The 144179-nt window shown below is 43.9% G+C and overlaps 2 protein-coding genes across 4 annotated transcripts; one reads left to right on the top strand and one right to left on the bottom strand.

Annotated features, from left to right (window-relative positions):
* Window positions 1-19141: 19141 nt before the first annotated feature.
* GLRX (glutaredoxin) lies at window positions 19142-23098 on the top strand. The gene is made up of 3 exons (XM_088444630.1): window positions 19142-19446; window positions 21490-21610; window positions 22640-23098. The coding sequence occupies exons 1-2, from the start codon at window positions 19240-19242 to the stop codon at window positions 21601-21603; spliced, it is 321 nt and encodes a 106-aa protein (XP_088300756.1). The 5' UTR covers window positions 19142-19239; the 3' UTR covers window positions 21604-21610; window positions 22640-23098.
* Window positions 23099-34056: 10958 nt separating this feature from the next.
* RHOBTB3 (Rho related BTB domain containing 3) lies at window positions 34057-116433 on the bottom strand. 3 transcript variants are annotated; one of them, XM_088444632.1, is made up of 12 exons: window positions 116186-116433; window positions 114291-114486; window positions 106030-106087; window positions 94763-94917; window positions 80924-81032; window positions 71917-72264; window positions 69047-69156; window positions 52257-52374; window positions 48049-48222; window positions 42904-43070; window positions 40699-40795; window positions 34057-35231 (listed from the first exon to the last, which is right to left on the bottom strand). In XM_088444632.1, coding segments are annotated over exons 1-12 (1650 nt in total). In that variant the 5' UTR covers window positions 116188-116433; the 3' UTR covers window positions 34057-35115. The 3 variants fall into 3 exon arrangements, with proteins under 3 accessions (XP_088300758.1, XP_088300757.1, XP_088300759.1); XM_088444631.1 differs by having other exon boundaries at window positions 106030-106222; XM_088444633.1 differs by lacking the exons at window positions 34057-35231; window positions 40699-40795; window positions 42904-43070 and adding an exon at window positions 47006-47106 and having other exon boundaries at window positions 106030-106222.
* Between the last annotated feature and the right edge of the window lie 27746 nt (window positions 116434-144179).

Genomic DNA, 144179 nt, shown 5'->3' on the forward strand with positions numbered 1-144179 from the left:
AAATTTACCCCATTGTGTTAAGGTTAGGTATCCTCACGCGACTTATTGCAACTACCGAACTATTGAGTGATTTGTTAGCTTTCCATTACCCTGTGAATAATGGATGTTATGAATGCTGTTTATGGAATGCACTTGATTTCTGCTTTATCAAGTCTTTTATGTTATTGACAAAATTATAGTCTTAAGTCTATTACGGCCAGAGTGTGTATTGCTGTACGACCATACAGTCATGTGACTAGCATTCTGAGTGTACAGTATCAAAGTTATTTGCTTCAAAGTGTACAGTAGCAAGAGTATTTTTTAAAGTATTTTTGCAGATTGCACTAATGATATTGCGTAGTATATTCAGCATAATGCTCAATAGTGTTACCTATGGCAACGGTCAAGATCTAGAGCATTACAGTACTGCGGTAATCATGGCCTTTACTGGTTATTATAATTGGAAGATTGTTTATGCTACATCTCTGCTACATCTGTTGACTCCTGAATAGTTTACAGTGATGAAGTATTGCCTCCAATAAATCTAAACATCACTTTATTTCCCTGGTGTCCACCTGGTAATTGGGATTTGGGGGATTTCTGTTCCTCTGCTGTGCCATGATAACAAGTCGAAGAAACGCCCTTCTGAGACCAGGTACGATCCACATTACATAAGTATTTTCTTGTGCAGGCAAGCAAAGAGTAATTCCTTTTATGGGGCACTCTTATGAAAAATACATATGAAATGGTGATAATTATCAAAACTTAGGAGCTCATTCAGACCCGCTCGTTGCAGATGATGTTCACTAATGTGCGCATGCGTGTAGTTCGCAGTGCGCATGCACAGAATAGTATAAGTGGAATGAGTGACAGGAGAAGCCGTTTGTGGGTGGTAACAGGGGCAGGCCAGTAGTAACGGGGGAGTGGAGTTGCGGACGCAGGCGTGCCAGAGTGCTTTCATGCCGTTTCTGGGGCGTGCATAATTAACAGGCATCGTCATAGTACACATCACCTGGCTGATTTTTACACTGAAGTGCTTGCGGTAGGGTACAATCAACCGCAAGTGCTGCCGTCAGATTCGATGTAACCCGATGTACCGATGGTTGTATATTCTTCCTGGAGATGACGTACGCAAGTGGGCGGCTAAAGACAAGTTGGTGGGCGTCTATAAATACAAAGTGCCAGTGAAGTGCGAGCAACTGCCTTGACGACATTTAGCTGAATTTCCATACGCTGGGAGCGAGCGGCCGCATCTTGCGAGCGGGTCAGAATGAGCTCCTTAGCATTTAATATTATATACCCTATTAAAATATAATTGTTACACAAAAAATAAATAAAATATGGTAAATACCATGTAAAAGTAGGTGAAAGTATATTTAGGTAGTCCTTATATTCCCTATAAGAAGGATTACCTCCGGTCACAGGTGGATGGCAGCATTTTCTATTATATATATGATGTCAGCCAAACATAATGTCATTATAACAGTTCATAGATTACAGGCTACTAATGTTGCCATTATAGTATCTGTATATGACACCATATACTGTATAGAGAGTTGCATATACTCCAAGATTATAGCAGAAACAGGGAAAATCCAATTCTACCCTTTTATCATTATAGGGTCCCATAAGCCAAATCGCTATAAAGAAATTGAGTTACAGATACTATATATGTTATCATTCGCAAAATTCCAAAATAGTACCCTCTATAAATCATATTGCTCAGCAAGTCAGTTACACACATACAGCAGTGCTCAGCCTTTGCTCTTTTCTGTGTATACCTCCTCCCTGGGTGAACTTAAAAGTCTCTTCAGCCTCCATTATCACTTTTATGCTGACTCCAGGGGCAGATTGGCCATAGGACTCACCGGAAAGATTCCCAGTAGGCCAACGTACTTGTGGTACTTGTACTTGTTGTTGACATGTTGCCCCACCACCAATTTCTGCATCATGGGCAGCCAGCAATGCAGTGAGTTAGGACTCAGGAGGGAATTGTAGTCACTTGTGGCTGCCAAAACTGCTGTGGTTAGGTGTGTGTGTTGGGGGGCATTGGCAGTTTTGCGACCAGGGTAGGACTGGCCCACAGGAGTACAGGGGAATCCCCGGTGGGCCCCACTGCCTGAGGGCCAAACCCTCCTCTAGGGATTAGATTTCAGACAGTGCACTTGAATTACACATTATACATATCTCACATTATACTGCACAGGACTATAGTGTATTATCTACAATGCATTGCTGTTATTAATCTGGTACATTATCATGCATGCACTAGCAGTATATACTATATATACATATTTTAAAGGGACCCAGACCATGCACGCTCTAATGGTTAGCCAAGCCTCTCTGAAGGCTAGCCACACCCCCTAAGTATGGGCCACTATCACTGCAATCCCCCAGTCGGCCCTTCATGCCGCAGTCCGACACTGCTTGCGGCTGCAAATTGCTACACCGCTGGACCAACAGGGAGGTTAGTTGCCGGATCATAGTCTGAGCCGCAGGGCTCCAGACGATAGCCTATAGTGGCCATGCAGACTATAGCTGCAGACCACAGCACAGTCCCTAGCTCTTCCCTACAGGCCCATCACCCTTTCTACAAGTCCCTTACATCCCTCTGGGAGATCTTCCCCCACTGTTGGGTTCTGACCTGGCTCCGTCCCACTTCAACTAAGATCAGGGCCAGACTAACAATGGGGCGGATGGAGCTGCAGCTCCAAGCCTCCCATTGAAAATAGGCCCACAGGATACACTGACTGCAGTGCAGACAGAAAAAAAAAACAAACATTTTTTTCCTGTCACCATCCAACAGCCCACCTCCATCACCTTCCAGTCGAAGCTTAACTCACACCTCTTGGCCCCCTCCTCTCCTCTGGTGGACCGGCCGCCCGAAGCCCCACCCACCTCGGACCCACCAAGGCTCCACCCCTGAGTCATACAAAGGTCCGACCCCACCCAGAGTCCAGCTCTAAAGCTGTGTCCACTAGTCTCCACAGGTCCAAGGATGTTGGGACCCAGTGGGATTGTTGTGGTGAATGAATAGGAATATTGTGGGCACTAAGTGGGATGTGTGTGCCACATAACTGCTCAGACCTCAGTTGCATAGACAGCATGTGTGTATTCCAATGAGCACACAATTCTGTGAATTAGCAGCTCCACCATTTTGTGAGTGACAGCAATCTCACTCTGTGAGAGTGCTGAATCTGCAGTTAACCACATGGTATCATGGCATATCATATCTGTATTATGCAAGGAACACGTCCATTAAGGCGTCATCCATAATGATCGTAATTTCATTGCTTTCTTAAGTTTGAGTGGCAGAAATTCAATAGGCTTTGTGAAATTTCAGATCATGTCTAAGAAGCCTTAATGGGACATGTGAAACTGTAAGGTTTTTGTCTATGGAATTTCATTGCTTTTTAAAAATGTATTAACTATCAGGGTTTGGAGGAACAAACCAGATCACCTGCAGGGGAGAATGGCAAATAAATGGTATATTAGCACAGGTGGAGGAAGGCCAGCATGCAGGAGGTGTTTTGGGGGTGCACAGAGAGAGACGGCTGCGGGGGTGGGCTGCAGGAGTGCGGAGCAGTGGGGCAGTGCACAGGGGCATCAGCGGGCGAGAGAGGGTCTCACTGGCACTGAGCATGCATCTGAGAAAATAAAATTAATAAGACACAGATGCATGGATGTATCAGTGAGATCCATCTATGCATCTATGTTAAAAATTGAATACGTGTAAAATAAAAAAGGTTATTGCCTCCCCTCCCCCACCCAAAGCACAACCAGCCCCGGGCTTTTCACTGCCAGTCCTGGTAGTGAAAATACAGGGGACAAAAGACATAGGGATCCCAGCACAACCAGCACTGGGCTTAGTCAAGCCAGTCCTGGTTTTGGAGATACAGGGGACAAAAAGCATAAGGGTCCCCTGTATTTTCCATAACCAGCACCAAGCTCTTTCTAGCCAGGGGAGCCCTTCCACTGAGTCCCCCGGCTAAAGCATTAACCCTGACTGCTAGTCAGCCCAGGCTGGGGATCCCTATAGAGCAGAGGATTCCCCAAAACAGGGGTCCCCCTCTTCAGGGTACCCCAGGCCTGGGCTGATAGCCCAGAGCTATCCCTGGCACCCCTGGGTGGGTGCCAGGTTGATTATGCAAAGTGGCCCCTCCCCCTAAAGCACAACCAGCCCAGGGCACTTCACTGCCGAGCCTGGTTGTGAAAATACAAGGGACAAAAAACACAGAGGTCCCCTATATTAAACACAACCAGCACTGGGCTAATCAGAACCAGTCCTTGTTGCCAAATAGGGGGGGACAAATGACATTAGGGTCCTCCGTATTCAGCGCAACCGGGACTGGGCTCTGAGCTGGTCCTGGTTCTGGAAATACAGGGGAAAAAATGCGTATTGTCCAAAACCAGCACTGGACTTTTTCTAGCAGGTGGCTAATGCCACAGCCAGGGGAGCCCTTTCACTGGGTCCCCCAGCTGAAGCATCAATCCTGACCACTAGTCAGCCCAGGTCGGGGATCCCTGGGGAGCTCCCCAATAAAGGGCGGTGGGTGCTGGGTTGATTATATAATGTGGTGCATTTGAAAATTGTCTTTTGCGGGTAAACTATAGGTCCCAGCAAGCCTTCCCCGTATGCTGGCACTTGGAGAACCAGCAAGTGGGGCATTAAGGGCCCACTGGTACCTGTAGTACACCTGTAAAAGAAATATTAAAATAAACAGACTACACCATTTTTGTTAAATTATTTATTTGGCTGCACCTTCACCTGGGTGAGGCGGCCTTTAAGCTCTTTGTTGTGGCTGCCGCCACTCCAGGACTTTGTCATTTTCGCATGGTGGGCGCCAACCTGCCAGGGCTTCAGCGTCTTTGCCTGGGGAGCATCGGTCTTTAAGCTCTTTTTCGTGGCCAACGCCACCCCAGGACTTCATCGTTATCATCCGGCGGCTCCAACCCGCCAGGGCTTCGGCATCTTTGCCTGGGGAGTGGGGGCTTTTAAGCTCTCTTTCGTTGTCGCCGCCACCCCAGGACTTCGTTGTTTTCGCCTGGCGGGCACCAAACTGCTAGGGCTTCGGTGTCTTTACCTGGGGAGCGGTGGCCTTTAAGCTCTTTTCATGGCTGCCGCCACCCCATGACTTTGTTGTTTTCGTCTGGTGGGCTCAACCCGCCTGGGCTTCGTTGTCATCACCTGGCATGCACCAAGCGCCAGGGCTTTGACTTCTTTACCTGGCGGGTGCCAACCTCCCAGGACTTTGGCGTCTTCACCTGGTGGGCGCCAACCCGCTAGGGCTTCGGCATCTTCACCTAGGGGGTGGCAGCTAATTATCTCTTTTGCGTGGCTGCCAACTCCCTCGGGCTTCTGTGTCCTTTTCACCTAGTGGGTGGCAGCCTGTGCAGCTCTTTTACATGTCCGCTGCCCACTAGGACTTCCGGTGTCTTCACCTAGTGGGTGGCAGCATGTCAGTGCTTTTGCATGGCCACCGCCCACTAGGACTTCTGGCGTCTTCATCTAGTGGGTAGCAGCCTGTGGCAGCTCTTTTGCATGGCCACCGCCCACTAGGATTTCCGGCATCTTCTGTTTTTGGTAGCTCTTCACTGCCATCGGACTGCCATGCCGCCTCCTCGCGCTGGCTTATATAAGGCACCATTTTTAAAATGGGCACCGCTGCCGAACTCTGCAGAATGGCTGGCAAGGACTGGATCCTTTTGGATTCAGACCGGACGCCAACCCCTGCACTGCTTTCTGGTCCCGCCCGCACCACCGTCGCACCACCACCGCCACTGTTGCCAGCACCGCCTCTGCCCGTACCACTGCTGCTGATGCCCACACCGCTTCCAGTCCTCACCTGGCTAATTGCCGCACCATCACTGGCTCTACGGTGCCGCTAACGCCCGCTACAATTGCCGGGTTCAGCCTCCCCTAATGCCCGCACTGGCCAGCCATCTTGGTGCACCCAAGTGAAGCCACAGTGAGTACACCTGTTGAAGGCACCAACTGAGGCTGTGGAACAAGTTGAAGCTTCCTATCTCTGTAATGGAGCATTTTTGAGGTAATAGTTTAAAAACTGTAACTTTCTAATTTACCTAAACCCCAAAAGCACCTACCCTGGATCAATAACTATCTAACAAAACAAACCCAAGTCTAAATTTGCCCCCTACCCTGACTTATGCCTTCCCAAAAATTCCCAATAAAGAACAGCAGAAAAGTGATCCTGAGTGTCAGAAAAAACTGACAGTTGGAACTTTAGATTACTCCCAAATCCTTAATTATTTTTTTTGCCCTGAAATTTGGCACACAGCACCTAGCAACAGTTCTACCTGCCTATGTCAAATCTCAGCTCGGTACCTCCAATAGCTTTTGAGGTGTAGCCCTTTAAACACCATGGCCCCCTACCCCCTCCGGAGAATTTGTTTTTCTTTTCAATTAAGCCTAAATATAAAGGTGCCCTTAAAAATATTTATATTAATATAATATATATATAGATATATATATATATAATTATATATATATACATACACAAAATTGGTAGGCTGGCACTCCTGTGCAAGGTATGGTGCTATGGCATCTGGTGCCTAATTAGCTCTGCCTGTGAAAGGAGAGGAACATGTAGCAGTCGGATGGGTGGCACCCTGGATGGCTAATATAAACCCTGAGGGTGCGAGCAGAAATGCAGGAGACGGCGGCTACTGCGCCTATATGGAGCAACAATTAAATTGCTCTGTCGGACGCCCTAAAAAAAATAGCCACCTTTTAAACAATTGAATTGCCCCCACTGAGCAAGAAATTGCTCAGTGTGTACAGGTTATTGGATCTGCATCAATTATCATATATTGTGTACCCAGCATAAGAAGTCATTTTATTAATGTATCCATTTACTGCAGTGGCTAAGGTTGTGAGATGTACACATATAGAAATATGCCATTCATTTTGGATTTGTTTCTTAGCACTCAAGGAAAGGCAGCCAATACAGTTTACATCCTTTCACAAGGTTGAAGGTAGGCCCAGCTATACCCTCCATGGAACTAAACACACCCTCAAACTAATGTAAACCACACTGGTCATTACCCTACATTATCAGTCTGCAGCACTTGTCACACCCAGGCCCGCCAAGAGCAGCGGCAGGGCCCGGGCAACAGGGGGCATGGCCTAATCGCGGGAGGCATGGCCACGCCCCCTTCCTGGAAAAAAAAAAGTTTTGCAGCGCCGAGGGGAGGGGGGGGGGTGCTCTGAGCCCCCTCAACCCTGCTCAAAGCCAGGAAGGGGCACGATCAGTGTCCCACCACACCCTCCTTATGACGCCACTGGTTGATATCAATGCTGGAACTGGGGCTGGTTGCCTGGTGCTGCAAATCTACCCATCTTATTGTGTCTGGGCAATGAGGTATGGAGAGTGTGGGCAGCTGGGGGCATAGAGCGGGAACTGCATGGGCCATATGGGCTAGGGGTAGTATCTGTCCTGTGCCTGGTCGGTCCATGGTAGCTGTCTGCAACGTTGGAGAAGAGAACCAAAGGAGGAGAACAATGCTGCAAAAGGTGAGTAATTAAGGACTAATTAGGCTAAATTGAATCTTCGAATTGCTTAATTAGTTATTAGGGGGGAGAGGGTACAGTGGTCCAGAAGCAAGTCCCAACAATTTTTTCTTAAAATAAGGCGTTAAGAAAAAATTAGACGTGCTCTGGAGATGCTAACAAAAAAATTAAAAAACCTGCACCCAATTGACTACCAAAAATCTCGTAACTGCGGGAAACACTCTGCAAGTGCGAGATTCTTGGTAAGTTCACACCTACTTCAATGTGCTACATAGTGAAAGCTTGGCTTGGCTTACACAGAAAGTCAGACAGAATTGTGTTTGAGCAGTATTGAAAATAAATATGTTATAAAGCCATGTGCCTCCGTGTCATGCTGGTCATGTGTGCAGGGATCTGGCAGTACTTTCTGGCCTACATATTTGTTTAGTTGTCCTTTTATCACATGTTTGAAGCAGAATCTTCTACATTGCTACATTTTGCTGTAATCATTGCTGGGCTTATGTTTGTGAAGTAGCTTTTTAGGAGAGTAACCCTGGGATTCTTTATGGAGTGAAATCAGTGGCCTCATGAGGGGGGGTGCAGGCTGCACATGGGTGTCACCTTCGGAGGGGGTGACACCAAAATGCTGGCTCCTCTGCAGTCACATTCTCCTGCAGCACCCGGCTCCTGTCCTAGAAGAGGAGCCCACAGTGCATACTGCCCAGTCTTCAGGGGGCAGCCCAGCATCTCCATTGATGCTGGGCTGCCCTCGGAGTTATGTTATTGGAACCGCCTGCGAGGCCACGCCCTCTTTATTTAGGTCACACTCCCTTTTTGGCCAGGCATGCCTCCGGCGCGCGGGGGATATCCAGAGTGCGTACCAGTTGTCACCAGACCCGGTGACGCCTCTGGGTGAAATCCACTTCTATGTTTGTGATTTCAGCGTGGCTGCATCCGCAGCGAACACCACCTTATGCATGTGAATATATTCTCTGTACAGCACTGTGTAATATGAATGGAGCCTTTTTTTGTGTGTTAGGTCTGCCTACTGTGATATGCTCACCCTTTTGTTCCTGTAACTCCACATATTATTGCATGTTGCTTTAGCCTTGACTCTGATCATATGCTAATTCCGCCTACTTTTGTGTTAGCCCCATCCATTATTTTTTGGTCCCACCCACATTAGGTACTTATAAAAATATTTCTTGATCTCCCCTGCTCCCTTCTCTTCCAGGTATCCAGTTGCCGGTCTGTCATGTGTGAAGGAAGTTCCCTGAGCAGCAGCTGAGAAGGAAAGGGTGGGACAGATCTTTGATCCAGAAAGGGTGGGACAGATCTTTGATCCGGAAAGGGTGGGACAGATCTTTGCAGAAGGTCCCGGGGGGAGGGGCCAGTCAAGGTGAATTAGAGCCCCCGGTTAACTAGTATACACTTGCTGCCGGAATTTCTCCTCCCCACTGATGGCGGGAGCAGGCAGGATCATTAGGGTTTGCCGGCACTGGGACCTAGGAAGTTAAATAGTGGGTAATCCAGCTCTGTAGATATGTACATGAGCAGGGTAGTATCTGCCCCTGGCTGCGGATAGCTGCCCCCCCCCCTCAAGAGGCACCCCTGACGAGTGCCATCCTGGCCAATGGGTAGATATGCCCCTGACATCCTGACCAAGTTGGCTTTGTCCCATCCAGATAGGCGCTTGATAACACCAGGCCACAATGTGCGCGCACATTGCACTATGCACCACGATACGCTATGGAGACGCAAATGCACATCTCCGATCGCAGGGGTCAGTCTTGCGCCAAGCATGGTGCGATTCGCTGCGCTACAGGCAAGGATGTAGCTGGGCAAATCTGTACATTCCTTGGCTTTTAACAACATATAGGCCCAGCTCTGCCCGATAGGTCCCCATGGTTGTGCTCACGCTTTCTCTCTGGGACAGGGTTAACTCCTCCCATCATCTCTCTGAACACCCCTCTTCTATTACTCCTCTGTGGAATAATTCGCTGTTCCCTGCAGGCCAACTCTAAAACAGCTTCCAGGTGGGCCGAACTCCGTCCGGTCAGCGCTACACTTCACTCGAGTATAAGCCGAGGGGGTACTTTCCCAGCACAAAAAATGTGCTGAAAAACTCGGCTTATACTCGAGTATATACGGTAGACAAAACTAGCAATTATAGTCAGACAAGCAAGGTCAATTCAGTTAAGTCACAGGTTCTCAAACTCGGTCCTCAGAACCCCAAACAGTGCATGTTTTCCAGGTCTCCTCTCAGAAACAGAAGTGAAATAATTCGCTCCACCTGTGGATCTTTAAAAATGTGTCAGTGAGTAATGAATACACTTGGGCACCTGCTAGGTGATCTGGAAAACATGAACTGTGTGGGGTCCTGAGGACCGAGTTTGAGAACCACTGCAGTAAGTCAATGCACCACACAATTGTCACCAAAGGCAAAGTCGGCTAGAGGCAGAAGTGAAAGGCATTGCAGCAGTAGTTGGAACTTGAAAAGAAAATAAGTTACAGCAATGAATCACAGAGCAGCAACACAACCAGGTCAGGATTCAGAACCAACAATAACCACCTTAGTGATTCCAGGCCTGGACTTATATAGGTGCCGAGTGCAACACAGGTGATAAAGATCAGACATTTGGATGCAAAAAAGACCCACAAAATAAATGCATTACAATCAGCTTTTGCAGGATGTTTGTCTGATAAAAGGGACACTGCAACTGTTTGTATTTTAGTTTAGATTGTTTCTGAGAACCATGTTGATTCCTAACTGGGGATCTAGTTTTTGTGATCTTAGGTCATCTCTTACGCACTGTCCTATATCAGGGTTCCATTTACCGAAGCAGCAGCAGATATATAGTAATTCCCAGTTATTGGCCATGGTGATATCCTGCTGCCTCTTGTAAGCATGAAGTTCACCTATGAAGAACTATGACCTATCTAATGCCCCTTTTACACTAAATTGCCGGGTCTGACCCGGTATTTGGGACAAGGTTCCAAACTGGGTCACACCCGGGATATACACCCTTCAGACTGCGGTATCGACCCGGGTTATTCCCAGGTCGGCGCCGTTCACACTGCACACAGGTGCAGTGGAACTGGTCTGCCGGTGCTTGGAGATTACATCATCTCCAACCGCCGGAAAATCCGGAACTCTGCATGCTGTATAAGGGACCCAGGTTCCCGTGTTAAACCCTACAAGTTACCCGGGTCGTATTGCCTGGTCACTCGACCTGGGAATCCAACCCTAGCCCCTTGTACTCCAAGCAGCAACCCGGGTTAACCCAGCAATAACCCATGTATTAGCTGCGGTGGGAAAAGGTTATTAGATGAGAGTTCTGTTTAGCATAGATGTGAAGGCTAAGGAATGCCATTAGAATTTAGAGATATTTAACATTGTTGCTAGGGCCAAAATCCTTAATTCCATCATTAATTCTGTGGATTTATTTTCTTTTTCTATATGGTGTATTGCTTACATGCATACGCTATAGCTCAATAGAATCCTCTTTTCCAAAGGTCTTTAAAATACCGCGTGCTCGTTTTTTTCTGTTTCTTTTTTCTGGTATAAGCATATTTAACAAACATATTTGATTTACAAACTAAACACAATTTATTTATTTATTGCTTTGCTGTTCATTCCCAGCAATTAAGATTTCAAATCTAGATAATATGTTTGTACAGTGATCAGCATAAGAAAATATTATGTCTTTGCTATATGATATAATAAGTACTCCTTTTATGGATAATTTTGGTATGTTACTAATACCCCTTTCAGACATCTCGAGAATCCCGGGAATTTGGCCTGCCTCGGCCAAATTCCCGGGTACCCGAGTCTGTCTGAAAGGTGCCTACCCGGGAACATGTTCCCGGGTAGCCGCTCCTGCAATCGACCAGGGTTTTTCCCGGGACTTAAGTCCCGAAAAATTACCCTGCTTCTGTCTGAATGGTGCTACCCAGGAATTTACTACTCCCGGGCAGCACCAAGCAGCTTTTACACTGACAGCACAGCATGGTGCGATTCGCTGCGCTACAGGCAAGGATGTAGCTGGGCAAATCTGTACATTCCTTGGCTTTTAACAACATATAGGCCCAGCTCTGCCCGATAGGTCCCCATGGTTGTGCTCACGCTTTCTCTCTGGGACAGGGTTAACTCCTCCCATCATCTCTCTGAACACCCCTCTTCTATTACTCCTCTATGGAATCATTCGCTGTTCCCTGCAGGCCAACTCTAAAACAGCTTCCAGGTGGGCCGAACTCCGTCCGGTCAGCGCTACACTTCACTCGAGAATAAGCCGAGGGGGTACTTTTCCAGCACAAAAAATGTGCTGAAAAACTCGGCTTATACTCGAGTATATACGGTAGACAAAACTAGCAATTATAGTCAGACAAGCAAGGTCAATTCAGTTAAGTCACAGGTTCTCAAACTCGGTCCTCAGAACCCCAAACAGTGCATGTTTTCCAGGTCTCCTCTCAGAAACAGAAGTGAAATAATTCGCTCCACCTGTGGATCTTTTAAAATGTGTCAGTGAGTAATGAATACACTTGGGCACCTGCTAGGTGATCTGGAAAACATGAACTGTGTGGGGTCCTGAGGACCGAGTTTGAGAACCACTGCAGTAAGTCAATGCACCACACAATTGTCACCAAAGGCAAAGTCGGCTAGAGGCAGAAGTGAAAGGCATTGCAGCAGTAGTTGGAACTTGAAAAGAAAATAAGTTACAGCAATGAATCACAGAGCAGCAACACAACCAGGTCAGGATTCAGAACCAACAATAACCACCTTAGTGATTCCAGGCCTGGACTTATATAGGTGCCGAGTGCAACACAGGTGATAAAGATCAGACATTTGGATGCATAAAAGACCCACAAAATAAATGCATTACAATCAGCTTTTGCAGGATGTTTGTCTGATAAAAGGGACACTGCAACTGTTTGTATTTTAGTTTAGATTGTTTCTGAGAACCATGTTGATTCCTAACTGGGGATCTAGTTTTTGTGATCTTAGGTCATCTCTTACGCACTGTCCTATATCAGGGTTCCATTTACCGAAGCAGCAGCAGATATATAGTAATTCCCAGTTATTGGCCATGGTGATATCCTGCTGCCTCTTGTAAGCATGAAGTTCACCTATGAAGAACTATGACCTATCTAATAACCCTTTTACACTAAATTGCCGGGTCTGACCCGGTATTTGGGACAAGGTTCCAAACTGGGTCAGACCCGGGATATACCCCCTTCAGACTGCGGTACCGACCCGGGTTATTCCCAGGTCGGCGCCGTTCACACTGCACACAGGTGCAGTGGAACTGGTCTGCCGGTGCTTGGAGATTACATCATCTCCAACCGCCGGAAAATCCGGAACTCTGCATGCTGTATAAGGGACCCGGGTTCCCGTGTTAAACCCTACAAGCTACCCGGGTCGTATTGCCTGGTCACTCGACCTGGGAATCCAACCCTAGCCCCTTGTACTCCAAGCAGCAACCCGGGTTAACCCAGCAATAACCCATGTATTAGCTGCGGTGGGAAAAGGTTATTAGATGAGAGTTCTGTTTAGCATAGATGTGAAGGCTAAGGAATGCCATTAGAATTTAGAGATATTTAACATTGTTGCTATGGCCAAAATCCTTAATTCCATCATTAATTCTGTGGATTTATTTTCTTTTACTATATGGTGTATTGCTTTCATGCATACACTATGGCTCAATAGAATCCTCTTTTCCAGAGGTCTTTAAAATACCGCGTGCTCGTTTTTTTCTGTTTCTTTTTTCTGGTATAAACATATTTAACAAACATATTTGATTTACAAACTAAACACAATTTATTTATTGTTTGCTTTGCTGTTCATTCCCAGCAATTAAGATTTCTAATCTAGATAATATGTTTGTACAGTGATCAGCATAAGAAAATATTATGTCTTTGCTATATGATATAATAAGTACTCCTTTTATGGGTAATTTTGGTATGTTACTAAGAGAAATTCCTAAAATATAACATAAGATTGAGGGGCTACACACAAGAAGAGAAAATTATGGGGAAGAGAGAAACTGCATAAAACAAATGCCCTATTAGCTGATAAAATAGGGATAGCACTACAGGATGCCAGGAGGGAATTGTGGGTGGGCAGAGTTGGACTGGCGCAAGGTGTACTGGGGAAATCCCTGGTGGGCCCCACTGCCTGAGAGCCCACCTCAAATCAAACATTGTAACTGTATTAGATGGTCAGTTACCTGGTGGAGTAGTACCACTGATCATGGGTGCTTGGTTCCTTTCTATAGGAATTACACCAAGATTTGCCTATTGGTTGGACAAGTGTCTGTGGTGGCTGGCCACACCCCTTAAGCATGGACCACTATCACTTCATTCCCCTGATGGTCCCTTCATGCCCCATCTGACACTGGGTGGCTACAAGGTACCCGGACCCATATGGTACCCTGGCAGTACAGGGAGCTGTAACAACTCATCCAGAATAGCTTGTTCATCCACCATTCAATCTTTCATGCATCAGCAGGTAGCATCTACAGAAGGCCTGGTATTCACAATGCCCTCTAGTGCTCAGGCCTGGCAGGCTTTTACTAGCCTAGTACCCTAGTACTAGGGCCTGGCAGGATCTGTGCATTGAAAACTATGCAATACAACATGAACACTGAGGTGTGTGCAAACGACAGCTGACAGCCACATGAAATGAGCACAATTACGTATTTTCATTACATACACATAAAGATGAACTGTGCAAATATCAGCTGAAGCCCATATAGATAGCCCTAAAGGAAATGTACCATTCATTGTTGGTTTACTGTCTATCATTAGGCATGTGCCCTGCAAGTTTACTTTTCTAAAAAGAGCCTTTTTCTATATTTTGGGTAATTTAAAACCAACAGTAAGTCATCTTTAAATTATCACAAAGTTCGAAACAGAGATAATTAAGTCTTTTATTCTCTTTAGCCTTTTTTTATTTGCTTCTTCTTCAGGTTTGTCTTTTGAATGATTTGTTATCACTAATTTTCTCACTTGCAACATCTTCAGCGTAGCCACTAGTTTATTGCTTGTATCAGAAAGCAGCTAATATAGCAGTTTATTCTGTTGAGACAGGGGTGAAAGCAGTGCTCCGACAAACCCATCAGATCTAATTTATAACGTGCAAAATGACTGAGGCACAGCACACAATCCTCCTTGAAAATGCCGCACACCTCATTGGCTTTACACCCAGCTATCTGCCAAGTTCATATGTTTACACAACAGCTATTGGCATTTATGGAGAAACAGATTATTCTGCCTGAATATCTATGGGGAAAGCTGTGCCTTCAAAGAGTGGAATGTAGTTATGTACATGCAATAGCGTCACAAGGGGGTTGGGGGCCGCACCCGGATGTCACTCCCCGAGGGTTGAGACCAAAGTGACGACTCCTCAGTGACAGGAGCCGGGTGGTGCACTGTAACATTACGTGCAGCACTCGGCTCCTGACACAGTGAAGGAGCCGGCGCTGCACACAAACTGGTCTCTGGGAGCAATCCGCAATTCTGGGATCCACGGAATGACTAAAGCGGGGGTCCGGGCCGCGAGGCCACATCCCTTCTTTGCAGATCCGCGTGTACTACTACACTCCGGGTGTCACCATGGGGAGGGACGCCACTGTGTACATGGCCATTTGCAGTGTATATCAAGTGCTCCTCACAAAAAAGGACCAGTGAGAAAGGGCCCCCCTTTCACCCGCTGCTCTGCTTAGTAGAGCAAGCAGTAATTACATGCCGCACGCATGCGCACGGTGTCTATTCACAGAGAGAGGAACTGGGGGTATGCCTAGTAGCCTCCAGAGTACTGGCATGTCCCCTGCATGATAAAAATGGGGGATGTGGCCGCGGGTATAGCATTTTCAGCGATGTCACACTCCCTTGCTGCTAATCCACTCCTCCTCATTTCACGCAAAGGTCTTGGTCGGGACCTGACAGAGGTTGGGCGGTATGGTATATTGTTATCTGTGAAAATCTACGTGTCTATGCAAAAAAAGGTCATATAATCCTGTCTGTGCAAATGATTGGTTAATGTAAATTACTATGGGATCTGTGCATTGAAAACTATGCAATACAGCATGAACACTGAGGTGTGTGCAAACGGCAATTGGTTGTGCAAATGGCATTTCGGATGTGCACTGTAATTTGTGCAAAAAAAATACATTTACAAATGACCCTAGCCTGATTTAAGGACAATGCATGGCCTGCCACCGGAAGTGATGTCAGTATCAACTGGTAGTGACGTCAGTAGAGCCGGAAGTGGCGTCAGGGCAATCACTTCCGGTTTTTAATACAAGAAGTGATTGCCACTGACGGCACTTCCGGTTCTGCTGGCGTAACTTCAGGTCCCGCTCATGTCACTTCAGGTTCCGATCATGTCACTTCCAGTTGCCGCTGATGTCACTTCTGGTGGCAGGCCATGCAGTTTTTCACTAATTGCTCCATGAGCACTAGTATAAGAGGAGGGTAAGTGCACTAGGGGGAGGTTTAACTGATTCCTGTTTGGTGTGGACTGTGTCCTGGATGTAGGCCAGCCTTTGGCCGAAACGTTAACTGGACTGTGATGTAACACTTATGTGAGTTATAAATTCTGTTTGGAAAAAGACCCTTACTCTTACTTACCTGTGGATTGTAATGAGGGTCCTATGGTTTTTTCAAAAATTCAGAGGGAATCTGATCTGATATGTGTGTGCCAAACAAAATAAAGTGAGTGAACAGTGAATATATCAGAGAAGAAACTCTTCTAAGTCGAAGCTCTCCCCGTTTTCCAGGTGGCATCTCTTGATCAAAATCATATGGCTCACATAGGTAGTAAGTCTGAAACATTAGAGACAACAAGCTCTTCTAAGTGCAAAATGAGAGAGAGACTTATAAAAGTGATCCAAATATTGTTTAAAAATGCACATGTTCCCTCTGTTTTGGCAAAAAGATCTCTTTTGGGGGGATGTAGAGGGGATTGTGCCAGTGTTCTCCCTAGCCTCGGCCACTAAAATGTATGGTTTCAGCTCTGGTAATGGGTGGAATTAACATATCAGTGTATTTTTGGGTTTAGATGAGAACCTGAGATGACCCAAAGGAATCCAATGCAGGCATGGGGAATGCATATAAACTCTACACAGATAGGTCCCTATTTGGAAATTAACCCATGACCCCAGTGCTGTAAGTCAGCAATAATAACTGTTGTGTCAGTACATATTACAAAACAGTTTAATTTTATTAATGCTCCAGTTGAAATGAAGACCTAATTTTCCCACTACATACAAAAATACATAATGTGACCAATTTAGTCAAAAGCAAATTAATATAATATGTTTTTGGACTTTGGCCAGGTTTTCAATTTTTGTCCACCTGCTTATGATGTGCTGCACCCCTCCCTCTTCTCTCCATTGTCCTAGTCTCCACCTGTTGTCAACATAACCATTACTCTTTAATGCCAATTGGCATGCCTAACAAAATGAAATGGATAAGATGAGAGAACAATGAGTGACAATGAGTAATTCTGCATAATTAGGCTTCTCCAGTAGTCTATTAACCTTTAGCAATCTCTATACTAGGGGGAAATACTTTAGGATGGAAAAATATGCATTTCTTCAGAAATTCCCCGCAGATTGTGTCATTTGCTAGTGCACAATTCAAAACACTAAAGTTTCACACAGATATTTTTGAAAAATTACTATTAGTATTACTATCACATACCACTATTATACTGCAATACTGTAATATAAAAATGTGTCTGAAATCAGACAATATTCTAGCAGTGTAGTAGGCTTCTGAAGTAGAGGTAACCCTAGTCTGTGCAGCTTTTGTGTAACAACACATTCAAGCATCAGTGCTGTAGCAGGGTGCCTCTGTGCCCTGGACTAGCACCCTCATGAACACAGCGCACCTGATGTTATGATGTCACACAGCAAGCGCCAGGGTAGCATTGGGAGCAGGAAGATGGCTGCTGGTCTTGCCCTACGGATGCACCCTCAGCTTTCCATGCAGATGGGTGCTTCCGAGTTAGAAAAGAGTGCCTCTCCAGGGCACTGTCAAAGTAGCACCGTGCCAATCCCTCAGACTTCAACCCTGGCAGCTGTACCAGCCGCACACCCCTCCCACGGTCCTGTAAAATGGCTGGTCATGCTAGCATACCTCCCAACATGACCCATTCCAGGAGGGACAAAATGGTCTGTCCCTGGGGCTTCCCTCTTAATATATGATTGCTGTCAACTGTGTTGAAACACCTTTCTTATCAATTATCTAGTTCAACACAGGTGACGAATCATAAATTAAGAGGGAAGCCCAGGAAGAGTATTTTGGGATCTATTCATAGAGCAGAGTAAAGCCCTGTTTTTCAGTAAATAGGGCTTTTTCTGATTGCTGTTATTTACAGAGTTGGTAACCGTGGAGATGTTCAGTACTTCTCCAGCAGTACCCCCACTCCGTGGCTGAATGGCATCACCATACTATAGTATGGTGAGTGCGATTCATTAAAGGACTGAAAGCTAAGCTTTCCGCTTCTCCTGTGTGTTCAGATTTGCAACCTCAGAATGGCGTAGTCCATACTTGCCTACTTTGGAAAAGTATTTCAGGGAGATTGTTAAAACAGCACCTATGAGCGCGGCGGTAAAGTGGACTTGTACTGCTACAGCTGAGAGGCGTGTCATAAAATAGACTTACAGCTTCAAAATGGGGGTAATGTGCAATCAGGGAGACTGGCAGACTTTTCAGGGAGAAAGGGAGATTGCTACTATTTCAGGGAGCTGCCCATCCACTTAAAGACATGAAACGACTGCACGATTAGGACATTGTAATCGTGCAGTCGTTTGTCAGTCTGTGATGTGCCTACACTGAATGAGCAGTCATTCAGTGTAGGCACATCAATCATATGCTGAACCTGATATTATCGTCAGGTTGTCCAGCATGTTTGCCGATGATAGATGTCTAAACTACCAGTGGGAGCGCGCATCGCTGGACATTTTAGAAGTTTTTCTTAACTATTTGCAAACGATTTATGAATGATTACTATATCGTTCAGTCATATTATTCATCTAGTGGATGGGCACCTTAAGCTGGCAGGGAAGTTGAATACTTCCTTGCTCTCTCTGCCCAGCACCTGGCGCTGGCTCCACCCCCTGTAGCTCAGCGTACTTTGCAGCAGGTCTGACGCAATCTACTGCACTAAGAAGCCGGCACATGCACAGTGAGAAGCAATCGGGCTACCCAATATATCTGTCTTCTCACTGCTACCAGGGATCGCGGAGGGGCCAATTACCGGAGAAAGACGCCGAACAGGTAAGTGTACATTAACGGCTACAAAACATCACTATACATCACATCGATGTGATGCAAAATGTAGGGATATTTTTCAGTAGCCAGTTTATGTTCTACATGAATAGACCCCTTTGTCCCTCCTGGAATGGGTCATGTTGGAGGTATGTGCTAGTATTTGTAGTATCACAACAGCTAGAGAGCCCCAGAATGCCTAGCATTAAATACTGCATGCAGAGTCTCAGCTGTATTACATTTTTAGAGCAACATGTGAACTGTAACCAGTAGTAAAACAGGCTTTGCCTGGACCTGGAAGGGACAGTGTTAAGCTGAAAGGCTATCACATCCGCCCTCGGCCCTCGCCCCTCCTCCGGTACTCTCAGTTGCACAACTCAGGTCTTCCCCTCATATATAAGTCGTGTCTCCTCTACTAGTACTTTCCTGGTCATCAGAAATTGAACAAAGGACAGATCGCTCTGTTAGCAGCAATGGCTGAGAAGTTTGTGCAGGATAAGCTGGCTGCTTCCAAAGTCACCGTGTTTGAGAAGAGCTCCTGCCCGTACTGTGCCCGGGCAAAACAGATTCTGCAGAAATACAGGATAAAGGAGGGACACCTGGAAATCATTAATATCGCCACCCTGAATATAATGGATAACGTTCAGGATTACTTCTTCCAGATCACTGGGGAGCGGACGGTGAGTTACAATAACTGTTATCAGTCAGTGCTATATAATGCAGCTGCTCCTTGCTTAGTTATTACTGTAACTGAGGCTGACTCATCATCACTATATAACTCTGCAGCATGGGACCTTCTATACGTTATCTGCTAACATCCATCCCAGCAATAAGAGAATGCTGTGCAGGGGATGATTGAGTAAGAAGACTGCGTGTGTCTGTATGTGGTTCAAACTTAAAGCAATTGCTATACAAGCTCCACACTTCATTTCCTGTAAGCAAATAATACAGTAAGCAAATGTAAGATCCTCTTGTCACCCATCTTCAAATCATGCCAAGCGCCCTGCTAGAGATATTTTTTATTAAAGATATATTCCTATATTAATGTGACAAAAGTGCAATGTATGGGTACCCTGACTACTGGCGCTGGCATTTCATCTACTTTTTCTTTGCGAGTAGTTGCCCATTTGGGTAAAGAGGCAAAACACTGACACTATAGGCCCGCGCATGCCTCGTGCCATGTATCATTATGTATTTATTAAGTTTCTTATATAGCGCAGCAAATTCCGTCGTGCTTTACAATTTGAATTAACATTATACTAGGTTGTAAAAGACATACAGACATACATACGGGTAAGAGGGCTTTATCATTATGCTTAATCTGCCACTTTATACCAATTCCTTTGTGACAAAAGTACTGATCCTAAACACCTAGTACATTATAAGTAAATTTGTATGTGGCTATGATTCCGCAAGGTTCAGGAAAATGTACTCCCAGTATTTTTGGGAACTGGACTTTCTAGTAGTCCTTACATGGCAACCAGATTTCATCTTTGGGCCATTTCTATTAATCTATAAGTGTCAGTACAAATGATGTGAAACCTGTCTGCCTTCTTTTAACTCTTCCGAACAGGCCATTTTTATTACCTGATATAATAAAGGATGGTGACTACTTTATATACTTCAATACCTTATATGGGGCCCCATTGACAAACAAAGGGAAATACCAGCTGGAATTTTTATTTAGTATCACTGTGATACAAACGAAAATTCCACTGGTATTTAGTAATACTTACCCCTCCGGCGAGGTCCAGCGAAATCCTCATCCTCTGCTGGGCTGCTGGCAGCCGAACGCTGCCAACGACGGGGCTCCAGGGTCATGCGCATGCGCGACAGTCCGTCTGCGCATGTGCATGACAGGGAGACCCGGCAGTACCTGGAAGGCTTCGTTGAAGCCGCAAAGGCACCGCCGTGTCCCCATTGCCGGCAATGGGGCCCGCATCGCTCTCGTCATCTTTTAGATGGCGAGAGCGATGCTGTACAAACAGCGGTAATCTTAGATTACCGCTGTTTACTAAATAGCGCAAGAAGGTATAACCCCTTTAGCGAGCGCTAAAGGGGTTTTATTTTGTTTGTAAATGGGGCCCATAGTCACTATGGGGCAGATTCAATTAGCTGTAGGGTTTTCCCGGCGGCTAATTGGCACACCGCACCAATTCAATTACCAGGGATTCCCGCGTTGGAGTCCCCATGACCCCGCGCGCTAGTCCCCGCAGTCTGACTTTAACTCGCAGCTCATGGAGGTGTGAGATAAAATACACGCTAAAACAACCAAATCGGCCTCGCGCACGGGGCAAAAGCATTGATTCCACAGTTTACACGGAAGCAATGTGTTTACGCGTATGAGTCCCGATTTTACGGCGCAGGAAAAAGGCTTTTTAATTGAATAGCTTTTCCCCGTGCCGTGGGGATTTTGGATGGCAATTAGTCGTGAGGAGAACCCCATGGCTCATTGAAACTGCCCCTATGTGTTACCAGGCAGTGATTTGTCTATATTTTATTCACATTCTTGCTTCTCTTGGGCACTGGATATAAATTTATCCGGAGGCAGCTTTGAGTATATCCATAACAATATAAGTAAATAACTGATGGAAAGGAGCAAAAACAAGTTACAATATGGCCTATACTATATAATTAATGTAAAGTTATGTGCTGGCAAGAACCCTGTGATGCTACGGACAAATAAATAAACTAATATAAAAACGTTACTGTTTAATATTCAGGTACCTCGGATATTTATTGGAGAGAAATGTATTGGTGGCTGTTCTGACCTGGTTCCCCTGGATGACAGTGGAGAGCTGGAAAAGATGCTGGTCAAAATTGGAGCTTTGGAGTAGCAAACTGGTAATTCTGACTACCGTAATCTACTCTGTCACTAGCAATGTTTTATAGCTATTAATAAATGACATTCCTGTAATAACTAAATAAATGACTGTTTAAATGCATCTATTAGATTTTAATTAAGGTTTCTCAATTCCATCAGTTCATCCAATGCATATACAGTTCTGCTAAAAACAAGATACAATTTTTGAGCATTAATACTGACAAGCAAAATAAATTGTGCATTACTCATTTAGGGGTCTTTTCAACAAAAGTGGGGATGTTGTCCAGAATATTATCGGGTAACATCGTCACTATTTTTTATGAATATTTAAAGATGCTTTCAGCATTATTTTATGCAGGGACAGCGGTTTGCTGTAACACGCTATCCCTGCAATTTTACAGAAGGCAAATGTTAAATATAAAAGCACATAAATATACAGGCGAATATAAAGCCTGTATTCACATGTCAATCACTTTCGGCAGGTTTAACAGGCTCTAATTGGTCTTAAGTGACGACGGTCACTGGGAAGCAAGGACAGAGACTGGGCGGTGTTACAGGATACTGCAGGGACTTATGGGAACATTTCCCTCTGTCCCTGCAGTTTTCGGACAATTTAATGTAATTTCTTCATATATCGCCATTCATGTCGTTATATAAAGTAAAGATTTATTGAGTGATTTAACACTTTTTTTGCTTTGCTGAATAGCAAAAAAGCATTAAAGCACTATAGAGATAAATGGCTGATCCCTACAGTGCGGTACTCTGTGAAATGGGAATTAGTGGAGAAGATAATTTCGTTACCTTCTCCATTATCCCATTGCTGAATAGGGGATTTACATAAAAAATATGAAAGATGATTTCTGCATTTTTTTTTTTTTTGCAAAACAGCCATTGCTGAATAGACCCCTTATATTTGTTTAACAAAACCCTGATATCTGTTTTTTTTTTATTTATTTTTTCTCATTCCACTTTGTGTATAACATGGAATAAATCAAAAAGAAAGAAAATGACTGATTCACAAAATGATTTTCTTTTCGGTTTCATTACAGGGTCCTATGCAATGTTCCAGAGCGGATTTCATGTTTCATCTATCAGAACTTCACCTTCCTGAATATTTATAGGAGTTTTGCACTGAAGTGTCTGATACTTTGCATGCTAATGATGATAAAACTGTCGCTATCTGTTAATTCTGTAAAGTTAAGTGTTTTTCTCCGCTGTGCAAAAGTGATAAGTTATTATAATTAAAGACTCGTGTAGCGCAAAACTCTCCTGCAGTGCTGTACACTTTAAGCCATATATAGAGATTTATATCCAAAGGACTGAGTAAAGTTAATCTGCTTGTTTACCATAAAACTATTATATAACAATTGAATACAATCAAACAAGTTAACTAGTATGTTTGATGGAAAGACCACATGATTGTTTAATGAACATAACGCATTATAAATAAACATGTATTTAACCAAAGCATAATTTACAACGTTATTAAAATAATCACTGAAATTTCATCCCAATTCTGAGCCTTATTAATATATATAATAAAGCTCCACGCAAGAACGGAGATGGGACCAAGAGAGGAAAAGTGCCAGCAGGGCAGACCCAGGGTACGACATGTCTAAAATAACTAGTACATTAATAAGGAAGAGACTGCTTCCACCAAACACAAGGCTTTTTCTAAATGCCATTTGTAATTCCATATAAAGGTGTCTAAACCTAAATTGGGTTACTTAGTTCCCTATAAAAACCTAAATGTCCTCCTACGTAGCATACAGTAAGTATACGTTTTGCTATAGACCTTCTTTTTTGTTTGTTTTATCCAGAGATCTCATATTAGTTGAGACCCAAACTGACCTAAGAACTATCTCCGACCAAACTGATTGCATCTGGAAACTTGATCTTAATTGGAATTAAAGTCTATTATATATTGATTTAACTTTTCCTAAACCGTATTCTCCGATATGAAGTAATATGATATTGGTCTGGAGATAATACGATGTTGCTGACTAATATCGAACTTCAGACCTCCACTTACCAACCAGAACAATTTATAGACTGGTTGACTAATGCAAAGTTGTTCCCTGCAACTCATTTTGCATGCTCAATAATTTGTCCAACACACATACTGTATGAGTGAATGTGCAAATTATTTACACGAGCCCCTCCTCCTATACAGTGATAGTCATAATGAATGGGAATATAGAGACTAGTGTGTGTGTGCATATGTATGTGTGTGTGTGTATATATACACACACACACACAGTCTGGTCCATAAATATTGGGACATTGACAGAATTGTCATATTTTGGCCTCTATTCACCACCACAATCGCTTTGAAATGAAACAAACAAGATGTGCTTTAACTGCAGACTTTCAGATTTAATTTGAGGGTAATTACATCCAAATCAGATGAACGGTGTAGGAATTACAACGGTTTCTATATGTGCCTCCCACTTTTTAAGGGGTCAAAAGTAATGGGACAAACTAAACAATCCTAAATCTTACTTTCACTTTTTAATACTTTGTTGCAAATCCTTTGCAGGCAATTACAGCCTGAAGTCTGGAACGCATAGACATCACCAGACGCTGGGTTTCATCCCTGGTGATGCTCTGCCAGGCCTCTACTGCAAATGTCTTCAGTTCCTGCTTGTTCTTGGGGCATTTTCCCTTCAGTTTTGTCTTCATCAAGTGAAATGCATGCTCAATCGGATTCAGGTCAGGAGATTGAGTTGGCCATTGCGTAACATTCCACTTTTTAACCTTAAAAACGCTTTGGTTGCTTTTGCAGTATGCTTCGGGTCATTGTCCATCTGCACTGTGAAGCGCCATCCAATGAGTTCTGAATCATTTGACTGAATATGAGCATATATTGCCCAAAACACTTCAGAATTCATTCTGTTGCTTTTGTCAGCAGTCACATCATCAATAAATACAAGGGAACCAGTTCCATTGGCAGCCATACATGCCCACACCATGACACTACCACCACCATGCTACACTGATGAGGTAGTATGTTTTGGATCATGAGCAGTTCCTTTCCTTCTCCATATTCTTCTCTTCCCATCACTCTGGTACAAGTTGATCTTTGTCTCATCTGTCCATAGGATGTTGTTCCAGAACTGTAATGGCTCTTTTAGATGTTGGCAAACTCTAATCTGGTCTTCCTGTTTTTGTGGCTCACCAATGGTTTACATCTTGTGGTGAACCCTCTATATTCACTCTTGTGAAGTCTTCTCTTGATTGTTGACTTTGACACATATCCACCTACCTCCTGGAGAGTGTTCTTGATTTGGCCAACTGTTGTGAAGGGGTTTTTCTTCACCAGGGAAATAATTCTTCTGTCATCCACCACAGTTGTTTTCCGTGTTCTTCCGGGTCTTTTGGTGTTGCTGAGCTCTCCGGTGCGTTCTTTTTAAGAATGTTCCAAACAGTTGATTTGGCCACGCCTAATGTTTTTGCTATCTCTCTGATGGGTTTGTTTTGATTTTTCAGCCTAATGATGGCTTGCTTCACTGATAGTGACAGCTCTTTGGATCTCATATTGAGAGTCAACAGCAACGGATTCCAAATGCAAATTTTACACCTAGAATCAACTCCAGACCTTTTACATGCTTAATTGATAATGAAATAACGAGGGAATAGCCCACACCTGTCCATGAAATAGCTTTTGAGTTGATAGTCCCATTACTTTTGGCCCCTTAAAAAGTGGGAGGCACATATAAAAACCGTTATAATTCCTACACCATTCACCTGATTTGGATGTAATTACCCTCAAATTAAATCTGAAAGTCTGCAGTTAAAACACATCTTGTTTGTTTCATTTCAAAGACATTGTGGTGGTGAATAGAGGCCAAAATATGAAAATTCTGTCAATGTCCCAATATTTATGGACCTGACTGTATGTGTATATATATATTATAGTGCATCCGGAAAGTATTCACAGCGCTTCACTTTTTCCACATTTTGTTATGTTACAGCCTTATTCCAAGATGGAATAAATAAATTTTTGTCCTCAAAATTCTACACACAATACCCCGTAATGACAACGTGTAAAAAGTTTTTTTTTTGTGATTTTTGCAAAGTAAAAAAAATCACATGTACATAAGTATTCACAGCCTTTGCCATGAAGCTCAAAATTGAGCTCAGGTGCATCCTGTTTCCACTGATCATCCTTGAGATACAGCTTAATTGGAGTCTACCTGTGGTAAATTCAGTTGTTTGGACAGGATTTTGAAAGGCATACACCTGTCTATATAAGGTCCCACAATTTACAGTGCATGTCAGAGCACAAACCAAGCATGAAGTCCAAGGAATTGTCTGTAGACCTCCGAGACAGGATTGTCTCAAGGCACAAATCTGGGGAAGGGTACAGAAAAATATCTGCTGCTTTGAAGGTCCCAATGAGCACAGTGGCCTCCATCATCCGTAAAGAAGTTCAGAACCACCAGGACTCTTCCTAGAGTTGGCTGGCCGTCTAAACTGAGCGATCGTGGGAGAAGGGCCCTAGTCAAGGAGGTGACCAAGAACCCGATGGTCACTCTGTCAGAGCTACAGCATTCCTCTGTGGAGAGAGGAGAACCTTCCAGGACGACAACCATCTCTGCAGCAATCCACCAATCAGGCCTGTATGATAGAGTGGCCAGACGGAAGCCACTCCTTAGTAAAAAGCACATGGTAGCCTGCCTGGAGTTTGCCAAAATGCACCTGAAGGACTCTCAGACCATGAGAAACAAAATTCTCTGGTCTGATGAGACAAAGATTGAACTCTCTGGTGTCAATGCCAGGCGTTATGTTAGGAGGAAACCAGGCACTGCTCATCACCAGGCCAATACATCCCTACAGTGAAGCATGGTGGTGGCAGCATCATGCGGTGGGAATGTTTTTCAGCGACAGGAACTGGGAGACTAGTCAGGATAGAGGGAAAGATGATTGCAGCAATGTACAGAGACATCCTGGATGAGAACCTCCAGAACGCTCGACCTCAGACTGGGGCGACAGTTCATCTTTCAGCCGGGCAACGACCCCTAAGCACACAGCCAAGATATCAAAGGAGTGGCTTCAGGACACATCTGTGAATGTCCTTGAGTGGCCCAACCAGAGCCCAGACTTGAATCCGATTGAACATCTCTGGAGAGATCTGAAAATGGCTGTGCATCGACGCTTCCCATCCAACCTGATGGAGCTTGAGGGGTGCTGCAAAGAGGAATGGGCGAAACTGCCCAAAGATAGGTGTGCCAAGCTTGTGGCATCATATTCAAAAAGACTTGATGCTGTATTTGCTGCCAAAGAAGCATCAACAAAGTATTGAGCAAAGGCTGTGAATACTGATGTACATGTGATTTCTTTTATTTATTTTTATTATTACATTTCCAAAATTCTGAAAAAAAACTTTTACACATTGTCATTATGGGGTATTGTGTGTAGAATTTTGAGGACAAAAATGAATTTATTCCATCTTGGAATAAGGCTGTAACATAACAAAATGTGGAAAAAGTGAAGCGCTGTGAACTTTCCGGATGCACTGTGTGTGTGTGTGTATATATGTGTGTATATATATATATATATATATATATACATATATATATATAATTTATTACACACAAGCAGAGAGACACGGAGCTTGAGAGTGTAGAAACACAAGAGGCAGAAGGCTGGAGGGGACAAGGTGCACAAATCTGGTAGAACCTCTGTGGAGAGACAAGAGGCTGGAGTGATGGGGCAGGAGGATGGAGTGACAAGGGGCAGGGGCCTGGAGAGGCTGGAGTGATGGGGCAGGGGGCTGGAGAGACATGAGTCTGGAGTGATGGGAGCAGGAGCATGAAAGACGAGAGGATGTGTTATTAGTAGAGACACTGAAGGAGTATTCAGAAACGTAGGTGAACAGGAGAGAATTGTGCATCGAATGCCAAGGGAGTGAAGAGTGTCGAAGAGAATATGGTGGTCAGCTAATGAAATCTGTATTGCAGAGGAGTTGTGGTTGTATACAGGCTACTTGTGTGGTTTCGAAGCAAAGGGAGAAAATAGAGTGGTAGTTGGAAAGAGTATTAGGGTCCATTGATGGTTTCTGGAGAATAGGAGAGGTGAGACCATGTAGTACATGTTATAGGCTGTGGACAAATTTCGGCGAGTACTGTGCGAAACTGCCCAATGTTTTATAGTAGCAGTCATTTAAAAGGCAAAGTAAACCTGGCTTTGACTGCTACATTAGGTGCTTTAAGCTTGAAATCTGCAGCCTATTATATATACACCCATGTCTGAAGATGAATGTTAATGTATAAGTGGAGAGGGACAGGTTGAAGAGGTAAGCTAGGCGCCGGCAACCATTGGAGGTAGTATATGGAGAAATTAAGATGGGCTGTAGGGGAGGAGATGAGTGTGAAGTCCTTAGCTTCAATAAAAGAGAGATCCCTACTGAGTGAAGACAATGGACCTCATTCAGAGTCTCTCGCTAGATGCGATCGCTCGCCCCCAGCGTATGCAAATTTGTCAAAGTGACGCCACGGGAAGCGATCGGTCGCCAAGGCATAAGCACGCCCACCATGTCTTAGCGAGTGGCCAGCGTACGCCCAATCGCACAGGCAGAGCCGTCCACCAGCACACGTCATCTCCGGGAAGTGTATTAAAACATTGGTACATCGAGGACAATCGGAAGCGATCGCAGCGCCTGTGGTTGCCTTACTCTACCGCAAGCACTGTGAGGACTTCAGTGTAAAAAATAGGCATGCGACGTGTACTATGACGCTGCATGTTAATTATGCATGCCTCTGAAACGGCGTTGAATCACTCGGGCACGCCTGCGTTCGCACCTCCACTCCCCCGTCATTAGTGTTCTGCCCCTGTTACCAACCACAAACGGCCTCTCCTGTCACTCATTTCACTGGGCTGTCTTTGCTGGGCGAGCGAGTTGCTTGCGATCGCACAGAGTAGTTCGCGCACGCGCAGAACGAAGCGTACGCAAACCATCGGGCCACTTGCGAGAGCACAGCGCTAGCGAGAGACTCTGAATGAGGTCCAATGTGTGGTTGCTGGAGCTGCCTCATTAAGAACTAACCAATTTCAAATATGACTGCAGTTAACATCATTCATTGCACAGACGGTGGGGGTTGTGGACTGGTCTACTGTAGTGGAGGGAAGAGGGAGGCAATAACGTGGTTGAAAAGGCAGCTGGATAAAGTAAGTAGCATTGGGTAAGCCACTCTCATATTTGTAATAGGTTTGTCCCTAACTAAGATGGTTGAGTACTAAGGCTCTGATTCAGAGCTGGATGCTCTTTGTGAGCACTCGCTCTGAATCAGGGCAGCCTGTTTTTTTTGGCCGGCCTCGAGGCCGCTCGCTAAGCTGTGGGTGACCACCCACAGCGTTAGCGGGCAGCCAGGCGATGGTCGCGACCATCGGGCTTGCGACGAGACCCTTGTGGTAGGGTCTCGTCCACCGCAAGCCCCAATGAACTTCCTGCTCTAATAGAGCAGGAAGCTCACTACTGACATCACGGGTGATGTCAGTAGGGCCACCCACAAACGGCAGGTGTTCCTTCAGGAATGCCTCCGTTTGTCCAGCCACCCCCCCTGCATGCCTACAAAACGGGGCGAGCTGTCAATCACAATAGACAGCCACCCCGTCTTGTAGTGAATCCCCCAACGAGTGAAAATTCACTCGCTACAGGGCTCGCGCACACCGCGCGTGCGCACTGCCAGGCCCTTGACCCGCTTGCGAGCGCTGTGCGCTCGCGAGTCTGAATCAGGCCCTAAGATTCTTTCTGTTTTGTATGGCAGACATTAGACATTGCTCTTCGGGCCTGATTCAGTACCAATCGCAAGTGAAACTACGTAGGCAGGAGCGATTGCCATTGCACATGCGTATAAGCCACACTGCGCGTGTGCTGGGATTGCACTGCGATTACAGACGCACAGAGGAATCCATCACAGAGTGATTGACAGGATCATTGGGTGGTGGTGATGGGGGAGTTGTCGGAAAACTGCAGGTGTGTCTGTCTGTTTGAACGCCGTTGCCTGAGTGTGCATAAATTAGTTACTGCGATTGCATACGCTGCTTGAGAGCCCACTGCTTGCGAAGAGACTTGCAGTGTCTGCGGCAGGTCAGACCTGCTGTAAATGCTGCGTGAGTGGTCGATGTGCATCATTGGTACCGATATTTATGCAGAAAAGCAACAGTGGACGGATGGGCGAAAGCAGTAATGGGCGTCTTTATACCGGCTGAACCTTGGAAAGCATTAGCATATTTTAGCAGCTGAGTTCCGTGCGAATTCACAGCCTCGATTGTGATCCGTACTGAATCAGGCCCTTTATACTGTATGGTAATCACATGGATGCTGTCTGCAGTCAGAGGTCCCCAAACTCTGTCATTACCGTTCAGATTTTAAGGATATTCATGCTTTGGCCCATATGCTTAAATCAAAATATGTGATAATTAAGTCACCTGTGTTCAAACATGGGAATCCTTTAAACCTGGACTGTAAAGGCAGAGTTTGGGAATCTCTGCTCTAAGTAATATATAGTTGTAACTAGGATGCTTTCTGTATTGTATGTTGGCCACTAAGATGCTCTTTGTATTGTATGACAGTCACTGAGATGCTCTCTTATTGACTGTAAGGGCATGACCACCACCATGGCTTGGGCAACTAAGTTTTGGCTACATCCAGGCAGAGGCAATATGAATAATTTTTTATATTTTATTGCTGGTTCAAAATTTTCACTAGTGGGAGACTAAAAGTGGATGAGCTGAAGAATGATCTATCTTGACCGTTCTTCATGCAACAGTAAGGAATGCACACACTCAACTACTCTCAATTCAGTGCTAATCCTGGAAACTCCCTGCTGCTGGATTAAGCAACAACACTCACGTAACCTATGCATATACACCACCCACTGGTGTGCTGACTCTACCTACTTGTTTGCTTCGCCTGCCAATGCAAATGCTTTGCATACTTCCTCTGTTTGCATCATCTACTGTGACACAACTAGTACAGGTATGCCCATCTTGTTGCATTGATCTAGCCCAGTGTTGGCTAACCTTGACACTCCAGCTGTTATGGAACTACATAACCCAGCATGCACTGCTACAGTTTTGCTATTAGGGCATGCTAAAACTGTGGCAGGGCATGCTGGGATATATAGTTCCACAACAGCTGGAGTGTCAAGGTTAACCAACACTGATCTAGCCTATAAAGGATGTGGCTAGTACGAACAGAGAGCTAATCGTGCCTACTCCTGTGTTGGTCCCACCTACAGGTCACTTACTGGAGTCCCACCTACAGGTGATTTTATCGGAGTCCCCGATCTACTGTAGTCCCCACCTGCAGGTGATTTACTGTAGTCCCACCGACATGAAGCCAAATTTAGATTTTCTTACCAACTTCCAATCTGTTCCTGCATCAGGGTATAACCACTATTACTAATATATTTGTCTCCATTTAATAGTCTTAAATTATTTTCATCTTTTCTTTGGTTTAGACTTGTATGTAAATCCTATGCACATTTTTTTTTTTTTGTAATTGCAAAATGCTGTGTAAAAAAATACATAAAATATTAGATTTGCAAAATATTTTTCAGCAATCTTCTAGCTGAAATACTGTAGAGTATTTATCAGCCTCTGTGCAGCATTAAAAGGACCACTAAAAATGTAAAATATAAGTCGCCTTACATAAATTAGCTACTAGTAACAGATATGTTGTCATTTTTGCCTTCATGCTACTAAACATCCTGTTTGTACTCTATTGCCTCTTTCCATTGCTTCACATATATCTACTTTAACATTCTTTATTTTAGTAACTAATTCCTGCTCCCACTACTCAATTTCTTCCATTTATATTTCACCTTTGGAGCTGCGCTCATACATTAGCAGCACTTTTACCTGTATTTTGAACATCAAACCACTTTTATCCACACTGTCTCCACATCACACAGCCTCCACATCACACAGCCGTCTCCACATCACGCAGCCGTCTCCACATCACGCAGCCGCCTCCACATCACGCAGCCGCCTCCACATCACACAGCCGCCTCCACATCACACAGCCGCCTCCACATCACACAGCCGCCTCCACATCACACAGCCGCCTCCACATCACACAGCCGCCTCCACATCACACAGCAGCCTCCATATCACACAGCAGCCTCCATATCACACAGCCTCCACTCCAGTTTTCTTCTCACTTATTACCTCATCCACAGCATGAACACCTTTACCTCAATCACCCCCCTTATTCAGTGTCCACATAATCCTCTGCTTTACCTACTTTTTCCACCCCTATCCTCCCACTCTAGTCTGCTCCACTTGCTGTTCCCCCTTTTTTCTCTCACCAGTCTCCCTTCCAACCCTCTGCTTCTCTCAACCACCCGTCCTGTCCCTCCACTCTTAACCACCTTCCTCCCTCCATGGACTTACTACCCCACCTCTAAGCCCTATTACCTACTGTCTCTGCCGGTGCCCTCTAGGGCTGCCATGAGAAATCCTGGACCCGAGTATAGAAACACCCTGGGGGTCCCTCCCTGGAGGGGGCATGGCCACAGCATGTTGGGGATGGCTGCACCTCTCTGTCGGTGGGCCTAGGATGTAAGCACCCACTAACAGGAGCATAGCATAGCATCCAGCAGCCGGGACTATAGTACTCACTATTAGGATGGTGGGGAAGTCCCATAATAGCCACATTTTTAGCTGGATGTATTTAGATGTTAAAATGTAACAGACAAAAATTATAGGGCAACTACTTTATTTTGTACATTTCTCATGCAAAGAACACATAAATAAAATCTCTCCCTCGTCCCTCATGTGCTTTGCCTCCCCTACTTATACTATAATGTACTGCTAACTCCCCAATTGGCCCCTAACACTTGGTTGCTAATGCCCTGCTGCTTGTGCTATGCAGCTATGTTTATAAACCATGTCCTGCATTGTTTTATATTACTACTGTTTTTTCTTGTGTGCTCATTTATGTACTGTGTAAGGCGCTGCAGAACCTTTGTGGTGCTACATAAATAAAGGATAATAATAATAATAATATGCTTTCTTTTCGATATAAAGGAGATAAAACCACACAATCATTCTGCAGGTCATGTTATTTTTACCTGGGGGATTTGACCGTCAAAAAGGTAAAATTTCCATTGATCTATAACTAGAAATTAAAATATATGAAATAAACAAATATGGAATAATCCGGTTCTACCTTCCATGTTTTTATTTTCTTCAAAACTATTTTAATGAACCATTCTCTGTTGGTAATTATATGGTAATTATGCCATACTTCTTGTGAGCGTTCATAATACGGTCATCTTCTATATGTAAACCGAGGGCGATTCATTAAGGATCGCTATTGCGATCACAGCTCTGTAGTCTGCTTTGAAAATATGCTAATGATTGCTATGGCAATACCATTGCACTGCCAGCATAGACACACCCACTGCCTCCCACTACCGCTATCTCACATCCGAAACACCTTGCAAACCTCCATAAACATTGGTAACATCGAGTACCATCGGCCCCTCACGCAGAATTACAGCAGCCCTGACTTTACTTAGAAATTGCTAACCTGGTTGCACGCAGTAAGTACTCATATGCATACGCAATCGCATTGGCAAATTTATGCACGCCCATGCAATGGCATTCAAATGTACAGACACGCTTACCTCTCTGACCACCCCTGTCACCACCCCAAAACGCTCACTGCCTGTCAATCACTCTGCCTGGTCTCCATGATCGCAGTGGTGCCTTCTTTCACGCGCACTACGATGCATGCGTAATAAATCAGGCCCTGAGATCATTATTATTATTACAATGTGAAAGTGAAATCTGATTGTGGCTTTCACTGCTAGTGCTGTAGTCCATTGCCAGGTGTACCAATAAGCAATAACAGGAAATGTTAGTGATTCATATAATAAGCAGAATTGCTATCTCACACATATGGTCAGTGGTCAGTGTGTAGAACACAGGAAGCACATGACAAGCATGTAATATAACTCATTTTAATATAATATATTTTCTATTTACATCTAAGAAAATTATTTATCAGGCACAAAATAAATGTTAACATTTAAGGAATTAGCTATTTTGATAGCCAATTAGACCATGTTAAATATCTAATTAGCAGTAAATCATGTCCTGTATATGACCTATTAGATGTCATCAGGGACCTTGTATGTTAATCGTGCACTAGGAGATTTAGTCGCACTCTATGGCCACCTACAGAGAAAATATACAAAGAAAACAGCAAAATAATTATTGGCATTGCACCTGTAACATTAGTGTTCATAAATCTATTTATAGAAAAGACATGTAACATGTATAAAGAGAGATTGGGAACTGAGGGGTCTATTTACTAAGCAGTGTTAGGAGACAGAGTGAAAAGTGATAAGGTGCCAGTCACTCAGCTCCTAACTGTCATCTCACAGGCTGTGTTTGAAAAATGACAGTTGGGAGCTGATTGGCTGGCACCTTATCACTTTTCACTCTGTCTCCTAACACTGCTTAGTGGTATTTTGTCTGGTTTGGTTTTAGAATTGGTCTGTTGTATAAAGGAAGTACTGTTCTTAGAGGTTATTCTATAAAAGGAGAAGAATCTGAAAATGTATTTAATACTATACAAGTATAAATTGTTACATCATATGCCATGTGCAGAAATTGACTTTACAGTTTCTTCATAAAATGAATGTGAATGTGCTCCTCCTTTCCAACCTGTGCTCTACAAAATCAGCCCCTATATTGCGCTTTGACTTGTATTTATTTAACTTTATTTGTGTGCAGATTATGTTAAATGTCAGATCAGCTCACAACAAAACTGAAAAGTTGCTCATTGCATTCTGATACATATTTGTGAAATTCCATTCCACATTGCAAGTCAGAGGATTCAATCAATAATATAATAATGTCCTGTTAGTCGTAATGTATGATATAGCAAATTCTTATACTTCCTTTATCCAGTTATATGTGCTGCTCTAAGCAATCAGTGCAAAGCATTCACATTACCTTAAGGTGCCTGATGATAATGCAATTAAAATAATGACCCCAGTGTAAGCTAGAAGTGATCAGCTACTCAGCACTCCAGCCCAGCAGCAGGATTAGCTTGTGCATCACTAGCTTCAGAATATCTTTGCTTTCAACATAAATAAACTCCACACTAGAGCATCATGTCAGCTCCCAATCATCCATACTTGGCTACTCTCCCGGATTGTCCAGCAAACTCACAAATAACTGCAAGTTCTTCTATAATTCGTGAGAGCAGGGAACACTCCCGGACTTCAGTTAATTTCCCAAGTGAAGTGGGTGGGGGCTTGATGATGGGATATGCTGGGAATCTTGTCTTTGCGGCCCTTTTCCTTCAGACATTACTCCATGAAGAGGCAAAGCGCATCACCCACTCCCTCCACTTACACCTCCCTGTGGGATCACAAGGAATAAAAAGGTCCCAAAGCAATCTTCAGAAATGGATATTACAGAATATATATATATATATATATATATATATATATAAACGCTGGGTGATGGGTCTCATAAGTCAGTCGGTGGCATGCCCTGGTCACATGACTGCACACCTGTATTTCGGGGAGTGGATGTATCTTCTATATTCCATAAGTTGATTCAAGTAAACATTTGAGGGCCACTTGTGACCCTCAATATAATCCAGTTCTTCAGCTACAATAATAAAACAATTGTAAAGAGAGAATTAAAGTATGTTTACACAGGATATTTGAAAACACTCTCTACAGCAGGCTTTCCATCTTATGGTGCATACACACGATCAGATTTTTCCTTCAGATATGAACGATAACGATTAAAAATCGTTCAGTCGTTCATATCTGAAGGAAAATCGTTCATATCTGACATGCCTGAACGATGGACGATCAACGATGCGCGTTCCCGTTTGTCAGATAACGATATCTGACATCTGATGGGTTTGCAGTCAGACTTGGACGATTCCATTCATTTTAATGCAGTCAAAAATCGTTCAATCGTTCAAATCGTTCAAAACTTTGGTAAAATCGTTCAAATCGTTCAGTCGTTCATCTGACAAATCTGACAAGTCGGACAAATCTGACCGTGTGTATGCTCCTTAACCATATATCTGGGTGTACAGTATTTTCAATCACACAGCAAAATAGATAAAACACAAACACTGACTGATGTTTAAACCATTGGAAACAATGTTGTTTTATTTTGTTCTCTTTCACTTCTATAAAGTTGATCATGAGTTACAAAACCCACATACAGTATATGAACAGGCACTACATCTTAGAGCAAGTTTAGGTTTTTTTTTGTAGAATCCCTGTATTTAAGTTCCTTAGACAACTAAAGTGTGATTTCCAAGTTACAGTGGCTATAAAATATATTCAGCCACTTTGCTGTATTACAACATAGGACCATTATGGATTTAATTGAACTTTTTTGCAACTAATCAACACATATGGCTCAATCCTATAAGGTGCAAGGGGGGCAAGTTGCAGTTGCAGTGGCGTGGAACACCTGGTAATGGCACCACAAGAGGCCAATGGCAACACTAAAGGAGTAAAGCTGGGCATCCACTATACAATTTTCTGTCAGATATCTATCCAATCTGGCTGGTTGGAATGAAAAAATAGGGTAGATGTATGATAGCTAACGTGCCGCTATACCTCTTCCTGCTTGGAGGCGCAGCAGGAAGCACTACCGATGAGATGTAAGAACATCTCATCGGCCGGAGAGGGGGAGCGTCTACCCGCTAGAGACAGCTGTGTCTCTGTCCCGGCCGGCTCCACTGAGCATGCGCGGGATCTTACAAGTATCGAGAGATGACTGTGTGCAGCCCTGGAGTTGGCAGCAGCCCCAGGAGGGACAGCGCTGTCCCTGCTGTGGGGATAGGCTAGCGCCAGGCTGTAGCTTTCGATAACGACAGCTACAGCCGGCCGAACGGTCATGCGGTATGACCGCTCGTACATGGCCCTGTCGCTCGGCGCTGCTATCTTGTAGATAGCAGCGCCGATAATGACAGGGGCGCATAGCGCCACTGTCATTTACCACACAGACCCCCGATCATACATCGGGAAGAAGCGGTATCAGCGCACATAACGTGCGCTGATACCGCTTCTAGGCTTCGTACATCTACCCCAAGGTGTCTTATTCGCACGAATAAAACAACTTGATGCAACAAAACCCCATGCTAGATTGACACTGATCAATTTAATGTGCAACATTTACACATCTGTGTGCTATGATGCAGTGACTGCAGCTTTCTTCACGCCAAGTTCTGCCACTTTGTACATGTTTAACATTAATTCCTGTGCGGTTAAAGTGGAAGCACTGCATATGTGTAGTACAGAATGAGCGGTGTTTATCTGCATCTGCGATACAAATTAAAGATAAAGTTTGCAGGCGGAAAAGTATCGCACGCGTGCCCGCGTATCCCAGTATTCACTTTGAAAGTACGTGAAAACGGGACCCGGCAAAACTTAAACAAGCGGAAAGTCCTGTCAGATTTGGGGAAATCAGCTTGACACCCCCCAAAAGATGCTCTGACATGGGGGTTAGCTGTGGTTACCCCCGATTTGGCTTGCTGAAGGTCTTTGTTGTTTTTAAATGGGCTCAATAGCTGCTAAATAGTGTTTTTGTGTAAGTGGTGCAGAATAGTATTCGGAAGGGTTATTTTTGCAGAAAATAACTTATCCCAGCAAATTTGGGGTAGTTGAAAATGGGGGCCAGCATATTTGAAAGTTGCTAAAGTTAAGTTTAAAAAATCGTGAAAAATCCACCTGCCGAAAGCCCCTGCAATGAAAAAAAACACCTGGGGCATACTTGGGGACCCCCCTAGAGTCTAGTTTGCTAGTTTTTAACTTGGTCCCCCAACATTTTTTTTCTCGCCCCCAAAATGAAAGTTATTTTTTGTTCTTAAGTGGTTTTTTTTTTTTATGCAGTTTACCTTTGGGAGACTGTCTGAAGGCTGCACGGGGGTTCCCGCAACGTTGCACCCCAAAACTCCAATTCTGCACTTTTATCCGCCTGCTATTCATAGGCGAAACTTTTCCGCTTATTACATTGCATTGACTTTCCGCCTAGGCGGAAAGTGTTTCAAATTGAATACGGCGATAATTTTCCGCCTGGCGAAATGACGTCATCGGCAAAACTTTTTCGCCGATTCCGGATTTTCACCTCATATTGAATACGGGCTATAGCTCTAATTGCTGCCAAAAGGTGGTTCTACTGATTATTAATTCTGGGGTGTGAATAACAATGCAATTACGTATTTACAGATTTTTGTTCCTAATTCTTTTTGACAAAAGGTTTAAAAAAAAAATTAAGTACATTAATCGAGTACTTTGTATTGATCAGTGGAAAAAAAAAAGAGATTAAAATAATCATGGTTCCATGTTGTAGCACAGCAAATGTGAAAAGCCCAATAGGGGGGATGAATATCTTTTATAGCCATAGCATAAAATGATCATATCTCTTGTCTCAACAGTACAGTGTGTGCGATAGAGCTATATCTTTGTAAACCATCTGTGCTGTAGCTATGTAGTTTTGTAGTAGGTACAGTGCAATGGATTCAGCGCTAAGGCCATGATTCAGAGCCGCTCGCTCCCAGCATATGCAAATCCAGCGCACGCCCAGCAAGGCAGGCGATCGCACGGCAAGGCATTACCATGCCCACTATGTCTTGACGTGCGATCTCTGTGTATGCAGACCTCCACCAGCCATTCATAAGACGCCCACTTGCGCACGTCATCTCCTGGAAGAGCATGAAAACATTAGTACATCCGAGTACCATCGGATGTGCTCGCAATGCTTGAGGAGGACTATACCTTGCCGCAATCACTGCAAGCACTTCAGTGTATAATTCAACCAGGTGACATGTACTATGACGCTGCCTTTTAATTATGCAGGCCTCTGAAACGGCGTTAATTTGCTCAGGCACGCCTGCGTTCGCACCTCCATTCCCCTGTTTCCAGTGGTCTATCCTTGTTACCACCCAGAAATGACTTGACCTGTCACTCATTCAGCTGGGCTGTCTCTGCTGGGCGAGCGATTGCTTCCCGATCGCTCTGACTAGTTTACGATGCATGCGCAATTGCATAACATCGGCCAGGAGCGAGCGGCGGCTTGCGAGAGGGTCTCAATTAGGCCATAAGCCTGAAGTGGCAGAATGTGTAAACACTGCCTAAGAACTAATAACAGTGGGCAGTAAAATGATGCGAAGACTTAGGATGATTAGTTAAAGCAGTCGTGCTCTATGGTATCAGTGAAACACTGTTATTGACCCCCAACTGTCAGTGTGTACTAGGGTATTGCTGACATGACAATCAAGGAACCCAAAAGGAGATATCCATTGGTTGCTCATCTGCATTATAGTGATGTATATTGGTTTGCCTGTTAAGCTAGTCTACATTGACAGTCCATATGTTAAACTCAATAGGAAAGCAATGGGACCTGTAGCTAACCTGGCCATACACGTGAATTGTATGTCTCAAGTTACTTAAAGCCGCGTATCCACTTATAGACATACAAACGAGAGCAAGATTACGACATTGCAATCGTGCTATCGTTTCTATGTCATTCAGTTCAGGCACATCCATCATCCTCGTACATGCTGAACCTGACGGGGTCGTCAGGTTGTAGGTATGTAGAGACAGAAAAGAAGACTCTGTGTTGGGGGCACTCAATTATTGTATCAGTAGTAAAACTAGTGATACTAAAACTTAACTTTTAATATAATTAAATATAAAATAGTAAATAATCAACAGTACATGACATACAACACAAAAGAATATATAGTGTATTTCGTCCACAATATCACTCAGATAGGTGGAACAAATTGTGCATATAGCACTGATAAATGATGTGAAAATGAGCTAAGCTGAAATAAGCTTAACTGCAGGCGAATAATAATAAGGTATTAGAAGGTCAATCGACTGAATTGTCAAAATTAAGTATGTAACTAGGAAGAGATTTCCTAATGTTACATACAGCCAAACTTTTGCTCACCTAAGTGAGCATAACAAATCACCAAACAATTGTTCACATAGACAGGCATGAGAAGAATCACTGTACCCAAGGTAATGGTGTAAATTACTACATATAATTCTGACACAGGCATCAACAGAAGTTTGTTATATATAATCTGTTGAAAAAAAGATCATGTTATTAAACAGCACCTACGTAATGTTAATAGGCGAAGTCTATGGATCATCGGAAGCATGCAAAATAAACTTTAAAACATGATACTCAAAGTACATGTCTTATAATCACTGTGTCACCTAAATTGGGAAATAAGTTGCATGCAGTAATTATAAGTTGACGTTTTATACAGAAGTATATGCACAATTTGTTCCACCTATCTGAGTGATATTGTGGACGAAATACACTATATATTCTTTTGTGTTGTATGTTGTATGTCATGTACTGTTGATTATTTACTATTTTATATTTAATTATATTAAAAGTTAAGTTTTAGTATCACTAGTTTTACTACTGATACAATAATTGAGTGCCCCCAACACAGAGTCTTCTTTTCTGTCTCTACATACCTACATACTTTGTATCCTTCTGACTCAGGGGAGCACCGCCAACTCAAAAATCCACATCTTTCTCATCATTGAATACCATTAATACTATATAAGTTGGTCGAATAGAGATATATACCACTCCATCCTACGGGTGTAGTTTGTATACACCCAGGAGGTCTATTATACTACCCTTTTTTCTGTTTTTTACCTGTGCGGGCTCCAAAAATATATTTTTTTGTTCTATGGGGGTCGTCAGGTTGACCAGCATGTACGAGCGATGATAAATACCAAAAACGACCAGCGGGCACGCGCATCGCTGGCCATTTTTGTCACTTACATGCCCGATTTGCGGGCGATTGCACGATAACTATGTCGTTATCGTGCAATCGCCTGTCAAAATCGCCTAGTGGATACCAGCCTTAACAGTCAGTCTGGATATACAGATTACAGGGCTGATACAGTATATTTAGATGATAATCACACATGCCTACAGTATGTGATCATTATCCAATTCAACTTCATGAGATCTGAATGTAATTCATTCTGCAAATTCAGGCCAAATTTGTTTGTTATAGTTTAATACAGTTTAACCGCTGCGGTTCTGTACACAGTTGCTGTCTAACAAGTACCTGCAAGGTCTTGGAAGTCTGGCTTTTGACTGAAAATCAGATAGTGAGTAGCAATAAAATGAAGCAGCCAGGTGTAAAGACTTTCAGAGTTATGAAACTGTCAGGAAGAACAGAATAATATATTATTTATATAATTCATATACAATGAGGACGCACCTTTTTTCAGAAAAACACATTTTAAAGAAGACATTTATTATAAAATGTGTATATAAAACTGACCCCCAGATAGAACATAAAACAGATCTGTACGCAATTGAGCTCCTGCCACCATTTATTGTAGGACAGAAGTGTGAAAAGGCCAGACTGGGATGAGCCACCTCCTTAGAAGAGAATCAGATCACAGGACGGAGAGAATCCTTAGCACGGGGGGCAAATAGGGAGCAGTACAAGTGCAGAAGACAATCATGCATAGGCATGATTGTATGCATAGACGGATGGGAGAACATCAGCTCTCGCTCTTTACAATACAGCAACATGTGGAAGAGCAGCCTGACAACTGTTACAGTCAGGGAACCAGTGGAAGAGGGAACTGATTTACAGCATGCTGCAAGTCCTGGCAAATGTTCTTCCCACTTATACCCAGGAAATTTCCTGCTCAGACCAGGGAATTTCTCCTGTGCAAATTCCCGGGTATTTGGTTGAGACCCCCCTTTCACACTACAGCTTCTACCCGGGAAATTCCCGGGTAGCACCACTCAGACATAAGCCGGGTTTTTCAGTTTTAATATTACCTGCCTCTCCTCTGCCCTTCCTAGCCTATCCCCTCTCCGGCTGCCGCTGATGATGTCGTCGTCATCATCATCATGCAGCAGGCAGCCGACCAATCACAATGCAACCATTTTATATATTTAATTTTTTTATTATTAAATTATTTATTTTATTACCTATCTGCCCTGGTGGTCCAGCAGGAGTGCGGGCGGCCCGCTGTGGCAGAGACCCGCCGGCTGTCTCCAGTGCCGACGGGTGTCCCCGGCGTCTGGCTGGGGTTCTCTGTGCCCGAGGACCCGGCCAAGGTCGCTGACTCGTGGACAGCGCCACAGCCACCGGTGTGGGGGGTGGAGAGTGGCAGCACTGAGCGTCCTATAGGATGCTCTGCGCTGCCCACTCAATGTAAAAGCTGCTTGGTGCAGTCCGGGAGTAAATTCCCGGGTAGCACCATTCAGATATGAGCAGGGTAATTTCACGGGACTGAACTCCTGGAAATTTCCTGGTCGATTGGAGGGTCGGCTACCCGGGAACGTGCTCCCGAGTACCTTTCAGACATACACGAGATCCCGGAAATTTGGCCCCCACGTGGTCACATCCATGTTTGTGCTGCCCATTGATGGTTCAAATCATTGATGCTTTTTTGTCTATGGTTTCCTGCAATCATTTAAATGTACCAATGCCACCATCAACGGTAAGCCATTCATTGTCCATCTGTATCCTAAGGCCCTCCCCCTGCTATTCAGAGAATATGTAGTGGCCAGTGCCTGGAGGTTTTCAGCAAATGTCTACCCAAAAAGAAGACCTATTGCTTTGCCATTTAATCCCCCTTTCCAAAACAGCAAAAAGCAGGATTACACTTTTCAGAATAAAATCTGCACCCGAAATTGATTATGCACGTGTACTGCCAGGATGTGGGCATTTTACGTGCCTTCACTCCATCTCTTGGTTCTACTAGTAATGCGGAGTGATAATTCCAGACATTAAACCCTAAAGAGGCCACATCATTTGAAAGAGGGGACTCTTCTCTATCAAATGATGGGGTCTCTGAGGTTATTGATGCCATAATAGGGGAGATCTTCCCCACTCCATGGACTTCATAATGATTTAATCAGTTTAGGGAATTATTGTCTGGAAATTGCATTTATCAGATATTAAGTGTGCACATAGTTTCAAAGAGGTTACACCTCTCTTCCAAATAAGGGTGTCCCCAAGTCTCTAGTTGCCAGAGATAGTGTGATTTAGTACCCTCAGCCCATTCCTTCGAATTTACAATATTGTGCAGTTTGGTGAATGAGAGGTGATTAGATTTCATGGGCTCATCGTGCTCCATGTAATCAAACCCACCCACTCCCAGGCTTCTAAGCAAGTCTTTCTTCTGTGAACTTTCCAAGTAATGAGGACTTCTGAAGCATACTGTATGCCATCGTCAGCCATGTAAGAGTCAAGCATTAAAGATGCTAAATCAAGCAGGACTTTAGGGAAGAAAATAGCCATTACCTTGGCCTTCTTAAGCAGACGGACCACACTTAAACTTGTTGATGACAGTTCTCTACTTGGCATGCTCTGCAGCTGAGAGATGATGTAACACTCACAAACCCGTTTCAGTCTGGACACTTGATACATCTCAGAGCAAATGAGAAGGGACATGGCTTGCAGAATGCTAGCTGGTTGAGTAAATGTGGAAAATTAGTAGTATTGTGATTTGATATGAACTATGTTCCATGACAGAAAGAGTACATAATGTAAATACATTATCAATTGATCAAACATATATTCAGAGGAACTTCAAAACCATTAACAATCCATTAAACCAGGGGTTCCCAAACTCAGTCCTCAAGGCACCCTGACAGTCCAGATTTTAAGGACATACATGCTTGTGCACAGATGGTATAATCAAACTGATAAGATACTATTGAAGTCACATGTGCCAAGCATGGATATACTTAAAACCTGGACTGTTAGGGTGCCTTGAGGACTGAGTTTGGAAACCTCTGCATTAAACTGAAAATACAAAATCGAAAGGCATCCTACAGCTTTCACTTACAGTTCACTACAATCTATATCAATAAATAGGCTTACAGTCAGGATGTCTGGTGTGTATAGAAATAAATATTTCCACCATATATCATAGCATTCATTTAGATTCCAGAAACGTCTGCATAATATCTCTTCTATAAATAACCTGCCTTTTAGGTTTAACAATCCTATACTTTAACTTAAAGGTTGTTTTCAATGATTTATTGGCAAATAACTTCTTGTAGATCTTTGTGTATAAGTGCTATGAACCTATGAAATGGTATACCTGAAATTAATATTGTTTATAGATGCCTAAATCTGCTCCATAGCTGTCATGGGGACTAAAGTAAGCTTTCACAACCATTCAGCAGTGCAGGACCCTTAATCTGAATGACAGGATTTCAGGCTCCTGGTTAAAGGAATGTTCTGTAGATTTACAAAAGGAATATAGATAGTGATGTCACCAGAAGATAAGGTGGGAGGATCATGAGTGTTGGGGGCGGTTGGCTAAGAATGGAGACAATGAAAGGGGGTGATGAATAAGAAGAGTGGAGAGTAGAGGAGGTTGAAGAGTGATGGTGGGGAAGGTCTGTTACAGTGATATATATATATATATAATATGTATTAGTCACTCGCACTCCACCATCATAAAGCAACTTGTGGGGTGCTGCCGCAATTATCCACCATAGTAAATATGGTGCCCAAGTACAAACAGTCCACAGGCACTCTCCAAAATATAGATGTCAATTTGATGTATCTATATACATTTATTTATGGAAATAGTAATCCACCCAGTGAATCTGCACTGATTTAAATCACTGACATTTCATACATTTGATCATTCATATCATTTCTCAAGTATATATGTGCCCTTGGTTGCTTAAGTAGCCATTAGCCAGACAATTATGCTGGTTGGATCCTTATGGCAGAAGAATGATGTCCAGACCGATGATAGCCTCACTTAAAGCTCATCAAAATCATTCCCATGATCACTTAGTGGTTATGCATCTCCACACACTTCATATGCTTCAAGCAAACCACTCTTTTATCAATCACTGTGTTACTGGGATATCCTCATTGTTAGTCCAGTCACTATAATGCCTCTAAGACAGTCTAAGCAAGCTGCTGTTGTGCTTGCTGTTCCAGCAATGTAAATAGTAATGGCTCACTTAACATCCACCAGACACATAAATAATACTTATGCCGTCATCTGTCGAACTCGGTCCCATCCTGGACCATTCAAGACCCACACTTGTTCTTAATCAATCAAAAGATCCATTGAGGTTAATGAGGTTAATGTGGGGCAGCAGGTTTGTACAGAGATGGAGCAATACACAGCATGGTAATGAGATTCAGTCCAAGTTTTCCTGGGATCAGTTGTACGCCACAAGCAAGGATAATTAGCATTACCTGTTATTGATCTTTAAAGTTGTGTCAGTGCAAAATGTCAATGCTTCTGATGGTGAAAGTGTCGCCCAGACAATAGGCTGGGGGTGTGGGGTTACAATAGCAAGCCATATGGATGTGTTACCAACTTGCTTGTGAACTGTAAACTGCCATGCTGTGAAGTATATGCTGTCCGAAGCTTACCTGATGCTGTTCACCTGCCTGAGAATAAAGGAACTGGTTGAACCTTTTAATCCAGCGTGTTATCCTTTTCACAATATAATATTATATTAGTTAAAGTTCTGTCTGGCATACTCCGCCGTGAGGTGCAACCAGGACTTCTGGGTATGTCTTCTGGGATCCAATTTTACCACTTTGTGAAGTTTTTGTCCAAATCCATCCAGTGGAAGGCTTAGAACAGGCTCCCCGGGTCAATGTTATGCACAGCATATACAAGCGGGAGGGCCGACCGGGACCCCAATCCCCTAGTATGTGTTCTGGGATCCAATGTAACCATTCTGTGAAGTTTTTGTACAAATTATGTGATGTCATCCAAATCCATCCAATGGAAGGCCTAGAACAAGCTTACGCCGTGAGGTTCGACTGGGACCCCAACCACTCCATTAGGCATCCCAGACCAATTGCCATTACTCTGTGAGGTTTCAACCAAATCCATTCAGCCAAGTGTACACCAATTGGAGGTCTGATCGGGACCCTAACACCCCTGAAACCTGGCCAGGATCCAACTGGACCAGCTTGCGTTGGTTTCATCCCAATCAGTGCAGCAGTGTCCGAATGCCTAATACCGAATAACTAATTTCCCCACATCTGTTAATACAATGCCCATGAAGTTTGGAAGAGGTGGTGGCAAGAGACCTTCTAAACCTTTAGGCATTATTTATACACATGGTCAATATCCCATTGGCCATGCACTGATGCACCATAGCAGCACATGCACTTCTGTACTAACAGAGATGGGGCAGCGACTGAGCAGGTGACATCTGCCAGTGCCATGATGCATTTGTGCTTCATATTATTCACTTATTAAACAGAGCCTTGTGTAGTATTGCACTTGACAATTGATTTCATACAGTCCTGCTTCAATAAACCTGTACAGAAGAGAACTACTGAACACTGTGGAATAGGACTGAATGGACTGACTCCAGCACTGTGAGCTCACAGTCAGATATGGCTCCAGGCTTTAGGACATGAATCCTAGAGGAAGGAACTCCACACCTTTGCTAGATGATAGTGGACTAGAAAAATCAAGTTTCATTTAAATGATTCTGGTTTACATGCAGTGGAGACTCCAGAGGTGGGGCTGCAGTGCAGTCCAAAATTCAAATAGGGGAGCCACACCAACTGCCATTACAAATGCTGTCATACATCTCTGGCCAGGAATCACTGGCAGTTGGTGTGGCTCCCCCATTTGAATTTTGGACTGCACTGCAACCCCAACTCTGGAGCTGCCACTGTTAATGTTAAATGTTAAAATACATTTATTTGTGTTTTACTGCACTGTTTTCCATATTTACCTTTCCACATATGTTTTGAATATCTACTGGTGTTCGTTTGTGACTTGGAGAACATTGTGTACCATTGGGGGCTCATATAATAAGGAGAGTATACCTATGAATTGTGTTTTGGATTATATGATACAGAGCATTTGGGTGTTGCCATCATATCGATGTCCGGCAAGCCCCAGCGAAGAACCAAGAGATGAAAGATGTCCGGATCTAGGGCCCATTTGCCCGAATGAATGTCCTGGCGGTTTAGGAAGTCAGCTTCCCAATTTTGTACTCCAGGAATGTAAACCGCTGACAGGGACGAAAGATGCCTCTCCGCCCAAAGAAAGTGGCTGACTTTTCTCATAGTGGCACAACTGTGAGTACCGCCCTGATGGTTTATGTAGGCGACAAAACCTGACACAGGGCCCTGTAAACCGCGCTCCAGAATGTTGATCGGCAATTGGATCTCCCGAACCGACCACTGTCCCTGGAAAATCTGCTGACAGGACTCTGCCCCCCCCACCCCCTTGCGTCGGTGGTAAGGAGGACCCAATCCTGAACCCAAAAGGGACGACCCCTGGTCAGATGGGACTCCCGGAGCAACCACAAGAGGGAGTGACGTAAGGGAGCCACCTTACCTTGTCCCTGCTGCGGCTTGCAGCTCCCTGCTGTGTATGGAGCTGCGGCTGAGGACACTGACCCATTCGTCAGCGGTGTGGCCGCTGGGGTGGCCGCTGGGGTGATGGAACAGTAGTGCGGGCGTCGTATAGGACGCCTAGCGCTGCTTACTCTGTAAAAATAAAAAACGTAAAACAAAAATAAAATACAAGTTAAACCTATGAAGATGTTAGCACAGCTCCAAACCACCAACCTATACCCAACATAAAGCCTGTGTCCCCGATGGATGAAGAAGAAAAATAAATAAATACATATAAATAAATAATGCAAGTACAAGTAATAAGAATAGTATCCCTTTCTCCCTTTAAAAAGAAAAATACAAACCCCACACCCCTGCAGACAACCCAATATCTATACAACTGAGGCATATCCAGTGCTGCCAACATGCTGTATTGCCAACTATCTTGTTCCCCTGCTATGCAGAGCAGTAAAGGAATACACCCCCAACTACTAGCTGGACCAGGACCAGGAGAAAGATGTCCCGATCGGGAAGGAAGGGAGAGGTCTCAAATTGTGACTGTCCTGCCTAAAGAAGTCCACCTGTGAATGTGTTTTGGGGCAACTGAGCAACTATCCAGCAGCATAAGACCGGGTCACCCACTCTAAATCACAATGATGCATTTTTATGGGTTCCCCACACACTCGTGAAATTTTGTTGACTGGTTAACAGAATGTTGCCTAATCTCATAAAAAATAAACCTGCCACCACCCGCACCTCACTCCCAAATATTGTTCTCCCACCTTTGCCTTGTCTTGGGTTTACATTCTAAATTAAACTAAACAAAATACTTGTATTCCTGGGCCTATATCTTCTTTTGAGCTTGTATAAAGTACACATATGTGGTACCTCTTTCCACCGGATAACAAAACAATTAAAGCTTGGATTTAATATCTGGGGTAGTGCCAATTATGTGACATTATCTCTGCAAACACTTTGTGAAGCATTTATTTTATTCAATCCAAAAACATACATACATGGCAAGAAATGGAAGATTTGTCTATATTACCATCATACCTTCATGACAAACTGGTACAGAGACATAACATATCTTACCAGGGTAGAAGGAATCTTTGTAAATATACTCCAGAAAAGCAAGGAATGTGTCCCTGGATATGTCATACACTGGAATAAGTACACAATTTGCTTCCATGTAACTTCCGCTAAACATGGCAGCCATTACGTCACAGCGGGCCACCAGCACAGCTCTATGCGCAGGTATTTTACTATCTGCAGTCACAAAAATAAATAAATACATTCAGTCATGTTATGTAATACATATTTGATACCTAACTTTACATTTTATAGTCACATCACACATACTATACTGACGACCAGTGGTTCCCAAACGCTCTTGAATAACAGCTCCCTAAAGTATCAGTATTTTTTTCACGCCACCCTTAGGCCAAAAGTTTCTTATGAAAAATTCAGATGAAAAATAAAGTAAATTGTTTTTACCTGTCATCCTTAGGTGCAGTTATGTGGTGGTGGAAGTTATGTGGTGGTGGTGGTGGAAGTTATGTGGTGGTGGTGGAAGTTATGTGGTGGTGGACGTTATGTGGTGGTGGAGGTTATGTGGTGGTGGAGGAAGTTACGTGGTGGTGGAGGAAGTTACGTGGTGGTGGTGGAAGTTATGTGGTGGTGGTGGAAGTTATGTGGTGGTGGACAGGATTGAGCTTCTGTTTGTGATTCACATTTTATGATTGGCAGCCACTGTCACTGGTTTTGCCTATCACATTGACCATAAATAATTTGATTTGGTCCTGGACCACCAACCCTTGCAAGATGCCATGGCGCCCAGTTTGGGAATCACTGCTGTAGACTACAACGTGTTCCCTTTAACTGATGAATAAACATTCTGTGGGTTTATTTGATAAACTTTGATTATTCAACAGAAATGTCCACATTTTGGGCCTGCCTTACAAAAGCAAATATACAAGTTTTTAGAAAAAAGCGAGGAAAGATGGACTCCTTGGTTGGGGCACTCTTGTCAAATTAATAAGTCTTAAAATAGAACTTTTATTAACTCAATATTAAAATAAGTCTCTTTGACACACACATGACAAAATATCATATACTCTTAATCAGAAGGATTACTCCTGATATTTCTTTGTAATAATTGGCAGGGTACAGGGCCCAAGTATCACCACTGTATAAGAGGTAAATAATCTCTATGTGGTCCCAAAAGGAGTGAATCTTTCTTAAAAAGACGAAAATCTTGAGGGCAGTAATATATTGCCTAGTATACCAGTTTGAATGATAACACAGTGGTTACCATGGTAAAAAGCAATGAATATATATCCCACTCCTGGCTTGAATATATAGATGTTATGGCAGAGTTTCTATATCCCTGTCCTAAAGGATGTAGGTTCTAAGGGGTCTATTTACTAAGCAGTGTTAGGAGACAGAGTGAAAAGTGATGAGAAAGTGATAAGGTGCCAGCCAATCAGCTCCCAACTGTCATCTCACAGGCTGTGTTTGAAAAATGACAGTTGGGAACTGATTGGCTGGCACCTTATCACTTTCTTATCACTTTTCACTCTGTCTCCTAACACTGCTTAGTAAATAGACCCCTCAGTGTTTATTCAGTTCTCATGTGAATATCTTATGACTACATGACAATTTAATTCCAAATTGATGGTAAACAAGCTTCTCATCTGTCAGGCTGATGACTGTAATTATACCTATATGCTGGTGTAAACAACAAGAAGAAGTGTACATTATTCCTGGAGTGATTTCTACACTAAAGCAGCAATTATATAGGAGACTGAGGGCCTGATTCAGACCCGGTAGCTAAGCTGCGAATGCTCGCTAGGGGCGATTATCGCACATCTGTGCATGCGTCAAAGTACGCATGTGCGAACCAGTCACTGTGGCCGGGAATCGTACACAGACTGGACGCTACTTTGAGCGCAGTTTGTGGGTGGTGACAGGAAGGTGCTTGTGAATGGGGGAGTGGATGTGTGAACGCAGGAGTGTCTAAGCATCAAAACTGAGTTTTATGGGTGTGCATAATTAGCAATGTAGCGTCACTGAACACGTCACTTGGTTGAATTTTAGCCTGAACTGATCGCAGTGCGTGCGGTGAGGTAGGGGCTACCTGAAGTGCTGCGTGCAGCTCCGATGGGTGTCGGTTACTGATTAATCACACACTTCCTGGAGATGACGAGTGCTAAGAGAGAAAGGTAGACTTTATACTCCTGTGTACGCTCACTGCCGTCACCCTATAAGACATAGAAGGCGTCCTTAAGCCAGACAGTGCGATCGCGGGATTTGCATACCCGGCCCCTTTTGGCAGCGAGCGCAGCTTAGCGTCCGGGTCTGAATCAGGCCCTGAGACCTTATCTCATATATATGTGGGAATAGATGTCAAAATTATCTCACGCATGAATTAATTATCTCTGATTGCACATCACTATTGGGCTGATAGCCTGAGTTACACATTCGCTATTTTTCAGTAGTCTCACACATGAGAAGCTTGTTTACCATCAATTTGGAATTAAATTGTCAGGTAGTCACAAGATATTCACATGAGAACTAAAAAAATACTGAGACCGTACATCCTTTAGGACAGGGATATAGAAACCCTGCCATAACATCTATATAGCCAAGCCAGGAGTGGGATATATATTCATTGCCTTTTACCATGGTAACCACTGTGTTATAATTCGAACTAGTATACTAGACAATATATTACTGCCCTCAAGATTTTCACCTTTTTAAGAAAGATTCACTCCTTTTGGGACCACACAGAGATTATTTACCTCTTATACAGTGGTGATACTTGGGCCCTGTACCCTGCCAATTATTACTATAGAAAGGAGTATAACAGGATAATCTAATCTAATTATGTGATCAGGGTGGAGGCATGTCCTGAGGGTGGAGAGTTGTGTGTATAATTCAAGGTAAAGGTGTGTCCTGAGGGTAGAAAATAGGTAGATCATGATGAGCATAGGCGGAGGGGTGTCCTGAGGGTAGAGCAGGGGTTCCCCACCACGGTCCCCAAGGCACACTAACAGTCCAGGTTTTAAGGATAACCAGAATTGAGCACAGGTGACTTATTGGGTACCTCAGTTATTTTGATTTAACCATCTGTGCTCAACCATGGATATCACTAAAACCAGGACTGTTAGTGTGCCTTGAGGACCGAGGTTGGGAATCACTAGGGTAGAGAGTAGGTGTGTACAGGATGGAGGGTAGAGTATGTAGCCTCAGGTTAAATTCTATTTGCTTAGTCTCGGTGGTGAAAAGACATCACCATCTTTTCACAGGCTAACCTTTTGCATAGACAATGTATAAACAATGGGAATACTCCAGCCCTATTTTTAGTAATTCAGACATCGCACTGTCACTGGTTAATAGGAAATTGATAGGTCGCATTGTTAGGAGTACGGGTTCAACTCCCACTGTGTGTAGGAGATGTGCACTATAACTACATTTGCAAAACTATTGTTTTGATCTCTGAATATATGGTAAATGTTCATCTAAAGTATGTAATTACTAATCTAAAGGCTACACAGTATTACATGCCAGTACTAATCTAATGTATACAATGAATCATGTAAAGGTTACACAGTATTACATGCCAGTACTAATCTAATGTATACAATGAATCATGTAAAGGCTACACAGTATTACATGCCAGTACTAATCTAATGTATACAATGAATCATGTAAAGGCTACACAGTATTACATGCCAGTACTAATCTAATGTACACAATGAATCATGTAAAGGCTACACAGTATTACATGCCAGTACTAATCTAATGTACACAATGAATCATGTAAAGGCTACACAGTATTACATGCCAGTACTAATCTAATGTACACAATGAATCATGTAAAGGTTACACAGTATTACATGCCAGTACTAATCTAATGTACACAATGAATCATGTAAAGGTTACACAGTATTACATGCCAGTACTAATCTAATGTACACAATGAATCATGTAAAGGTTACACAGTATTACATGTCAGTACTAATCTAATGTATACAATGAATCATGTAAAGGTTACACAGTATTACATGCCAGTACTAATATAATGTATACAATGAATCATGTAAAGGTTACACAGTATTACATGCCAGTACTAATCTAATGTATACAATGAATCATGTAAAGGTTACACAGTATTACATGCCAGTACTAATCTAATGTACACAATGAATCATGTAAAGGTTACACAGTATTACATGCCAGTACTAATCTAATGTATACAATGAATCATGTAAAGGTTACACAGTATGACATCTTGGTACCTTGCACTTGGAAGATTACATCCGCCAACAATGGAGTGTTAAAAAATAACCCCAGACAGTCACATAACTGCAATGGCTTCTTAGCGTGTGAAAGAGGCACGTCTGCTGAATTCATAACCTACAGAGAAGAAAGAACTTAAATTGCACAAATTTTAAGGTAAAATTGAGTTTTATAAGCTCTACAGTCTCCATTTTTCTTATTGAGATTAGAAATGATGGTGATGTCTACGATAGAGTGCGATAACGTGCTTCAGATCCGGAGAGCAAATGGAAATACTTACAGAGTATTATGTGTAACATGTAAATAAGTCGATGTGCTATTAGTAAAGTTGGTTGCTTTAATATTAAAGGAGATGTACTGTAATATAGTTAGGGTTTAATTTAGAGTTAGATGTATTTACACCCTGAACGAAAGTATAAAAAAAAGGCACACAACAAACAGCGCCTTTGTGTGCACATTTAGCTGGATGCATCCTTACACACAGTAGCATTTGTGCGAGACACACGTCAGGTGTAAAAGTGTGTTTTCTCACATAGCATAGAAAAACCACAGACATATGCATGGCTTGGCACGGTTTATATTACATGGTATAGTCACATTACCCTATTTGTATACAGTGTAATAATGTAATGAAGTCTTATATACACAATAGAGAATCGTGTAATGACAGTGATATTGTTTAACTTGTAAGTTGCAATTTTAAAATAAAATGTATTTAACCCCTTTATCACTGAAGCTTTTCTTACCAGTGTGCGGAGCCTGTTTGGGAACTTTTTGGGCTTGTCATATTCCAATATCCATATCAGAAATTTGTTTACGGAGTAACCACCAGGCCCGGCGACAAGGGGGAACTAAGGGTACACTGTACCGGGCCCATGAGGAGCCCAAAGGACTGGATGGGCACAAAACGGGGCCACGATTCCTGGGACCCATAGCCACCGTCCAGCCCCAGCTCCACCTCCCTTGTAGCCTGGCCCGGGCAGTCCTGGGCTCTTCCAAGTGGCTCAGCTGCAGCCCAGGCCGGGTGTGACCTTTAAGTGAGGAACGCGGTTGCGTGACATTACAGGTCACGTCGCCGCACGCCACTGTGCTGGTGAGGGGACTTGGATCTAGCAACAACCTTGAGAAGTTTAGGGGATGATAGAGGAATAGGGGCTGGGGGAAGAGGAAGATAATAGGTGCTCAGGACAGAAGTGAAGGGAGCAGAGGAAGCTGACAGGGGCTGGGGGCAGAGGAAGGTGAAGGGGGCTGTCGACAGAAGGTGATAGGGGATGGAGGAAAATGAAGGGTGCTGTGGGCAGAGGAAGGTGATGGGGCTGGGGGCGGAGGAAGGTGATGGGGGCTGGAACAGAAGGTGATGGGGGCTGGGGATGGAGGAAGGTGATAGGGGGCTTCTGGGCTGAGAGGCTGAATTTGAGGAAGGTGATGAGGGGCTGAGGATGGCTGGCTGCAGACACCATCCCTCATACCCTTGACAGCACGGTCATCAAGAAGAACTTGCAAGAGAAGGCAGACAAAAACTACAGCCTGCATCGTCAGTGACAGAGAGACAAGTGAGGTAAGTCATAGTGTATTTTTACTTTATTTAAAGGCTGGCATATCTTTCAGTTAACATATCATGCTTCACATATCACACATGCAGGTGAGGGATATGCGGGACCGGGGGTGGTGGGGAGAAGGAGGAGCCCCCAGAAACATCAGTGTACCGGGCACCGAGATTTCTGTTGCCAGCCCTGGTAGCCACAAATATCAGATCTTTGTTTTTCTCCAGAAGACTTTCACTTTTCAGAAAATACAAATAGGATTGTTAGAACTCCTCTAATGGCAAAGACAAACTACTTAATATAGCCAAAAAAGTGGAATTTTACTGAGATTGCAAAATAGCGAACCAAAAATCAAAATGTGGGTATTTTGTTTTGTAAACATGACTAAGAAATACTCTGTAGTTCTTTTTTTTTGCTGGGCATACAATGCAAGATAAAATGCCTGGTAGAAAAAGGAGGGGGATTTAACCCCCTATTGTTCCTCAGCACACTGAATAGTACTTGCAACAATATATGAAGACTATATGGTCATAGAAATTCAGAGATATTAGTTGCATGCATTTGCAAATACATGGAAAGCTGCTAGGCCTCGTCACAGCTTCCCTGTCACTAGCAGTCCCTAACATTAGGAGGTTCAGTGCACCCCAAAAAACATTCAGCCCAGGACCCCCCCCAGGGCATCACACGAAAAATGGAAAAAGAGTGACAGTGCAGTGTAAAGTATAGATGTGTAAGACTAATTAATGAGTGTTGGAAAAAGGGATTAAAATATATGTGAAATATTACATGAAAAAAATACAAACATAATATGTGATGTAAAAAGTAACTATGTGTATTAAGTGGTGATGCCATCAGGGGGCCCAGCCAGACCAACCCCAGGGGCCCCACGCCCGAAAGCTCACCCCAAATGTAAAATATGCCAATTATAAGGCCTCATGATTGGCATATTTTACATTTGGGGTGAGCGTTCATGTTGGGACAACAATTATCACAGTATGATTAATATATCAAGTCATACATTCCTCAAACATATTGTATTTTTAGTATCCAGACTATATGGGCCGAACTGAACTAGAGGCGAAAGGAAACTTATGTCTTATGCTGGCCATACACTAGTACGATGCGTTTCATCATACGTTTTCCCTTAAACTCCCCAGCAGTCCGAACGGCACGTTTTGGTGCTTTTTAACACACACACGATCTGCATACGATTACGATAGATATGATGGGCTGCACATCTGATCATACGATACTTTTAAGAAGCGGCGGGAGTGCGTATCGGATCGTATCCTATCTAAAAATGCTACATGATTCGACAATTCATCGTACGATGTATCGAAATTTGGGCACATCGGTCCTAAATCGCGCTAACGTATGGCCAGCATTACCTGTTAAGTCTCTTTGTTTGACTCCATAGGGGGCACAGGGCCAACTCTGGGTATAGCTTGAAAAGGAGAGACTGGGCACCAAACTGTTAATGAAATTTACCCACAAGCCCACTCTCCTCTCCTCTATACTCCGCCCCCAGCCACTGGGACCTCAGGTTAGTTTGCAAGCCCATGGCAGGAGCGAGGCAGAGGAGAAGGAGAAGAAAGGTCGGCATACATACAGAACTATCCATACCATGGAAAGTACAGCTGGACCGGTCACCAAGGAAACACCCCCCGGCAGACAGGTGCGTCAGGGTGGTCGCCTATGGAGTCGAAGAAAGAGACTTAACAGGTACAACATACGTCTCCTTTTCTTCTTCCTCCACTAGGGGGCACGGGAACAACTCTGGAACGTCCTAAACCTGTCCCCTATGGGCGGGGACGCTCCTGTGCTGCAGTGAGTACAGACGGCGTCCGAGGACGCAAAAGTGTAAAATCTTATAAAAGTAAGAGCAGATGACCATGTGGAAGCCTTACAGAGCGGTTCTGCAGAAGCCCCACAGCGTGCTGCCCATGAAGTCTCCACTGACTGGGTGGAATGGGCCTTTACCTCAGCAGGGGCAGGTGGGTTCACCACGGAATCAAGTTTGTCAGTTGCACATTATATTACTTATTGGTATGTTGAGATAACAAACCCCCAATGTATCAATCCCAAAAACACATCAGAACTGGGGGGTGCCACCACAGACAAATAATGTATACATAGCAATAAAGAGAAAACAAAATGTCAAATGTGGTGCACAAATAAAGAATACATTATAACATAACCTTTAATATTTCCCATTTAATATTCAGAAGCATATATTAAAACCAGAAAAATAAAACAAAGATAGAAGAACATGTGGAAAAAGTTCAGAAATGTGACTAAAATATACTGCATGCTTTATACCCACTTGAATGTTTCATTAATAAAGTTTTGCTTACAAGAAAAGGGTAGTGTCCAGTGTAATTAGAACGTTGGTAATTATGTTCAAAATGGCGTCTCCTATATTATATATATTATTTCAAAATGGTTTATAACCTACCAGTGAGTATTAATATATATATATATATATATATATATATATATATATATTAGTAATTCCAAAATGGTTTATAACCTACTAGCGAGTATTAGTAAAGAACTCACTCTCATTCCAGGTAATAACTTATCATGCCCTGTACTTAGTGTGCTTATAGTTCGATATCTTAATAACTAAATCTCTTAAGCAGCTCACAATAATATTTCTGGTCTTATATTTGCACATGACATGGGAGTGATTGTAGGCGATTCTAATTTATCTCTAATATAAATCACAGTAAGCATACAATTTGTGATACACAATACTTTTCTCTGGGATCATGTATATCCCTATACCTTCTTGTATGGGGTTAGATCCGCCTATATTGATTTATTTAACTATAGCTCAGCCATGACAAATAGTCTTGTATGCTTATGGGTAGTCAGAGTATGCAAATAATTAGATTACAAACTATTTATGTGAGCAATGGTTATTGTGCTGACATATTAAAATATGATCTGCCTAGAGAGCCCCTTATAAATGGTGCTTACTCTTCCTGGCAGCTCCACACTACTGCAAGTGAGGTTGTTACTCAATCGCAACAATTAAGGCTTATCATGCCCAGTTATTCAGTGTGACTGATAATAATTCAATTGCCTAGTATACAAGTCTTGTAGACAGTTCACAAAATATTTCTGGTCTTATACTTATCACATGAAATTTTATGAATGTACTTATAGGTGTTTCTGATCGATCTCCAATACAGTCACAGTGAACAATGGCCCTCATTCAGAGCCACTCGCTAGCGGCAGTACGCTCGTTCCGAGCGATGTTCGCACATCTGCGCATGCGTACGGTTTGTAGTACGCATGCGCGAACCAGTCAGTGCGGCCAAAAATCATTTGTACGCAATATAGCGAGTGCCTGCTATTTTGAGTGACAGAATGAGGCGTATGTGGGTGGTAACAGGGGAAGGTGCTTGAAAACGGGGAGTGGAGATCCAATCGCAGGCGTGCTTAAAGGTCAAAACGGGCGTTTTATGGGTGTGCTTATTTAAAACAGCAGCGTCAATGACCACGTCACTTGTTTTTTTTTAACTCAGAACTGCTCGCAAAATAGCGGTTGAAAAAACCAACCACAAGAATAGCGAGCAGTTCATATCCTGTTTGATGTACTCGATTAATCTAATAAATAGCGGACATGACGTATGGTGCGAGCGGACAGGGGGCGTTTTTATCAAATAAACGAGCGTATGTTTTGCTCGCTCGTTCAGACTTAGAGGTGTGAACAGACTGCAATGTGCGAACGGATCATTTGCATAGCCACCCCTTGTTTTTGAACGAACGAACGCAAATAGCGAACGGCTCTGAATGAGGGCCAATGTTTGTCACTAGTATCACATATATATATACAGGTTGAGTCTCCCATTTTTTTTGGCATGACTGAGATAATGAAACCTTTGATTGTTGATGGCTCAATGTACACAAACTTTGTCTAAGGCACAAATTATTAAAAATAATGTATAAAATGACCTACAGGCTGTGTGTATAGGGTGTATATGAAACAAATGAATTTCATGTATGTACACAAACTTTGTTTGAGCCACAAAATTATTGAAAAAATTGTATAAATTTACCTGCAGGCTGTGTGTATAAGGTGTATATAACACATAAATGCATTCTGTGTGTATATTTGGGTCCCATTCCCAAGATATTTAATTATGGTATGCAAATATTCTAAAATACGGAATATTCCCTTATCCAAACTACCCCTGGTCCCAAGCATTTTGGATATGGGAGACTCAACCTGTATATATCTCCTCTTATATGGAATAATATCAACCTATAATGTTTTACTTCAGTCCAGCCATGGTACTTCATCTGTGTAAATAATACAGTACTCATGGGTAGTCAGAGTATGCAATTGATTAGGTTACACACGGTGTTGCTGTGAGCAAGGTTTATTATACGGTCACATTAACATATGATCTGCCCAGAGAGCTACTGAAAAATGGTGCTTCCTCTCCCTGGCAGCCACACACTACTGAGGCTGAAGTGATTATACGGCCACATTAATTAAAGCGCTCTCGGGACTAACTCCTTTTTATTAATATCCAGATGACATGTTAGTACTGTATATATTATTAGTTTCACTATATAGCTTTTTCAAGGCAAATCTGATTGTTTGCCAGATCTGCCTTATATACTGGACATACACTCATCTCGCCAATCATGTTCTCATTAGTTGTATCGACCAACAGCAGGGTGCCACGTATTACGTTCCTGGTACCGATCATGTGATCAGCAAGCCATTCTGGAAGCCCTATAATATTTATTCAGATCCCCCATTTGAGTTCCGAATGGATCAAACATCCTCTAGTATGGGTAGGTTTGATCAATCGATAACCTAACCAAAGAGGGTATTAACTGACATAAGTCAGTGTTTGTAAATCTTCATACTAATTAAAATCTATTTACTACACTAATATTAAGTCTGGGATTCATGTAGATTTCATCCTCCCAGCTTGGCACCTTATCAATTTGATCACGGACACTCCGGTCACGTGATTGACATATTCCTTCCTTCATGCAATTGCAATGACATCCATTTCAGGTTACACAATAGAGTGCTGAGTCATTCATTTCTCCCTTCATGTGAGCAGACCAGGTTAATCGAATACCTAGCCTAAAATTACACTGATAATATAGTGAGTGTTTCAATCATTTTTACCACATAATCGAACAAGTTAATCAAAAATTATTCTCTCCATTAATTGGATTCCAATATGCTATAAATAATCCATAATTATATCATAACAAAACAGATTCCCAAATTTCTCCTATTCTACTGTATTTCTGGCAATTGATACTTATATTGTATTCATCAAACTGTATAAAAGAGAGAACGGAACTTTATTGCTTAGAGATTAAATGTTGTGTAGTGTTTACATTTTAATTAGGGAATAATCCTTATTGTATTTAGTATATTTATTTATTTCATGAAAAATATATCTTGTGTCTAGTAATATATATACGAGACTATTTATTCATAGAACCCTCTATTGGAATTATGAATTAATCGCACTTCAGCCTGGATTACTAGCTGTTGGAATACACATAGTCCATCCTTTAATTCCATGTATTTTACATTAAATAGGAAACAAGATGTACACTAAATAAAATAAAATGCATGTGTAATGAATATTGCTGAATTTATTAATGTATAGCATATTTATCATTCCAAATATAAAATACAGATCTACTTAAATCACTAAATTTGTTTGATTGTGTGATATTTAGTCATTGTACTATTAGTAGGGTTAGCGAATACAATTATCAACTATGTAAAGTGAAATAAAAAATGTGATGTATAATCAATAATATGACCATAACAATGTGTTATGATTATTTGGGTGTACAAAAAAATGTTAGGTGACTAAAAAAAAAAAAGTGTGTGCAAGACGAATCACAAAACGTGCTCAAAAGTGTAAAGGTGTACATTATAAATTGTGAGGATATGGATATTTATTACTAATGTCCAGCTGTAGTATTTCTAAATTTACATAAATTATGAAGGGAATGAATATTCATTAATATATATCAATCTAGTCTAAGTATTAATATCCCTTAAATAGTTGTGTTTAAAAATCCATAATGGAAATATACGTTGTTGTGGTTGTTACTAAAGATAAAAGAGAACAGAAAAGAAAAAAAATACTTAAATGAATCTTTTTTGAATTTGAGGGGAGTCTATTTCAAAGATAGGACTACTTCAGAAAAGCCAGAAAAGCCATAGTTATTCAAAGGAAGTCCTCTTTAAAAAGCAGGGCTATTTCAAATAGGCTGTGTAGTTATTCTTTTCATTTAGGCATATTGGTGTCAATGTATTCATTAGAAATAGGAGTTTCGTCTCCTGTCTCAAAAGTTCACCATCAATGTCTCCCCTTCTGATATCCATGTTGACCTTTCTCATGCCAAAAACTGTCAATCCCTTAGGATTACTTTGATCATATTCTAAAAATTGCCTAGCCACTGGTGTCAGTGGTCTCATCATTCATTGATCTTTTTCGGCATTCCATATGCTCCTCCGGTTGCTCCAAAACTGTCTTTTTATGTGGCCTTTTGGGTTTTCCCAAATGTAGCTTTTCTTACATGAACATTGTAAATAACTGCTGCTGTGTCGCAGTTAATGTGTTCATTTAAATACAAAGTTTTTTTGTACCTGTCACAGTACATTTTTGTAGGTAACATAACTGAGCATGCCTTACATATTTTTAAAAATACAGGTTTTTTGATACTTCCCAGATGACTGAACTAAGTTGTCTTTCAAATTTTTGGATCTCCTCCAACTAATTGGAATCTTATCTCCCAGAATTGAGTCTGCGTCTGTACACAGTATATCTAAATGTCTGTGAAGGACACTTTGGAAGTCCCTCCATTCGTGACAGAAGGTCCCTACAAATCTTATGCCTTTCTCCTTAATTTTAATTACCAGGAGAGGGAGACATCTATGGTCAGGGAGACATCTAGGAAATTGATTTTCTCTTTACTCACTTCATGCAAGAGTCTCAATTTAGTTTGTTGGAATTTAATTTCATGAGAAATTATTCAACAATCTCTATCTCACCCTCCCAAATTATCAAGAGATCAATATATCTTAAGCATAAAATGATGTGGTTGTGTTCAATGAGGATAATGACTTCTATACCAATCTCTCTCACCACCCCAGGTACAGATTTACATAAGTGGGGGCACACGTGGTCTTCATCGCAGTACCCTGTACCTAGAGGTAGAAGCCGCCATTACAAACAAAATCATTTTTAGTGAGCACAAATCACAATAGTGTAAGTAGAAAGTTGTTGAAGTCATTATCCTGATCCATGCTTAACAAATATTTGGCATTGATCCCATGCTCTTGCTTTATGCTTGTGTAGAGACTCTCATCATCATCTTATCAACCATGTATTAATGTCAAGAATTATATCCTGGATCTTGTTCAACACATCTAGTGTGTCTCATATATGAAGGTAACCCGGATACATACTTTCTCAAATGGGAGTCCAAAAATTTGCTGGCATTCTCTGTCAAACTGCCCATTCCAGAGATGTTAGGCCTCCCTGTGGATCTTTTGGTAAAAGACACAAGGTAGGAATGTTAGGATTTTCCGTTTTTTAAAAATCTAAGTCTGTTTTGGTGAGGATACCATTATTTTTGGCTCTCTTGATGACCATGTTGTATTTCTTTCGGGCTCATAGAACTACATTACCCCCCTTATCGGAGAGGTTGATGACTACGTCATCCCATTTTTGCATCTCTTTTTAGGATTTTCTCTCATCTCTATTTACATTGTACTCACATTGTTTGATTATTTAGTTTTTTTCTAGCTGGTCCAAATCTTTACTTACTAGGACTATATAGACCTTTTGGTGGAATGTTGTGAAGTCAGGTGAGAATGTAGATATTTTTTCTTAAGAGGTATTGTTGGGTGATCTCTGTGAATTACTCCGATGATCTAACAGCTATACTCATCTTGGAGAAATTGAGAGGCACATCAACTTACTTGGGATGGGTTCCACTAGTGGCTGAGTTGATGAGCCTCTCAATTCCTTCAAGATGAGTACAGCTGTTAGATCATCGGATGTGAGATCATCAACTGTGAGTGTTGTACCTATAGGAGATACATCCATTCTGTCATTATCTAGGTCAAGTGACCTGTCTTTCTTCTTTGCACACTTTTTTAGGAGGAGTTTTCTAGCGAAGAGGTTTAAGTCTTTCTCAAATTAAAATCTGTCAAAGGACTGCGCTGGTGAAAAAGATAGTCCTTTAATGAGAACTTCAATCTGTGGAGGGGCAAGTATCTTATCAGTTAAATTAATGATTCTAAGGATATCCACCTAATTTATTTCCTGTATCTGCGGAGGTCCCTGTGTTCTTCCCTGCACTCTGGAATCTCTTTTTCCTCTTTCCACTCTAGTCCTCTTGAAACCTGTCCTAAGATCTGCTTAGTAGCTGGTCATCCTTTCTTGTGAAAATCGTACAGGACAAAAAGAGTCAGACTTACAAAACCTGGAAAAAAAACCTGGAAGGTGGACGCTGTCGAAAAGTAAGAACGTAGCCTCGAGACACAACGTCCTTGAGCCAAGCTTCTGTTATGGTCAGCATCCATACTGCCGAAAAACAAAGAAGCCGGCCTCCTATTTTGAGGTCCCCCGGGAGGAGGCCCACCCCATCATGCAGGAGGCTTGTCCGCTGGACGTCTGGCCTGCTTACCTCTGGGCTAGGAGCTTTTGGAGGTAGAACCCTCTGGCCTTACCCCACGAACTGAAGTCCTGGGTCTCGTAGTGGTAGATGGCAGAAAATCAGATTTTTAGGCTGAAAACATAGTCACGATTTTGTCCAGTTCTAGACCAAATAGGATGTCACCCGAATAAGGAAGAGTTTCCAGAGCCTTATTAGATTCTGTATCCGCTTTCCAAGTGTGCAGCCTTCTAGCCGCAACTGCAGAAGCAAAAACCTTAGGAGGTTAAAAGTCCAAAATCTATAGCTGCTTCAGATAAGAAGCCGCTTCCCTGACGTGTGCAACCATAGCCACTAAGTCACTCCTATGGGCGCCTAAGGTAAGACCGTCCTCCAAGGAGTCTGCCCAGAAGCCTACATCTTTAGCTATCCAAGCAGATCCCAGGGCTGGGCGAGCCAGGGATCCTGCATTCATATAAATGGTCTTCCAGAAATTACCCAACTTCCTATCGGTAGGATCTTTAAGAGATAATGTATTTGGTATAGGTAGGAGGGATGACCTAACAAGGCGGGTAATATGGGCATCCATAGTGAGGAGACTCCCATTTAGCCCTATCCACTGCAGGTAGCGATATGCTTGGAAACGTCTACAAGGTTGTGTCCATGCTTCCGCCAGGAGATCTTCTAGCTGTGCAGAAGATGGAAATTCCGCCACTTAATTTTTCTGTCTTTTAAAGATGCATTAGATCTAGGAGGATGTTCCTCTTCCTCCAATAACAGAATAGATTTAACTGCTCTAATAAGAGCTTCTATGTCTACAGGGTACATAGTTTCCTCTGGAAAAGAGGAAGTCTCCATGTCTGAAGCAATGGGGCGCTAGCCTCACCATCTGAGTAAGCTTCTGAATCCGAACCCCTGTCAGGTAATAGAGTGGGACTTATATGTGGACCAGGCCTATGCCTAGGAGCCCTATCCTTATCAAGCATTTGCTGAAAAGATGTGGACACCTGAGCAAACCCTTGGACAGACTGAGCAAAAGTTTACATCCAGGGAGGCTCTGCCATGGCAAGCTGTACAGGGACAGGTGGCATAGGCACTGACATCTACAAATTGTGACATTAGCTGTGTCAGACAAGACGCTCACCTGCTGCAGGGCCCCAAAACAATTGACACACAGGCCATTATGCTCTGGATCCTGAGGTGAAATGACAGTTAGACAGTGTTTACATGTGCGCATTGCTGTAGCGCCCATCTTCTTAGTAGCTTTATTTCTGGACATGTTGTAGTCGCAGAAAAAAAAAAACACACACACACCAAAAAGCTAGTGAGGTGTTAGCAAAACAAGGATCTTTAGTAGTGCAGTATATCATTAGTGCAGTATATAATATATAGAATTATATGAAAGTTAAAGGCAGCAAAACTGTCAATACAACCAAACTGTATCCAACCCTGCAAGGGATGTTCCCCCAGTGACCAGCCCCAGCAGCACAGATGTGAGGAAATACACTTACATACACCAAGCAGACCACTCGATGCAGAAAGTGGGCAAAAGCTCAACAAACCAGCCTACATTAGCAGGAAGGAGCAATAACTCTAGCGTGGCTGCTGGGAGCAGGAAATGAGAGTAGATTGAAGCCTTGTGCGTCTCTCTATCTAACGCTGAGGCAATGAGCTAAAATGGTCGCGTTCTGGAGGGGAGAGGAGAGAAGGGAGGTTGGAGCCTGGGGCTTACTGCCGCTAAGGGAGAACGCGCCTCAGGCTTGGGGGAGGGGCTAACAGGGAAGCGCCGGCTCCCCCAGCTTGCTTTAACCCCAGGGACATGTCATCGCTGCTATAAGCTGCCCCGTTACACAAAGTGTCTCTGGTGGTCTAGTGTCATAGCGCGGTCAGACCGGGTGCCTGCACTAACAGCACCACTGGAGGTCTCCAGCTCCCGCAGTCTAACTAGCTTTAATCCCCCTCAGAGTGTCGGCTGCGGTTGACAAGTCCTGTGTGCTTTGGCAGCAATGGGAGTCCCACGGACGAAGTCACTGACCCAGTCGCCAGTGCTGCGGCCACTGGCGCTGGGGCAGAAGTGAGGACATCCTATAGGACGCCTTCCACTGCCCATTCATAAATAAACTAGGTTTTAAAATAAGGATTAAATAAATAATACTCGAAAGACCACCTAAAGTAGCCCCCCTAATAACTGGTGCCCAGCTCCTGCCGGCACCAAACTCAAATCGAGGTCCCAGTGGCTGTGGGTGGGGTATAGAGGAGAGTGGGCTTGTGATTAAAAGTCTCTCCTCTCCAGGTTATACCCAGAGTTGTCCCTGTGCCCCCTAGTGGAGGAAGAAAAAAAAGAAGTTGTGGCCGGCGAAAAGCCAGAGAAACAAGAGAAAACGCATATGTGCGAATGGCGAAACTAGTGAAAAGGACTGCCTATCAGTCTGTACCCCATAAAAAGCCTAACTGACCTTGGAAATCAATATAGAAGTGTATTAATAGCCCTAATTAAATATTTTGTGTTCTTAAATTGAGTCAAAGTGCTGTTATATGCATATTTGCTTAAGTGTGGAAAAATGATCTAAAGCAATTTCTTTTGTGAAAAATAATTGCTGTAGTTAAATTGGGGGTAAAATGGGTACTAGTATATTTTGGGGTCTCTAAACTGCCTTTTAAAAATCTTTAAAAAACACACCTGCTGCAGCCTCCTGCTAAAATCACCTGTCCCATCCATACAGCACCCCAAAATACCAGACCCAGTACTTTATACCCATTTTCAAACACTTTTTACTTTTTCACCCCAAAATGACATGACTTTTTTAGGGGGAATTACGCTATTTTTCTGACTAATTAGTCATTAGGGGGAGTGTCCAAAGGGTTCCCCACATTTTTAGCCCAAAATAGGGATGTTGGGCAACTTTTCCCCTGCCTCTGGGTGGAAACACTTTTACGCCTGTCTTTGCCTATGGACTTTTCGCACATGTGAAAACGTCCTGCAATTGAATAGGGCGATATGCGGGAATGTGGTGAAAACATCGCATTGGCAAACGCTTTCTGCCGATCGCGGTTTTTCACCTCTAATTGATTTCGGCCCTTTGGGGGAGATTTATTAAATCTTGGAGAGAGATAAAGTACCAACCATTCAACTTCTGTAATTTTTCTAACACAGTTATGACAGTTAGAAGCCGATTGGTTGGTACTTTATTTCTCTATCCACTTTATATCTTTCCAAGATTTGATAAATCCTTCCTTATATATTAATATAAAATCAGAATTTTTTCATGTTAAAGGTTATAAATGAAGAGATCTGTGGCCAATTATTTATCCTAATTCTCCAATCCATAATTAGCAGAGGGCTACACGCAGATTAGTGTGCAGGACCCATTCTGCGAGTGTGCAGAATAGGTCCTGCTCAATCGCACGCAAGGGGCAGTGTGGGGGCGGCCGGCATTCCCGGAAACGGGAGTGGCCAGCCCAGAGACTGCGTGGATGTACTCAGTCTTCTGGGCTTGCAAGTCAGCCAGTCTGAGTAAGCTGAGGCTTACTCAGCTATCTGGCACCGTCCACCATCTTGACCATCGACCACCCATGGTCGTGATGGTGATCCCAGCCTGCGATCTCTGTCGCACTGCTGGGATCACAAATGCAGCAGGGGGTGTCATACACCTCCTGCTGCATTTGTCTTATTGCAAGGATCGCATTGCAAAGCTGCCTGCGTGCATACATTATATCTATAGCCTGCGTGCAGCTTTGCAATTGCGATCCTTGCTGAATCACCCCCAGAGTCTTGAGCAGTAACAAATAAATCTATCATATGGGTACATTTACCAAGCAGGGGATTTGATGGAGTTTTGAAACCCCAGCACATCGCTGGCAGATGGAATCACCAAACCACTACTATTCAGCAGCTTTGATTAAGTAATTTAACCACTTTTTTTACATGGGATTTTGACCAAACAGTCACTAAACCACCACTTCTATCTGCCCATTCAGAAGCTGAGGAATCACAATACACTGGTAATGAGGGCAAGCATTATGTATTGAATGAGGAGGCAGAGAACATTGAGAATTCTCTAATGGGGGAAATAATATTTCATTATAATGATTAATTTAATAAAAAAATAGCAATATTATTTATTAATTATATTAATTGGACAATATGAATTAATTGTGACGTTTCAAATGTTTTGTGACTGGGACAATATTTCTTATTTGATGTATTATTACTATTGTTAATAATAATTGTCTTTTTGTACTGGGAGTATTAGTAACAATGTATGTTCTGATCTCCATTGCTTGAGCCCACTTTTGGACAAGGCTCACTTATTTTATCCACCCTACATGCAGCCTTTAAAGAAGGGCCTCTCCCACTAAACCTCCTGTTAGCTGACGCCAGGTGATGCCGTGCTGTGAGCTCACAGTGCAGGGAGAAATAATCCGGTCATGCTTCTCCTATACAGCGTTACCAAGTTCTATTATTTACCTATGGGAGGGGAATGGATTCTTCTACTCACACCAGCAGCAGCAATAATAACTGCCCTGTGCCTAACCCTAACCTCCCCTGTAAGTACCTAAACCTAACCCCCCCTTCCCCGCTGCCTAAACCTAAGTCTCCTGGGGGGGTGCCTAACCCTAACCTCCCCCCGGGGGTGCCTATCCCTAACCCTCCCTTCCCCTAGCCTAACCCTAACCCTCCCAGGGGGGTGCCTAACCCCAAGTCCCCCCGGGAGCCCTAAACCTAACCCTTCCCCCCCCCCTCCGCAGCTGCCCGCACCCGGTGCCCGGCTTACCTTCGTTCGGTATGCCGGGAGTCGGTTTTCCGGCATCTGGTTAATGACAGGCGTCAAGTTTTCGACGCCTGTCATTAGTACCACGCCGGGATTACAGTGTCTGGAAGCCGGCGGTCGGTATTTAGACCGTCGGCTTCTGGACTACATCCCGGCTTCAGACCTCCTCTAATTTCTACAAGGCGATGTTGGGGGACTAACTGGACTTGCATAAATGCATACATGCATATTATAGTGCAATAGTAAATCTTGTGTATATACTACATCCAAATAACTATAACACCAATTAGGTCTTCAGTGTGTTCTCTTAAGGGCTAAAGACACAAGGGCACTTTTTTGTTCATGTATTTCAAGCCTTGATGAACTGATCCACTCTGTTGGCCTGTTACGCTATTAGCAGTATCAGTATTCCTGTAACATTAGCCTAATCGGAAACTTTCCTACAGAGATAACATGGATACCACAGATCAATACCATGAGGTATGGTTAAAATACTACATTTGTTTTCTTGTAACAGATGAGAGTTTGGGGTATATTACAGCTATGATTGATCATATGTAGCTAGCAATATAACAGTAGACAGAGTCCGATTCCTGGGTGCATATACACAAGACACCATGGTGTAGTACTCTGTTTCAAAGACTAGTCTACATCAACAAAACAGCACTGTATATGCTTTGTAGAATATGTTTTGCACCAGAATGTGGCTCACCAAGAACAGGTCTGTGACCTGCTCAGAATTGCTGATGTTCCTATAGTCCATCCCATTCTAATTGTCACTTTTGAGGGTACCAAGAAGGGAAACTCACTCTAGGGACTGGCTGGTTGACGCTACGCTCTCCTATTGCTTATCACTGAATAAGAGGTTAGCTGCAGAGAAGTATTGCTGGTTGGCAGGGGAAGGGTTAAATAAAATACACAAGATTGGGAACCGCCTGTTAAGACTACTTCCTAGATAGTAAACTCTCACAAGCTGAACCCTCGCTACCTTGCGTCTCATATCTGCCCTATGTCCGTCTACCCTGTTTATTTTTCCTATTAAGCTTTATGCCACAATTATTTAAGTTATTAATATTCTGCTTAATTCAACTTATACATATAGAATCTGTACTTGTTTTATGATGCTTGTCACTGTGCAACTCTTACTTATATCTGTAAGGCATGTCTCGATAGTATGAATAATTTATACTCCTGGATTTGTGTGCTGACTGTCTGGAGCTGCAGAATTTGTGGCACTATATAAATACACTATGATGATATGATGGTGACCTCCCAGGAATGTACAGTAGCCGGACTCTTTGTGACCCACGTACTGCAGAGCAGTGTTTTATCCTACTGGTGTTAGTGGTCACTAGTGAATTCCGGTGCATTTGTGTAACGCATACACTGAACCTACCTTTGTGCAAGGTGTTATCTGGCCTCTGTAGTTTGAAGCTTGCTCCTATATTATCTTGTCTAAATATATACGTACTGCAACATGATGTTACAGCCTTTGCACCCAATTCTGGGCGCACATATTCTAGACTTGTTTTGATAGCGCATGGTACTAGCAAAAGTAGTTTATTATAATCCCATTTTGTGCATGGTGGAAGGATGGATATGCACTACTTACTGAAGATAGTCACTGCATATAACGTGCGCTGTGCGACTGCAATTTTGTGGGTTAAATACACAGTTAATCCCTACTGAGTGAAATTCATAGATATAGTGATTATGTTTTCTGATAAAATATACATAAAAGTGCATGGTTGAAGTCTGTACACTCACTAGTCGGGAACTTGTGAATGAATGACAGTGAATACTTACTTGTCCTGGCTTCCTAAGTAAACATTGTACTATGTGAATAACACGGAGCACTTCACTCTTTTCCAGCTTCGCTTTAAGATGTTGCTCCAGCAGCTGCCACTGCGTTGCACCTAAAGCAAGATCAGAATATTATTGGGACAACTTGTCAGCTGTAAAAAATATATATTGCAGTGTCTACTGTTTAGTCCAGGGGTAGGCAAGTAGTGGCACTACAGATGCTATTTAACTATACATCCCAACATGCCCTGCCATAGTTTCAGCATGCCCTAACAGTAAACTTGTGGTAGGAATTGTTGGGATGTGTAGTTCCACAACAGCTGGAGTGCCACACTTTGTATACCCTTGATTAGACCATTGACCAATTCTCTCATTCAGGGCCATAACTAGGGTGGTGCGGCCTGTGCCATGGCACAGGGCACCGCAGGGCAGGGGCCGCTGTTTGGACCTGTCAATTTTCCTGTTTATTATCATTCTCACTTGTAGCTTCCTCTTCTTTTATCCCCAGCATCTCCTGGCCTCCCCTATCTCTTCACTGGCCCTTCCCCATGAGGCCATGGCCCTTTTTCAGGTGCACTCTCTCATGTCCCTATTTAAAAATGGGGGGGGGGGGGGGTTCCAATGCACTTTCTGGCACAGGGCACCAAAATGTCTAGTTATGGCTCTGCTCTCATTTTACTGAATAGCAATCCAGCACTGCAATGTTGGTCTGTGTGTTATTTTTATTTAAAAGCACCAAAGTTCAAAATCAGATTTTTAATGTGCCATTGTTACCCTATCTTAGGATAACACAGTGGGTTCTCAACTCCAGTCCTCAAGTGCCCCATCAGGTCATGTTAGGGTATGCGGTTGGACACCTTGTCACTAGGACTGCTGCTCTATAAGGAGACTTAGGTCCGTATTCAATTAGTAAAGTTTCTCATGCCGGACTTTGCCTACATCGCGTATTTTAGCCGCGGAAACATATCGCGTGCGTACCTGCAATTCGACCGGTTCAATTCCAAAAGACGCCAAAACGTGGTGTCAGAATCAGGGAAATCAGCCTGAACCCCCAAAAAAGATGCAGAAACATTGGGAATCAATGTAGTAGTGCCCGAATAGTCCTAAAAAAACTGGGGTACTTGAGTTCGCAGAATTGCCACTAATTAGCGTATTTGCACAAGTGGTGAAGAATGGCATAAAGCTGTATTTTTTGGAGACAATAAGTAGTCCTGGCAAATTTGGAGTACCCGAAAATGGGTGCTAGCATATTTTAATGTATCTAAAGTACAGTTTTAATAATTGCGAATTTCCACAATCAGAAAAGCACCTGCAATCCCAAAAACACTTGACCCCTTCTTAGAGCACCCCCAGAACTTTATTTTGCTAACTTGCAAACTTGTCCCCCCACTTTGCCACCCCAAATTCAAAGTACTTTTATGGGGTGTTCCTCACTTTTTTTAGGTTTTTTTTTTTTTTACACAGTTGTCCTTTGGGTGGCTGTCCCAAGGGTTCTGAGTGGTTTCCCATCTTTGCACCCCAAAATAAAAATGTTGCACTTCTTTTCTCCTGCTATTCAGAGGTGAATCTTTTTCGCCTATTACATTGCATTGACTTTCCGTGTACGCGAAAAGCGGATGGAATTGAATACGGAAATAAGTTTCTACCTGGTGAAAAGTCGCAATCGGCGATACTTTTTCGCGGATCTCGGCTTTTCACTTCTAATTGATTAAGGCCCTTAATTGTAATTCTCTTAACAAATAAGATGATTTTTATTCTTCTTGACGTACATAAATTTGCAATCCTGTGTTTATTGTAAAAAAATGATTGACATACTAGCCGTTGCCAGCGGCTTTGCCCACGATGAAATCGCTTCTGTCAAAAAAGATTTATTTGAGGTGTTCTAGTTGTATTGCTTTACATAGGGGCCCTGTCAGGTGATTGGCCCACGTGACCAGCAGCGCTGTTCAGACTGGTGGCAGCAGCACCTTCACCCACCACTCACACCAATGTCACTGTGTGCCCTGTGCACAGACTGCTATGTAGCCTATCCTATTCATGTGAACACGGGCACAAAGCACCTCTCTCCCCGGCCCTTACCAGCCGCATGCATTGTGTCTCACCTATCTCTAGCATTGATAATGTCAATACATTTATTTTTTTCTTGTTATTGCTCAGGTGTAACTTGACGGATCAATATGAAACAAGTGCAGGTTATTTCTAGGAGTTCCCACTACAACATAATGTAGTTTTCATGAAAATCTGTTCAATAGTTTTTACGCCAACTTTAGACAGACAAACAAACACAGGCAATTGCTAAGGGGGGGGGGGAGTTCAAAGGAGGGAATACACAATGACGTAATTTCCTGTGAAGCAAAATCATGGAGTCTTTGGACCCCCAACATTACTGGGCATCCAGGAGGCTGGTCCACCCCACCAGGAACTGAGAGACCCCCAAAATTCAGGGGCCTTCCAGACATTCCGGGAGAGTGGGTTATTCATGAGGTGAGTACTTACATCATAAACATATAGATAAGCCTGATGTATTTTTCATTCTGGCATAAACCCACTTATTAGATATGTAGGCACTAAATATCCACTTAATTAAAATGATACCTAAAAGGCACCTTTTGTTCCACTTCTCAGACAGCATTCAATAGAGGTATATTGGTCCCTTGGAAGATAGGTCGTCACTGTTACTGAGGGAAGGTGAAGTATTTGTTGGGTTTCCCCCCTGGACCCACTCACTACTGACTATTGTATAAAGAGAGTTCATTTGAAAATTACTTTTATTCCTTACAATACATCTCTTTGTACATGAAACAGCAATATAGAAGGCTAAATTATATGAACTATGTATGACAAACAATAGATGGCATGTTTAGATGTGGTACCTGAGTAAATGAAGTGGAGAATGTCAGATAAACATGTATGGAAGTGGGAGTCCTTAACAATGACTCTTACTGGAGAGTTCGGAGAGGTAACTGCGGGTCCTGGAAACACAGAGAAGAGGGTGTGCGCGGTCCTCCGTATACTGGAGTTATACATGTCCCTTGTAGGCATCACACCAAACAGCAGCATAAATACGGCGCTCACGCTGCACAGCACCACTCGGTGTGCGCCAGATAGCGGATTCATGTCAGCGGTACAGAAGATCACATCCACACTCTGACCGCGAACCAGCAAGTCTTGAATATCGGTAATATACCGCGAGGACTCTTCCTTCAAAACAGGCATCTTTTCTGTTAAAATATTTAATTCATCTCATAAATCATTATCTGACATGGTTATATTATAGTGTATGCTTGTATTTCTACAGAACAACATATACTGTATGTGCTGGAACAATAAGTTTTAATTACTGGTCAATACGGCAACCTCAACACATTCAAGTCTATATTTCACAGACACTGCCACTCAGGTATTGGTAAGAAATTAAAGGGAAAAGTAATTAAAGGTTTCCGACTACCAAAAATATAATCTGACCCTGCCTGAAGGGACACAAACCACTCACAATTAATAGAATGATTGTTTACAAGGCAAACAGGGCAGCACCAGGCACAAGTTGTTCAAAGTGATTCCAAATCAACAAAAAAAAAAAACATACGTACATTCAAACAGATGGACTGCCTGCACATGTGCTCTATATCACGTTATCCGATAATATATGTGTGTCCAATTTCATCCACACTTTGTGATTTACTTATGACTATCACAGACTTCATGTGCAATTGATACAGCCATGTGAATGATCATTAGTACATATACTTTTGGTTTGAACACTTAAGCTGGTGCTTCCTTTCTACAACCTAATGCTTCCTGAAACAGAAAATAAATGTATACTAATGAAAGATAGAGGGTGCTAGAGGCAATAGAATAAGTACAGCTCTATAAATAGTCACAGAACAATAAAAACATACAGTAGGAGCAATATGGGTGTGTTCTCTTTTTGTTTCTAGCTTCCATCCACATGATGCTGAACTTTCACATCAGCGTACACACGGTCAGATTTGTCAGATGAACGATTTCAATGATTTGAACGATTAAACGATTTGAACGATTTTACCAAAGTTTTGAACTATTGAACGATTTTTGACTGCATTAAAATGAATGGGATCGTCCAAGTCTGACTGCAAACCCATCAGATGTCAGATATCGTTATCTGACAAACGGGAACGCGCATCGTTGATCGTCCATCGTTCAGGCATGTCAGATATGAACGATTTTCCTTCAGATATGAACGACTGAACGATTTTTAAATCGTTATCGTTCATATCTGAAGGAAAAATCTGATCGTGTGTATGCACCATTAGTCTTTATTTTTGCATTAACTGTGCCAGAAGACATTTGGATCAATGTGAAAAAAAAAAATGGCTTAAGCACATTTACTTTCAACGTTTCACACATTCGCTCATTAGTAAACATACTGTGCTTGCTTTCTATTTGCAATTATGTAGCATTTGGGGGTGGGTACAAAGAGGGCACCAAGGAGGAATAGCCACGCTCCCCAAGATGTATGTGGGGCTCCGCTATTCACAATGGGACATGTTCCCTAAAATACCACAGTTGAAATCTGTTAGCAGGCCCTGCTTATGTGCTATATCCTTTTTATTCAAAGTAAATCTGATCTAATAGCCTGGGCCAGAGGTAGGGAACCTTTGCCTTTTAAGCTCCTGGATGGTGGCCGTGCTAGTGAGCTACAGGTTAGCTAAACAAAGCTAATCTAACAATACATGACATACATTACACAATCTTCAACTGTACTGATACTGATTTAGTAATAGTCTTCCCTGGACATATTTTCCTACTTTCAGCTATTGTCTTAGAGAAGATCCATATATAGATATTCCTAGTTATAGTTAGAAATAATGGATAATGGCGACAATTATGATGTCAACGTGGTTGAAATGTCGACATCTGGAAAATGCTGACATAAAAATGTCAACATATGGCATGTCGACATAATAAAAACGCTGCCTTTAGGGTTATGCATACCGTAAAAAAATCAAGGTTTTTCTTAGAATCCATCTGGGGAACACTGACACTGGGTTTTGAGACCAAGGAGTAGGCAATAAATCGTTAATACTAGAAGCTGAAGCTTCCCCCTCCCTCATAAGCCTTCCCTTTTCCCCTAGCTCCTCAGTTATCTTACTAACTAAACTAAAGGAAGAAAACAGGGAAGAAAAAAAAAAAAAAAACAATATAAACCAGTGAGAGAACTCAGTGTACCCTAGATGGACTCCGAAGAATTGATTTTAGCGAGTACAAGAAAAACCTCTTTCATCTTACCTGGGGAACATGGATGCCAGGACTTCCCTAAGCAAGCCTCAAGAGGGGCTGGGGGATCACGCACAGGCCTGGCACAAAACCTTACAAGCAAAGATTGCAGCCTTGGTCACTAAAGTGTGGAAACAATAAAGTTTGGTAAACGTGTGTGCCGAGGACCAGCTGGCTGCCCTGCACAGGTATTCAACCGAGGCACCCTGCCACACCGCCCAAGAAGCACTCACAGCTTCAGTCGAATGAGCTCAAACTGGATTGGGAATAGACTCGCCCACGGCTACATAAGCCTGCTTGATGGTTGAAGCAATCCAGAGAGCTATGGAATTGCTTTGATGCTGGCCAATCTCTTCTATGAGCGTAATAAAAGCAGTAAGAGACAATCCATCATACGAATAGCAGCAGTCCTATCCACATATATCCGGAGTGCTCACCAAACCACCTTAGGAATAAAGGACGGCCGAGTGCAGAGAACCACCCGGTCCACATGAAAAATCAGAAGAGGAGAACTGGCTGACAATGCTGCCAACTCACAAATCCGACCAGCTGAGGAAATGGACAAAAGAAAAGCTACTTTCCAAGTTAGCCATCGTAATTCTACAGACTCTAGTGGCTCAAAAGGAGCCCATTGGAGAGCAGTCAAAACTAGATTGAGGTTGCAAGGAGTAACAGGAAGAACATAAGGCGGCTGGACAAGCAATAACCCTTGCTGGAAAGATGCCAGGTCCCTCTGAAAGAGTACAGACAAAGTCAAAACCTGACCATGCAGAGAAGAGACACGGAAGCCCTTGGACAATCCATTCTGTAGGAAAGAAAGCATACAAGGAAAGTGGATGGATGTAATATTTCCACACCCTATGGTAAATAAGTGAAGTGGACAGCTTACGTGCTTCGAGCAGTGATCACGAAATATACTATATAGCGCGTTTTTATGCGATACAGGAAATGAGGGACTCAGTTCTTAAAAATGACCAGGTCCCATAGCACCCGGTCTCGAATCCCTCTCTTGTGTGCTCGCTGCAGAGCAGCCAATCACTGCCGGCGGTGATTGGCTGGGGAGATGCTGCCGGCAGTGATTGGCTGCTGCATCGCACACACAGCGGGCGCAGCAGCCAATCACCACAGGCGGCGCCTTGTCCATTCACTGCTGGCAGCATTCACCAATCAATGCCGGCGGCGTCTCATAATCCAATCGCCGCCGGCTGTGTGTTCCACCTGACGTCCACGCTGCTCCTCCTGGAGCACAGATGCCGGGTCATGCTTCCTCCTACCTGACTTATCCCAGGGGTAGTGGATAGATCCCCTTCTAGGACTCGGATGTTGTAGAAGGACCCTGATGTCGTGAGATGGCTGTGTAGGCCGTATCACTTTTACTGGCAGCAGGTAAATGATATTTATATTTATTATAGTACCAAAAGAAATACTTCTGTAGCACCCACTAGTGCCCTGTTTGATTATATGGGGAGACTGACTTGTGTCCTATTATAATAATAGTGGAGTAAACTATTGTACCCTTTCTGCTCTCCTGTGTAGTCTCCTCTCCCACCCCTGTATCCCCTGTTCCCCCTCTGCTCTCCCGTGCACTTTGCTCTCCCACCCGTTCCTCTTTCCCCATTTCTGTACCCCTTCTGCTCTCCAGCTCCATTGTGCCCCCTGTTCTCTTCTCCCCATATCTGTACCTCTTCTGCTCTCCTATGTACTCTCTTCTCCCACCTGTGCCCCTCTCTCCCATGTCTGTACACCTTCTGCTCTCCCGTGTACTCTGGGCCTGATTCAGAGCCGCTCGTAAGCGGCCGCTTGTTCGTTCCGAGCGATGTTTGCCCAACTGCGCATGCGTACGGATCGTAATACGCATGCGCGAACCAGTCAGTGCGGCCGAAAATCGTTTGTTCGCTAAATAGCGAATGCCTGCTATTTTGAGTGACAGGAGGAGGCGTATGTGGGTGGTAACAGGGGAAGGTGCTTGAAAACAGGGAGTGGAGATCCGAACGCAGGCGTGCTTAAAGGTCAAAACGGGCGTTTTATGGGTGTGCATAACAGCAGCGTCATTGACCACGTCACTGGGTTATTTTATAGTCAGAACTGCTCGCAAGATTGCGGTAGGAAAAACCAACCACAAGAATAGCGAGCAGTTCATACGCTGGTCGATGTATTCGATTAATCTAATAAATAGCGGACATGACGTAGGATGCGAGCGGCCAGGGGGCGTAGTTATCCAAAAAACGACCGCAAGTTTTGTTCGCTCGTTCAGACATAGAGGCGTGAACAGACCGCAAAGAGCAAACGGGTCATTTGAATAGCTACCCCTTTTTTCTGAACGAACGACCACAAATAGCGTCCGGCTCTGAATCAGGCCCTCTGTCCTCCCACCTCTGTGCCCAGTTTCCCTCTCCCCATGTCTGTCCCCCTTCTGCTCTCTTGTGTACTCTCCCACCCCTGTTCCCTTCTCCCCATGTCATTCTTAGTGCAACATATGCGCTATAGCACATTTTTATTCGCTACAGGCAGTGAGGCATAAATTGTGATAGGACCCAGACACTGTGGAGTAGGACCCAAATTTTTTTAAAGTGAGGGGTCTGTGGGACCCACTTTTTTTCGATCAGTGAGATCACTATTAGAGCATAGTATGGATGACAGCTGCGGAAAATCCCTTGGACCTCAAGTGACTGGTTTCAAGTGCCACGCTGTTAAATCCAACCAAGGAAAATTGGGATGGAAAAACTGACCCTGAGAAACTAGATCATCCCGCAGCCACTACGGCAGTTCGACCGCCAGATAGAAGGTTTAAGTACCACGCCCTCCACTGCCAGTCTGGTGATATGAGAAGAACATGAGCCTTTTCTCATTTGATCTGTCTAATCACATGCAGTGGCATGGTAAAGTGTGAGAAAAAATACCCTAAGCGTTAAGACCATTTGGCTGTCAGAGCATCCACTAGGGTTGCCTATGGATCCATGGGCCATGCCCCATACATGGAAGCTTTCTTTTTAGCCAGAATGCCATAAGATCTATGTCGGACAGACCCCATCTCTCCACAATCTGATATAACATGTCCTGGTGTAAGGACCACGCCACTGAGTGAATCCTGTGTCGACTGAGAAAATCGGATTCCCAGTTGTCCTCCCCCAGAATATAAATGGCCGATATGGGAGGTACAAACCGTTCTGACCATCTGAAGCTTCAAGCAGTCTCAGACATAGCTGGATGACTCTTGGTTCCTCCCGGTTGGCTGATGTATGCCACAGCCGTGGCATTGTCTGATTGAATCTGTGTCTGAACATGAACACGCCAAATTGCCTGTAGATTGGGTGTGTAGAGCCACCAAACCAGGGATTGCTGCACCTGTATGACAGGGAAAACAACTTCCAATCCAGACAAGGATCCAACTTTTCCCAATGCTAAAGAATATGATGCTGAAGGGACCTGAAGTGGAAGCATGAGAGAGGAACTACCTGGAATGCAGCGACCATCTTTCCAAGAAGCTGCATACAGAGCAGTATGGGCACCCAGCGAAGAAATAATAGGGAACATACGAGAGAAAGCAATGCCCTGATTTTGTCTGCTGGAAGCAAAAAACACATCGACATGAAATGTCAAAGAGAAGGCCCAGAAAAACTATTCTCTGGAACCAGATTGGACTTGGTCAGGTTGAGGATCAAACAGTAGAGTTCCAGGGTTCACATAACCTGTAAGTGAGCGCTGAGTAGATCTGAGGTTGGTACTTTGATCAACAGGTCGTCTAGGTAAAGAATGACCATAATTCCTTGATGACGTAATATAGTGACCATAGGTGCAATGATTTTGGCAAATACTCTGGGAGTGGTAGAAAGTCTGAAGGGCAAGGCCAGAAACTGAGAGTTAAGGGAATCCACTGCAAACTAAAGGAGTTTGTGGTCTAGTTCCCATTTCAGAATGTGCAGATAAGCATCTTTGATATCGAGGGACGCAAGGAATTCCCCCTACCATGGCAGCAATTACGAAGAGCAAAGACTCCAGTTTAAGCTTCCGCACTTTTAGATGCAAATTGAGCCCTTTCAAGTTTATAATGGGGTGAAAAGAACTGTCCGGCTTTTGTACAAGAAAAAGAATAGAAACCCAACCTGCAATGATGTGCAGGGACTGGAATCACAACACCCAAGGCCAGATTAGAGTGAATTTCACCCATCAGCGCCTTTCTCCTGTGCTCTTCACGAGCAAGAGGAGTTACAAAGTATTGATGGGGCAAAGGGCTCTCTAGATCCTGGATGTAATATCTGGAAAGAACCCCTCTGACCTAAAAGTCCGTGATCGGACAGAACCAAACGTCCGGAAGGAACAAAAGGTGGGCCCCCACACAGGTAGGTTCGGGACTACATGAAAAGTGTCATATGGAGGATTTGTCACCCCTGCAGTTGCCCCGACAGCAGAGCCCCATGCCATACGCCCACTGAATTGACCCGAACTGTGGGCGGAGGCTGGAACAGACTAGACAAGCGATAGAGCTGAAACCTAGGACTACTAGGGTGGAATGGAAGGATTGGGGGGAATATGGACTCATATCGCCTGTCGTCTGAGCAAATGATACCCTCAAGTTCTGGCCCAAGAATAAGGAATATCCCACAAAAGGAACTGCCTCCAAAATCTTCTTAGACTCGTTATTAGCCTGCTAAGAGCGCAACCAGAGCGTACTTCTGGCCGAGATGGATAAGGCAATATACCTGAAAGGAGAGAAATTACATCCAAGGACATATCCCAGGCCACCACCAAAAAATGGACACAGGGTAGTAGTACCTGTCAGTTATAATAAATCTTTAAGTAAGGATTCACACTTACGACCTACAGAATCCTTGAGAGCAGCAGTAGTTTTTGGAAGAACCGTGGCCTTGGCTGAACGGGCCAGCAGAGCATCCACTGCTGTAGGTACCTCCCACATTGTCATATCCTTATTAGAAAGTGGTAAGTAAACTTAAAACCTGCTGGAAGTTTAAAGCACTTATCTGGTTTAAGCCAAGCTTCACCCAAGATGTTTGCAAAATGTGTAAAAAAAAAAAAAGGAAAGGTCAAAACCTTTCTCTTTCTCTTAAATAATCCCAATGGAGCTGTCAAGGAAGAGGGCTCCTCTTCCTCAATGTTCAAGGTCTGGCGGATGGCCTGAAAAAGCTCAATGACTCCCAGGCTAAAAGGAGTATCGTCTTCCCAACTTGAATGGTCCACCCAGCAGTGATCGGATTCCTCCCCTTCCTCCACAGAGGATCCCTCGGAATCCAGTTCCCCAGGTAAAATGCATACTCTGTGGAAGCGGTTTACTATGGAAGAGTTTACAGGTACCAGTAAATATGGTTCATATGACCGCTTCCAATAAGGATCAGACCCTGAAAAATCTATCCATTAATCAAACAGCACCCATGCACCAGGACCTCCACAGTGCCAGTTCCTGCCCCATACCCAAGTTAGCTGTGGCGGCCTTTAAGCATAGGCCACAGCATCCGGGAAACAAAGCAATATGGGAGGACTTAAATAACTAGTATAAGGTACGAGAACACACATTAGGGTATTAGTTAGGCTGGTGACAATCTTCCGGTGCCCGGAGCAGGATACAGCAGAGGGAGACAGGTGCCGGATATCGATGCTGTCCTAATGCCTGCACCTCTAAGGGAATGCAGGCTCCTAACACAGGGGTAAAAAAAGGAAGGCTAGAAATAAACAAAAGCCCTATTGTATGTGTGCCTCTCCTGCAGCCAGTAAAAAAAATAACTGATGAGCTAGGGGAAGTGGGAAGGTTTATGAAGGAGGGGAGAATTTTAACTTCTAATCTTAACTATTTAGTGTCTACTCCTCTGCCTTGAAATCCAGCTGCAGTTTTCCCCAGATAAGATGAAAGAGGAATTATTGTCAACATTTTGACCATGTCAACATTTCAGTGTTGACATGACAATTATATCGATATTCTCATTTCGACATTATGAATGTGATGGTGACACTCAATCACCAGAAGATATTTCCCAAAATATAAATTTAATATAAATGTTTAATTTTTACCTAAAGACAAATTCCTCCCAAGTACTTTTGAGTGTAATAATAATACCTAGAGCAGTTTTTATGATACTTGAGATTAGAAGCTACCGAGTAGAACGATAGCCACATACTCAAAATTGGGCAATTGTCTCCATACTACCCATGTAGAAAATAATAATCCAGTTGAAAACATTTATACTAATTTACTAATTTCACTAGGTTGTGAAATAAGTCAGAGCAAAGTCCAGTTTCCCTTCTTCACTTGCTGAGTTTCATTAATCTTTGTAGAAAAACTCAGTACAGATGATACTTTTGCAAGTGTTTATAGTCCAAGTTCGATAATTAATACGTTCAGTGTCAGTCTGTAACACACTAAATTAACCAGAGAGATGAATAAATCTCTAGAGTCACAACCATCCACAGTATAATCACTGCATGGTAAAAGCAAATGTACTCTGGTGGATAGGAACCTTGAATGATAGTGTGTATATACTGTATCCTTAGAGAGGCAGAATACACAGTACAAATTAGATTTTGTTATTACATTTTAATGCTTTAGCTTGAGCTACAAAAATATCCACTGAAACCAACAAACAGAATATAAATTTCAAAATGAATATGAATTACCTGGTTGTCCTAGTTTGGGAGGTTTAACCTTAAGGACTTGATTCTTGTTCTTTTTCCTTCCACTTACAGCCGACCTCTGGTTCATTGTCTGAAGTATGAAATATTCCAACTAAAGATAAAAACATGAAATAATAATAAATAGTTTGGAGCCATGGTCCATATTGTACTTGAAACACCTGAAAAATCAACTCCATTTCTATAAACAAATCTTTATTGCAGCCTTATGAGCACAACGTTTCATACAATTGCATTCAGAGAAGATCCCATTGATACATCAGCAAATAAGTCACAGAAACATCATGCCACTGATGTTATTTAATAAGCATTTTAATCATAGATCATCTAGTGTAAAAACGTCAAACAATTGTTTTGTAATGTACAGCCACTTTCTCTTTAAATTAAACCACACAGGATAACGATAATATAAGAAACATCAGTCAAGGGGTTCACTGTACAAAAAGCCTACTTGCAAGTCCTACCACAAAAGGGGCTGCAGTCACCGATTCCCACAGAGCGTTATTCCAGTCTCTCAGCCACATTGCTCACTCTTCTAATGGTGGGGCAAGGATCAAATCACCCTGCTTTTGTCAAACCCAAAAAGTAACAAAGCCCATGGAGACTTGGGGGAGGATTTACTATCTGGTGGTGGAGACAACTACCAGATTTACTAAAGACAAAACCATTTAGTAAATTATTCCCAATGGATTACATTGGACCAAGAAAAGAGCCTCACTGTTCTTCTGGTCTTGATCTGATGTAATCCTATATAACAGATGGCCAGCAAATCAGGAAGGTCTCACATCTCTGTGGAGGCCAGTTAAATTCTTTAACACCAAACGCAGCAAATAATTTTTTGACGGACCTCCCTTTGTGCACAGGGAATTACTCAAACTCTTGCCGGCAAATATGAAGCACACAATTATCTAGGAATACAAGACCTCATTCAGAGTCGGTCGTTGCGGCCGCACGGTCGTAAGGGAAAAGGAGCCGGATATGCAAATGATGCACTCGCAAGTTGCGTCGTTAAGATCGGATCGTTAGCTGGACGACCAAGGGGAAAATGTGGCCGTAAGACAAAAAATACGCCCCCTTCTCGTACGCATTACACGTCATCTCCGGGCATATAAGGATTAATCGAGACCATCGGGAACCATCGGAACTGGTCGTAGAGCTTAAGGTTGACCATACCCTCTCTTAAGCTCTACGATCAAGTCAGTGTAAAAACCTCCCATGTCATGTGTGCTATGACACTGCTTTGTTAATTATGCACTCCCATAAAATGCCGTTTGCAAAGTCAGGCACGCCTGCATTCGGATCTCCACTCCCCCGTTCACAAGCACCTTCCCCTGTTACCACCCACAAACGCCTCATCCTGTCACTCAAACTAACGACCTGGCCAAGTTCAAGGAGAGAGATATTTCCAATCGTAACAGCTAGTTTGCGTACGCGCATTGCAAATTTTACGCATGTGCAGTTTAGCGAACATCGGTGGCGTACGACCGTGCGGCCGCAACGACCGACTCTGAATGAGGTCCACATTGTATGTGGCAGCACAGGAGTTTTTAACTCCAGTCTTCACGTAGCCCAAACGGGTCATGTTTTGTGGAGTTCTTTAATCATGCATAGGGGTGTTAATCTATTTTGCTGGGTCAGTAATTATCCCAACTGCTTCCACTGAGAAATCCTCAAAACATGACCTGTCAGGAAAACTTGATGAGTACCACCCATGTAACATTATGCTTCCCTTCACTAAAAACTAAGGCTGGGTACAAATTAGGTGATGTGTTGGGTGATATGTCATTTTGAGGAAAATTGGATGACATATCGTCCACATCGCATAGTGTGTACGCTCAATTGCGCATTCACGTGCGTCGTTCATCGCATCTTCACATCTAATGTGCTGCACGTCAAATGGGAAGATGTCATGAACGAAGTGGTCTGGTGCACGTATGTATGCTCAACCGGTAGATCACCAGATACATTGGTCCAATCTTGCCTCTGAAGACATCACCAGTGGTCTACACAATGATTGCATAGTGTGTACTCTCTAAATCGTGTGTTTTTGAATGAAGGGAAATTGGAACAACCCTTGCTCTTTTGTACATAATTTTGATGTGTACCTAGCCTAACAGACCTACGACAAACAGTTGGCAGTACAAATTTGGGCAGAATGCTCTCTCTTGGCAGCCACCAAATAGATATTGGTCCATTAGCTTTCCAGATGGTGAAGCGAGATTCATCACTCCAGAGAACGAGGTTCTACTGCTACGGAGTCCAATGGCAGCGTGCTTTACGCCACTCCCGCCGACATTAGGCTTTGTGTAAGGTAATTTGATGCTTATGTGTGGCTGCTCAGCCATGGATAACCCAATCCATGAAGCTCACAGTCTGTGCTTCCAGAGAATGTTTGGAACTCTGTAGGCTGTTGCAACCAAGGACAGATTATTTTTACGCGCTTCAGCACCTATTCTTTGAGCTTGTTTTGCCTGGAATCCTAGACTATTCCACTAAAAATCACAGCACTTACAGATGACCAAGGGAACAAGCCTGACAAATTAACTAAGTTGGAAAGGTGGCATCCTATTAAAGCTTAGTCAACATCAGGGAGGCATGTAGAGATGTTGGAGTACGTTATGTGCAGGAGCTATGAAATAAATGTGGGAGCATGAATGAGGTTTTAGTGGCATGTGGAGGAGTTTTGGAGCAAGTTTCCTGGGAGGGGGGGACTATTTCATTGTACTGTGCCCCCACAACTACAGCTGGCATCCCTGTATAATAGTGCCATGTTGAAAGTCATTGAGCTCTTTAATATGACCAATTCTACTGCTGATGTTTGACTATGGAGCTACATGGCTGCCTTGATTTTATGCACCTGTTAGCAAACGGTGTGGTTGAAAGGGCCAAGCACACTAATTGTGCTAGGCATACATTGTCAGATAGAAGGTCTGTCAGACCAATATTTTATCTGCCTGAAACTCATCAGATATGTGGCCATACACTAATATATTTCACAGTGTATGGTCCATGACATCTACTTTCTTTCCCTGGGAAGAAAACATTTTTCTGTGCCTTCCCTGTGAAGGGACAGGGGAAATGTCGGGAGATTGCATCTGACAGTATATGCGCTGCTGCAGACAGACAACCAATGATCGGATCAGTTGGACATGTTGGAAGAATTTTCATGCTTGACTGTCCGGTAATCACTGATCGGTCGCGGCCATACACTATGCAATTATCAGCCCGATCCGCTAATAATCAGCAGATTGGGCCGATATTTGCATAATGTATTACTGGCTTAAGAATAGGTTCTCACATATTTGGCAATGTACTGTAGTTTATATATAAAATATATAAAAAGCAGGGTTCTAGACTTTTGCTGTGTTATCCTGGCCTTCTCATAAATCTGTCCAGGTAGTTGCTTTACAGTATAATATCCATTTATCTAAAATTAACGTGGCCATATAATTGGTATGTAGAGAATAGTCAACTCTGTAAACAGACAGGAAAACTAGTAAGTGTCCAGGATGACATGGTGATTATACTCCCTTTTAAGGTGGTATAAATTATTTACATTGCAGATTTTTTAGTCAGCTTCTTAATGCTAATCCAAGGACAATAAAACCCCAAAGTCTGTACATTTTTTATGTCCTATGAGACAGTAAATGTTCTGTTTCACTCTGATTTTTAACTGTAGCTTTGTAGAAAGTAAGGTTTCATGGAGTATTTCTTACAACTTCCACCAATATTTAAACAAATAATCTACAGTTCTTACACAATGGGTCAATTCCTGATCTATGCAAAAAGTATATGTATTGGGTAGCAAAGATATGATGTCCATCATGCTTGTTATGACATCAATGGCCTAAGGGCCTGATTCAGACCCGCTCGCTAGCAAGCGGCCGCTCCTTGCAGATGATGTTCACTATTGTGCGCATGCGTGTAGTTCACAGTGCGCGTGCACAAACTAGTACGAGCGATCGGAATGTACTCGCTTGCCATGCAAAGACAGCCCAGTGGAATGAGTGACAGGAGAGTCCGTTTGTGGGTGGTAACATGGGCAGGCCAGTAGTAACGGGGGAGTAGAGTTGCGGACGCAGGCGTGCCAGAGTATTTCAACGCCATTTCTGGGGCGTGCATAATTAACAGGCAGCGTCATAGTACACGTCACATGGTTGAATAATACACTGAAGTAAGCGCTGCGGTCAGATCCGATGGAACCCGATGTACCGATGGTTGTATAAACTTCCTAGAGATGATGTACGCTAGTGGGCGGCTAAAGACAGGCTGGTGGGCGTCTAAGCACAAACTGATCGCTCGCTAAGCCACAGTGGGCGTGCTTATGTCTTGCCGTTTGAGTGGCTGTCTTGACATCGCTTAGCTGAATTTCCATACGCTGGGAGCGAGCGGCCGCATCTAGAGAGCGGGTCTGAATCAGGCCCTAAGTCCACAATATACATTGATGATGTTAAGCAGGTCGTTCAGTTACACTGACCCCAATAACAGCAGCATCCCTGAAGCAGCTGCTAGCAATCACAGTAAACTGACTGGTACACATTGAATATAATCCAAAGAACCATCAGGATTTCCATTCATTGTTATGTCATGGTGGTTTCTGTGTATTAAACAACCTTGATTTCTTGTATAGGGAAGACACAGCCATGTCCGTGAACATTAAACCATTATGTTTTCATTGCTTGTCAAAGTATCGTTGATTAGCAGTGGAAGAGTAACAGATTATAATGTGAACCCGCTGAAGCTACCCCACAATGTATCAAACCACATGACTTCCTTTCCTTTATCTCTGCACTTAACTTGGGGAATGTAAATCTAACTGCACATAGGCCATTCTTTTCAAAGACAGTGTGTAGACAACACTCAACACTAATGAAAATACAAGCCAACAAACATGTAGATTTTTCTTTTTTTGAGGGGGGAGGGGCATCTTTTCATAAAAGAAGTTCGACTCACTCCCCCTAAGTGTCACCAGCACTAGTGCTCATAGCTTAAGCTGGTGTCTCCAGCCCAACATGTGCTGGTAGTGGCTTTTACAAGAGGGGCCACCAAATTTGCCCCCACCTTCCTAGGCTGACCACACTATGTAGGGTGGGGGACATTTTTTTTTTTAACATTTATTTTTATATTTATTTACAACACGGTAACTGGTCATCAAGCCAGCCAGATGGATCTCTATTGTTTTACCATTTTAACTTTGAAGTTTTCAGAATATTTGAAATTTGCAGTCTATTATACCTGGTGACTAGTACCTTTAATATTGTAAAATTGGGTTAGCGACTTGCATCAACGCGTTTTGAATCTTGCATTTCTGGTAAATCTGATTTAATTCTCACCCTTTTTACATTAAGTGAATTGCAAAACAGAAATGCACTATTACGTTCTCCCCTTTGAGTTAATCACTAGGTGCTCCAGTTTACTTCCACAGGTACTGGTAGGTTATTTGGATCCTGATAACATGGAGATATGATATGATATGATATGATAGAGAGAGAGACTCTGTTCAGAACTTCTATTCATGCAGGGAGATCTGTCAATCTCGTTAACGATTCCTAGCAGATTGTGCAGTGTGTATGCTCTACTAAACGACCAGGTGATATGGTTACATTATATAGTTAACGATCTAACCACCAACCATGCAAGATCTAGCGTTTGGTCTTTTGTTAGATTGCACAGTGTGTATGCACTAGATCGTTTGTCCGGGAGTTCAAGGGAAATCACTGACGACATTGCATCGTTTGCAAGTCATCTAGTGTGTACCTAGCTTAAGAATGGCACATTGAAGCCATCAAAATGAAATGAATATCCCCCCAAATTCCCAGGAACTGATGTGATTAGGTATTCTCTGTACTTCGCTGCATAATATGATTGGAGCTGTATAAGTAATCAATAATATTTAAGTGGTGTGCATAGGGCTGCCTATGGGCATGGGACTGTAGTGGGAACGAGGCAGTAGTTTGGACACAGGGCTGTTTTATATGTGGGGTGCATGGGATTAAATATAGTGGGCATTGTGCTATTTTTGTGTGGTGTCCCAAAAGTATGCCCTCCTCATACATAAAAAGCTGGACATCACTATAATAAAGGGAAACAAAACTTTGTCCTATTCCCTATTCCGTTGGTTCCCAAACTTTTTTAACTCACGGCACCCTAGAGTATCAGCATTGTTTTCACGGCACCAATAAGTTTAAGTTTGTTATTGAGAAATTCAGAAAAAAAATGTAGTACAATAGTAAACTGAAGTAAATGGTCATCCTTATGTTCAGTTATGAGGTGGTGGACAGGTTTGTGCTTCTGTTTGTCCACATATTTACATTACATTGACCTTAAATTATTTGATTTGGTGCTAGACCACCAACCTGAGGCACCCCTGCAAGTGTCCCAAGGCACCCCAGGATGCCATGACACACAGTTTGGGAACCACTGCCCTATTCACTTTAGTTGAGAATAGTTACTTACTGACGTGTTTTTTTTGTCATGTTTATCATGCAGATTTGTTTTGCAACAATGTTCCACAATTTAATCTGGTTATTCTTTTATTGAAATCTTATGAGTTGTACTGCATGAATAGGACACGGGGTACTCCGTAAAATACAGTACACCTAATTCAATTACCACTTACAAATAAAAGCATAACACATAGAAATAGTGTAGGACTGGCTGGATAAACATAAACAACTAAAACAATTCATCTGGTTTTGGTCTTAGCATATATTAAGTGTGCCCAAAGTTATTAGAGTTTTAAAAACAGAGCACTGGGAAATAGGCTAAGAAGCAGCGCCGGATTAAGGTCCTTGGGGGCCCCTGGGCAACAAATTTGTGGGGGACCCTATCACTAAAAGTTGTATGTGCAAAATATATATTAATACACATATGTGCATATATATGTGTATGTACGTTATATATATACATACATACATACACACACACACACCCAGGGCTACCAACCTTGTGTATAATATATATATATATATATATATATATATATATAGAAAGAAGGAAAGAAGGAAGGAAAGAAGGAAAGAAGGAAAGAAGGAAAGAAGGAAAGAAAGAAAGAAAGAAAGAAAGAAAGAAAGAAAGAAAGAAAGAAAGAAAGAAAGAAAGAAAGAAAGAAAGAAAGAAAGAAAGAAAGAAAGAAAGAAAGAAAGAAAGGCTGGTTTTGGATATAAATAAATATATAATTATTTAAATAAATAAACACACACATACATACATACATACATACACACACACACACACACACACACACACACACACACAGTGCTGCTTACCTCTCCTGGTATCAGAGGCAGCAGCAGAAACCATTGCGATTCACGGATCATTGAAAAGGGGACAGGGCCAAATGCAGGGGGCGGGGCTTAATTGCGGGCCACGGAAGTCTGCTCCATCAAAAGAAAAAAAAAATGTTCATCTGGGCCCTGGATATGTGGTCAAATGCCGGGGACAGTGTGTGGGGGCCCCGTGAGAACCGCCCCTGTCGCCCTGCATATAATCCGGCCCTGCTGAGAAGTTTTCACAATCATATGCCTGTCCACCTTCTGTAATGGGTAAGTGTAGCAGCTAACTTCAGACGTCCAATGGGAGACTGAGATGATGCAAACAAGTAAGATTTTTATTCCAGGCTTGAAATGGCAGAGTCAGTGTAATGACGCCGTACATAAGGCAAACACAGTTCAGGAACAATAATACAGCTTACATGAGACAGCAGTTCAAACGAGCAGAGTATTCCCAGCACAGTCATGGTTCAGATTGTCCAGCATAGAGAGAGCTGCTGAAGGTACAACCTCTCTCTCTTACCTTTTTACTTACTAAAATTACCAAGTTTTTATACCTTAGCTCAGAGGTTCCCAAAGTCCGCCATTACAGTCCACGTTTTAGGGATATCCATGCTTGAGCACAGGTGACTTTATTAGTACCTCAATCCATTTGATTTAACCATCTGGACTCAAGCTTGGATATCCCTAAAACGTGGACTGTAATGGCAGACTTTGGGAACCTCTGCCTTAGCTGGTCTTAATTGAAACAAGGGTGTGGCTCTTCCCTGGCTACAGGGAGGTTAACCCTTTCCTCAGAATGTGAGAGAGCCACTCTGTCACAGCAGGACTCCTTTGTTATATGGGTACTAAGGGCCTGATTCATTGCCATATCGCTATTGTGATCGCAGCTACGAATACGCACGCAGACCCGCTGCAAAAATATGCTAATGAATGCTATCACAATGCCGTCACACAGCCAACATAGAGACGCCCACTACCGCCATCTCACATCCGTAATACTTTGCAGTCCTGCGTATTACATCAGCCCCTCACACACAATTACAACAGGTCTGACCTTACTCAGAATTTCTAACCTTGTCGCATGCAGCAAGTACTTAAGCTGCATATGCAGTCACAGTGACTAATTTATGCGCACTCGTGCAACGGAGTTCAAATGGGCAGACACACTTGCGTTTCTACAACCACCTCCCAGTCATCACCCCCAAATGTTGACTACCTGTCAGTCACTCTGCGATAGCTTACCGTGCTCGTAGTGCGATCGCAGTGTAGCTGTCGCAGACTGCAATGCATACGCAATACGCAACAATTATCCGACTGTGTATGCTGTTGCAGTGGCGATCCGTAATGAATCCGACCCTCAGTACGGATCACAATTGCAATCACATCTGCGTAATTGCACGCAACTCAGCTGTGAAAGTATGCTAACACCTGCCACAGCTCAGCCAGCATAAAGACGCCCACTGCTGCTTTCTCGCATCCGTCCAGCCGCGTACTTCTGCGTAAACATCAGTACCATCGAAGCACATTGGTCTGTCACGCACATTTACAGCAGGTCTGTCCTGTCGCAGGGATTGCAAGTCTCGTTGAACGTAGTGAGTACTCAAGGTGCGTATGCCATCACAGTGGCAAGTTTATGCACACCCATGAAACGGCGTTCAAAACGGACAGACACGCCAGCGTCTCGCCGACCACTCCCCCGTCACCACCCCCAAACACTAATAGGAATCCATCGCAGAGTGAGTGACAGGCTATGTGTGTGCTCACAGCGCACACGCAATGTGGTGCATGCTCAACGGCTAGCAATCACTGGGTCTGCGTAAGTAGTTGCAATTGCTAACGCTGCTGAATCAGGCCCCAAGTTCCTGTCTGAGCTGCATGTAAGGACGGATGGTGAGAACACAGTTCTTTTAAGAAATTATTTACAGATACTGAACTGCGTTACAAATGTAGATGTTCAGGAAGTAAAATGATTAAATATAGCAATATTGACATAACTATCCCAGTCCTGACTGATAGGTATGAAAAGTGCGGGGACCATGGGCGTCGGAATGGGAGGGTGGGGGCAGCAAACATTTGAAAGGTGCCGCAGATGGTCGGGGGCTGTGCTTTATAGCAATAGGCTGCATAGCTCCTGCACCGCATGGAGGAGGAGATGTAATGTGTGGTCTTTAAGTTAAAAGACTGCACACGTGTGGTGCAGGGGCCGTACAGCCTATTGCTATAAAGCACAGCCCCTGACCGTTTGTGGTCGCCTCTTCAGTCCCTGCACGCCCGGCCCCAGCAACAGGTAAGGGAAAGGGAAGCAGAGGAGGGGAAGGGGTGGTGCATGGGCATCGAAACTATTTTATGTTGCCCACCCCCCCAAACATAAAATCGTTCCAAAGCCCCTGGTGGGGATCAGCTGATCGGCCCAATGATTGTATAGGTGTGTGTGCAGGAGCCGAAAGCGTTTAGCCGAAAAAACGCTTTCAAGTGCTCCTGCAACAGTCGAGTCAGGAGGTCGTATCTTATGAGCTGCTTAAAAATCGAGATGCCCAACTTCCCGATCCCCTAAAAATAGCTCAGTGTGTCTGTGTACAGGTTGTACACTGATCACATTTATCTGATCTGCACAGTGTGTACCCTGCTTAAGGGAGAAGGTGTAAGGTGGTAGTGATTAAGTGTAATGAATGTAAATGACAGCAACCTCACACAGAGACACATGTCAGGACCGGCTGACACGTCTATACTGTCAATAACACACACACGTGGTCTCAGAATATAACACATTGCTGTCACTTACAACTCCTTGGCCTCAGCCTTTATAATGTTTTATCTAGTTGGATAAATCATAAAATGTTTATAACACTTGTGCTGTTAATCTGTATTGTGAACACTAACTAACAAGTGCTATAAAAGTTTATAATACAATGAAGGGAAGTGACTGAATTGACCTCACTTCTGCAGTTACTGTTCGATTGAGTAAATCTTTACCTGCCCACTGACCCCGATTAGTTGATTACAATCTGAAGCATTCAGCAGTGCAGTCTGCAACACTTGAGGGTGACCTAGGAGTCTAGCGTGGGCACTCTTAATAATATAATAACTATAATGACGCCTGTGACAGTAACATTAAATTCTATTTCTGAACATCCTCCTCCAAGGCTACACAAGGATAAGTGCTACCTATTGCATATTGGTCTAGCCAGATTGCAGAGGTTATTGGTGGGTTGTATGATCCAGTCACACAGGAATGTTGGCCCGGAATCAGGAGGATGTGAAAGTGACGAAAGAGAAAATATGTAAAGCTATGTGTGAACTCTTAAGATGGAATGTAATTGGGTAAGCTAGCATGTGGAGGTTATGTGGATGGTTCTGGAATTTGATAAGCTTGTCTGAGGCGGTGAGTTTTCAGGGAACGCTTGGTTTAGAGACTAGAGAAAAGTTTGATTGTGGAAGGGAGGGCATTCCAGAGTGGGCGCAGCCTGAAAAAAGTTCTGTAACCGTGACGGGGAGCAAGTAATGATTATGGATAAGAGACGCAGATCTTGTGCAGAATGGATGGATCGAGCTGGGATATATTTTGAGAGAAGGGAAGAGATGTATATTGGTATAGTTTGGTTAATAGCCTTATGTGTAATGTAACACGACCGTATTAGGGGTCCCTCTCCTGTGGTAGATGGACTCCCTCTTCACACACACGGCAGCCGGAAAAATAGTACACCAGTCTGGGGTCTTGTACTAGCTGGTCGGTACCAGTCTTTATTGTGCAACATAAAAGGAAAACAAAACATAAAAAGTAAACGATAGCCTGCCTGGGCGCTAACTAGACAAGAGGTTCCCTCTCTAAAGAAATATAGTGGGGCCTACTGCCTCCACTATCAACACAAGAGTATGCACAAGACTTACTGGTAGTTTTCACCCAGTGTTTCTGAGCCAGCCAGTCTGCTTGCTCTCCCAGGTATGAGACACTAGCTTACAATCACACATACTGTAGCCTATAACAGCCAGTTCCAGGTGCAGACCCTAATGAGCCTGCTAACAGGCCAAAACCCAGAGTGCCTGTGGATGGAGCCCTCCCTCTCCTCACATCCACACCCCCAGGTCCCAAACCGGCTTTTCAAAAAGCCGACACTCAAATCTACTTCACTGCAGACTTTTCTCCTGGGGGTTTTTAGAATGCATAGGTCAAAAACCTAGGACAAATGTATCTATCACTGACCACTTTACCAGTGTTCCTATCACAGTAAGTAAAAGTATTTTATATCGAATTTGGTAATAGATCCTTGCCCCCTATATGTGATGTGTTTGTTGAGTGCATAAATAATTTGATAGCCAAGCTGGGTCTGAATCCGGCAGGAAACTATACTTTTATACCTTCGGTGGAACAGAGGGCCAAATTCAGACCCGCTCGCAAGCTGGTCGATGGCCGGGCAGTGCTCATGCTCCGCGTGCGCACTGCGCGTGTGTGCGGGCCCCAGAGCAAGCGATAAATCACTCGCTCCGGGGCTTGCAACAAAACAGAGCGGCTGTCGATGTTGATCGACAGCTCACCCCGTTTGGTAGGTGGGGAGGGGGGGTGGTTCCCGAAGGAAAGCCTGCCGTTTGGGGGCGGCCCTACTGACATCAAGAGTGATGTCAGTAGTTGACCTTCCTGCTCTATTAGAGCAGGAAGTTCACTGGAGCTTGCGGGAACGAGACCCTACCACAAGGGTCTCGTCGCAAGCTCGATGGTCGTGACCATCACCTGGCCAGTCGCAAAAGCTGTGGGTGGTCACACACAGCTTAGCGAGCGGCCGGGAGGCCGGCTCCACAAAAAAAAAAAAAAACCCTGATTCAGAGCGATGGCTCTGAAAGAGCGTCCGGATCTGAATCAGGACCAGTGTCTTTTCAAAAGCAATATCCCTGCTGGGGGAAAATTCCCCACAAGCTTCATCTCTTATTGCTGTGATTAACAGCGATAAGAAGATTTTTAGCAGGGCAAAAATTTGTAAACTGGTAACAAAAAAAAACAGGAAAAAAAAGTCTTTAGAAAAACATAGATAGAGGATAAATGGAGCATTGCCATATTTTCCATCCTCCTGGGCACTGCCTGAGGAAAGTAGGAAAAAGCTTATAGGTGTTTAAAAAAAAATATATATATATATGGCTGGGTGAAGCCTCCGTAAAATAACACAAACAACACATTTTGCAATGAGAAAGATATATTGCCTAGGTGGAAACATATCCTATCTTCATAAAAATAATACATTTTCAGAATAAAGCTAAATGTGAAACATCAGCACAACAATAAAAGATAAAAGCAGAAAACTTCACTTCAAAGAGATCTCACAACCGTCATTAATTGCAATCTAACTCATGTTCATTATGTGACGCACATTGGGCCTGATTCATTACGGATCCCAACTGCGACAGCGTATGCAGATTGGCCGATGATGCATACTGCGCATGCGTTTGCATCACAGTGGCGTGCGAAAGTTAGCATTGCAATCACTTATGCAGATATGAAGCCTTCGCAGAGTGAGTGACGGGAGGACAGCGTTTGGGGGTGATGACGTGGGAGTGGTCGGGGACACGCAGGCATGCCAGTCCGTTTGAACGTGGTTATTTGGCGTGCATAAATTAGCCACTGCAACGGCATACGCATCTTGTGTAATCACTATGTGCGACAATTTCTGAGTAAGGTCAGACCTGCTGTAATTGTGCGTGAGGGGCCGATGTTACCGATGTATATGCAGGACTGCAAGATATTACAGATGTGAGATAGTGGTAGTGGGCGTCTCTATGCCGGCTGTGTAATGGCTTTGCGATTGCAGTCATTAGCATATTTTCGCAGCAGACATGCGTGCGTAATCGCAGCTAGTGAATCAGGCCCATTATTACTATAAATACTAAGATGCCATCAAGGGCCTGATTCAGAGGTGCCAGTGCTGCATCTTTGGTCGCAGCGGATCTAGGAAGTAATGCTTACGCAGCTGGATGCACCATTTGTATAAAGACGCCCACTGCCAGCTTCTAAGACCGGCTATATCCAAAGATACAGCATCTGATTGCAATCGGCAACATTGGGCCGGCCATCAGACATCTAGGCAACACTGTGGTTGCTAAGGATTGCCCGCCTCAACTAAACTGCCAGGGCAAGTGTTTCTGCATGTGAAGACGCAGCCACTGACCTAGTCATGCCTCAAAAACGGGGCACCCGTTTCTTCAATGCTCCCTGTCCCCACCTCCCAGGCTGTTAATCAAGCGTTGTCAGCTGCCGCACTGTGTCCGATGTCGCAAGACCAGATCTGCACATGCATGGATCTTAAAACATCAGTCAGTTGCGACTGAAATCGCCACAACTTCCCGGTCTGAACCAGGCCCCAAATGTGTGCATTACCTAACAATCACGTCTAATTATTATCATACATAGCCAATGAGCTGGACACAACATATTCCTTATATTGACTCTGACAACAGTAACATGTAGTAATGATATCATGATCCAATAGCACATGCTTTCCACTATAGACACCTGAGCAACCAAAACAGGAAATATTTATCATAAATGCATAATCCATGCACTTACCAGTCCTCCAAAGTATTTCACCACGTAGAAGTCATTCAGAGCATGGAGTTCTAGGTAAGTACCTCCTATGTCCTTGGCAAGTTGAATCCCTTCCAAAGCAGTGACAGAAACCTCACTGTCTGATGTGCACATAGGACAAGTGCAGGGTGGACCATCTAAAAATAAATGACGTTTACCAACTCCATAATTGCATAGTTGTGTTTGTCTATCAGTCTCTTAGATCACTGATGCATAGGCAGAGTGGCTGAATCAGGCATATGCTGCGTTCACACTTGGGCAGCACTGAAACAATGTGTTCTTTTATATACAGAGAGTGATTGAACATGGCTTACAATGTAACAATAGTCTCCTGGGAACAAGTTTGATATGTAAAGCTTTTATGTGTCCTCACAACGGGCCTGATTCAGAGGCGGTCGTGAATACCGTCGCAATTGCAATCTCGTGCGCAGCAGATGTGTGAAAATATACAAATGTCGCACCCGCAAGGCCTTTTATGGAGATGCCCACCTAAGGAGTCTCCGATCCATCACTTGAGACCTACTGTTGTAGAAACTGTGAGGTTTCAATAGGTATACCAGCGGATTATGAAATAGAGGTTAGTCCACAGAGCCCTTAACCAGGTTTATTGGTAACATCGTCAAACACACAAACTGATAACAGGCGGCAGCCACAACAGCAGTAATGCAGGTTACAGTGGTCTCACCTAAGGAGCTATGTAATGCACATGCGTGCAGTACTGTGACACGCTTACATATTGGCGTGCAGCTCAGGTAGGAGGGAGCACCCCCGGCTGACTCCGGGTCCTAGTGCCCAGAGTGTATTGCAGAGGAGAAGGAGACAGCACAAAAGTGCAAGCTCCTCTCCAACAAGACCCTGGAGCCTTTGAAACTACGAATGGGATTGCGACACTCCTATGTTTGTCAACACTCCCTCCTCCCCGTTGCCGCCCACAAACGTTCTCTGCCTGTCAGTCACTTTGCAAATACTAACTGCGACGGCTGTCACAGGACCATCGTGGCACATGTGACTTATGCGCAAAAGAAAAACAATAGCCCATTTGCGAAAACATCTGCATTGCGACATTCTCTGAATAAGGTCCAATATCCCCTTTTGTCCCAACTAGGGCCTTCCAGTTAATACTTATTTTACCATACTTAAATTGGCTATCCTCCCAAAGTAATAATAATAATAAAGATATGTTTGTACACTGTTTGACCTAGCAATAAAAAGTCAGCAAGGTGTGGATTTTATCGCCGGAAGAGACTGGATTTCTCAGTTCTCTTTTAAGAATTATACAAACCTTCCAGCACAAATTTTCACAAATCCTCACATCAATACTATTATTGTCTATTATATATATATATATATATATATATATATATATATATATACACATACACAAATATTGACTATATAGTAACATTGATTCGCTGATTCAGAGTTGTACGCAAACTCGATGGATGTTTAATAACCGGAACATGCACAGGTTCTGTACTGCGCATGTGCCGATCACTTACTACGAGATTGCCTGCAGTGCCCGCTTGGGGGCAGGGCGGGGGTGGCAACTTGGTCCGTTTTACAAAACAGAGGCATATTGCCTCCATTTTGTAGGCGCGTTGAGGTCAGGGTCTGCGTTTTCAGACGTAGATTTTCTGGCCCCCGGCTGAGCAGTTCCAGTAGTCAGTCTAATTAAGCTTAGGCTTACTCGGATCGCCTATGCTGCATCTTCGGAGATACCTGCTGCGGTCCCTCCTTCATACATACGGGGGATACTTAGTATTTGAGGTAAACCCCCAATTTTACCTAAAATACTCTTTGATAAATGGGCCCCCAAGTATTTTAGTGAGATGCAGAGTTCCACTTAATAGTACATACTGTGTGTTATCTGGCCCTCTGTGTGTGTTTTTGAATGAGTCTTGGAGGGATCAGTTTATTACCAGCTCATTTACAGCTTTAGTACTGTTACGATTATAAAAAGAAAGTAAAAACGTACACTATGCATAGAAAGACATATGGGGCAATTTACTTGATTGCATTAACGATTTGACCGATTCGGAAGCATCGGAACGACACATTATTAAAATCATCCAGTGTGTATGCACTACATTGTGCAGTGCGCGCTCCCGTAGGGTCATCAGCCGCATCGTCTGATCTTTGTACATGCAGTCAAATCAGGCGATGCGGCTAACGATCCCATGCAGCACTATGTGACGGGGACCAGCATATCAGGTGGTCGGGCACTGGATCACCCAGTGTCTACGGACCGCCAGATATGTCAGCCCGTCAGCAGGAGGGGGTCGTGGGTAGCATTGCTGGGTACACACGTCGTTTCCTGGCCATATGTGATGGCTGGTTAGTGTGACTCTATGGGGCATATTCACTAAAGGTCAATTTTAATCGATTTAGAAATCGATTGCAATTGATGTTTTGTTTCTGGGGCTAAATCACTAACTCACAACTTTTGATTTAGTTTTTTTTTTAAGTATTAGTAGATGTGTGATGTAGCCCCAGAAACAAAACATCAATTAAAATCGACCTTTAGTAAATATACCCCTATGGGTCACTTAGCCGGCCGATGGTATCGCAGATGATCCGATGACGCGTCCTAGGAAGCAGCTTGGACCAGTAATGCAGGACGCCTGCTGCTACATTACCATATTACAGCTATTGTTGCTAATATGTTGAATCAGGGCCTCTGTACGCAATTGTGAATGGCATAGTACACTTGGGTTGATGCGTTCCCAGTGTGGGATTTCTGGACTATTCGCGTATGCACACTACCAAACATTACTCCACTGCGGGAACATCAGAATAGCGGCCATCTCTGAATCAGGCCCTCAGTTTGAAGTAGATTGACTCCTTTACTCTCTCAGCATTGGAACACTGCCCCTGTCACATACATCCCTGCCTGCACTTACACTTTCATATGAAGAGACAGGTCACGGTCTCATCCAAGAACCAAGATCAGCACAATAGGATCAAGAAAATACCATTCTGCATTAAATGGATGAAAAATGTATACAATAGAAGCTAATTAGCATTAAGAAAGAAGGGTTAAACATTCAGTCCCCCAGTTCACAATAAATCAAGCATAATAAATTTTTAAAAAATAATAAAAAAAAGACAAAATATTTACAGTATTTAAACTAACCTAGTGATAAAGACAAAAAAAAATCATCATTATCATTGTCCAGCAAAGAGCAATAAAGAGATGAATAAAATTAGCCAAGGATTAAAAAAAAGTTTTCTTGGAAAGTGCTCTGTAAAGTGGCTGGGGACTGTGGGCTTCATCCATAGGGGTGGGGTGGCTTCGGTCAGCTCTGCTTCATTTCTGTGTATGGTTTGGGTACGGGATACTGGCGGTCAGAATACCGATGGAGGCATCCCGAAGGTTAGAATCCCGACCCAATTAGGTAAAATGTCCTAACCCACCTTTCCTGCAGCCTAACCCTAACCCTCCCCCCCTGGAGCCTAACCCTAAACGCAACTTAACCCTGACTCTCCCCTTAGTGGCTAACCCTAACCCTCGCCCTAACCCTAATACTTACCGCCGGGATTCCGATAGTCGGGATTCCGGCACAGGTATTGTGAGCGACAGCATCCGGACTGCCGGGATGGTAACTACATCCCCTGTGTATATGTAATAACTAAACAAGAAACTCTACGCCACAAACATTAGATCATAGAGCAAACTATGTGAATGGTACAGAGGTCTATACTAATTCCATACTCTTAAAGTACAGTAGGGGTTCTATACATTATCACAAAATGCTAGCCTGAAAGACAGATTTGGGTGCAAAGGAGAAAAAGGATAGGTTGGGAGGGGGAGTTACCTAAATCAAGTAAGCAAAAAAAAACAAAACTATGAATTAAGTCAAACAAGGATTATCACATTGTCTATATCTATGACTCCATGGTGTAAATGTAATAGTCTGTGTGTTGCAGGCAGCCGCAAGATGTCGATTTAGCCACTAGATTTAAACTGTTGCAAATGCCTTCAACTCGCAAGCTATTAGATTTACCCCCCGGACTCCAGGAGTTTGGCAACTTGGAATAAAGAGAAATACAGGACATGCAGTACGTCCACTATTTCATAGGTTGCACTTACTGCTCTCATACAGTCAGGTGTATAAATATTAGGATATTGACAGAATTTTCATATTTTGGCCTCCATTCACCACCACAATGGCTTTGAAATTAAACAAACAAGATGTGCTTTAACTGCAGCATTTTATTTTAATTTGAGGGTAATTACATCCAAATCAGGTGAACGGTGTAGGAATTACAACGGTTTCTATATGTGCCTCCCACTTTTTAAGGGGCCAAAAGTAATGGGACAAACTAAACAATCCTAAATCTAACTTTAACTTTTTAATACTTTGTTGCAAATCCTTTGCAGGCAATTACAGCCTGAAGTCTGGAACGCATAGACATCACCAGACGCTGGGTTTCATCCCTGGTGATGCTCTGCCAGGCCTCTACTGCAAATGTCTTCAGTTCCTGCTTGTTCTTGGGGCATTTTCCCTTCAGTTTTGTCTTCATCAAGTGAAATGCATGCTCAATCGGATTCAGGTCAGGGGATTGACTTGGCCATTGCATAACATTCCACTTTTTAGCCTTAAAAAACTCTTTGGTTGCTTTTGCAGTATGCTTCGGGCCATTGTCCATCTGCACTGTGAAGCGCCGTCCAATGAGTTCTGAAGCATTTGACTGAATATGAGCATATAATATTGCTCAAAACACTTCAGAATTCATTCTGCTGTCTTTGTCAACAGTCACATCATCAATAAATACAAGGGAACCAGGTCCATTGGCAGCCATACATGCCCACGCTATGACACTACCACCACCATGCTTCACTGATGAGGTGGTATGTTTTGGATCATGACCAGTTCCTTTCCTTCTCCATACTCTTCTCTTCCCATCACTCTGGTACAAGTTAATCTTTGTCTCATCTGTCCATAGGATGTTGTTCCAGAACTGTAATGGCTTTTTTAGATGTTGTTTGGCAAACTCTAATCTGGTCTTCCTTTTTTTGTGGCTCACCAATGGTTTACATCTTGTGGTGAACCCTCTATATTCACTCTTGTGAAGTCTTCTCTTGATTGTTGACTTTGACACATATACACCTACCTCCTGGAGAGTGTTCTTGATTTGGCCAACTGTTGTGAAGGGGTTTTTCTTCACCAGGGAAATAATTCTTCTGTCGTCCACCACAGTTGTTTTCCGTGGTCTTCCGGGTCTTTTGGTGTTGCTGAGCTCTCCGGTGCGTTCTTTCTTTTTACGAATGTTCCAAACAGTTGATTTGGCCACACCTAAAGTTTTTGCTATCTCTCTGATGGGTTTGTTTTGATTTTTCAGTCTAATGATGGCTTGCTTCACTGATAGTGACAGCTCTTTGGATCTCATATTGAGTCGACAGCAACTGATTCCAAATGCAAATGTCACATCTAGAATCAACTCCAGACCTTTTACCTGCTTAATTGATAATGAAATAATGAGGGAATAGCCCACACCTGTCCATGAAATAGCTTTTGAGTTGACAGTCCCATTACTTTTGGCCCCTTAAAAAGTGTGAGGCACATATAGAAACCGTTGTAATTCCTACACTGTTCACCTGATTTGGATGTAATTACCCTCAAATTAAATCTGAAAGTCTGCAGTTAAAGCACATCTTGTTTGTTTCATTTCAAAGCCATTGTGGTGGTGAATAGAGGCCAAAATATGAAAATTCTGTAAAAGTCCCAATATTTATGCACCTGACTGTATGTTTGTGTGATCTCAGCCTGTGCTGGTCATATCCTAGGTAATATTTAGCAATATGAACTAGAGTATGGGGAGTCCTATCTCACCAGCCACTTACTGAGTATACAGCACATGCCAATGGAAGCAGGAATGTATAATAGAGTTTTAACAGTTTTGCGATTTACAGCCGGGCTCAGAAAACTGCAAATGAGACATTGTTGTTTGCTAAACATTAACCACACATACACTTTAGCCCAAAGGCTTTCAGATATATCTGTAGCCTTTTACAGTAGAATGGATGATAAATTATGCAAAACGGTATATAACAACATTTATTACTAGCTGTAATGTGCTGACTGGCTTTTATTTATGCCTTTTCTCGGTCTCCACTAACCAGCCAGCTCGCTCTTTACCCCCTGCTCTCTCCAATGATACTTTCTCACCACCTCTCTCCCTTTCCCTTGTCTCCCTCTTCCCCACCTCAACCTGCAACCCTGTTTCTCTCCCTCACCGCTCAATCTCTCTCTCTCACTCTCTCTCCTGTGCATCTCCGACAGTGGTGGAAGCGGCCAGAGGGCCTGATTCAGGTTGGTTTGCAAGGCTGCATTCGCACGCACCCCGCTCGCTGTGAAAATACACTAATGAATGCAATCGCACGGCAACCGCAGCTCTATACCAAGATGCCCATCACTGTATGAAGCCTGCCTACTTCCGATGACATACATCCGCAAGTCAGCGAAATCATCGGTAACATCGGAACCATCCGCACAGTTGTAGTCGACCTGACCCTACCACAGAAACTGCTAAACTTCCCATCGCCATCTTCTGCCAGCGTATGCTTTAGCAGGGGCTTAATGATGCACGCCTTTGTAACGGCATTTAAACACCCAGGCACGCCTGCGTTTCTCTGACTGACCACTCCCCGTCACCACCCTCAAACGGTCACTTCCTGTCAATCACTGTTTGAAGACTCTGCGTGCTCATTGCGATCGCTTCCCGATTGCTGTGGGCGGTTCGCGCACACGCACTGCGTCCTATACGCATGCAAAGAACGCAAACATCGGCTGGCTGCGTGCGAACGTAGCCTTGCGAACCAACCTGGATCAGGCCCAGAGTTCACACCATGAGGGAGATGTATCAAACCTTCTAAAGAGTGAAGTAATGGACAAGTAGAAAAGTTCTCCACAGAAACCAATCTGCTGCAAGCTAGCATTTATCAAGGTCATTCTATAAAATGAAATGTAGAAGTCGATTGGTTGTTATGGCCAACTTCTTCACCTGTCCACTCCTCCACTCTTTTGAAGGCCAAATACATGTTCCCCTACGTCCTGTAAATAGTTTGTCATCAGATTTTCTTTTGCAGTGCCATACTGTACATATTTATGAGATGTAGTCAGCATCCCGGCATGCCGACGGTCTAAATACCCGCGCCAAAATCCCATCAGCTTCGGTATCCGGGCACCAGTATCCTGACCGACAGCATCGCCAGTTAGGGGAGGGTTAGGTAGCGGGGTTAGGGTTAGGCTCTGGTACCGGGTAGTGGGTGTTAGGATTAGGGTGTGGGGAGGGGAGGCAGAGGTTAGGTTTAGGCACTAGGTGGGAGGTTAGGTTTAGGCACTGGGGAGGGAGGGTTAGGGTAGGGGTTTGGGTTAGACTTACCTTGTTTCCTGATGGGTGTCGGGATTCTGACCAGCGGCATCCTGACTGCCGGCAATCCATTCCCAACTCCATATTTATTTGTGTTTAATGCTACAGAAGTGTTACACCCAACCTGTTTATTTTCTCCCAAACTAACAATAGATGGGAGTCTCTATTACAAAGGACCTCTACTATTTTTTAAAACACTCATGCCTGATCCCCATGCACTACCCATGTGCACCACAGTTCACAGCCTGGAATTTGATATTAAATACCAGTGGACGGTTTTTGCGTCTTTTAGCAATGCGCGCTCCCATTTTTCACCGTAGCCTATTACAAAATACGCAAAAATGCATTCATGCGAAAACTACGCATGGCGAAACCAGCGAAAAGTACAGCACATTTTGGGAAAATCAGTCTTTAAAAGCCTAACTGACATAGGAAATAAATATAGAAGTGTATTTATAGCCCTAATAAAAGTATTTTGGGTTCTTACATTGTGTCAAATAGCTGTTGAAAACTGATCAAAAACAATATCTTTTGGGGAAAATAATTGCTGTAGTTAAATTGGGGGTACATTAAAATGGGTGCTAGTACAATTTTGTGTCTATAAAGTGCAGTTTAAAAAAAAAAAAATACACCTGCTGCAAACACCTGCAGTCCTAAAAACACCGGTCCCATCCATAGTACCTGACCCAGTACTTTAAATCCATTTTCCACTACTTACATTTTTTTTTTCACTCCAAAATTGTCATTACATTATTGGGCAAATTAGTCAAAGGTCTGTGTATCCTCTGTGATCGCAGTCCTGATGGCAGCGGCCGGCTTGCGCAATGCGATGCATACGCAGTACACAACAATCGGCCGGTTGCGTGCGTATAAGCTGCGATCCTTGCTTAATCAGGCCCATAGACGGAAATGGTGCTGCACAATACTGGTAATTGTTTTTTTCCCAGATCAGTAGAGTTTCAATTAATCTCTACTGGTGTCTAATCAAAGCCGATAGGGTCCACATTCCTCTTTACCATCATCCAATCACATTGTGGCTCACATGGAAAAACCGTCGGTGTTTGGCTGAGCGGCTAAGGGCAATCTCAGTCCATGTATTCCTCCCCAGCTCGTGGTTTGTTTGGTCTTTCCAGTTGATTACAAGGAGATCTGACTTATAAATGTATTCCTGGTTTCGACCTACAGATGTGTCCTCGCACATCTTTGCTGCTGTCGTGCCAAACAACCCCTCCTGGCGCAGCAGGTCCAGTCAAACTCTGCTAGCACCAGGCAAATTTGTTTGCTGCAAATGCATCTAAGTCACAATGCAAATAGGATGCACCAGGAGACTGTGCTGATTAATTTGATATGTGAAACTTGTATATCTCTGTGCAACCGAGTCTCTCAATCAGCATTCGTGGTGCTACAATGCAGCGCTCGCAGCTTTTTTCCACGCCAAGTTCAGTTTACAGACTCGCACACAGATATATAAGTGTCACATATGACATTAATCAGCACAGTCTCCTGGTACATGTTAGTTGCATCACATTACTAAGATGCAATTTTGGCAAAAGACGCCCAATGCTAACAGAGTTGCACGGGACTTGGCGGCTCACCAATGCCAGGCATGTCGCACTGCGTGGCATATGGAGGATAGATGTAGGAGGACACATCTGTATATTTTCAATGGGACACCTACCAGACACACTTAATGTAGCAAATTATATTTAGATGCAGTTCGAGATATCTAATGAAAACTTTCAAAACACACAAAAAAGATACATTCAGTAATCCTTGCTTAAGACATAAATGATCAAAGGTAAGCAGTGCTTTAGGTGAAATTGCAATTATTGAAGGGATTGTCTTAGTGATTGCAAGATGGATATTGGATGGTATTTTTCCAGTGTGCACATTTCCAGTAGGATCCGCAGGCCCATGAAAATGGGTGCTTATTGATTTTCCTGTGGTGTTTCTATAACAGGACTGTTACATGTGCCTATGAATGGGCTATGAAGATAACATGCAGATTTACATAAATGGAAGGGCTCTTTGCATCTTTTTTTTCTTTTTTCCAACAAGCTGCCATAATTCCTTACACCAACAATACCGACAGAATGGCACTAATACAGGTGTGCCGAGAGGGTTGGAATTTGCTCTGTGACCTAGCTGATTAGCCACAGTCACTGGGAAATAACTTGGGGTTAATGTGTCAGAGAGTCAGAGATCCCATAGCAGGTATTCTGACAGGCTTGTCTTAAGCTTGGTTCACACTATATGAGCTATCACCAATAATATCATTCCAGCGCAGATCAGAATGATATATCATACACATCGTATAGTGTGTATGCCCAATCCATCGTTCATCGCATTGTCCACGGTGCGATGTACGATGTAGTGCACATCGTGTATGGTGTACGCACAATCGCACATAGCATACAGGACAAAATTAATTGGATACAATCCCCCAACATGATATATCATGCCGTCATTTGGAAGACTGCATAGCGTGTACTCTCTATATAGTTTGTTCTGAGACTTAAAGGTTGATGTATCAAGCAGTGAAAATAGTGGATAAGTTGCCCATAGTAACCAAACAGCTTTGACTTATAATGTTATAGAATGTACTTGATAAATGCTACCTCAAAGCTGATTGGTTGCCATGAGCATCTTCTCCACTGGTCTACTCCTCCCAACTTTTCACAACTTGATACATCAACCCCTTAATGAAACTGGAATGACTGTCGCATCATTTGTTACATCATATAGTGTGTACCCAGCTTTAGCTTTTTTCTAATTCAGGCTTCACAGACTATAAATGAAAAGGGTATGCTTGTCTTCAGAAGGAGAGAACACCTGTATGGATAGCCCACAGACTAATAGACTTACCAATAGTAGAAGACTGGATTAAATAGGATAGACAGGTAAAATATGAAGCAGCATTATACAATATAACATTATACTAATAATATATGAAGATTGTACTACTTGTACTTCTTGTATAGAGGGTCACCAGGACCAGTGACAGCACTATGAGCGCCCCAGACCCTGCTCCTCAAACTGCTCACCCCCCAACATCCCCACACACACAAAAAGGTGGTGACGTTAGTGCTGTGAGCTATTGGCTACTGCTCCTCTGTGTCAGGCTAGGAGTGTGGAGCTGCACTGTAATGACACTGCATGGTACTATGCTCCTGGCGTATCACTGACAAAGCAGAAGCTGGCAGCTTTCCAGGTAATAAGCACGCAGTTAGTGCTTAACTTAATTTAAATTATTATACACAGCCCCCTCTTCCGCATTGTCAGCAGGGATGGTGGGAAATAATAATAAAAAAATACACGCATGAGCAACACTGCCTCTCATTTATATTTTAGGTATTCCCTAAATTTTGGTGCTCTAGGCAAACGCCTGAGTTTGCCTGATAGTAACGCCTGGCCGTCTACTGCGCAATGCATTAATGCCGCTTGCAGTACATGTTACCCAGGTGAGGAGATCATTGTACTGGAGTTTGTACACATACAGCATAAGATCTGGGATGGTGCACTGTTAGTAAGTATGAAATAGAAAGACCAATTTTATATCTAGGATAAAATACAATCACAAGAAATTGTTTGTGAGCCTGTTTGTTAAAGGAGTAAAATTGAAATTAAATGGGGAAAGCTTGGATGCCTTCTCTGTTTTTCACCTGCATACAGCATCTTAACAGTTAAAGCACTCTGTTTTCCCCAATGACACTGCTCTAATAGGTGTAAAACATTCCATATTGATCCACTGCCATTATCATCAGCTAGCAAACAGAATCAGGGTTTGGAATAAAGATCATGGTTAGCTATTATTATACTTTTCAAGCAAAAACACATTATTTCACTTGAAAATATTAGTAATCATTCATACTCACCATTTTGTCTAGCACCAATTGCCAAGACGATGACTGGCACAGGGCGTTGACCAATTATCTGTTTAAACAATGGAGCAAAATTGTTCTTTATATTCAGGAATGAAGTTTTATCATTGACAGCGAACTTTATTACAAAGACATCTGCTTCTACAACACTGTCCTGAGACCTCTGGGGATCACTCTCAAAAGTGTCCTTAACAAAAGAAAAAGAAAAGAAAATAAACAAATGGAAATTAATATTTAGTACTATTAAAGATTGAAAATCTAAATAAAAAAAAGGATCAACCAAATAATGAGGATTAATCATCACTTGCTGCATAAGAACAGATTTCACTGCTGACTTCCGAAAAGAGAAATAGCCCAGAACCATAAAAATAAAATCCATCAAAGCTATACAAAATACATTTACTAACACACAAGAATGTAAACATAATAATTATAAAAAATAAATGTCAAACACAAAAGAAATCATTATTAGGCTGGGTACACACTACGTCGACGGACCCACAGACTAAGCCGACGATTTTGGTAAGCATCCAAACTTACCAATCGGCCACACAATGGACCTCATTCAGAGTCGGTCGAAGCGGCCGCGCGGTCGTACGCCACCGATGTTCGCTATACTGCGCATGCGTAAAGTTCGCAATGCGCGTGCGCAAACTAGCCGCTACGATCAGAAATTTCTCTCTCCTTGAACACAGCCAGGTCGGTAGTTTGAGTGACAGAATGAGGCGTTTGAGGGTGGTAACAGGGGAAGGTGCTTTTAAACGGGGGAGTGGAGATCCGAACGCAGGCGTGCCTAATTATGCGAACGGCGTTTTGTGGGAGTGCATACGGTTTATGGGAGTGCATAATTAACAAAGTAGCGTCATGGCACGTGATATGGGAGGTTTTTACACTGACATGATCGTAGAGTTTAAGAGAGGGTATGGTCAACCTTAAGCTCTACGACCAGTTTCGATGGTTGCCGATGGTCTTGAGTAATCCTTATATGCCCGGAGATGACGTGCAATGCGTACGAGAAGGGGGCATATTTTTTTGTCTTCCGACCGCTTCCTCCCCTTGGTCGGCCAGCTGCCGATCCGAACTTAGGGACGCAACTTGCGAGGGAATCATTTGCATATCCGGCCCCTTTTCCCGTACGACCGGGCGGCCGCTTCGACTGAGTCTGAATGAGGTCCAATATGTCTGGCCAGGCATCACAACTGGGTGGGCAAATTTAATGATGTCCGTGTCGACAGTTTCTTCGGCCAGTCAGGAGGTCGTCTGTAAACACAGGCAGATGTACCATGCTACAGAGCCAACACGATAGGTCTGTGAACGCGCAGAAGGTTTTCCCGGGTCATTAATCTGGTAATCCTCTGAACGCAAAAAACAGCTCAATTCAAAACAGCTGTACTTTGCAATTGTAATCACAATTGTACGTGCACACCAGCGTTATTGACACCAATGCATGAGGTAGGTGACGGAATGTATTGAATCAAATGTGATGCTTGATACATCCTGTCCTTTCAGGCATATTTGCTAAAGTGTGGGTTTATAAAAGTGGAAGTGTTGCCCATAGCAGCCAATCAGATTATAGCCGTTATGTTTTAGAAGGTGCTGGATAAATAAGTAGAATCTGATTGGTTGCTACGGGCAACAGCTCCTCTTCTATAAACCCGCATTTTAATAAATATACCCCTTAGAGTCTACATGTTTTTGCAAAATGCCCTAATTTTGTTGGGATAGTCCTGGTTCGAGTGGCTAACACACCATCAGCAAGGGTGTTCTGGGAGGAGGGAGGGTGGTTAACTAACCCCGCTATGACAAAGTAACACCCCTATAACAGCCCTGTGTCCCGATAATGTTGGAAGGTATGGAATTACTGTAGCATGCTTGTCAGGGCCATTCCGTACTACATGCATAAATACACACTTTTTTGTTTTTTACAACCACAAGGAAATAAGAAAAATATACTTTGTTTTACAGTATGGGTAGAGGAGGATGTACTTTTAGTACATCGTATTAAATGATATCCAGAGTCTGATGGGTTGATATGGAGGATCACTTGTCCTCTTTAGAAGGCATTTAATGAAATTGAAGTGATGGAGAGGGTGTATTTCAATCCCTGATTTCCTGGTGGCAGAAGAACAATTTTCTAAAAAATTTAGGGCCTGATTCAGAGCCGGACGCTCTGACCAGAGCGCTCGCTCTGAATCAGGGCCCTCCTCCATTAAAATGGAGCGTCCTCCTGGACGCTCGTATACCTGTGGGTCACCACCCACAGCATATACGAGCGTCCAACAAGATGGTCGCGATGGTCTTGACCATCGGACTTGCGAAGGAAACCCTGCGGTCGGGTTTCCCAGCCACAAGCCCTGGAGTGATTTTTTGCTTTATCAGAGCAAAAATTACTCCCACTGACATCATTAGTGATGTCAGTGGGGCCGGCTTCAGACGGTAGGCGTTCCCATGGGAACGCCTCCGTCTGGCAGGCACGCCCCCGGCATGCCCACCAAAGGGGGCGTGCTGTCAATCAACATCGACAGCACGCCCCCTTTGGTGTGAGACCCGGAGCGATGGGAAGCCCGTCGCTCGCCGGGTCTCGCGCGGTGGGGAACATCAACTCCCTCCGTCGTGCGCATGCGCAGTGGGGAACATCGACCCACTTGCGAGCGTACTGCCGCTCGCGAGTGGGTCTGAATGACCCCCTTAGCTTTTTTTATATACACCCTCAGATGTAAAGGAAATAAAGTCTCAATGTATACTTTTAGGATAGGTTTGCAACTTACAGTCTACTTTAAAGTAAATTTATAAGTGCATTTCTTCCACTGTAACAATCAAGTATACAAGTGACAGCACAGACCAGTGTTTCCCAAACTTTTCAGTTCAAGGCACCCTAAGGGTCTCCTTGATTTTCTCAAAGCACCCCTAAGCCAAATTGATTACTGAGTGGTCCCTTTTTGACTCAAGTAGATGGGTCAAAATTATGTAATTAGTATTTAGGTCAGGACAGAAATACTTATTAACTTGTTAGTTTGGATTGCCACCTCTCTCCTATTGCCCCTCTCCATGTTTTTCCTTTGCAGCCCCCTCCATGTTTTTCCTTTGCAGCCCCCTCCATGTGTCTCCTTTGCAAGCCCCCTCCACGTGTCCCTATGCAGTCCCCTGCATGTGTCCCTTTCTCCCTTTGCAAGCCCCGTCCATGTGTCCTTTGCAGCCACCTCCATGTGTCCAGGCTCCAGATGCATCCCCCTCCTCAATGTCTCTCATTGCATGCCAGCCCCCCTATAGTTCCCTATACGAGCCCTCTCCCTATAGTATACTTAAACCACTCATAGCCATCTACCCCCTCCTATAGTTTCCAAAGCAGCCCCTTTACTTACCTTTACTAAAAATCTCCAGCGCAGCACCGTTCCCTCAGATCCGAAACTCCAGCGCCGCGGCCAGTTGCCTCAACAGACAGCCCAGCCCACTGCTTGTTCCATAACAGCTCCTCCGCGATCGCACCTAACCCATCCTTCCCCCACCTGCTCCGCCCCGCCCTGCCACTGCTCTGGCTGCAGCGCACAGTTTGGGAACCTTTGATATAGACAGTTTAAATATTCCTGTCTCCTACTTCTTAATAAATGAGCCTATTCCAAGTAGTATCATAAAAGAAAAACTAAATAATTTACATTGAGGAAGGAGGGGCATACTAATGCCATTATGCCGATTCTGAGTTGGGAGCAAGGCAAAAAGAAGACCAGTAACTGCGGCCCTGATTCAGAGCCGAACGCTCTGAAAGAGCGCTCGCTCTGAATCAGGGCTTTTTTTTTTTTTTTGTGCAGCCTCCTGGCTGCTCGCATAGCTGTGGGTGACCACCCACAGCTATTGCGTGCGGCCAGGTGATGGTCGCGATGGTCTCGACCATCGGGGCTTGTGACGAGACCCTTGTGGTAGGGTCTCGTTCCCGCAAGCCCCAGTGAGCTTTCGGCTCTATTAGAGCCGGAAGCTCACCCACTGACATCACTCGTGATGTCAGTGGGGCCGCCCCCAAATGGCAGGCGTTCCTTCGGGAACGCCTCCGTTTGGCCAGCCACCCCGCCTGCCCGCCTCCAAAACGGGGCAAGCTGTCAATCAAAATCAACAGCTGCCCCGCTTTGGTGCGAGACTTGAAGCGACGGAGAGCCCGTCGCTAGCTGGGTCTCGTGCTTGGAAATGTCGGAGCCGGCTCCGGCGCACGCATGCGCAGTGGCCAAACATCGACCCGCTCGCGAGCGCATAGGTCTTGCGAGCGGGTCTGAATCAGGACCAGTGTACCTTGGTATAACCATGTTGCACTGCAGTGGGGCAGATGTAAACTGTGCAGAGAGATTTACAAATGGGAGGGGCGTGTCCAAACACAAATCTAACTTGCAATGTTAAAAACAAATTCATATATTTGCACCTTTTGCAGAGCAACATTGGTTAGGACACAAAGTTATTTGCATTTTTTACTTTGCTCCCACCTCAGAATTGGCCCCTTTGTGGGGAGATTCTTACTCTTTCCATGATGCTCATTTCCTTCTGAGGCCACAATGCCACACAAACTTTGCTAAGGCTGAGTTTACGGGGCAGTTCCAGAAAAAACTTGGGGCATTTTTGTAGTGTAAGGTGGAGAATTAGGCACATTTCTGCAAAGTGAAATGCTGTGTGCACCTGTATAATTGACCACAATCCATCTGAAATGGACCCCAACATGATTGCCATCCCCCGCTTGGCACCACATAACATATTACAGACAGAGATTGTTCCTCTCCTGTGAAAATACTATTGATAATGATCTCCCATGAGGCCTGGTGCAGTGATGTGAGCATGGGCACATCTTCTCTCTCTTTTGGAGCGAATGGTGCACAGGCCCAATATCAAAGTTAATGAAGCCATGAGGTATTCGAATATGTACAGATACCTGCCTAATCATTGCATCACTGAAGGATGCGCTATAATGTCACAGCCCAGTGCCACACTCACAGTCTGACCAGAGGAACACTTCCCACAATGCAAGAAATGGGGAGGTTAGGACTGGCCTGAGACAGGGGGGATTCCTAATCAGCTCCGCCAAGAGGACTTCCACCAGCCCTGTGTCCCTTTTATGAAAAGGGTGCATCTAGTCTTGTGCTGCCTGAGGCGACATATGAAATGGTACTCTTCTATTGCTTTACACAAATTACTGAACACTGTTGTATTTACTTCGGATATATAGTATAAGAAGTCACATATTGTAACTCTAATCAGTGAGATATAAAGTATAGATTTTTAATTTTGCAACCAAAAATGTGGATTTTTAAAGTGAATTTCCACCCTCTTCCTGAGATAGCCATCTTATGCCATATTATAGCCTATCTCCAATGTGCAGCAATGCAATACTTCCAACCCCCCACCCCCACTAATCGGGAAGAACATCCTGATCATGGGACAGTCCTTCAAAATCATGACTGTCCAGCTGAGAGCGGGATAGTTGGGAAGTATGTTATAGGCACACTCTTCCTTATATGAATTTCATTTTCACTTATATAAAATATATACATGCAACTAACATAGTACTGGGGGAGATGTACTAACCTTTGGAAAGTGATAAATTGGAAAATGATAAATTACCAGCCACTCAGCTCCTAACTGTCATGTTACAGGCTGTGAGGCAGATGTACTAAGCTCTGAAAAGGGATAAATTGGAGTGATAAATGACCAACCAATCAGCTCCTATCCGTCATTTTTCAAACACAGCCTGTAATATGACAGTTAGGAACTAGGTGGCTGGTAGTTTATCACTTTTCAGAGCTTAGTACATCTGCCCCATAATGTATATAGTAAAAACCTGGTGCAGAATTAGATGTGCACATTTTCATCCAACCATTTCATTGTTAATTCTACGAAAAGTTACCATTCATTAAAATGTTCATGTCAAAATTCAGTAAGTATTTTTCATAAAATTTAACATATTATATAAGTAACATATTACATAAGACTTGTAGTGTTCTTCTGAAGACATGCTAATTCTATAGAAGCAGTCTTGTATATAATATTATTTCAACTCATAGGGTTTTCTCCTCTGATTACATGCTGCCTGATGAATCCAGCGTTGGCGAAAGACTTTGACATTGTACAATGAAACTTTTATGTGAATGTGTGGCTAGAGAAGTATTCAGGGTCACGCTAAGCATTTCATATAACCAGTATGTTACAGGACATTCCTATGAAGGACAAAGGCATGTACTTATTAAGCTACAGATGTTACAATTGTGGTCACTACGAAGAGAGTAAGTATTTAAATACAGTGGTCTTTTATTGCAGACATCACAACTGGGCATTTAAATTTGCCAGCTTCATTGTGATGTCATTGTGGGCAGTTCCTATGGCCAGCATAACCAGTTGGTCGGTCCCCTGTACACACAGGTCAGATGCATTCACAGATAGATCGTGTGGACACAAGAACTGATGAACTAAACTAATATATCGTTTGCCAGCATGTGTGCCCAGCATAAGACAGTTTCCTGCAAGATACAGTCAGGTGCATAAATATTGGGACATTGACAGAATTTTCATATTTTGGCCTCCATTCACCACCACAATGGCTTTGAAATGAAACAAACAAGATGGGCTTTAACTGCAGACTTTCAGATTTAATTTGAGGGTAATTACACACAAATCAGGTGAACAGTGTAGGAATTACAATGGTTTCTCTATGTGCCTCCCACTTTTTAAGGGGCCAAAAGTAATGGGACAAACTAAACAATCCTAAATCTAACTTTCACTTTTTAATACTTTGCTGCAAATCCTTTGCAGGCAATTACAGCCTGAAGTCTGGAACGCATAGACATCACCAGACGCTGGGTTTCATCCCTGGTGATGGTCTGCCAGGCCTCTACTGCAAATGTCTTCAGTTCCTGCTTGTTCTTGGGGCATTTTCCCTTCAGTTTTGTCTTCATCAAGTGAAATGCATGCTCAATCGGATTCAGGTCAGGGGATTGACTTGGCCATTGCATAACATTCTACTTTCTAGCCTTAAAAAAACTCTTTGGTTGCTTTTGCAGTATGCTTCGGGTCATTGTCCATGTGTACTGTGAAGCGACGTCCAATGAGTTCTGAAGCATTTGACTGAATATGAGCATATAATATTGCCCGAAACACTTCAGAATTCATTCTGCTGCTTCTGTCAGCAGTCACATCATCAATAAATACAAGGGATCCAGTTCCATTGGCAGCCATACATGCCCACGCCATGACACTACCACCACCATGCTTCACTGATGAGGTGGTATGTTTTGGATCATGACCAGTTCCTTTCCTTCTCCATACTCTTCTCTTCCCATCACTCTGGTACAAGTTGATCTTTGTCTCATCTGTCCATAGATGTTGTTCAAGAACTGTAATGGCTTTTTTAGATGTTGTTTGGCAAACTCTAATCTGGTCTTCCTGTTTTTGTGGCTCACCAATGGTTTACATCTTGTGGTGAACCCTCTATATTCACTCTTGTGAAGTCTTCTCTTGATTGTTGACTTTGACACATATACACTTACCTCCTGGAGAGTGTTCTTGATTTGGCCAACTGTTGTGAAGGGGTTTTTCTTCACCAGGGAAATAATTCTTCTGTCATCGACCACAGTTGTTTTGCGTTGTCTTCCGGGTCTTTTGGTGTTGCTGAGCTCTCCAGTGCTTTCTTTCTTTATAAGAATGTTCCAAACAGTTGATTTGGCCACACCTAATGTTTTTGCTATCTCTCTGATGGGTTTGTTTTGATTTTTCAGCCTAATGATGGCTTGCTTCACTGATCGTGACAGCTCTTTGGATCTCATATTGAGAGTCGACAGCAACTGATTCCAAATGCAAATGTCACACCTAGAATAAACTCCAGACCTTTTACCTGCTTAATTGATAACGAAACAACGAGGGAATAGACCACACCTGTCCATGAAATAGCTTTTGAGTTGATAGTCCCATTACTTTTGGCCCCTTAAAAAGTGGGAGGCACATATAGAAACCGTTGTAATTCCTACACCGTTCACCCGATTTGGATGTAATTACCCTCAAATTAAATCTGAAAGTCTGCAGTTAAAGCACATCTTGTTTGTTTCATTTCAAAGCCATTGTGGTGGTGAATAGAGGCCAAAATATGAAAATTCTGTCAATGTCCCAATATTTATGCACCTGACTGTATATACAGTATGTAGGTAGAGCACATTCATTAAGCATTTTCATATAGCACTCACAAGAGGAACTAATAGCTACGTTATATAAAGATTTACATTTTGAGCACTTACCCAGTCAGGACACTCATACACCTCTATTTGGACATAACGCAAAACAATGGCCTGATAGACCTTGAAAACGGGATTGCTGTAGTCTATATGTAATCCATCGGCTTTATGTCCAAGGTAGAAAGATACCAGACTCGAATGCTCTTCATCCTCACACACTGGATTACCTTCATTTCCAAGTGATACAATCCGCACTGGCCTTAAACAAATACACTAGTTAGTTAGTTATCATCCCAAATATTTGAGTAGTTTATAATGTTCAATAAACTGACAAAACAAACGCTGTTAGTAGGACTGGTGTCATTGTTCTGTCTACAAAATTTGTATGGTGATGAATTCCGCAGGCATGGGAAATAGCACACTGATTAAAGGGTATATCCACCCAAAATGCATGTTTCTATACAGAGTGTAGGGCAGTGTTTCCCAACCTCAGTCCTCAAGGCACACTAAGGCTGGCCACACACATAGCGATATTTTACCCGATCTGGCCGATACCGACACACTGGAATGACAGATCGTGTAAAATATGGCCAAATTGAGAGTAAATCGTGAGTCCCCACTCACAATCACGATGCGTGTCCCTGCTGGTCGCACATCGCATCGTCACACCTGCCGTGCAGTAGGGCAGATCTGACAATCTAGGACACGATGCACTGTGAAAGTCTGGATGCAGGAGAGATCGTTTGAAGAATGGACACCAAATCGTGTGGAAATCGTGTGCAGAGCTGCCAGGGAGAGTTTCAAGGGAAATCGTACACATCGTCTCATCGTGTGCAGAACGCTATGTCTGTGGCCAGCCCACAACAGTCCAGGTTTTAGTGATATCCAAGCTTGATCACAGATAGTTAAATCAAAATAACTGAGGTACTACTTACCTGTGCTCATCTATGGCTATCCTTAAAACCTTGACTGTTAGTGTGCCTCGAGGATCGTGGTAGGGGGTCAGTTATACTCCTGCCTTCTAGCATCCCACTCCCACTTTGCAATGCAGAGCCTGTCATGGCTGACAGATGCTGCAGTGTTTATGCGGTACGCACTTCCAGGCATTCTATACATAGACAGTATATATAACTGCTGTTGGACCATGCTAATAATTTTATACTGTAATCATCCCTAGGTATTTCACAAGTTCCGCCTCCTTCCTGCACTGTAAACTTGCTTTCCATACTAACATTTGTATTAGTTTCTAAGTAAAAGCCAGTTTCATTGGTATGCCTGGATCTGTATTATTCCTCATTTGCATAGTACTATGAAATAATGGTAAGAATTCTATAAACACTATATGCTGGAAATCCATGACCACTCACCACATCACACAGAGTCAGGGTAAAGCTCATAAATAGACAAAGATTTGAGAAGTTTAAGATTTTGATAGCACTATAAACTTATGTTTCTTTGCCGTGCTTGTATGTCACTCATCATAAAGAGTTACTCATTTATTAATATAATAAAAAAAAAAAAAAAGATTGTGTAATGCCTATTGTAAAATTTGTTTCCAGAGTTAAAAATGTCCAACCTTTTAATAACTTATAAAGTCTGAATTGAATAGTATGGAACTGGATCACCCCTAGTCCTATTATGGTTTTTTTATGCAACAAGCAGGGTGTTCATCTTCATAAACTAATAATGAGGCTGCTAATCATATTGGTCAAAACACCCCTCAAAGGGAAAAGACCCCAAAGTGATCATGTGACTGCTGCAGCCCCTTTGCCCCAAACAGAATATAGCTGTACTAACAGCACAATGCACACAGTCATATACTGTACATGCAAGTAAAAAGCGGTGCTGACTGCGATTGTAGAGTAGCAATATCTTATGCCTGTAGGAGCACAAACCTTTGCACCAGAGAGGAAGGCATTACAGCAGAAGTAACCCCCCAGATGTAGATATCCACCTACATTGCTGAGTCCTGCTGCTTGGCTGCAACTCCTCACATCTCCGTGTTGAGTGCAGGCTGTAGTGTCAGTGTGTGAGAGGCGGGCTCAGTAGTGGGTTAATATTCAGCTCACTGTGCACCAGCCCCAGCTGCAGCCGCTGCCTTCCCCAACGTCATGAGCCCAGCACAGCTTCGGATGCCAGGCTGCATTGTAGTCCCACTCTGCCTGCTCAGCAACAGGACAGCTGTGTGTGGGCTGCTGAGTCTGACATGAATGCTTATGAACAGTGCAGGATACACTGACAGACAGACTATGCTGGGGGCGGGGACACAGCCTGGTGCAGTTATATTTGTCTGCTTGCCAGGAGATGCTAGTTACATAGACCGTCAGCTGTTAGCATGTGAATCTGTCCTATTAGTGAAAGGGAGCTCTTTATTTATTATTGATAGTAATGCACCTAGATTTGTTTCTGGAATATAGATATACTATTTGTGGTTTTAATTTTTAGCTTTTTTGACCATTACTATATACTATCAAAGTGCAGCTCTTAATGGGGGAGATGTACGAAGCCCAGAAACGGTATCAGCGCACATACCGCTTCTCCCCGATGTATGATCGGGGGTCTGGGCGGTAAATTACAGGGGCGCTGCGCGCCCCTGTCATTATCGGCGCTGCTATCTATAAGATAGCAGCGCCAACGGCAGGGCCATGTACGAACGGTCATAACGCATGACCGTTCGGCCGGCTGTAGCTGTCGTTATCGACAGCTACAGCCCGGCGTTAGCCTATCCCGGCTGCCGGCTCCAGGGCTCCACGCGGGGATCTCGCAATACTTGCGAGATCCTGCGCATGCTTAGTGGAGCCGGCCGGGAGAGAGACACAGCGCATAAGCACTAGGCCGATGCGCTGCTGTCTCTAGCGGGTAGCGCCGGAGGGGGGAGTTAACGCTCCCCCTCTCCGGCCGATGAGATGTTTATACATCTCATCGGTAGTGCTTCCTGCCTCACCTCGGTAAAGAGGCGAAGCGGGAAGCGTTATAGCGGCACGTTAAGTGCCACTATAATACATCTACCCCCATGTGTGCAAAAATTGTTCTAGTAGTTTGGACCCATCATTTGTTGGGTCGCTTGCTATTGTGGGACTGTGGCCACCATATAGCCTCACCCCACCCTACCATTTCTTAAGGTTCTTCCAACCTCGTGCCCACCTAGGGCCGGCAACAGAAATCTCGGACCCCAGTACACTTATGTCTCTGGGGTCCGAGACACCAGCGCCGACCTCGCACCCACAGATAAATCCCCTGCATGTATGATATGCGACGTTTGATAATGTTAACTGAAAGCTATGCAAACATTTTAATCAAGTAAAATACGCTATGGCTTACCACGCTGTCACTTGTGATGCAGGCATGTCTTCTTGATCACAGTGCTGTGGATGCCTCAGGGGTAGAAGGGATGGCGTCTGTAGCTAGCCATCCTTTAGTTGGCCAGCACACTGCAGCAATATCAACAAAAAATACTTAAATCCTACATGATAGAGATTCAGAGGTATTAGTTACATACATTTGCAAATATATGAATAAGCGCCAGGCCATCGTCAAGGCTCCTCTATACTGGCATCCCTAACATTGAGGAGTTCATGTCTGAGAAGCAAGGTACCCCAAAAATTCCAGCCAAGGACCATCCCCAGGACATCACACGAAAAAGGGGAAAAAAGGTGATAGTGAAGTGTAAAGAATATATGTGTAAAGATAAATCAATAAGTGTTAATGAAATAAGAAAGAATTAAATTTACATAAATAATAAACAAACAATTAGAAAAGTGATAAAAAATATCTATGTGAATTAAGTGGTGATGCCCTGAAAAAGGTCCAGCCAGAACAATTCCGGGGGGCCCCACTCCCAAACGCTCACCCCAAAATAATTATTCTACATAATAGTAGCACCCACTCTGGGTCATATAATTACAAACTGGTATACTGTATAATAACAGCACATGTATAAGCTGAGAGCTGACTCACCTTGGAGGTACCCCAAAAACCTCCACATGGCACTATAAGGACCAGCACATCCTCCCAATGCTGGCTCCCTTCATGACTCTCAAGACTGCAAACAAAAAGTATGGTGGTCGCTCATATCAGCTTAATGACATAGCACAGGTGCTTGTAAAGGGCGGGGTTTACACTGAACACAGAAAAAAGGGGGATTTGCACTCCAGCAAACTGCAGCAATATCAACAAAAAATACTTAAATCCTACATGATAATAGAGATTCAGAGGTATTAGTTACATACATTTATATATATGAATAAGCGCCTGGACATCGTCAAGGCTCCTCTATACTGGCGTCCCTAACATTAAGGGTTTCACGTCTGAGAAGCAAGGTACCCAAAAAAATTCCAGCCAAGGACCACCATACTTTTTGTTTGCAGTCTTGAGAGGCATGATGGGAGCCAGCATTGGGAGGATGTGCGGTCCTTATAGTGCCATGTGGAGGTTTCTGGGGTACCTCCAAGGTGAGTCAGCTCTCAGCTTATACACGTGCTGTTATTATGCAGTATACCAATTTGTAATTATTTGACCCAGAGTGCAGAGGAGCAGCCGAGCAGACTGCAGCGGACGCGGGGCTTAGCTTAAGGTAAGTATGAGCTTTATTTTATTTTTTTTTAGTCCAAGCAGCCTACTGGGGGCATTACTACAGGGGACATTACTCGGGGGGAGCATTACTACTGGGGCATTACTCGGGGAGGGGGGAGGCATTACTGGGGGGCATTACTACTGGGGCATTACTGGGGGGGAAATTACTACTGGGGGCATTACTCTGGGGGGAGGCATTACTCGGAGAGGGAGGCATTACTATTGGGGGTATTAATCAGGGGGCATTACTATTGGGGGCTCTACTAGAGAGGGAGCATTAGCATTGGGGGCACTAATAGAGGGGCATTACTACTGGGGGCATTTCTACAGAGGGCTCTACTAAAGGGGGAATGACTACTCGGGGCATTACTATTGGGGGCACAACTACATGGGTATTACTACTTGGGGATTTATACAGAGGGCATTACTACTAGGGCATTACTATTGGGCACACACCCAATTACTACTGGGGGGCATTACTATTTGGGGCACAACTACAGGGGTGTTACTACTGGGGGCATTTATACAGAGGGCATTACTACAGGGGGCACTACTAATGGGAGTATTGCATAGGAGGCACTTCATAAGGGGCACTACTACTGGGTGCACTGCAGACGGGGCACTACCACTGTGGGCACTGACACTACTGGGGGCTCTGCATAAGGTCCCCCTTGCGCATACCCCCAGTTTGTCACATTTAATAGGGGCCCCCACATGTTTGTTGCCCAGGGGCACCACACAGACCTTAATCAATATGACCCGTTGAGCTGTTCTTTAATTATGACAGCCTATATGTATTCAGTTTAATGTGACCCGGTGAGCTGTTTTTATTGCTGCATTGTTGTTTGTTATTATTTGGTTGGTCACTATGGGGATGTTGCGCGGCTCTCTGGCCGTCCGGCTTGTTGTGCGGGTGCTGTGTCACGTGATCGTGAGTGACGTCTGGTTGGGGTTTCCCTATCAGTGTCATTGATATGCGGCGATGTTCATTGCGGCTGCACGCTTGCTTGGGCGGCGGGATTGGCGCAGTTTCCATCGGTGACTACACAGGTGAGCATCATTCTTTTACTGATAGGGATTTGCATTTATATGCTGCACTTTGCACTTTGCTCTTGCTATCCCCTGACGACGGTTGAGAAAAAAACAGCTGTCGGGATCAGGCACTGGGAGATGGACCCCAGATTTGCTGATGCTTATGATATCTGTAATGTACGATATGCTGAAGGTGCCCTTCTTACTGCCTATATCAGTGTTGCTATGAATTCAAATACTGGATTAAACTTGTTGGTGATTAATTGGAATTTGAGTGCTGGCCTCGTCTCTGTTTGAGCCCCTGGTCTATAACTCTGCAAGTGGACGGTTTGAAATATATATATATATATTTTTAGACCATCTAATTTTACATAATTGTATTCCTGATACAAATTACGCCACACAGTAGCACATTCTTGATTCACAGTACACCACATAGTAGTGTCTCTTATTCATGTATGACACACAGCAGTGCCCCTTTTACACAATGTCCACATTTGTGCCCCTTATACACAATGCCCACAGTAGTAGTGTCCCTTATACAATGCCCACAGCAGTAGTTCCCCTTACATATAATGCCAACTGTAGTGGTGCCCCTTATGTAGTCCACAGTAATTGTGGCCCTTATGCAGTGCCCATGGTAGTGGTAGTGCCCCTTATACAGTGCCCCCAGTAGTGGTAGTGCCCCTTATGCAGTGCCCACAGTGGTAGTGCCCCTTATGCAGAGCCCACAGTAGTTGTAGTGCCCTCTGTAGTGGTGCCCCTTATGCAGTGCCCCCAATAGTGGTAGTGCCCCTTATGCAGTGCCCACAGTGGTAGTGCCCCTTATGCATCAAGATGCCTCTCCCATAGTGCACTGCAAACAGCTGGACCCGGAAGCCGCAGCTCAAGAGTGAGCTCCAGCCTCCAGCTGGCACTGTGGGGAGGGAGCCGGGCACCCGCTGGTTACAAAACCTCAGCGGGTGACCGGCCAGCGAAGGAGCAACCCTGCGGCACCATGGCGAGGTGGGTTGGAGAAGGTGGAACTGGTTCTGTCTCCAAATAGAAGTGAAGGAACACAGGGCCTGATTCAGAGCCGGACGCTCTTTAAGAGCGCTCGCTCTGAATCAGGTCGTTTTTGGGGGGTTTTTTTGCGGCCTCCTGGACGCTCGCTAAGTTGTGGATGACCACCCACAGCTTTTGCGGGCAGCCTAGTGATGGTTGCAATGGTCGCGACCATCCCGGCTTGCGACGAGACCCTTGTGGTAGGGTCTCATCCGTCGCAAGCCCCAGAGAGCTTTCTGCTCTAACAGAGCAGGAAGCTCTACACTGACATCACTGGTGATGTCAGTGGTGCCTCCTACAAACGGTAGGCGTTCCTTTGGGAACGCCTCCGTTTGAGTAGCCACCCCCCCGCCCCACCTACAAAACGGGGCGAGCTGTCAATGATCAACATCAACAGCCGCCCCTATTGTAGTGAGTCCCAGAATGAGAGAATTTCTCTCTTGCTCCGGGGCTTACGCGTGCACGCGGCATGCGTACGCAGTACCCCACCATCGACCCGCTTGCGAGCGCTATGCGCTCGCGAGCGGGTCTGAATCAGGCCCACAGTTCCACCCCATTCCGGCCCACTTTAACCCCTGGACAGCACCAACACCATTGAAATAGGATAAATAATTATCATTGTCTACTTTTGTAACTTTATTCACATTTTTGGGGGGAAGCAGCCTCCAATGATGTCCACCTCCAAACTTTGGGCCTGATTCAGGTTGAATTGCAAGTGCGATCATGGTTGCGATTACGAACGTAGTCTTACTATGATGATATAGCGATCGCAATGGATTAGCATATCATCGCAGCACAACATAAGGACGCCCACCTTACCTTACACACATCCGTAATACTTTGCAAGACTGCAAAAACATCGGTAACATTGGAGCCTCACGCTGGGTGCCTAACCCTAACCTCTCCCCCAAGTGCCTAACCCTAACCCCCCTCTAAGTGCCTAAACTTAACCCCTCCAACCCTAAATCTCCCGGGGGGGTGCCTAAACCCCCATAGCCTCCCCCTGGGGGTGCCTAACCCTAACCCCCCCTTAAACCTAGCCTAACCCTAACCTCCCGGGGGGGCCTAACCCATAGTCCCGGCCCGGGAGCCCCTAACCTAACCCACCGCCTCACGGCTGTCCACGGCCTGCTTAACTTCGATCAGTAAGCCGGGTGTCGGGCTGCCAGCGTAGGTCTAATGACAGGCGTCAGTGCCTTGCCGGGATTAGACAGTCGGGAAGCCGGTGGTCAGGATTACGTCTGTCGGCTTCCCGACTGCTTCCCCTATTTTTCCCACCTGTAGATTAATGATTGTACGGAAAATGCGGAAGCTATTGCTCAAAATTCCAAACGCATTCTCCACTACTCTCCTTGCCTGTGATAGCCTATAATTATATTTTTTTACGCTTTCTTTAATAGCCTTTTGGGGAATGGCTTCAAAACTTATTCCTGAGATGCAAATGCCTCATCTGCCATAAAAAAGGCCCTCTTTGTTTTGTCCAGGACTTGGTAAGTTTAGGATCTTGTTTTTAAGCTTGTTGTGCAACACAGTCTACTCCAAAGCTCCTCCATCAGATACCCTGCCATTTTTACCAACATCCACATATATAAATTGGTAATTGACATCCACAATAGCCATCAATATGATGCTGATAAATCCTTTGTAGCAATACGAGCCACTATTGTGAGGTTGCGTAATGCGCACATCACCTGTCCTATGCTCCTTCACAATTTTGAAAGTTCAAGTGTTCCTCAAAGTCATGTGTTGCAGCTTGCCATTCATCATCTGTAGTAGGTAGCTGTCCAAAATTGAAAATATACATACATAATTTTTATCAGTCATCAGTTTTCAGGGAAGATGCAGAGGACAGCAAAGAAAAGGTAGAGAGAAGCAGGGGACAGTGCTGAGGCAATGTCTAAGCATGTTATGACCTGTGTGAAAAGTGTTTTTGAGCGGAAGTTGGATGCACTGGATGTCGAAGCATTAAACATTGCTGGGAAACTGGGGGATTTAGATAAAAACAGAAGAATAGAAACAGATTTATACATGAGGCTCTATACAAGGCACAATTGGGCCAAATAGGCACACAGGATTGGATGCATTCATGAAAATATTTTTAATACTGTGAAACATTGAGTTGTATAAGAAACCTTGATCAACCATGTGTTAATGCTTTCTAATATGATCCAAAGTTATTAGGATTTTTATCTCATCAAAAGAGAGCCAGTCTTTCTTCCTTCTACTCATCTCTGCAGGACTGAAGGTTTTGAATTGAAGTAAACATGAAGGACATTAAACCATGAGGTGTTCCTTTGTGTATTGCCTCTTTAATGTGTTGGAGTTGCTTACCCTTTAAGAGTGAGAATCTTAGTGTTGTTTTCTCCTGTCCTATAGGATTGTTAGGGCAGGAATTTGTGAAGTCTTAGATGATGCTAGGAATATTTAGTACCTCTCTGATCTGGTTCACCCTCCGTATTTCTCTGTTGTGTGTGAATGCAGGGGTGTATCTACCCATTGGCCAGGATGGCACTCGCCAGGGGCACCGACCAAAAGGGAGGCGCCGCCCGGCAGTGCCTCGAGTAGCCAAGGGGTGGACAAGTCCCCCGGCCCCACAAGTGTAGGGCAGACTGCAGTGATAGCGGTCTGCCCTACACAGTTTACAAACACACATCCGCCAGCGGCAGCTGTGTGTTTGTAATAGCAGCCAGCTAATGAGAGTCAGACAGACTCTCATTTGCTGCTGCGTCGTCCACGGAGGGAGCAGGCTGGAGCTCACTAATGAGCTCTGTGTGCCGGCTCCCCCCGCAGCATGTGATGGGACAGACGTCATACGTCATGACGTCTCTCCCATGCAGGAGAAGAGGGCCGGGACTCAGGGCCTGATTCAGAGCCGGACGCTCTGACAGAGCGCTCGCTCTGAATTAGGGCCGTCCCTCTTGTTTTACATAGCTGACCACCCACAGCTATAGCAAGCGGCCAGGAAGATGGTCGCAATGGTCAAGACCATCGCGACCATCGGGCTTGTGAAGAGACCCTTGTGGTAGGGTCACGTTGCCGCAAGCCCTAGAGTGCTTTCGGCTCTGTGATGTCAGTGTGATGTCAGTGGGGCCGACCCCAGACGGTAGGCGTTCCCATGGGAATGCCTCCGTCTGGGCAGCCACACCCCCGGCCCGCCCACCAAAGGGGGCGTGTTGTCACTCAACATCGACAGCATGCCCCCTTTGGTACGAGACCTGGAGCGACGGTTTGCCCGTCGCTATCCGGGTCTCGCACATGCGCACGACGGAGCCAGCTCTATCGTGTGCATGCGCACTGGGCCACCATCGACCCGCTTGCGAGCGCACAGCGCTCGCGAGCGGGTCTGAATCAGGCCCTCAGAGCGGACAGCGGCGATCGCGTCAGGAGCGGGGATCAGGTAAATAGAATTTTCTTTTTGTTCTTTGTGTGTTTGTGTGTGTTGCCTGGCACTACGGGGGGGCACTGAAATAGGGGGTGGCCGCTACTGGGGGCACTTTATGGGGGGGTGCCCGCTACTGGTAGGCACTGTATAGGAGTGGCCACTACTAGGGGCAATTTATGGGGGTGGCCACTACTGGGAGCACTGTATAGGGGTGGCCACTACTGGGGGGAAATTTAGGGGATGGGTGGCCACGGGTTGGCCACTACTGGGGGCACTGTATAGGGGGGACTACTACTGGGGGCACTGTATAGGGGGGGACTACTACTGGGGTCTACTACTGGGGGGCACTGTGTGGGTGGACTACTACTGGGGGGCACTGTATAGGGGGGCTACTACTGGGGGCAATGTATAGGGGAGCTACCACTGGGGGCAATGCGGCATAGGGGGATTACTACTGGGGGATTATTATTGGGGGCACTGCATAGGGGGGGGCGCCAGTCCATTACATTGCCAGGGGTGATTGGATCACTAGATACACCCCTGTATGAATGTACTGTATTTGTTCAGCTCACTCAAATGAAGAACACAATCAACAAGAATATGGAATAGTACCAGGAGGTTTCCCTTATAATAGGCTTTTTTTTTTAAGAAGTCACAGAGCTGTGCCTGTAGTCACAGCATAATAAAAAAAGTTATTATTTGTTTTAAACCAGCCAACCCTGCAACCACTGTCCAACAATAGAAATCTATAGGGGTTGCGGCTGCTTATGGAAATGGAGGGAGATATCGGCTGTCATTTCTCCATAGTACATTTAGGGGATACTTAACAACAGGATCAATAGTACTATGGACCTCATTCAGAGTCGGACGCAAACGCCGATGCGCTCGCAACCGACTCGATGGTTAGTCCTGCGCATGCGCAGCAGCCGCATTACGCGTGCGCAAGCCCCGGAGCGAAGAGAAACTCTCTCTCCGGAGCTCACTACCAAGGGGGCGGCTGTCGATGTTGATCGACAGCTCGCCCTGTTTGGTAGGCAGCAGGGGGGTGGTTTCCAAAATGGAGGCGTTCCTTAACGAATGCCTACCGTTTTGTGGGCGGCCGCACTGACATCATCAGTGATGTCAGTGGGGAGCTTCCTGCTCCATCAGAGCAGAAAGCTCCCTGGGGCTTGCGGTTGCCGAGACCCAACTTTAGGGTCTCGTCGCAAGCCCCAATGGTCGCGATGGTGATCAGCCTGTATCACAGCCGCTGCCCAGCCCTGTATCACAGCCGCTGCCCAGCCCTGTATCACAGCCGCTGCCCAGCCCTGTATCATAGCCCCTGCCCAGTCCTGTATCATAGCCACTGCCCAGTCCTGTATCAGGGCTGGGCAGCGGCTGTGAAAAGGTCTGGGCAGCGGCTGTGATACTGGGGTGGGGAGAGGCTGTAAAGAGGGCTGGGAGTGGGGAGAGGCTGTAAATAGGGCTGGGGAGAGTCTGTAAATAGAGCAGGGGAGAGTCTGTAGATAGAGCAGGGGAGAGACTGTAAGTAGGGCTGGGGAGAGACTGTAAGTAGGGCTGGGGAGAGACTGTAAGTAGGGCAGGGGAGAGGCTGTAAGTAGGGCAGGGGAGAGGCTGTAAGTAGGGTTGGGGAGAGGCTGTAAGTAGGGCTGGTGAGAGGCTGTAAGTAGGGCTGGGGAGAGGCTGTAAGTAGGGCTGGGGAGAGGCTGTAAGTAGGGCTGGGTGGAGGCTGTAAATAGGGCTGAGGAGAGGCTCAAATATGATACATTTGGTGTTTTAGGCTTACGCTTGGGCTCAGTCAGTGGGCTGCATTGCAGTGCTGGCCGCAAATATATTATGTTAAATTAAAAATAACAAAAGTGGGTACAAATTCCAAATCACTATGTCACCTGGCTTTCCCTTAGAAAGGGAAGGAATAATAACAAGGGTACATTTTGAATCCATCTTCCCTATAGTTTCTCTTTTCACTAAATAATCAATACAGTACTGTATTGATTATTTAGTGAAGAGAAAAACTATAGTGAAGAGAGAACCTATTCCCTGGTTTTGTAATCAATCCCTTCCTAAGGGCATGCTAGGTGACATTGTGATTTGTACTACAAATGTGTGTGTTAAGGTGGGTACAGTACACAGGGCCTGATACAGAGCCGGACGCTATTTGCGCTCGCTCGTTCAGAAAAAGGGTCCGGCTATTTAAATTGAGCGCTTGCTCTTTGCGGTCTGTTGACGCCTCTATGTCTGAGCGAGCAAACGAAACATGCGCTCGCTATTTTGTAAAGACACCCCATGGCCGCTCGCATCCTACGTCATCTCCGCTATTTATTAGATTAATCGAGTACATCGAAAGGCGTCTGAACTGCTCGCAGTGCTTGTGGTAGGATTTTCCAACCGCAATCATGCGAACAGTTCAGGCTAAGAGACAACCAAGTGACGTGGCCGATGATGCTGCTTTGTTAATTATGCACACCCTTAAAATGCCTGTTTTGACCGTTTGGCACGCCTGCGTTCGGATCTCCACTCCCCGTTTTCAAGCACCTTCCCCTGTTACTACCCACAAACGCCTCATCCTGTCACTCAAATTAGCAGGCACTCGCTATTTTGCGAGCGCTCGATTTCCGACCACAATGACTGGTTGGCGCATGCGCATTATGACCCATACGCATGCGCAGTTGTGCGATCATCGCTCAGAGCGAACGAGCGGTCGCTTACGAGAGGCTCTGAATCAGGCCCACAGTGTACAGATATATCTGCAGATGATGGTCATTTATACACTGAACGACCATTATCTGGTTCCGGACAGGGGGGACGTGTCCTGCCTCCCTCACCGCGGTCTCTACTTCATGTGTATGGGGATGTCAGTACTGATTTGCACTACAAATCCCAATTGATCGTCCAATGTATCTGTCAGTGTGTACCCAGCTTTAGGAAAGGATTACAATATTGGATTGTTTATTTAGCGAAAAGAGAATCTATACCTTTTTTTAGGTATATTTTAGATACTGCTGGTCTGTATATATAGTGTTATGCTTCAGATTGTTGTATTTTCCTAGCACAGTCTGATGCTTATTATGAAATACAGGGCCTGATTCAGCAAGGATCGCTATTGAGATCGCAGCTCTGTAATCGCACGTAGCTGTGAACAGGGGCGCCGAGGGGGGGGGGGAGCGGGTACAGATTACCCTGGCCCGGGTTTCCTGAGGGCCCTGGCGGGGGCCGGGTCCGGTGCGGCCCTCCCCTACCTCACAGCAGCCCAGCACACGCTGAGCAGCAGCCACAGCAGTCTACTATGCCTGTGGGGGGGAGCGATCACACTGATCGCGCCCCCCTGGCTTTGAGCAGGGCTGAGGGGACTCAGAGCACTCCCCCAGCGCACGGCGCTGCAACACTTTTTTCTGCCGGGAAGGGGGCGTGGCCACGCCTCCCTCGCGATTAGGCCATACCCCCTATTACCCGGGGCCGCTGCGGCTCTCAGCGGCCCCGGGTATGCTAATAAATGCTATTGCAATGCCATCACACTGCCAACATAGAGACGCCCACTTCCTCCCACTACTGCATTCACACATCCATATAACTTTGCAGTCCTGCGTCTACATCGGGAACATTGAGGAACATCGGTCCCTCACGCAGATGTACAGTAGGTCTGACCTTACTTAGAAATTGCTAACCTCATTGCACGCAGTTAGTACTCAAACTGTGTATGCCGTCGCACTGGCTAATGTATGCACGCCAATGCAACGGCATTCAGACGGACAGGCGCGCCTGCGTTTCTTCAACCACTCTCCTGTCACCACCCCCAAATGCTGTCCTGATGTCACTCTCTCTGCGATGGCTCTGTAACTCTGTGAGGGATCACAGAGCAATCGCATGATAGTACACAACAATCGGTTGTCTGCGTACGCTATCACAATAGCGATCCTTGCTGATTCAGGTCCACAATACATACTTCCCATAAACATATATGATGGCTGATAGTAACCTCACTATTCAGAACTGTAAGAAATCCTAGACAGTGAGAGTCCGGCCGGGCCTTACATAAATGTACGACCAGATATTCACTGTGTGGGACTATTATGGAACAAGGAAACATAAAATTTGGGGATACTGGTCTAAAGTATAATTATTGCCAATAATAAGTTCCTGGGACAAGAAAGACTTTTAGCAGAGACAGCTTTATCTGATGTTTGGTGCCAACCTGGCACACTGGCACAGCCAGGTACTGTTTGTTGTTGGTGGTGGGGGAAATAATGTTAATGTGGTATATTAAGGAACATTCAGCATATGAAATGAGGGGGGCAGGCACTGAGAGTGACAGCAAATGGGTACTGGTTGCATTTCAAAGTCAATAGCTTGATGTTTTTATGGATTAGATCAAATGCCTAATTGAACATTTTGTGAAAGAAACTCAGAAGTCCTCTCTTAAGGGTCCCTTGTTTGTTTTCTATGTTGCTATACTGTAATGTGCAAGTATAGTTTGTTTATGTGCATGCCAAGCTTGACTTCAGCGTGAATTCATGTTTGGCATGCACATAAACAAACCATCCTGGCACATTACAGGAAAGCAACCTGGAAACCAAACAAGGGTGCAAAGGTAGTGTTCAGAAACGGAGGAACTTTGGCCCTCATTCACAGCCGTTCGCTATTTGCGTTCCTTCGTTCAAAAACAAGGGGTGGCTATGCAAATGATCCGTTAGCACATTGCAGTCTGTTCACACCTCTAAGTCTGAACGAGCGAGCAAAACATACGCTCTTTTATTTCTTAAAAACGCCCCCTGGCCGCTCGCACCATACGTCATGTCCGCTATTTATTAGATTAATCGAGTACATCGAACAGGATATGAACTGTTCGCTATTCTTGTGGTTGGTTTTTTCAACCGCTATTTTGCGAGCAGTTCTGAGTTAAAAAAAACCAAGTGACGTGGTCAATGACGCTGCTGTATTAATTATGCACTCCCTTAAAACGCCCGTTTTGACCTTTAAGCATGCCTGCGTTCGAATTCCACTCCCCCGTTTTCAAGCACCTTCCCCTTTTACCACCCACATACGCCTCTTTCTGTCACTCAAAATAGCAGGCACTCGCTATATAGCGTACAAACGATTTTTGGCCGCACTGACTGGTTCGCGCATGCGTACTAAAAACCGTACGCATGCGCAGATGTGCAAACATCGCTCGGAACGAGCGTACTGCCGCTAGCGAGCGGCTCTGAATGAGGGCCTTCGTTCTTTCAAACTTTTACTGAATTAAACTCCAAATGACAGTTGATCTTATGGTTTAGCAACCCCTATGATGTTGCTGCATAGAATTTGGATATGCCCCTGCATTAGTCTTATATAGCAGTGAGTGGTCTCTAGATGTTACAAATTGTCTTTAATTCAAAATCTAGTATTTAGCAATAAAGGTGCATACACACGTATCTATATTGTAACTAGGGGTGTGCACCGGCCACTTTTCGTGTTTTGTGTTTTGGTTTTGGATCTGGATCTTTCTTCGTGTTTTGGATCTGGATTGGTTTTGCCAAAACCACCCTTCCGTGTTTTGGGTTCTGGGTTTTGTGTTTTGGATCTGTATTTTTTTGAAAAAAAGCATAAAAACAGCTAAAATCACAGAATTTGTAGGTTTTTCTGCTCCTATGCTATTATTAACCTCAATAACCTTAATTTCCACTCATTTCCAGTCTATTCTGAACACCTCACACCTCACAATAGTGTTTTTATGTCCAAAAGGTTGCACCGAGGTAGCTGGATGACTATGCTAAGCGACACGAGTGGGCGGCACAAACACGTGACCCATCTAGGAGTGACACTGCAGTGGCAGACAGGATGGCAGTTAGAAAAACTAGGCCCCAAACTGTACATAATGCAAAGAAAAAAAGAGGTGCAAGATGGAATTGTCCTTGGGCCCTCCCACCCACCCTTATGTTGTATAAACAGGACATGCACACTTTAACAAATCAATCATTTCAGCGCCAGGGTCTGCCACACAACTGTGGCTGAAATGATTGGTTCGTTTGGGCCCCCACAAAACAAGCTGGCAATTAATGTGTCCCTGCACAAACTGGCTCTACGGAGGCAAGATGTCATCCTCATCCTCCTCATCCACCGATTCCTCACCCTCTTCAGTGTGTACATCCTCATCCTCACAAAGTATTAACTCGTCCCCACTTGAATCCACCACCACAGGTCCCTCTGTACGTTCTGGAGGCTGGTCTCCCTGGAAGAGCTGATAATTCATTTTGATGAACATCATCTTCTCCACATTCTGTGGAAGCAACCTCCTACGCCTTTCGCTGACAAGGTTCCCGGCTGCACTAAACACTCTTTCGGAGTACACACTGGAGGGGGGGCAACTCAGGTAAAATAGAGCCAGTTTGTACAGGGGCCTCCAAATTGCCTCTTTTTCCTGCCAGTACAGGTATGGACTGTCTGACATGCCTACTTGGATGCTGTCACCGATGTAATCCTCCACCATTCTGTCAATGGTGACAGTATCATATGCAGTGACAGTAGACATGTCAGAAATTGTTGCCAGGTCCTTCAGTCCGGACCAGATGTCCAAACTTGGTCCTGCCTGCCCTGCATCACCGCCAGCGGGTTGCTTAGGATACCTAAGTTTTTTCCTGGCAGCCCCAGTTGCGGGAGAAAATGAAGAAGGAGCCGTTGACGTGTCACGTTCCGCTTCAGCTGACAGTGTGTTCACCAGCAGGTCTTTGCACCTCTGCAGGCTTGTGTCGGCCGGAAAGAGAGACACCACATAGGCTTTAAACCTAGGATCGAGCACGGTGGCCAAAATGTAGTGGTCTGATTTCAACAGATTGACCACCCTGGAATCCTGGCAAAGCGAATGAAGGGCTTCATCCACAAGTCCCACATGCCGAGCGGAATCGCTCCGTCTTAGCTCCTCCTTCACTTTCTCCAGCTGCTTCTGCAAAAGCCTGATGAGGGGAATGACCTGACTCAAGCTGGCAGTGTCTGAACTGACTTCACGTGTGGCAAGTTCGAAGGGCTGAAGAACCTTGCACAACACGGAAATCATTCTCCACTGCGCTTGAGTCAGGTGCATACCCCCTCCTTTGCCTATGTCATAGGTGGATGTATAGGCTTGTATGGCCTTTTGCTGCTCCTCCATCCTCTGAAGCATATAGAGGGTTGAGTTCCACCGCGTCACAACCTCTTGCTTCAGGTGATGGCGGGGCAGGTTCAAGAGTGTTTGCTGGCGCTCCAGTCTTCGGCACGCAGTCGCTGAATGGCGAAAGTGGCCAGAAATTTTTCGGGCCACCCAAAGCGTCTCCTGCACGCCCCTGTCGCTTTTCAGAAAATTCTGCACCACCAAGTTTATTGTGTGAGCAAAACATGGGACGTGCTGGAATTTGCCCAGATGTAATGCCCGCACAATATTGGTGGCGTTGTCAGATATCACAAATCCCCAGGAGAGTCTAAGTGGGGTAAGCCACTGGGCGATGATTTCCCTCAGTTTCTCTAAGAGGTTGTCGGCGGTGTGCCTCTTACTGAAACCGGTGATACACAGCGTAGCCTGCCTTGTAACGAGCTGGCGTTTCTGAGATGCTGCTACTGGTGACGCTGCTGCTGTTGCTGCGTAAGGTGATACATCTACCCAGTGGGCTGTCACAGTCATATAGTCCTTAGTCTGCCCTGTTCCACTTGTCCACATGTCCGTGGTTAAGTGGACATTGTGTACAACGGCATTTTTCAGGACACTGAGGACACTTTTTCTGACGTTTCTGTACAGTCTCGGTATCGCCTGCCTAGTGAAGTGGAATCTAGACGGGATTTGGAACCGGGGACACACTACCTCCATCAATTGTCTAAATCCCACTGCACTAATGGCGGATACCGGACGCACGTCTAACACCAACATAGCAGTCAAGGCCTCAGTTATACGTTTTGCTTCAGGATGACTGCTGTCGTACTTCATCCTCCTCGCTAAGGACTGTTGGAGGGTCAATTGTTTAGTAAAAGTAGTGGTGTTCCTACTTCCTCTCTGGGATGATGAACGACTCCCAGCAGCAGCAACAGCAGCAGCGGCAGCAGTAGGCGTAGCAATGCAGGATCCTCCAGAGGAATCCCGGATAGGAGAGTCAGTCATGCCAGTGACATGGCCTGCAGGACTACTTCCGATCCTGACTAAGGAGGAAATTGACGAGGAGGGAGTTGACGGTGTGGTTTGCAGGCGCTTGGATACAACAGGACAACGGGATTTAGGTGTCCCTGGACTGCTTACGGTCTTAGCCAAAGTTTCTGAACTTGACAGTAACTTTTTATGAACGCGCTGCAGGTGCCGTATAAGGGAGGATGTTCCTAGGTGGTTGACGTCCCTACCCCTACTTATTTCACCTTTACATATGGTACATATGGCAAGACAGTTGTTGTCCGGATTTGGATAGAAATATTGCCAGACCAAAGAGGTGGAATGTTTGGTCTTCTGCCCAGGCATGACCGTGATGGGCTTTTTCATCCCACGGACAACAACTGTCTCCCCCGGAGCCTGATTTAAACAAACCACATCACCATCAGAATCCTCCTCGCCAACTTCCTCCTCAGCGCCAGCTACACCAGTATCCTCATCCTGTTGTACTTCAACAGTGACATCTTCAATTTGCATATCAGCAAGTGGACTGTGGGTGCTCCTTTCAGCACTTGCAGGGGGCGTGCAAATGGTGGAAAGAGCCACCTCTTCCCGTCCAGTGCTGGGAAGGTCAGGCATCGCAACCACCACCACACTTGGACTCTCCTTGGGGATTTGTGATATCTTCTTAGAAAGCACAGTTCTTCGCTGTGCTTTTGCCAGCTTAACTCTTTTGATTTTTTTAGTGGGAGGAGGGCTTCCATCGTCATGTGAAGCTGAACCACTAGTCATGAACATACTAGGGATCGACCTTAGCCGTTCCTTGCCACTCCGTGTCGTAAATGGCATATTGGCAAGTTTACGTTTCTCTTCAGCTGATTTAAATGTCTTTTTCAAGGTCATTTTCCTGAACTTTGCCATTTCGGATTGTATGTGCCCTCTACTATGACATTGGGCATCGGCCTTGGCAGACGACGTTGATGGCATGTTATCGTCTATGTCATGACTAGTGGCAGCAGCTTCAGCACTAGGAGGAAGTGGTTCTTGATCTTTCTCTATTTTATTTTTATCGGAGAAAGTTTGGTCCTCCATTTATGTTATATCGATTTGATATATACGTGCGGCTAAACCCAGAAAATAATTTTTTTTTTGGTTTGGACTGGAGTGTACTTTGGGGGTTACAGCACCCTTTAACGGTCAAGCCAGCCGGCCCTTTACTTATGACACAGGCGCACGCTTGGCACTACTTTGTTGATGCACGTGCGGCTACTGCGCACACAATTCACAAACACAGAAAATAATTTTTTTTTGGTTTGGACTGGAGTGTACTTTCGGGGGTTACAGCACCCTTTAACGGTCAAGCCAGCCGGCCCTTTACTTATGACACAGGCGCACGCTTGGCACTACTTTGTTGATGCACGTGCGGCTACTGCGCACACAATTCACAAACACAGAAAATAATTTTTTTTTAGGTTTGGACTGGAGTGTACTTTCGGGGGTTACAGCACCCTTAACGGTCAAGCCAGCCGGCCCTTTACTTATGACACAGGCGCACGCTTGGCACTACTTTGTTGATGCACGTGCGGCTACTGCGCACACAATTCACAAACACAGAAAATAATTTTTTTTTAGGTTTGGACTGGAGTGTACTTTCGGGGGTTACAGCACCCTTAACGGTCAAGCCAGCCGGCCCTTTACTTATGACACAGGCGCACGCTTGGCACTACTTTGTTGATGCACGTGCGGCTACTGCGCACACAATTCACAAACACAGAAAATAATTTTTTTTTGGTTTGGACTGGAGTGTACTTTCGGGGGTTACAGCACCCTTTAACGGTCAAGCCAGCCGGCCCTTTACTTATGACACAGGCGCACGCTTGGCACTACTTTGTTGATGCACGTGCGGCTACTGCGCACACAATTCACAAACACAGAAAATAATTTTTTTTTAGGTTTGGACTGGAGTGTACTTTCGGGGGTTACAGCACCCTTAACGGTCAAGCCAGCCGGCCCTTTACTTATGACACAGGCGCACGCTTGGCACTACTTTGTTGATGCACGTGCGGCTACTGCGCACACAATTCACAAACACAGAAAATAATTTTTTTTTAGGTTTGGACTGGAGTGTACTTTCGGGGGTTACAGCACCCTTAACGGTCAAGCCAGCCGGCCCTTTACTTATGACACAGGCGCACGCTTGGCACTACTTTGTTGATGCACGTGCGGCTACTGCGCACACAATTCACAAACACAGAAAATAATTTTTTTTTTGGTTTGGACTGGAGTGTACTTTCGGGGGTTACAGCACCCTTAACGGTCAAGCCAGCCGGCCCTTTACTTATGACACAGGCGCACGCTTGGCACTACTTTGTTGATGCACGTGCGGCTACTGCGCACACAATTCACAAACACAGAAAATAATTTTTTTTTGGTTTGGACTGGAGTGTACTTTCGGGGGTTACAGCACCCTTTAACGGTCAAGCCAGCCGGCCCTTTACTTATGACACAGGCGCACGCTTGGCACTACTTTGTTGATGCACGTGCGGCTACTGCGCACACAATTCACAAACACAGAAAATAATTTTTTTTTGGTTTGGACTGGAGTGTACTTTCGGGGGTTACAGCACCCTTTAACGGTCAAGCCAGCCGGCCCTTTACTTATGACACAGGCGCACGCTTGGCACTACTTTGTTGATGCACGTGCGGCTACTGCGCACACAATTCACAAACACAGAAAATAATTTTTTTTTAGGTTTGGACTGGAGTGTACTTTCGGGGGTTACAGCACCCTTAACGGTCAAGCCAGCCGGCCCTTTACTTATGACACAGGCGCACGCTTGGCACTACTTTGTTGATGCACGTGCGGCTACTGCGCACACAATTCACAAACACAGAAAATAATTTTTTTTTAGGTTTGGACTGGAGTGTACTTTCGGGGGTTACAGCACCCTTAACGGTCAAGCCAGCCGGCCCTTTACTTATGACACAGGCGCACGCTTGGCACTACTTTGTTGATGCACGTGCGGCTACTGCGCACACAATTCACAAACACAGAAAATAATTTTTTTTTGGTTTGGACTGGAGTGTACTTTCGGGGGTTACAGCACCCTTTAACGGTCAAGCCAGCCGGCCCTTTACTTATGACACAGGCGCACGCTTGGCACTACTTTGTTGATGCACGTGCGGCTACTGCGCACACAATTCACAAACACAGAAAATATATTATTTTTTTAGCACTTGGGGGGAGCACCCCTGATGGACAGAGCACCCCCTGGACAACACTACAGCACCCCTTTAGGACTGGGACACTGCACAGGACTTTGGAGTGGACACAGCCCCTATGGAGAACTGACTGCACAACACAGTCCAGCCAGCCCCTATGGACTTTGAAGTAGTGGACACAGCCCCTATTAACAACAGCAGCACAGCACAACACAGCCAGCCCCTATGGACTTTGAAGTAGTGGACAACAGCAGCACTACACTACACTACACTACACAGCACTAACTCCCACCCTCCCTCTTCACTGTCCACAGCCGAGTGAGAAAATGGCGCCGACGCGGGTACCTTATATAGGATCCAAAACCCGCGAGACTCGGAAGGCGGGATGATGACGTTTTGCCTCGATTTCAGATCCGAGTCAGGCGGGAAAAGTCGCGCCTGACTCGGATCGGACTCGGATCGGGGGGGCTCGGGGGGGTTCGGATTTCAGAAATCCGAACCCGCTCACCCCTAATTGTAACCAACGATATTCTGTCAGATTATCTGTCAGATTTTCCCTTGAAAAAGTGAATAATTTTAAGTTTAATTAACGATTTTTACAACGATAAACGAAAAATTTTCCTTCCCTTAATGAAAATCGTTATGTCGGACAGTCTGAAATGGACGATGAACTACAAACTACAAATGGGAGTGCGCTTGAACGATTTTCGTTCATCGTTATAACTCAGAAACTGAACGATTTTTGGAACGATTGAACGATAACAATGTCATTAATGACAAATCGTTCAAAAAATCGTTATGTGTGTATGCACCTTCAGACTAATGCATTCATCCCAACTGATCACAGGAAAGTCTCAATATAAAGGACAGCTTTATGCGGCAGGTCAGAATTGTTTGCAAATACTGTATATTCCAGTGGTTTCTAAACTTTTTTGAATCACGGCACCCTAGAGTATTAGCATTGTTTTCACAGCAACCCTAAGTTTAAGTTTGTTATTGAGAAATTCATAAAAAAAATCTAGTAAAATAGTAAAGTGATGTAAATTGTGCTTATCTATCATCCTTAGGATCAGTTATGTGGTGGACAGGTTTGCACTTTTCTTTGTTCACATATTTACATTACATTGACCATAAATAATTTGATTTGGTGCTGGACCACCAACCTGAGGCACCCCTGCAAGTGTTCCAGGGTGCCACAGCGCACAGTTTGGGAACCACTGGTATATTCTATTGGCAGTGATCCATGTACAAACACCTTCGAGTTCGCAACTGTGGAAACATCACCAAGTATAGACTGTATGGAAGACCTTTCAACGCCCATGCTGGTGTCACACTCAGAAAATGAGGAAGTATCAATGGCCTTAGTCACGGATAATATTACTAATGAAGATACCCTTCTGCCACTGCCAGCCAACAGCCAAACAAACATAGAAGTTAGTCAAGTTTCTGAACAAACACAGCCTCACCAGGATGACAATGTAGGCTTTCAATTACCAATTATTGCAGCATATCCCATGGACAGAGCACACTACCCTGTAAATATTGTTGATCCAGACATTAAAGCTTTCATTATAGAACATGGATCCTGCAGGCCTGTAGGGCCATTTCCACGTGATGAAAACCGTAGAAGTTTTACTAAGTCCTACTATGAGAAACTGTCAGATTGTGGATTGAAAATACCAAGAATGTGGCTGTTATTCACCAATACTAAACAAAGTCTACTGTGAACCTTGGGCCTGATTCAGACCCACTCGCGAGCGGCTGTCCGCTCGCAAGTGGGTCGATGTTATGGACTGAGCATGCGCACGACGGAGGGAGCTCCGTCGTGCGCATGCGCCAGACGCGACGAGCGAAGGAAAGTCCTTCGCTCGTTGTGTCCGATCAAAGGGGGCGTGCTGTCAATGTTGATTGACAGCACGCCCCCTTTGGTGGGCGTGCCGGGGGCGTGCCTCCCTGACGGGGGCCCTCTGCTCAGAGCGTACGGCTCTGAATGAGGGCCTTTGTTGGCTGTTTGCGGAATATAATAGAAAAGGATACCAAGAAAGCTGGGCATAAGGAATTTCTGCTTGGAAGGGACTGTCTTGAAAGGTTATGGATCATGAACACAGCACCATACATACAAGTGCTTGTTGCGTGTTTGACCAATGGAGGTTGGATGGAAGAATAGACAAGGATATGGAGAGAGGAATACAAAATGAGAAAAATTTGGGAAGAAAGTCTTGGATCGTCTGCTAAATGTTACATTGACATTGGCAGTTTGTAATTTGCCATTCCCTGGCCATCATGAAGTTATTGGGCAGCCGAACAGTGTAAATTTTCTTGCAGTTGTAGAGCTCTTTGCTGTATATGATCCTGTTCTTAAGGAACTTTTGGGGAAGGAGTCTGGTGCCGCTAAGTATAAAGTGAAGTACCCAAGTCCAAAAATTCAAAATGAGTTAATTCAGGTACTTTCCTCACATTTGGAGAAGACATTGATGGATGAGACTGCTGAAAAACCATTCAATCCTTATGGACACAACGCAAGACATTTCTAAGTGTGATCAGATGAGTGAAATTTTCAGATATGTAACTGTAATTAACGATGAGAGTGGCAGACCAACAGAGGTTCTGATTAAAGAGACGTTTCTTGGATTCTGCCGGATCACTGACCAAACTGCCTTGGGACTGTCTGATGAAGTTCTTAATGGTTTACAACCAAAAATATTTTATGTGTCAAAATGTGTTGGCCAAGGATATGAAGGAGCTGCAGCGATGAGTGGCATCTACAATGGTGTCCAAGCTAAGATTAAAAAGGTAGAAGAAAATGTTTTGTATGTCCACTGTGCATCCCATAATCTGAATTTGGTTGTGAATGATGCTGTAGCAGAAATTCAAGATGTTCAAAAGTTCTTCGATGTCTTGCAGAAGTTGTACACTTTTTTTGCTGCATTAAGCGTTGGAGTCATCCTAATGTGACATTGAAGACATTGAGGTTTGATGCTGTAATGGGAGTGCTGCATGAATTTGTTGCAATAATGAATGCACTAACACAGATTATATTGGTAGGAAAACCAGATGTGAACTTTCTGGCACAAGCTACCAATGGTATGACTGAACTAAGAAATTATTTTCAGCCAACCAAGGAGGAAGCTGTGGCATTAGCAAAAACTTGGAAGATTGATGCCAGTTTTAGCAGAAAACGCTCACGTGCTCTATCCAAACACTTTGACGATTTGGCCAAACACGAACCCTTCAAAGACCCCGAAGATCCTTTTAGAGTTAAAGTGTTCTATGCTACACTCAATGTAGTTAATGCACAACTCAAAAACAGGTTTAAAGGTATGAGGGAAGTTGTAGACAGATTCGGCATTCTTATACTTGCCAACTTGTTAAAGGCGATAGATGAAGAAGTTGTAATGTCTGCAAACAAGATTGTAGAATTGTAACCAAAATTTTTGTCAAGCTCATTTGCCAAAGAGTTGCTAACCTTGAGAACTGCACTAAAGGTGGACATTCAGAAGTTAAACAACATAGCTGATTTTGCACATATGCTGATCGTGGAAAACTGTACTACTGCAAGTGTGATACCCCTGAAAGTGTATTGACCAGTTCATAGGAGTACATGGTAATGGGCATATAGAATACAATGTCTTTTAATATAATGTCAATTCATATATGTACACAAATTTAATGTAAAAGCATGCCAGTCATATATAAACATGTATGTGCTGTTTGATAGGTATATATATACAATGCCTATAGACAAAACATGTCCAGTTGATGTGTATATGGACTGCCCCCCCCCATGGAATGGAGAAACAGAACAGTGGAACCCACTGCCCACTCTGGACACAGGGATCCAGTGGGCACGCAGCCAGGAGCGGGACATTGCTTCCGCAGCAGAGGGGAAACCTTCTCGGGCCAATGGAGAGAGCAGCGCATGCGGTTGGCGGGAAGAGGTCCCCGCACGTGACTGCTGATATATAAGGGACCCGCCGAGGCTGCTGGGAGGAGGGTGCCTGAGGCAAGCCAGCCATTAGGAAAGTGCTGTGCTTACAGGGGAGCGGGACTTACCGGTGCCCGCTGTGTGGACCCATGCAGCCGGAAGGTGTCAGCTGGGATACAGACAGCCAGAGAGCTGTGAGGACGCTACTGGCAGGAAGCTGTACAGGAGGCAGCCACCCAGAGACCTCCCCTGGAGCTGATGACTGACAGCCGGGGGCCAACCTGCAGGAGGGACCGCTTTTAAATAAAACCAGCACCACCCAGCATTACTACTTCAGTCATAAGCTGTCAGTTATATAGAACCAATAGCTTTCCCTCAAGGGCCAATCCTCACTGCAATGTAACCGTTAGGGCCGGGTCCTGTATCTTCTGTTGAGGAGACTGAAATCTAAGAGCAGCTACTATAAGAGCCCAGGATAGCTTTTGCCCCATCACAGACTACTTCAGTGAATATAGTCAAACAACTTGTTGCTGCAGGAAGGTACTATTACAACATATAACCTGAAAAACAGAGTGCAGGTCCTGTCCATTTACTAAACAGGAAAGGTATATTAAAGCTGCATTATAGCAATAAAAAATACTACAGAACTCAGTACGTTATATTGATTTGAGACAAAGAGACAAAGATAATTAGCATCAGCTGTAGACTACTAAATAAATCCTCAAACCCAGGTTTCCAACATACAAGTCCACAAGAACATTGGCCGATAACATCCTTTAGTGAAGTAATATTATTGAGAACATTGTTTCTTCAGCAACAGGATATTGTGAGCAACCTACTTAGCTTCTAATGTGCACCAACGTAATGGGTTGCTGGCCAGAGGTTAAGTGACTTAAGGGACATTCTGGGACTTATATATTAATTCAACCTGGTATGAGAGTAGAGTCATTATAATTGTTGCATATAGAAGCATTAAGTTATTTCGTTAACCCATTTATTTAACAGCTCAAGAAAGAAGCGTTCCTGATCAATAAAGCTTTGGCGAATATATGTGTGAACTGTTGTTATCACTATTGTTGTAGTTGTAACAGAGTTATAAGCAGAAAAGTTAATTGCTTACACATATTGCTTTTCTATGCAATTTATTGCAACTAAATAAACTAATCTTAGTGAATATAGTATTTTCTCATGTCCGTGCCTGTGTTAGTGTCAATCCTTCACCTCGCTGCCGGAAGAGATCAGAGTGGACATCTCTGGAATAACTTTCAACACGGTGAGTGTGTTACACAAGCAGTTTTTGTAACATATGCACAGCTTTACTATTCTTGACCATACCAGTCACAGTGGCTTCATGCGAGAGATCATTCTCAAAGCTCAAATTAATCAAGAATTATCTTCGAAGCAACATGTCTCAGGAGCGGCTGCAAGGACTTTCACTTTGACATATAGAATGTGAGGCAGCTAGAAAACTTAACATGGATAAAGTTATTGATGACTTTGCTGAAGCCAAAGCACGGAGAAAGAAGTTCAGATAATTGTCAAAAGGTATGGGTTTTATTTTCCTTCACAAGAAATGCTTTTTCCTTTTTAGTTTAACCAAAATGCCATTAAGAGGGAGGGCAGAAACTTTTTTGGCAGGGGGGAGCAAAATTTATAGTTACACCACTGCCGGATTGCCCAGCCTGCCCATCTGATGCGATATTTAAGAGGTAATTGCCAGCCGCATCGGGCAGGGTAATTGCCAGCCGCATCGGGCAGGGTAATTGCCAGCCGCGGCCGACAGACAGACATTTCCTGTGTTCATTCCCATGGAAGGAACAGGGAAATGTCTACTCACACGGGGGCGGAGCGCAGATGTCGGGCTAAAACACTGTGAGTGATCTCACAGTGTATGCTGCGGACAACTGCGGCTGGCAGGCTGCCAGATAAAATGTCTGTCGGTCAGACAGGCATTTTATCTGGATGTGTATGCCCAGCTTTAGAAAACTACAGTGTTTAAAAATGCTTAATTGCTTCTATGGCAACAGACTGAATACTCATCAAAGTTGCATGGGTGTCATTATGCTTAGACGTTGCAACCTTTTCTGAGCTTAATCTCTGTGTGAAGGGGTAGAGCATACCCCAAGAGTATTTCCCTTTCTCTACTCAAATAATTTTTGTTAGTAGAACAAAAAATCCAATATACATCAGATAAAACAATAGTAGATAGTAATTTACAATCATAATAATATAAACATTATATTTTTGAAATTTTATAAAATAAAGTAGAAAACGAGAAAAAAATAAAATAATAATAAAATAAACTAAACAAAAAAAAATAATATAAAAAGAAAATAAGAATACAGCAAGTATTACATAGAAAAACCAAGCAATACAAAACAATACAATATATTATAAAAGACAAAACAGAACAATACAATGCATACAACCATTATATATGGAAATACATGTGTGGTCAGTCATATTAACCTTTTTCATATCAAATTGGGGCAGTGTTAAAGCTAGCTGACTATGGACGTCGTGTGTGAAGATGAATCAATAAAGTCCGACCAAGGTCGTCATTTTAGCAGTGGGGACGAGAATGATGAAGAATATTTAAATCCAGAGGTTTCCATTTCAAAACTTCTCAGAATTTTAGATATTATTATCGAGAGAGATGGGGGGTCGGTCTCTTCCAAAATTGTGCTAGAGCTGCCCTTGTAGCTATCAAAATGTGTCCAACAACATACTTATTATGTAATTGTATTGTAGGAGGAAAATAGTGTAGGAGTGCGATTTCTGGCGACTGAGGAAGAGTCTCCATAGTGACCTGAGCTATTAACTGAAATACCTCTGACCATAAGGAGAATATATTAGGACAAGACTAAAAGATATGTATCAGAGTACCATATAACCCGCAATTCCTCCAACATAATTTAGAGGAGTCTGGCCAGATTCTATGCAATTTGATTGGGGTGTAATATCAGTCATGAATTAATTTATAGAGCATTTCAGAATGGTTCAAACATTTGGATATTTTGAAAATGTTCATAAATAAAATAGACCAGTCTTCTTCAGTCAAAGATATACTAAGATCTGACTCCCAATTGGATTGTATAGAAAGATTTGAATCCTCTAGCGGAGTCATAAGCGCATTATACCACATAGAAATGCCACTCTTATGGCCAGTAGTAGACAGTTTAGAAAGTATATAAGGAGGTGGGGTGGGAAGGAGATGAATTGGGCCAGAATTAGAGAATACCCAGTGTCTCACCTGCAAAAATTTAAAGTCACTCTTGGGAATACCATATTGATCTTGTAATTGTTGAAAGGATTTAAATTGATTTTCAGTATAAAGATCTCTAACTGTTGTGATACCTTTCTCATGGCAGGGTGTTAATACTAGATCCTGGATCAGTCGAGAAAGGGCTAGTATAGAAATATGAGACGAGGGAAGAGAGAATTCCCCATGTGCGGAAATCAATTTGTCCCAAACTATAAGGGTGTCAAAGATGCTCTTTGGAATAAGGGATTTATGGCGTCTATCAGCAGTTTAAGTCCACATGATGTCCCGTAAGGGGAGAGTTTGGCATGCAGTAATTTCAATAGATACCCATGGTTTAATCGGTGAAGGGGCTAACCAGTCTTTCATGTGATCTAAGACAAGCGTGTTGGTAGTATTCTAGATTAGGAGTCGCTAGTCCCCCTCTAGATTTGGACCAAAATAGTAGCTATACGAGGACGTTTACCCTTCCATATAAACATAGACAGAACTGCATAGAATTTGTTTAACAGATTTAATGGAACTAAATATGGAATGGCTCTAAATAAGTACAGAATTTTTGGAAGAAGCATCATTTTTGCAGATGACAGACGGCCCATCCAGGAAATTTCATAATTAACCCATACTTTGGTAAGTGCAGAGAATTGTTCTAGCAAAGGCTGATAGTTATATTTAATAACATTTTGAGGATTTAGAGGGATATTGATCCCCAGATATTTAAGAGATGATGTCTGCCAGGCATAAGGGTATTGATTCTGAAGACTATTTTGGGAAGCTTGATCAAGATTGAATGCTAGTGCTTCTGATTTTGAGGTATTTAGTTTATAGTATGAAGATGCAGTATATTCTTGAAGTATATTGTGAAGAGCAGGTAAGAAAATGTCTGGTTTTGTGATGAATAGCAGGACGTCATCAGCAAAAAGACATATCCTATGCTGCTTATGGCCAATAGTGAAGCCTACAAGGGAGAAGGAGGATCTAATTTTTTCTGCAAGGGGTTCCATAGCTAGTGCAAAAATTAAAGGTGAAAGGGGGCACCCCTGTCTAATCCCATTAGAGATATTAAAGCTGTTGGATAAAACCCATTACTGTATACTCGAGCCGAAGGAACAGTGTAAAGATTCAGGATAGCCTTCAAAAACAAGCCAGAAAAGCCAAACTTAGCCAGGACCCAAGACATGAAAAGCCAGTGTAGCTTGTCGAAGGCTTTTTCCGCGTCCAAGGACAATAAAACCATAGGCACGGAACAAGCTGCTTGGGCTTCCAGAAGGGAAAAAACTCTTCTGGCATTGTCTGGTACTTGTCTCCCTAAGATAAAGCCCACCTGATCTAAAGAAACTACATTAGGGAGAATAGGATTCAATCTATTAGCGATTACTTTTGCATATAATTTGATATCTGAATTTAATAAAGCTATTGGCCTATAGTTTGGG

This window comes from Taudactylus pleione, unplaced genomic scaffold, assembly GCF_031769625.1.
Source record: "Taudactylus pleione unplaced genomic scaffold, aTauple2 ptg000370l, whole genome shotgun sequence".
In the NCBI taxonomy this organism is placed as follows: domain Eukaryota; kingdom Metazoa; phylum Chordata; class Amphibia; order Anura; family Myobatrachidae; genus Taudactylus; species Taudactylus pleione.

Excerpts from the sequence above, each read along its gene's own strand:
- GLRX (XM_088444630.1), top strand. The coding sequence starts at position 19,240 with ATGGCTGAGAAGTTTGTGCAGGATAAGCTGGCTGCTTCCAAAGTCACC. Across the intron at positions 19,447-21,489 it reads AGATCACTGGGGAGCGGACG|GTACCTCGGATATTTATTGG; the intron begins GTGAGTTACAAT and ends TTTAATATTCAG.
- RHOBTB3 (XM_088444631.1), bottom strand. Across the intron at positions 48,223-52,256 it reads TGTAATCTTCCAAGTGCAAG|ATAGTAAAATACCTGCGCAT; the intron begins GTACCAAGATGT and ends TTGTGACTGCAG. Across the intron at positions 43,071-48,048 it reads CAAAGATTCCTTCTACCCTG|CTAGCATTCTGCAAGCCATG; the intron begins GTAAGATATGTT and ends TTACTCAACCAG.